This window comes from Leptodactylus fuscus, chromosome 5 (genome assembly GCF_031893055.1).
Source record: "Leptodactylus fuscus isolate aLepFus1 chromosome 5, aLepFus1.hap2, whole genome shotgun sequence".
NCBI classification, from domain to species: domain Eukaryota; kingdom Metazoa; phylum Chordata; class Amphibia; order Anura; family Leptodactylidae; genus Leptodactylus; species Leptodactylus fuscus.
This window is the reverse complement of record NC_134269.1, coordinates 109,186,034-109,294,292: the sequence shown is the minus strand read 5'-3', so window position 1 is coordinate 109,294,292 and position 108,259 is coordinate 109,186,034. Positions and strand designations below refer to the sequence as shown.

At 41.6% G+C, this 108,259-nt stretch overlaps 3 protein-coding genes across 6 annotated transcripts; 1 reads left to right on the top strand and 2 right to left on the bottom strand.

Annotated features, from left to right (window-relative positions):
- Positions 1–18,314: 18,314 nt before the first annotated feature.
- Positions 18,315–48,389, bottom strand: CDC123 (cell division cycle 123). 2 transcript variants are annotated; one of them, XM_075274023.1, is made up of 13 exons: positions 48,127–48,389; positions 47,610–47,681; positions 46,343–46,397; positions 44,987–45,019; positions 44,781–44,876; positions 38,844–38,950; positions 36,573–36,621; positions 33,813–33,888; positions 31,719–31,841; positions 26,735–26,763; positions 21,156–21,269; positions 19,707–19,844; positions 18,315–18,752 (listed from the first exon to the last, which is right to left on the bottom strand). In XM_075274023.1, the coding sequence occupies exons 1-13, from the start codon at positions 48,198–48,200 to the stop codon at positions 18,717–18,719; spliced, it is 1,002 nt and encodes a 333-aa protein (XP_075130124.1). In that variant the 5' UTR covers positions 48,201–48,389; the 3' UTR covers positions 18,315–18,716. The 2 variants fall into 2 exon arrangements, with proteins under 2 accessions (XP_075130124.1, XP_075130123.1); XM_075274022.1 differs by having other exon boundaries at positions 46,337–46,397; positions 48,127–48,388.
- Positions 48,390–48,518: 129 nt separating this feature from the next.
- NUDT5 (nudix hydrolase 5) lies at positions 48,519–67,578 on the top strand. Its single transcript, XM_075274028.1, is given in 12 exon segments — positions 48,519–48,575; positions 48,578–48,607; positions 48,610–48,681; positions 52,912–52,977; positions 55,106–55,173; positions 55,832–55,884; positions 55,969–56,076; positions 59,528–59,623; positions 62,874–62,975; positions 64,420–64,428; positions 64,509–64,562; positions 66,536–67,578. Coding segments are annotated over 12 exon segments (825 nt in total). The 3' UTR covers positions 66,646–67,578.
- Positions 67,579–73,374: 5,796 nt separating this feature from the next.
- DHTKD1 (dehydrogenase E1 and transketolase domain containing 1) lies at positions 73,375–99,500 on the bottom strand. 3 transcript variants are annotated; one of them, XM_075273970.1, is made up of 17 exons: positions 99,269–99,500; positions 96,318–96,473; positions 94,983–95,194; positions 92,197–92,391; positions 90,744–91,013; positions 89,177–89,348; positions 88,540–88,738; positions 86,538–86,850; positions 86,331–86,415; positions 85,926–86,065; positions 84,156–84,306; positions 82,343–82,449; positions 82,082–82,246; positions 81,222–81,304; positions 78,975–79,144; positions 77,728–77,813; positions 73,375–75,007 (listed from the first exon to the last, which is right to left on the bottom strand). In XM_075273970.1, exons 1-17 carry the CDS (start codon positions 99,435–99,437, stop codon positions 74,897–74,899), a joined length of 2,784 nt encoding a protein of 927 aa, XP_075130071.1. In that variant the 5' UTR covers positions 99,438–99,500; the 3' UTR covers positions 73,375–74,896. The 3 variants fall into 3 exon arrangements, with proteins under 3 accessions (XP_075130071.1, XP_075130072.1, XP_075130073.1); XM_075273971.1 differs by having other exon boundaries at positions 99,281–99,500; XM_075273972.1 differs by lacking the exon at positions 92,197–92,391.
- Positions 99,501–108,259: the final 8,759 nt, after the last annotated feature.

Here is a 108,259-nt window from a genome sequence, read left to right as displayed (position 1 = left end):
CATTGGCCAATCAGCGCTGGCCAATGCATTCTATTAGCTTGATGAAGCAGAGTGTGCACAAGGGTTCAAGCGCACCCTCGGCTCTGATGTAGCAGAGCTGAGGGTGCACAAGGGTTCAAGTGCACCCTCGGCTCTCCTACATCAGAGCCGAGGGTGCGCTTGAACCCTTGTGCAGCCTCGGCTCTGCTACATCAGAGCCGAGGGTGCGCTTGAACCCTTGTGCACACTCTGCTTCATCAAGCTAATAGAATGCATTGGCCAGCACTGATTGGCCAGAGTACGGAATTCGGCCAATCAGCGCTGGCCAATGCATCCCTATGGGAAAAAGTTTATCTCACAAAAATCACAATTACACACCCGATAGAGCCCCAAAAAGTTATTTTTAATAACATTCCCCCCTAAATAAAGGTTATCCCTAGCTATCCCTGCCTGTACAGCTATCCCTGTCTCATAGTCACAAAGTTCACATTCTCATATGACCCGGATTTGAAATCCACTATTCGTCTAAAATGGAGGTCACCTGATTTCGGCAGCCAATGACTTTTTCCAATTTTTTTCAATGCCCCCAGTGTCGTAGTTCCTGTCCCACCTCCCCTGCGCTGTTATTGGTGCAAAAAAGGCGCCAGGGAAGGTGGGAGGGGAATCGAATTTTGGCGCACTTTACCACGTGGTGTTCGATTCGATTCGAACATGGCGAACACCCTGATATCCGATCGAACATGTGTTCGATAGAACACTGTTCGCTCATCTCTACTAGCTATTAGAAAAAAAGGGATATCACTTGTTAAAAAATACAGTCTGTAAATTGAGCTTCGTATGCAGCAGGAGAACAAGTAGAGCTGGCAAATGATAGACTACGCATGTTCCTTTACAGGTAGAAAGAAAAACATGAGAGCAGTATCCTGAGGCACATAGCATTTGGAATATATATAACTTAAATCCTAAGCAAATCCTGTGGTAAGTAAATTATTAATTGTAGATTATGTTCTGAGCTTCACTCGCTGCGCTCAAAGTAAAGGATACCTAAAGCATTTTTAAAGTTGAGCAGTTGTGCAGGATACTCTACTGTGTCATCCATTATGGAATAGGTGTAATTTAGTAATCTGTATGAGGCTGAGGCCACACATTGCAGAAAACCTGTGGGGGTTTCTTTCCAGATTTTGCTGCATATTTTTGAGTCAAAACCAGGAGTGGCTTCAAATGGAATGGGAAATATAAAGGCAACACTTATACTTCTCCCTGCTAAATCCACTTAAGGCTAAGGCCCCACGGGCCGCATCCTCAGCAGTAAAGCGCTGCGGAAAGAACCGCGACATGAACGCATTGCGGTTCTTTCCGCAGCGCTTCGAAGAGAAAGTTCACAGACTTTTCCTCTGCGGACTTTCTCTTAACATTATATCTACGGGAAAGCCGCCAGTGTTTCCGTAGATATAATTGACATGCTGCGATTTGCAAAGCCACAACGGCTTAGCATGAATCCCATACACTTTGCTTGCACTGTACAAAGCTGCAATTTTTCCCGCAGCATCTCCGCTGTGGGCAAATCGCGGCCTTATGTCCCATAGTGCCCTTGCCTAAAGCTTTGACTAAAAATGCGCAAAAAAACACAGCTTTTCTGCAATGTGTGGCCTTAGTCTAAGAGAAGATTATGCATCAAAGTCAATGAAGAGAAATTTTCAGTGTAAGGGTGCATGCACACTACGTAACGCCGGGCGTGTATGAGAGCCGTACACGCCGGCGTTACAGCAGGGCTGCCGAACACTTCCCATTCACTTCAATGGGAGCGCTCGTAAACGCCGCTGTTACGAGCGCTCCCATTGAAGTGAATGGGAAGTGTTCGGCAGTCTGCCGTAATGCCGGCGTGTACGGCTCTCATACACGCCCGGCGTTACGTAGTGTGCATGCACCTTAAGGCTTGGTTCACACATTATTATGCCATCCGTCCGTTTGAATTCAGTTTGAGACTAAAAACGGATTGATGCACATACTGATTGTATACTGACACCTTTTTATGCTGATAGCAAACGCTGTGCATCCCCTAGAGGACAGATAAGGGATTAAAAGTAGAAAATTGTAAACAGAGTAGAGACAAGGACATTTATTATATGAGATAAGGACATTTATTATATGTCCTTATCTCTACTCTGTTTACAATTGCTACTTTTAATCCCCTTATCTGTCCTCTAGGGGACAGAGAACGTTTGCTATCAGCATAAAAAGTTGTCAGTATACAATCAGTATGTGTATCAGTCCATTTTTAGTCTCAAACTGAATTTAAACGGACGGATGGCATACTGATGTGATGCATATTTTTCTGCCTAGCACCTCAGGGCTCGTTCACATCTGTGTCTGGTCTCCGTTCATACAGGTTTCTGTTTCCTGCACAAAACTGAGCAGGAGACGGAAACCTGCAGGCATCTTTCAAACCTATTCATTTGAATGGGTTTGAAAAGTGTCCGGCTGTAAGCACCGGTGAGCGTTTTATGCTCTCCGCCACAAAACCGTTTTTTTTAAACCGGACACAGAGTCGGAAATGAAATACTTTGTGTCCCATTTAAAAAAAACGGTTTCGCAACAGAGAGCATAAAACGCTCACCGGCGCTCACAGCCGGACCTGGTCTGACAGCTTTCCGTCTTCTGCATGCAGAAGACGGAAACCACAGAACGGAGTCCGGGCGCTAGTGTAAACCTAGCGTCACCTGTATATCCACTCATAAAAATGTCACAACATTTGCATCATAAATTTAATTGCATTTGACATGTAACAATCACTCATTGACATCAAGGGTGCATCAAAGTCGCATTCAGAAGAAATTCTCACAATTATTTTTATTGCCATGCATTTGGAATGACGACATGAAAGAGCCATAGGCAGTAACAAATGAGTTAACGTGCACATATGTAGAATTGTTGAAGGTAAGTCAAAAAGCAAGTCTAAACAGCACTTTTAAAGCTCGCCTCCACCCATGAAAGCTTTTACACGCTCATTTTATGAGCTCAATTATAAAGTTAAAAACTTTACAATTTTTAGCGTTAATTCCTCACTATTTCATTGACAACAGCTCTGTATATCGTAGAGTTCATTACAGCATATTACATGGTGGGACACCATACTGGTGTCACCACAAAAGTGATTGGTTGATTAGATACAATGGGACACATTTATCAATACTATTCATCTGTGCATTGTCTTAAACTAAGAATCCCATTTGTAGTTTAAGACACATTTATGAATCTGTCGTATGGACCTTCATAAATATGGATGGTTCCTGAAAGCTCCAAAATTCTGGCTCGCCATGAAACAAATATTTGGCGCAAGATATAATGGAAAAACATTAGCAGACATAAATCATCTCTTACTTGAGACAAATATGTGGCCACAACAAAAATTATTGGCGCACAACGTAAATTGTCATAAATTCATTATACCATTTTTAACTTGGTGTACTTTCCACAGGAAATCTGCGCCATATTCGTTCTTTTCTGTTTCATAAATGTGTTGTAAATTTAGATACTTCTAATCCCTGCCTATTCTGATGCACATTTTTCGAAATCGTCTATCCTCTGGTATTTTTCTGTTCTTTCTGGTATATACTGGGGCACATTTATCAGTACTTTCTATCTTTGCACTATCTTAAACTACAAATCCCATCCTCATTTTTAGGGGGCGTTCACACTACCGTTGGTGTCCGTTATGAAGGTGTCCATTTAAAAGAAAAAAAAACGGACACCTATCATAACGGACATTAACTGACACTAACTGATGCTAACTGATGTTAATGCGTCCGTTTTTTTTAACTGATCCATTTAATGGATCAGTTAAAAAAACGGACACATTAGTATCAGTTACGCTAGGTTCACACCTGCGTTCTTCTTTCCGTTCTGTGCTTACTGGGTCCGGCCGTGAGCGGCAGTGAGCGTTTTATGCTCTCCGCCGCGAAACCGGATTTTTTTATCCGGACACAGAGTACTGCATGTCTGACTCTGTGTCCGGATTATAAAACCCGGTTTCGCAGCGGAGAGCGCAAAACGCTCACCGCCGCTCACGGCCGGACATCTCTCTCACCCATTCAAATGAACGGGTGAGAGAGACTCCTGCAGGTTTCCGTCTCCTGCCTCTGTTTTAGGCAGGAAACGGAAACCTGCAGTACGGAGAGGGCGACGCAGATGTGAACGAGCCCTTAGCATCAGTTAGTGTCCGTTTTTTATACTGTCCGTTTTTTCTTTTTTGCTGTTTATGCTTTCTGAGCATGTGCAGAAAATAAACGGACAGAAAATAACGGACTGCAACTGATGGCCATCAGTTACTGTCCGTTATATGTCCGTTGCCCATAGACTTCAATGTTAAAAAAAAACCGGACACTTTCTGTCCGTTTTTTTCAAACGGACAAAAAAATCCTGCATGTGTGATTTCTCTATCCGCTTGAAAAAACGGACATGGTTGTTAACGGACCCTTAAGGACACAAACTGACACAAACGGACAACAGATGAAATCCCATTGAAATGAATGGAAATTGTAACGGACACAGCTAGTGTCCGTTGCTAAAATCTTGAACGGACAGTAGCAACGGACACTGAAATCGGACACCAACGGTAGTGTGAACACCCCCTTAGACGTATTGTTGAATCTGTTGTATGTATGTATGTATGTATGTATAAATATGTAGTGTTTCCAAAAGCTTCAAAATTCTTACTCGCTGTGAGACAAATATTTTGTGCAAAAATAGAGAAATATTTGGCTCAAAACATGTAGACAAAAATCTTAACTTGCAGGCTATAAGGAACAAATATTTGGTGCACTCATCAAAAAAAAAAATACAATTCTTGGCATAACATCAGCAGACACAAGTTATCTCTCACTTAGTGAGGAGACAAATTTGTGGCGCAGGGCAAGAATTTTTGCGCACGAAGAAAATTGTCGTAAATTCTTTACACCATTTTAAACTTTCTAAACATGTCTAGAGATGAAAAAAGGTATGAGAATATTTGTGATTGTAATTTTATTAGTCTTTTACCTGGAATGATAAAGATGGTAGCGACAAACTGTGAATAAGTTGTGACTCATGTGGGTTACTCATGATAACTAAATAAAGCTCTCACTGTTATGTGCTAAGGCTGCAGCTATCCAGTTGGAGCAAAAATAACTGTAACTCTTCAATTTCTCCTGTGTATACTTAAACAGCAGTGGAAATTAATGTGATGTCAATAAGCATAACTACCATCGTAGCAGACACAGTGTAATGAAGAGCGGATCGTGGACCCTCTGTATTACCATTGTAACAGCCCTATGTACTACCATTGTAACAGCGATTTGGCATTGGACCACTCCATGGGTGTTATTTAAGTAGCCGCACCAGTTTCTACCCTTTATCTCCCGTACAAGAATATGGACTTCGTTGAAGGGAGACAACCAGGTCAATACCTCTCCAAGTGTTTCTGGCATAGGAGGCAACTGACAGACAATGGTGCGCAGCAGTGAAAGAACAGACATAAAGAAGTAAGGTACAAGCCAAGAAGTCAGTAACAGGTGACAGGTAGATCTGGGTGAACAGACTTGAATGGAGTCAGGACAATCCAAAGTTGGTCACAGGTATCACATAATCAGAATGAGCAAACAGATGTAGAGTCAGGAATGAAGCCAAAGGTCAATATACAGTAAAAACAGTAAAAATACAGTATAAGCCAAAATAGCCCTCATTGGCAATAGCAATGCTATGAATTTAGAATTGCTCAGGCATCCCTTCTGGCCCCAGAGTATAATGATCGGAGGCCCAGGGGAGATGAACAAACATAGAAAAACAGTGGTACTCTTCTTTCCTGGGCTCTGGTGCAGGTCTTCAGCCTCAACAAAGATGTCACAGACTGCTGAGACCTGTAATTGTAAAAAAAAAAAAAAAAAGCAGCAGGGACCCACCGTCCCTAAGATTATGGGCCCTGTAGTTACGTCACTCTATACTGTTTATATGATATGTATAAGAATATTTAGATGTAGCAGAGTTAACCCAAACTTGTGCAATATGTTAAAGAGGACCTTTCACCACTTTTGGGCACATGCAGTGTTATATACTGCTAGAAAGCCGACAGTGCGCTGAATTCAAAAAAGTTACGGCTGCCGGAATATGGCGACTTTTAGAAAAAAAATTTTTTAACACAGTTTTGGATTTTTTTAAGGGGTCAAAATGTAAATAAAACCATATAAATTTGGTATCCCTGGAACCGTACCGAAACACAGAATACAGGGGACATGTCATTTTGGCTGCACAGTGAACGCCGTAAAACCAAAGTCGCAGAAATGCATTTTTTCTTCAAATCCACCCCATTCTGAATTTTTTTCCTGCTTCCCAGTACATTATATAGAATAATTAATGGTGGCATCATGAAGAAAAATTTGTCCCGCAAAAATTAAGACCTCATATGGCTCTGGGAGCGGAGAAATAAAAAAGATAAGGGGTTTAGAAGGAGGGGAGTCAAAAACGAAAAACGAAAATCAAAAAATGCCATCGGCGGGAAAGGGTTAATCATCAAACAGCTTCCAACGTTCCTTATTTACCTTTCAACTGGAATTTTTGACCACTCTTCTTTTGCAAACTGCTCCTGGTCTCTTATATTTGAAGGGTGCCTTCTCTTACCAGCAATTTTAAGATCTCTCCATAGATATTCAATGGGATTTAGATCTGGACTCATTGTCGGCCACTTCAGAACTCTCCAGCACTTCCATCCATTTCTGGGTGGTTTTTGAAGTGTTTGGGGTCTTTGTTCTGCTGGAAGACCCATGACCTAGGATGTAAACCCAGATTTTTGACACTAGGCCCTACATTGAGACCCAAAATCCTTTGGTACTCTTGAGATTTCAGTATTATGCCCCATAGTGGCCCCTGCAGACACTATTATGCTCCATTGTGGACCACCCATGAACAATTATTATACTCTGGGTTCTTTTCATACTCCAGAGTATAATGATCGAAGACCCAGGGGAGTATACAAACATAAAAAAACAATGTTACTGACCTCTCCCTGGCTCCGGTGCACTCCCCGCTGATTTCAGCCATCTTCAATGTTGGTACAGACGTCACTTGAGCCAGGCCTGCGTTCCTACGCATGACGCAGGTCTGGCCCACATGGTGTCTGGGACATCACCAAACAGGCCCGAAGCCTGTCGGAGAGGTAAGAAAAAGGTTTTTGTTGTTCCTCACCTGCGCAATCTAGGGGAGGTGAGGAACAACAATTTCCCAGAGCCTCTGTCCCCACAGGGGCACTCGGGATCTGGGGTCTGATAATTCCAGGTCCCAGAGTCAGGCCTGGACATATCAATAACAGAAAGGGGCCCAGCATCATGTGATGCAGGGCCTCTTTCCAATAGAAGTTTGCCCAGGAAAGGTCAGTAAAAATAAACATTTTTACTCACCTCTCCTAGGCGTCTGGCATCATCTTCTGGCCTTTAGGTGACATCAAGCTACGTGGGGCTTGCTGGCAGCATGTCATACATGACTGCTGAGGCCCAATCACAAGCCTCAGCAGGGATGTCCAGAACGCGTGACATCAACCCCAGACCTGAAGAGGAAGCTGGCAGGACAGCGGATCCGGATCGGCTGATCCGAACAGTACTCGCTCATCTCTAAGAACCTTAGCTAAAAGGGGCACTGGTAACTGCTGATACATCAATGTGTGACTGCTGAAGCCAATGATTGGCCTTAGTGGTCAATTGACCCTCTGCACTTCTAAGCTCGGATTTATTTTATCATGTTTTCCTTTGTACCCAAACAGTAATGAAAAGAATTCTTAAATGCAAGCATAGTCAAAATGGCTGGTCACTACGGCATTCACAAATCTCTGGAACTAATCTCTGAGGTCTACTGGTGGCCTACCTTGTTTATACAACTCTACCACCACCAAAATTACATCTAAACTTCTTCTATGCGGTTGCAGAGCCTGTTAGTGGCTTAGTTTTTTTTGTGCGAAAGTGCAAGCTTATAAAATCAACCTGAACACTCTTTAGTCTTTATGAGCCGTTTGATGCACTCAGGGTGAGGTCACTTCTTTTGCAATCACTGCACTTTGCCATCTATGGAATATGTCAGTCTTTCTGTTTTGGGGGATGGCCCTAGGTGGCAACCACAAAAAAAAAAAATGGGTGCCCTAGAAAGTGCAGCTCCTCCCCTGAGAGGACCAAGATGCTCATTTGCATATTAAATAAACGCTGACTTTCTTAGCAGCAAATGTACTTTGAAATACACAAGAAATCGTATTCACTATGCTATTAACTGGCTCCACAACAGTATATAAGTAGATTAGAAGTAATTGTGCTTCCATAGCAACCTGTAAAACTCAAGAGATTTTACAGTATATTGCAAGTCATTAGTATTGCTGTATATATTGTATGGATGATCAGAGCTCATTATAATCTATGGGCAGGTGTAAATTGCTGAGAAGCTACAGATACAGTCACAGTTTCTCCACAATTGCAGATCAGTTGCTAAGCGACGCAGGGGAAACTTTCTGTCTGTCACACTGTCTGTAGGACACCACATTGTGCAGAGATGCTCTGTACTGACTTGTGCACTGCGACCCACTTCTGCAGAATGTTACAGGAACTAGTTGAGCACCTTATCACTCATTTTCAGATATGTGGTCCCTACAGTTTATGGCATCCATTATGTAATCCTCCAAATTAAGTGTTCCTGTGCACTGTTTTGGTTGTTCTTTTTCTTGTTTTTATAAAATTCAATAAGTGTTACAACTGAAAAATAACAACAAAACAATTTGTTATGTGCAGGGGGACTGCTGTACATTACAGGGCAAAAGGCCTGGGGTCAATAGGAATACCGTAAGTGTTGGAGATAAGTCCTCTCGTAGTGGATTCAGACTTACAGAGTTTTTCAAAAAGTGCGGGCATGTGGGCTTGAGGTCCCTTGAAAAGGTGATGAGCTAAGTGATTAATCTGTATATATGAAAATTCACTGGTGCCGATTAGATTGTATTTAGCCCTCAGGTCAGTGAAGGAGAAAAGGAAGCTTGTTTGATAATCGATCAGATACACAAATTGGAAAAGGCTCACATTAAACCATGGTTCCAAAACCGCCAAGGTCAGAACAGAGAAAAGGAAGGCTGTCATAGAGGAGTGCAGGGAAGAGAGATGAACTTGCAATACACAGGCTCACCTTGACATCACAGACATTGGACCTAGAAGAGTGGAGGAAAGGGGGACATATGGATTTGACCAGACTAGTGAAATAGGATGATGTGGGGCTGACGCTAGGTTCACACCTGCGTTCTGGTCTCCATTCTGTGCTTTCCGTCTTCTCCATGCAATTAGACGGAAAGCACAGACCGGGTCCAGCCGTGAGTGGCAGTGAGCGTTTTATGCTCTCCGCCGCAAAACCGTTTTTTAAAATCTGGACACAGAGTACTGCATGTCCGACTCTGTGTCTGGATTAAAAAACCCGGTTTCGCAGCGGAGAGCATAAAACGCTCACTGCCGGACAGCTTTCTCACCCATTCAAATGAATGGGTGAGAAAGACTCCTGCAGGTTTCCGTCTCCTGCTCTGTTTTATGCAGGAAACGGAAACCTGCATAACGGAGACCTGGGCGCAGATGTGAACGAGTCCTAACCATAGTTTTTCTATTTCCATCCACTTTGTGTACTGTATGCTAGAAGGGTAATAGAGCACCAAACTGGGGAGTGACAGATTTCCTCTGTGTTTTGGTGTCATCATGAGAGATCTAGAAATCCTATGTCTCCCTCTGGCCTAGACAAAAGGTAATATGGAGCCCTGAAAATACTGAAGGTCCTCAAGTGGAACTGGGATTGGCAGGGTCTCAAAGAAATACAGAAATTTGGGCAGGATGATAATTTTTACAGCATATCTCTGCCCGAAGACAGACAAAGGAAGAGCCTGCCATCTGGTGACGAGGGCACGGGTTTGTCGATACAGGGGGGGGGTTAGCAGAGCAAAGATGAGAGAAAGACTGCCTAATGTGAATGCCCAGGTGAATGTCTTGACATATGTAGGGGAAGATGACCTGTAAGCGGGATAGGTCTGTAGGAGAGATTCTAATGGGAAAGGCCTTGGATTTAAAGTAATACATTTTGTAACCATAATCAATGGACTCTAATATAGCATGCAGGTTAAGGAGGGTAATAATGGATTAGTGCGGGTGAGGAGAACATCATCCACTAAGAGGAAAATCTTGAACTCCTTGTCTCTGATCCTCACCTCACAAATATCAAGTTGCAGATAAATAGCTGCTACTAAGGGTTCTATACACATGACAAAGAATAGAGGGGATAGTGGACATCCTTGTCAGGTATCATTATTGAGACTGAACATCAGGGAAGAGGCATTGGGAGCTTGACTGCAGCGGTAGGTCTGTATGTGAAGCTGAAAGCTTGATGAACCATGTGAACGGCATTATAAGTGCTATGGGTCTGAAATTCTTGCAATCTAGGTGATCCCTCCAAGGTTTACGGATAAGGGTGAGGAAAGAGTGTAAGGGTTGGTTCACACTAGCGCTTGTATTCCGTCCGCAAGGAGTCCGCATGAAGACCACCTCGAACGGAATACCAACGCTAATGCAAGCGCTGCGCAGTTAAGCACACGGAGCCCATAGACTATATTGGGCTCCGTGTGCTTGCCGCGCACTGTCCACACAATTAATTAGTGCGGGCAGTACGCAGCAAGCACACGGAGCCCATCATAGTCTATGGGCTCCATGTGCTTTGCAAACACATCGCTTGCAATTGCGATTGCATTCCGTCCGGGGAGGGGGGGGGGGTCTCCATGCGTTCGGAATACAAGTGCTAGTGTGAACCAACCCTAAGAGGGAATTGGTGATGGGAGTACCATTAAATAGGGTGACCTAGTGGGTGAGAAGCTCAACACTACAGACTTGGCGTATGGCACAACTGATGGTGGGCCGGTGGAAATAGGAGTCCATAGATGGGGTCCTAGCTGGGGTCCCAAGCACTTAAGAGGCAACTTTTTCCCATCAGGTAGTATTTAGTGCTGATGACCTGGCCACTTCTTTCCATAATAAAATTGTTAAGATCTGTCAGGAAATAACTGCCCAATCCCCCAGTGGCATTGATTCCCACACCTACCATAGTACTGATCCCCTCACCAACCGCACTTTAGACTGTCCATTCTCATCTTTTGAACCTGTTACAGAAGAGGAAGTATCCCAGTTACTTTCTTCATCTCGCCCTACAACCTGCAGTAGTGACCCCTTCCTCTCACACCTTCTCCAATCTCTGTCGCCTGTTGTCATGACTTACCTAACTAAAATATTTAACCTCTCTCTTCTGAAATGTTCCCATCCTCTTTCAAGCATGCTGTCATAACCCAGCTATTGAAAAAACCTGCCCTGGACCTGTCCTGTGCTAACTAACCATCGACCCGTCTCTAACCTCCCCTTCGTCTCTAAAATGTTGGAACGTCTGGTCTATTCTCGTTTAATCCACTATCTCTCTGCTAACTCTCTGCTTGACCCCCTACAATCTGGTTTCCGAGCTCTGCACTCTACTGAAACAGCCCTCACAAAAGTCTTTAATGATCTCCTGACGGCTAAATCTAATGGTGACTTCTCTCTTCTTATTCTTCTGGACCTCTCTGCAGCATTTGATACTGTTGACCATCAACTCCTCCTCACTATGCTCTGCTCAGTCGGCATCAAGGACATTGCGCTCTCCTGGTTCTCCTCTTATCTCTCAGACCACACTTTTAGTGTATCATTTGCAGGCTCTGTTTCTTCCCCTCTTTCCCTTGCTGTTGGGGTTCCTCAGGGCTCGATCCTAGGCCCCCTGCTCTTCTCTCTCTACACAGCCCCCATTGGACAAATCATCACCAGATTTGGCTTCCGGTACCATCTTTATGCTGATGACACCCAATTATACACATCTTCCCGTGACATCACCCCTGCACTAATACAGAACACCAATGACTGCCTTTCTGCTGTCTCAAATATCATGTCTTCGCTCTACCTGAAACTAAAGCTCTATAAGACTGAACTACTACTGTTTCCACCATCTAATAGATCTGTCCCTGATATATCCATTGCAGTCTCAGGCCTTACTAGAATTCCTAGGCAGCATGCCCGCTGACTCAGGGTTATGTTTTACTCAGACCTTTCATTCACCCCCCCCATATTGAATCACTTGCACTCTCATGTCACCTCCACCTCAAAAACATCTCCAGAATACACCCTTTCCTTACCAGAGATACATTAAAGACACTTGCTGTCTCTCTGATTCATTCTCGCCTTGACTACTGTAACTCCTTACTAATCGGTCTTCCCCTTACTAAACTCTCCCCTCTACAATCTATTCTGAATGCAGCGGCCAGGCTCATCTAACAGTCTAGACGCTATAGCGATGCCTCCGGTCTGTGCCAGTCGCTACATTGGTTGCCTATTCATTATAGAATAAAATATAAATATCACCATCATCCACAAGGTTCTCCACAATGTTGCACCTCCCTACATTTCCTCTCTCATCTCTGTCTACCGCCCAACCCGTGCTCTCCGTTCACTGAATGACCTAACACTTACATCCTCTATTATCAGAACTTCCCACGCTGGTATACAAGAATTCTCCCGAGTTGCACCACTTCTCTGGAATGCTCTATCCCAGATAATCAGATTAACGCTGGGTTCACTGCTGTCAGAAGACGGAAACCTGGCAGACTGTGTCTAAGATTGGCTCACAGCAGTCTCCATTGTGGTCCAATCTTAGACTCCGCCTCCTCACAGACGAGCCTCCGGCAGAACAAGCGTTGATTGGCCGAATGCTGTATACTGGCCAATTCATTCCTATGAGAAAAAGTAAGCTCCCTCGTAACAGCAAGCTGCCAGCTCTCTTCCGACTAGCAAGGACGAGCCTGCTGCAGAACCAGCGTTGATTTGCCGCAGGCTCGTCTTTGCTAGTTGGGAGAGCTGGCAGCTTGCGGTTACGAGGGAGCTTACTTTTTATCAGCGCAACTGCAAGCGCTGTGCAGTTAAAGCGCACAGACCCCATAGACTATAATGGGGTTATAGCGCTCCTCCTAAACACTCTCCTGCTACTTGTGGACTTGGTGACTCTCTTTTAGTCGAATAGTGGTTTCCCCAGAAATGAGCATTTTTTCCCATAGACTATAATGGGATTCGATATTCGATCAAGTAGTCGAATATTGAGGCTCTACTCAAAACGAATCTCGAATATTCGAGATAATAATAATAATATAATGCCAGCCAAGGGTGTCACTTGAGGTATCAATCCCATGTTTATTATTTTGATTGCACCCCACCCCCCTTCCCACTCTACATTATAAATTTTTCTTCTAAAGCCATGTCCACAAGTCACCAAACCTGCATTCCGGTAATAAAGTAATTGATGTTACGGCAAAAAAACATAGTTTTGAGAACGCAAAAATGTAAGTTGCAATTAAACTTCTTGGCATCTTGCTACCATGTAGGGCTTATATTGACTTTTTCCACCTTATGAAAAATCTATGTCTCCTGATTTTGCTGAAGTAATTGAACATCAATCAAAGTGGTTGACATAAAACGCCAATGGACATAAAACAAATACCAGCAAATGTTCTCTAAGATTAGTCAGCCGAGATATTCTGTTCAGCAGTTCTATACATAAAGGTAAAATAAATTGCCAACTGAGAAAATCGTAATGAACATTGGCTATGAAACAGAAAAGAGGGCATTTATTACAGTCATTTCCTAAATTAGTCTTTTTTTATCAACTAAAAGTCCTTTTTACTTTCCTTGTTAAATCATTTTATTTTAAGGGAGGGCTCACACTACCGCTGGATTCTGTTATTAAGGTGTGCGTAAAAAAAACAAAGTACCTCACAAACTGGCCTCAATATAGGGGGCCACACGGTGGCTCAGTGGTTAGCACTGCAGCCCTGGGTTCAAATCCTGCCAAGGGCAAAACACCGTCTGCAAGGAGTTTGTATGTTCTCCCCGTGTTTGCGTGGATTTCCATCCCATATTCCAAAAACATACCGATAGGGGGAAAAAAAAAATGTGGGGCTCACAATCTACATTATAAAAAAAAAAAAACTGGCCTCAATATGTGAGAGACAGAGGCTGTATGTCTAACACTGATCTGTAGTGCACAGTATGCGACCACCCCAGGCACATTTTCTGATGATCTGGTGATGTTCCGTTTCCATAAACAAGGCATCACCAAAACTCCCCCAACCGTCCCTTATGTACTTACCCATCTTCATTCTTCTGGCACTTCCTTTGCTTCTGCCAGTGCCTGCACAATAAAGCTTTAGTGTATAGTCACCGGCAGAAGCGAAAAGCGCATATCACGCAAGCACAAGAAGTCCACAGAAAAAGATGCTGCTGGGACTGAAGATGCTGATCTCTAGGACACAGAAGTAAGGTAAGTATGATTGTGGGGGGATTGGGGCTGAGTGAGGAAGGTAGATAGGGCTATTACTCCACAGGCTAGCTAGGGAAACAGGGAGGGGTGTGAGAGAGGGGGATCATGGGAGTTGTAGGCTAGGACAGCAGCTAGCTAGGGGGAAACAAATGTAGAGAATGTCAGGAGGTCCCAGAGAAAGCCAGAAATCACTCAAATCACTGCTAAAGGTAGTTTGGTGCAATTAATAACCTATTAATAGCACTAAAATATCTTTTATAAAAAAAATGTTTTTGCCCGGAAAACCCCTTTAAACTGGGATTTTGTGGAATGGTGCCCGTGGAACTACCTCAAGATTAATGCTGGGAAGACCAAGGAGATGGTGTAAGTGGAGGAGTACCCCAAATCCAGTAGACATCCAAGCAACAGGCATTGAGATAGTCAAGACCTATAAGTACCTTGGTGCGCTCCTCAATAATAAACTGGACTGGTCTGATCACCTGGAGGTGCTGCACAGAAAGGGTCACAGCCGGCTCTACCTGCTCAGGAAGCTGAGGACCTTTGGAGTCCAGGGGGCACTTCCTTGGACCCTTTTCAACTCTGAAGAAGATGGCTGATGCTATCACAGAGTGGTCTACTGGGGGAGTAGCATACCAGCCAGGGACAGAAATAGATTTGACAGCCTGATTAGAAGGGTCAGCTCTGTCCTAGGGAGCCTCCTGGACTCAGTGCAAGTAGTGGATGACAGAAGGATACTGTCCATCGTGCGCTCCATGCTGGAGAGCAACTCCCATCCCATGCATGAGACTGTAACAGCGCTGGGCAGTACTGTCAGTGACCGACTGCTTCACTCCAAGTGTGAGAAGGAGCGTTATCAAAGATCCTTTCTCCCAACCACGGTCAGACTGTATAATCAACATCAGGTTAAGCGGAGATCACTCCGCACAGAGAACTAAATAATCCTGAGCGTTTCTTTTCTTCTTAGTTGCTATAACTCCTAGTATCTTTTCTATCTGCTATGAGCTTTTATGTGTTCTTTCTTGTAATATATTACTGTATTATCCATGCTGCTGTAACACACTGAATTTCCCCTATTAAAGAATTATTTTCTTATCTTTAAGGACAATAGAAATAAAGCCCCCAAAATGCCACTTTTGTATATAAAATTAATTATAGATAAAAAAAACCCCTAAAATTTAATAAAAACAATACATATTTGGCATCACCGCATCCATAACAACCCATACAATAAAACGTAGTAAAAAAAAATAAAAAAATGTTGGAAGTAATGATGTTTTGTCATTTTGCCTGACAAAATATGCTGTGAAAATTGATCAAAAAGTTATGTTCTGCAAAACAGTATGAATAAAAAGCACAGCTCTCCCCACAAAAAAAAAACGTCAATCAACTCTGACCACCAAAAAAATAAAAATGTTACACCTCTTAGAAGATGGTGAAACTATTGATTTATGTCCCCAAATGGGTTTTTGTTCTGCAAAATCAGCAACACATTAAAAAAACAACATAAATTAAGTATTACTTTAAAGGGGTTTTCCCATCTCAGTCTTTCACCAGTCTGGCTGTAGTGTATGCTCCTCCCACTTCCTGTATTTTTCCACCCTCCCTCCTGCTAAATGGCGGGAGAAGTCTCACAACACTTCTGCAGATCAGATAATATGCAGATGCCTGTACAGAATAGACTCCGTGTTATCTGTGTGTTTACATAGAGAGATAACAGAACAGGCTTTATCAGCAAACTGCAATTAGCTGAAGCCGGCAAGAGCAGTGAATAAGTGACGTCACTTGTCCTATAGGTCTGTGGTTATAGCAACGCTGTATAAACAGTGAGGAGAATAAATTCACATACCAGGCAAACAAAGCAGGATTTCTAAAGTAATATATTTAGGGAAAATCTTCAATTTACATATGCCACCAGTATAGATAGGATCCTTGAGATGGGACAACCCCTTTAATCATACCGACTCATAGAATAAAGGTAACGTGACTTTTGCTGTATGTTGCACAGAAAAAAAATGAAAAAGTAAAAAAGCAATGCCAGAATTGATCATTTGTTTTTTATCCAACAGGAAAGAGTTAATAAAATTTAGTCAATAAGTTATTGGTACCCATTACAAAATACACTCAAAATTTAGAGCTTACAAGGGAAAAGAAACCAGAAGAGACCCCCCTTTCTAATCATAGGGGCTACTGGGAAAATAGTAGGCATTTTAGTGTTCCCAGTGTACTAAGCACAGCTTACAAATTCACTCTTCACTGTGCATTCACATCTGGGAAACTAATGCTCACTATATCCCTTGATATATTATTTGAGGGGGCAGTTTTTTAAATGGGGTCACTATCTTGGGGATTCCACATTACTGGTACTTTAGGAGTTCTGCAAACATGCCATAGTGCCCAGATACCAAAAACATCTAAGTTTCCAAAAAGCCACAAAGTACTCCTACACATCTGTGTACCCAAACTGCAGTTTATGCCCACAAATATCACATTGGTGTACCTAGGAAAACATATTTAATATCATATGTGGGTATAAACTGCTATTTTGGCATGCCACTGGGCACAGAAGGGAAGGAGTGCCATTTGATTTTTGGAGCAACTTTTAGATGGTTTGATTTTCGGATGCCATGACACTTTTGCAGAGCTCCTGAAATGCGAGTAAAGTGGAATACCCCGCTCATGACAACTTTAGAAACTACAAAACTAAGGAACTTATGCAGGGGTACAGTGAGCATTTTAACCCCCAACTTATTTTCCAGAATGTGCAGTTGATGTTGAAAGGAAAAAAATGACAATTTTTCCAGTAATATGTAATTTCAGTTCGCAATATGTTGTGCCCAGCTTGTATCACAGACAAATGCTCCAAAAGCTATTGTACCCATGATACCTGCTTAACAGGTTTTGGAGTGTGTCTCTGCTGACACAAACTAGGGGCAACATATCAGCTGTGCATTAATTTCTTGAAAATACCTTAACAGGTGTAGTTTCCAAAATGTGGAGTTCAGTGGCTTTGTAAAAGTGGCATGATGTTCAAAAACTGTGTTCCAAAAAACAAAACAGCAATCATACCCTTCTGTGTACAATTATGTGACCAAACAGAATTTTATACCCACATATGGTAAGTATGTTATCCTGGGTACAATAGTGTCACACATATTGGCATAAACTGTTCTTTGGATACACAGAAGGGTGCATAAATTTCTTTAAAAAAAATTACATTTTCACTTCGTACATTAATTTTTGTGGAGAACGCTAGAGCTCAAAATGATAATACCCCTTATTGGGGCACTTTTGGGGGATTTCCACTGTACTGGTACTATGAGGTTTAAAACTATACCAGCAAAATCTGCCCTATAGCACTCTTTCCATTCCGAGCCCCATGTACACATACAATATTTTAGAACCAAATATGTGGTATTCCCTTATCCTATATGAAATTTTTAACTTTGTACCCTTAGGATTCTGTAGTCCTCATTTTAGAAAGCTTACTGTTAGGAATAATTGCATTCACCACTACAATATCTTACTCCACTTAATAGCTACCAAAAGACCATTTTCCTTTTTATTTATTTTTTTAAACTTTTCACCTGTATCCCACATATATTATCATTTTTCATCCTGTTTGAGATAGGCTAAATGAATGGGGGGAGGGGTCTGGAGCAAGGAGGTAATGTAGGAAGACCAATCTCAACTTTTTAAGACTTGGGACACCACTATAAAATAATACTGAAACCACAAATATTAGATGTATGAAGGTCCAACACCTGGTACCAAGGCAATGTGGCTCATGGTATTGATTATACAAAGGAATTTTTTCAAAATACACAACAACAAACAAACAAACAAAACACAAGTAGATTAAAACCTTTTATGTTTTCCAGATTTAACATCATGATGTATAAACAACTATATAATATATAGTTTGTTAGATGTATTAAGGATATGTGAGCTTATTACCCATGGCTAAGATAGGAAAATAAGGAAAGAAGTATACAGTAAAATTACAGACCAATGCTTACCAACAAATGATATGAACAAAATTCATCTGTCAAAGTGCAGAACCATAAGGAAAATGATTGGAAGTAAAAAGAATAGATTGAATTCTCACTCACATGTATCTGGTAAGAAAACAACCTAATTTTTCACATAAATAATGGTAGTAAAACAGCAGATTGGACTACAGACAAAGCACTTTTGATATAAAAATGTTTCCTCAGGAAGGGTTGCTACACAACCAAACGCTGTACAATTGTAGATCCTTAGTATCCCTGAAAAGCAATGTCACATTGCACACAGGACACCAGAACATGATGCGACTGCGGTTAAGAATGAATCTAATCATCCGAATCCTCTTCTTCGTGGTTTCGTTTCTGTTAGACGAAAAAAAAAAATATATTTGTCATTACAAGTCACCACTGACTTTCATTTGCCATAATTCTGGGCCTACACACAAGACACAATCATGTTTAATGCACTGTGTGGTAGGAAACGTTACAAGACACGCTGGTTAGACCTTACTGAAATAGTGTTCTATGTAAATAATACAGTTAGCCAGAAAAAGGAAGAACCATTCATAAGCTAAGAACACAAGCAAATAAACAGTTTCAGCCAAGGAGTACAGGTTGTAAATTAAAGTCCAGAAACCAGAATTAACAATGATTGATCTATAAAAGTAATCCCCAGCTTCGGTGCCCACAGCAATCCGGTGGGGAAATGGCTGCATGTCTCCTTCTAGCTACATCGGCATCCTTAAGATGTCAATGTAGTTAAATACAAGATGTAGTAGGAAGGCTTTAGCTTTCTGCTGTATTACTCAGGCCCAGAGTCTGAAAACATTGATCTATACCTTTTGGTAGCTCCATTTTTCAAGCAAATAATATGCATAAAATTTATAAAATAATATGCACTAAACTATTATTTGTTAGCAGGGCCAGGTGTACTTTAGTTATACTATTTTGAGGAATGCCTATTGGTCTGATCACTTTTCATTATTATTATAATTTTTTTTTAAATTTTCACCATATGGGAAAATATTTTTAGAAGTTTGTAGACCGGGTGTTTCACTGTGTTTCACAGTAATTTTCTACATGTAAAAAAACACAAAGAAAATCAAAATTAAAATGCTTAAATTTTAAATAATATGCAACTTGTAGTTTTTTTTTTTTTTTTTTTTATAAAAGGAAAGTTCATAATTGATTCAGCTCAGTGCTTAGCATATGCATTTGTAACTGACGGTAGATTTCCTTGCAGTTCTGTGCAAAAATACTTGATACTTAAGACAAAACAGATGTTACATGACAATGACAAATCACATGATTATGTACCAGTTTAAGAAAATCAATAAGCTTATGTGCATCTTCTCCTGTAGACAGATCAACAAAATCCTTTGGTAAACGATAACTCAAGTAAGGGCTAGGTTGGACTGTGACTTCACTAGTTGTATAGCGGAACGTAGGACAATCCTGGAAGAAAAGAAAAATGGTAATAAGCAAAGGCTATGCCAAGATTTAGACAGTGTAAACTTGGATCAGTGTCAAAGAGAGCTTGCCATCAGAATCCAGCCCCAAAGATCGATAGATTAGGGTCACATGAATCAAACAGTGTTTTGCACTTATCAATTGATGCCTTCTTTGTTGAGATCACCACTTTTTTGACAATATGCAGATGAGTTCTTTAGAGCTACAAGGAAGCTGTCAATGCTCCAAACAGAGACAATGCCTTCATTACTTGAAAGAGTTCAGAAGATTATTGACAAAAACAGTGAAATCTCAGCAATGGAGCGCCAATTCACACGTGGAAAACACTGTTTGAGTCAGATGACCCTAACTGATATATTTGTGGGCAGAGTTGATATGCTGGGTCCTTGCAACAGATTATCTTTAAAGTGTTTCAGGTTTATAACTAATTTTGAATGAAAATCTGATTTGATTTTATTTGACTTTGTAATTTAAAATTTATACCACCTATTAGTTGGATTATTTTCCGTCAGACTATTGTGGGGAGCAGCTTCAGCCTAGGAATGCTGGCCCCTTGCAAATCACACATCCTGGCCATGACAGACAGTCTCCTCACTCCCTGCCATCACAAGGGCGATGACAATAACAGCCAGGAAATGGGGTCTCTAAGAAACCTAACTGTATTGTTTTATAAGCAGAAGGTTCATGTGTGGGCCCTCTGAAGAGAGGTTTTTTTTTTTTTTTTACAGTTTACATATTTCTCTAAGGGAAACCATGGCTTCCAGTGGATAAGTGAGGGTACGGGAGAAGCTCCTGCAACAGTCAGCCAAAAAGTACACAGTGAGACAGTGAGAATAAAAGTCAGACATGGAAAGGTAACAAACAAAATCAATAAAACTATGTCAAATAATCTTACCTGCCCTTACGTAGATTTTAAGGAAAATAAGCTATGATGAGGCAATCCCTTTAAGTCCTGTCCCCTTTCCTTATTTGGAAAAATGACCTCAAAGTAGTTGCTTATGAACCATAATTGATGTAAAATACAACAGCACTAGATAACAGACAATGGGCCAAAGTGCTAGACACATAGTTGAACCTTGGATTTTTTACTTGTCGTCACTTTCTAATTGACAAATACTTTTTCTCAAGGAAGTTTCTGGTCACTTCAGAATACCTGTGCACATGGAGGTACTGCTAAAGGGATTGTCCCAAAAATACATTTTTATTTATTCTGCTATATATTTCAAAACACAACTTTCAATTGGAATCATTTACAAAAAAAATAAATAAAATCAATGCATTATTACAAGTTCCTACCTGGTCTATATCCTCGTCCCCAGGCACATGGCCATTCATCAGTTCTTCCCAAGTAAACAGCAAGGAGTCTGTTACTTCTCCAAATGGGTTGAAATCAATAAGCCAAATTTTTCCCTAAAAACAAGGACGTCGTTACTGTAGATCATTAATATTTTTCTAGACTGTTACATAAATGAACATTATATAAACTAATAGAAGAGATTCTATACAGGGTACACTAGTCTCCCACTGTATGCCACAGAGTTCAATCCATGTTTTTTTTCCTATCCGATTCTGTACAAATCCAACATAATAAATATTAGGACATTTTCCATAAAACACAAAATGTAGGGGGTATTCTTTCCTTTGTTGGGCCAAATCTTACTGAAAAATCTGCAGCCAATTCTCAACTTGCAAGAAGAGCTAGCCCATTGTACCTATGGGCCTGACATTACCCACGTCTCTCATGAGTCTTCATTGATGCCAGTCTCCCAAATGTATAGACTGACTAAAGAAAAGTAATGAAGCTTCCATGGGCAGAGGTCAGTCCTTTGCAGACATTAAATTGTTGGGATGCATAACACTTAACATTTAGGCTAGGGCTGCTCTGCGATTTTGTCCGCAACTTCTCATGTGTAACCAAAGATAAGCAAGTCGCTCTGGAATTCCTTCACTAAAATCGATGTGAAGTTTTAGCCTAAATGGTGTCTTAAAGACTGTATAGATGTGATTTAAACCCACAACCTATATAACTAGTCTTCAGTGACTCCTGAACAAGCGTCACGTGTGGTGTCAGACTAGAAGACATGGAGCAAATACATCAATACATTTATGGGTATGTGCAATTACGGTTTCACTTAGTGTCAATTACCTAGATAGACAAAAAAAATGGGCTGTCACAATTGATCCTAACGCCAATAAAGTAACAAAATAAATTGTAGGAAGATAAAATAAAATTTAACCTTTATAAATACAATTAAAATCTATAAATCAGAGCTAGAAGTAATGTCCTAACATGAGCTAATCATTCATTAGTCAATCCATAGATCTAAAAACTAATATAAAGAGATAAGGGATAGACAGCATAAGTAATAGGGAGTAAAACGGATAAGGCAGGAATGGACTAGACTGTGACTACACACAGGTGTGATGTTCCGATATATGCACCCTGTGTATATGTCACTAGTCCTCTCCACCATGACATTTAAACCAGGTACTGCTCTCAATGGGATATCATTAGGTCTAATAAAACTGAATAACTTGGCCTTTACGGCACAGGAACAATTATTATTCCCATATCACAGGATACCTATATCATTTAAACCTATGTCATTTCTACTGTCAGTGATATTACAAGCTGTCTTTGTGTTACATAAAGTGGTCTTCTATCAGACTCTGGGCTGCTACTTGGTTTGGGAGTTTAGCTATATGGAAGTCTCAAACAGGGTTGCAGCTATACTTTGTTCTGGATCCTGTGTGCAGTTTTAAAGGGGTATTCCCATCTACATAATTATTTTTAAATTTGTAGATAATTAAAAGTTAAACATTTTTGCAAATATAAGTAATTAAACATTATGCAGAGTTTTAAAGATTTTCTCTAACTTTCTTAGTGGTGACAGTCTGTTATCTTGATCAGTTGCCACGGATACGACCACCAATGCAGAAACTTTCTAAGGTCAGAAAATCAGCCATGATTTCCTTATTGTGGCCGGGATATCTTCTGATACATGTAGTGTCCCTGCCTGATAACACAGGTACAATAAGAAAATCATAGCTACATTCCTGACAAGTCCCAGACCATAGAAAGTGGATTAGTCTATGGATTGACTGATGAATGATTAGCCCATGTTAGGACATTACATGGTTCATAACAATCTATGAGTTGAAAGAGTATAGATTATAGGTATCAATTACCTAGTTAGGTTTTATATGGAGTTTACATTGTCACTCACCATAGAAGTATATGCTATATTTGGGCAGCTACCTTTTTAGAAATTTAGCTGATGGATACATATTTATTTATCATCAATACATTATTAACATGAATTTTGCTCAGCAATTTAGATTTTAGTATGAAGTATATTTATTTCTCTGCATATATATGAATTTATAACACTAGTTTGTTTGTTTTTTTTGTTAGTCCCAATTACCGGTACTTTCCCTTTCATTTTGGGTTCCCCGAACAGTGTCATTGTGTGTTTGTGGTCTGGCACTCTTGATTTTTTGTACTATTTGAATCATTCATTTACTTGTTATCTGTTATATTGTTCAATAAACATACAGATATCATTTTTGTGCAATGCCCTGGATATCTAGGAACAATGTTCTTGAATAAAAATTTAATCAACGTATATACTAGAGTATAAGTAGGGTTTTTCAGCGCAGTTTTTGTGCTGAAAAAGTCCCCCTTGGCTTATACTCGAGTCAAGTCTATGACCAGTTGCAATAGCAATGTATAGAATCTCCCATAAAATAGTGAAAAAAAAACAAAACAAGCTTTAAAAAAATATAATAAAAAAAGAAAATAAATAAAAGTTCTAAATCCCTCCTTTCCCTAGAATACATATAAAATTAGAAAATTACTGTGAAACACATACACAATAGGTATCCCTCTGTCTGAAAGTGTCCGGTCTACTGAATAGATATATTCCTTCGGGAAGGGGCTAATAGGAGCACTGCAGATACCCTATACCCGGGTCGGCTTATACTCAAGTATATACGGTATTAAACAAAAAAATGTCATTTGTGATGCCAGCCATGTTTAAACAAGACTTTCATTTATCTCAGCTGGATCAGCACTTCATAGCTTAAAGGGGTTGTCCCATCACAAGGATCCTATCTATACTGCTTGTTAATGTGGATGTAAGACTTTTCCTAAATACATTGCTTCAGCAAAACTGCTTTGTTTGGCCACTATCTTACTTTATTCAATTTTTTGTGGCCACAGCCCTGACTTAGCTGCTCCTGAGTCAAATGATGTATCTGCTGCTCTCAGGGGGGAGGGGCTAAGTGCAGGGAGGAGCCTGTGTATCTAGCTAATCCTGTGTCTACACCATGTGACCTAGGTCCTGCACTCAGATAGAGGAGCTGCTTTCATTTCTTCTGTTCTCCCAGTTATCAGGCTAGCTAATACAATTGTGTTCATTATGGCAGAGACAGGCAGTCCCTGTATGTAACACAGAATGGAGTTGCTGCTGCCTGTACTTCATAGTCCAATGTGGGTGGGCGGAGCTACACGCTAATTTGGGGGTGGAGCTAAACGGCAGGTTGCCCGTGAAACCCCGCCCACCAAATGATGCAAGAAACCAGGAAGAAAGAAGATTTTACAAGAGTGAAGACTGCCGAGTATGTGAGGTGGGAATACCCCTTTAATGTTAGGAACCTGCCACGTAAGGTGAAAGCTAAAACCAAATTATCACCTATGTGAAACATTTACATGATGGTGCATTATAGCACATGGCAGTCATACAGGGCATGCCCTGCTGCTTCATCCAAACAAATAACAGGAACAACATTCCTTCTGGCCATTCAAGGAAAGTAAATGACACTGCGCTGTAGACTTGAAAACATACAAATAGAGCTGTACACTGCATGGCAGGCAAAAGCAGAAGACACAGCAAGATATCAAATCAAATCTTTGGCAAGATATGTATATGTCTCCTTTTTCTATTTTAGGTATATATACAGAACAGCAGGTACTCATACACTTTTCCCAACTCAAATGACATAAAATTTAATGAGGGTATTCAGCCTTTTAAAATTGCAGCCATCACTTTTAGACGGGCAGGAAGCCGATCCCCTGGTGACCAGCTATTTAAAGGGGCTCTATCATTGGTGATACATGATTTGAGCTAGTGATATTCCTGAATAGCCTTTAAAAAGGCTATTTAGGTGCTTCTCGTTTTTGAAAACACCCCCCATTTTTATTACATATTGGTAAAACCGATATCTAAATGAGCCTCTCCATGCACCCTGTGCGTTCCCCCAAGCCACCGTGCACCCCCCCACGTCATACCTTGATAACGCCCCTACTTTGCTTGCACTCCATGATTGCCATCCTCCTCCGTTGTTGTAACCGCCTCTATTCTTGTAGCCTTGAATGCCTGTGCACTGAAATCTCAGGCATGTGCAGTAACGCTCCGTTTTGAGCACTACTGGGCATGCCCGAGCATCATTTTCTTGTGTACTTTATTCCACTGTCCACAAGAAAATGGCGCTCGGGCATGTGCAGTAGCGCTCAGAAGTGAGCGTTACTGCGCATGCCCGAGATTTCAATGCGCAGGCATCAAGGCTACAAGAATGTAGGAGGTTACAGCAACGGAGGAGGGCAATCATGGAGCGCAAGGAAAGGAGGGAGCATTATCAAGTTATGATGCAGGGGGGTGCACGGTGGCTTGGGGGAACACCCAGGGTGCACGGAGAGGCTCATTTACATAATAAAAATGGGGGTGGTGCCTGTTCAAAAACGAGTAGAAGCACCTGAATAACCTTTTTTAAAGACTATTCAGGCATATCACTAGCTCAAATCATGTTTCACCCACGATACAGGCCGTTTATAAGAGTTTCACCAACAAGCGTTTTTTTTTTTTTTAAAACCTGAATAACCATTTGAACTGTATCTGTGAATTTACCCAACACCTATGTGCTCTCTATTTTAATATCTGAATTGAAGACCACCATTACATTTTCACCTTCATTGTGTAAGGTCCTTACTGTATGACATGTGACTAGTGAAAACTACATTTCCCAGGTGCCCTTGCTCTGTGTCCTTCAAAACTGTCCATTCTTTATAACAGAAATCATTCATGCACTGCACACGCTCCATCTGTTATGATGGCGGATACCTGTTTATGTAGCCCTGATCTAATACACAGCCATAGGGAAGTCATACACAAACTAAGCACACTCTTCCTGAATGAAGATGGACTATAGTTAGATACTATAACAGAAAATATGAAAATATGTAGTTACATATACTTACATACATATAGGTTGTATCTATTAGCAACAGGGTTTAAATCGTGGTAGGGCAAGGGGGCTTTCATTGGGCTCTTTCTAGTGGCATATACACTTTTGCTAATTACTTTCATTGGATGACAAAGATATTTTGTAAAGAATATTTAGATTAAATATGATTGTCATTGAGGGAATACCCCTTTAAATGGTTCAAGGTGCTCATACAAGAGATACAGCTTCTTCCAGGTTTACATCAGATTGCAGGCTTATTCACACTTGGAAACATCATAGTTTTTGCAAAACCGATGCGGTTCCATTTTCTGTCATGAGACAATCCTCCAATGCTTTGCACCACTGCTATAAAAAGTGCAGTGTTTGCAAATAAGAACCAGCCCGCTAGACGATGCAATACTTAAGAGGCTGGGGCCTTTACACGGGAGCCAGGGTATGTCCATATAGGTATATATATCTATACACACACTCACATATATACGTGTGACTGTGCAGGTGACATGGGAATAACAAACAATAACAATAAAATTGCTATTTATTTTCCCCATAAGTAAAAGCACATGGCAGAATCGTATGTAGAAGTGTTCAGTCTTTTTATTCACATTTTAAAATAAGACAGTTATTTGGCTTACCTGACTGTCTTTGTATATGTCAAATACAACTAGAAGACAAAAAAAAGGTAGCTATTACAGTACCAGTGGTAAACATACAACCAAAATTAGATTCTGTTCTGTGTGAAAGTTAAATGTGTATGCTAATTTTACAGAAGATAATATCAAGATACAAATTCAATAAAAAAAGGGAAAAAAAACAACCCCCACAGCAGAGAAAGAAATATATCTGTTACTGCAGTCAAAGGTAGGCCAAACCATCAACTCAAACTGTTTGTTTTTCTCCACAGCTCAACTTCAACTACAACTCCTTTCTGTTCTCCTTTAGTTCCTCTAAATTATCACAGAGTTAGTGAATGAATTCCTAGCAAAGTAAATATGCAACAAACTATGCATCTAATTATACAGTGCATATAACTGTATGATATTATAGATATTGGAGAAAATAACTTAGATCAAATGAATCATTTAATTTTGAAATTTGAGTTAACTTTTTTGACTCCATCCATAGCTCAGGCTCTATAGCTCTGACTGCAGTGTGGACCTGATTTATATATGGTATTTATGTGGAATCAACTTCTGATACATTTTTTCAAATTAACAGAAAAGAATGAAAAAGAAAGCAACACAACAGTTAGGCCACAACAGTTAGTCCCCAAGCGGACTCCCCGACCAGAATACCAAAAGCAGATGTGAACAGGGCCTCAGAAGTTCATGGTCTCAAAATACATGGTAATGCCTGGGGCCAACCATATCTATGCGAATAGTCTGCCAAAAAACCCAGGCAGTCATCAAAGTGGGATAAGAGAAGACAGCCGGGCGCATGTGGGCTGTAAGAGCCAAGGTTCGTATCTGCAATAAAGGGCCCACAGCTGAATAGATAAATACAACGCATATAACGGCAACGTGACGGGGAAACAGAAAACAAATAGCTGAGACAGGATTATCACAACCACAAGAGACACATGGAAGGGGAGGGCACAGGAGTGGGGAAAGGAGGAGGGTATGGCAGTATCAGAGGGTGGAATCTCAAGAGGATCCTAACAGCATCGTTGGCAGGGGCGGATCCAGGGCCGGGCGAGCCGGGCAACCGCCCGGGGCCCCGCGGCCCGGCCCTAACAAAATGGTCCCGGTCAGCTCGGCATAGTCGGGCAAGTGCCTGGGCCCACAGAGCCTCTGGGGGCCCCCCGGCACTTGCCTGTCACGATTTCAGCTCATCGGCGTCCGTCTGCCGATGAGCTGAATCGCGATTAAAGCAGGAACTGTGAGCTCAGCTCCTGCTTTAAAGCTCCGGCCGGGCTTGCGTGTGTAGGCGCGATGACGTCATCACATCACGCTTACACACGCAAGCCGGGCCGCAGCTAAGCAGGAGCTGAGGTCACAGCTCCTGCTTTAATCGCGTATGTGACTGGAGTGAGAGAGAGGAGCGTCGGGGGAACGATGGAAGGTGAGTGATGGAAGGTGAGTGTAAGTGTTTGTTTTGTATTAAATATTAAGGTGGAACATAATGAAGGGGGCCCATGAAACTGGGGGGCAAATGAAGGGGAGGGGGGGGGAACGGCATGACACTGGGGAAGATGAAAGGGGTGGGGAGAGAACGGCATGAAACTGGGGACAGAGATGGAGGGGGCCCAAAGAAACTGGGGGGCAAATGAAGGGGAGGGGGGAACAGCATGACACTGGGGCAGATGGAGGGGGGGGGAGAACAGCATGACACTGGGGCAGATGGAGGGGGGGAGAACAGCATGACACTGGGGCAGATGAAGGGGGGGGAGAACGGCATGACACTGGGGCAGATGGAGGGGGGGAGAACAGCGTGACACTGAGGCAAATGAAGGGGGGGGAGAACGGCATGACACTGAGGCAGATGAAGGGGGGAGAATAGCATGACACTGGGGTGGATGGAGGGGGGAGAACAGCATGACACTGGGGCAGATGAAGGAGCGAGAACGGCATGACACTGATGCAAATGAAGGGGGAGAGAACGGCATGACACCGGGGCAAATGAAGGGGGGGGAGAACGGCATGACACCGGGGCAGATGAAGGGGGGGATGGCATGACACTGGGGCAGATGAAGGGGGGGAGAATGGCATGACACTGGGGCAGATGAAGGTTGGGAGAATGGCATGACATTGGGGCAGATGAAGGGGGAGAGAACGGCATGACACTGGGGCAGATGAAGGGGGGGAGAATGGCATGACACTGAGGCAGAGACGGGGGGGGACATGAAACTGTGGGCAGATAAAGGGGGAGAATGGCATGAAACTGGGGATAGAGATAGAGGGGGGGGACATGAAACTAGGGGTAGATGAAGGGTGTATAAGAAAATGGGGAGAGATGGAGGGGGGACATATAATTTACGGGTGACTGTAGGAGGATTATACTGTGTGGAATCACATGAAAAATGAATGAGAATGGGCGGAGTCAACATAAAAGTGAGCGGGGCCTAATTTGCTGCGCTGCGCGTAGGGCCCCGCCAAAGTCAATTGCCCAGGGCCCCGCAAACCCTGGATCCGCCACTGATCGTCAGGTAAAAAGGTTGGGAACTCCTGGACTAGTACCCACAGCTGCAAGAGGGCACTAAATTTGGATGGATTAGGTAAATCCTCTGCCACCAGTGCCTGTATTCTCTGAAAAAGGAGAAGCTCCTGTAGGAATTTGACAAGAGTAGGCACAACAGTGCTGCGCCAGTGCCTGAGGATTACCGTTGTGGCAGCAGTGAGGAAATGCCGCAGGAGATCCTTCCTTACTGCAGAGATCTTACAAAGGATGACTGAAATAAGAGCCAACTGAGGGGAGGGTGAGAGGGAGCAACCATTAACTTCTATGTAAACATCAAATATTGAGAACCATAAAGGTAAAATTACCCTGCATTCCCACCAAATGTGAAGAAGCATACCTTTCCCAGAACCACAGTGCCAACACCAGGAAACACCAGGACAAAATTTATGGAGGAGATCAGGAGAGTGATACAATCGGGTCAGAATCTTTAAGTTTCCTCTTGTGCACTGCATAGCATCGGCAAAATATGTGCAAATAAGAATGACCTAGCCCAATCAGCAGGAGAAAGGCCTAGGCAAAGGTCACTCTCCCAGGATCCCGTGTAGGAGGAGCTGTCAGTTATCGCCGCTTGGACAAAGATATTACAGAGTACAGAGAGTGTGAGCTTCATGGCGTCACAACATGAGAGGACAGTTTCCAAGTCAGTCATGCTAGAGAAGAGCAACGGAGGTAAGGAGAATTTGAGAAAGAATGCCAGGAGCTGGCCATATTCCAATGAGGACATAGAAATATCTGGTTGGGATGTGCGTAGCTGTTCAAGCAAGGGAAGGGGCGGACCACTGGCAACCTGGTCTAATCTCAAGTCGTCACTGTGGCGCCAGCATAGGAATCTAACAACCAAGTATCCCAAAGGGAACATGGGGTTACAGAAGAGGAGACTCATGGGGCCTAGGACCCTCTGAACAAGGCCTCCAGTGCATGTTGCCTCCCAAACCCTAAGAAAGTGCGCTGACAGGAATGTGTGTGATAATATGCTTTGGGCAGTAGTGGGTCGGAACCCAAGGCAAAGAAGGGAGGTGGACAGAGATCAGCTCAGCTTCTATGGAGACCCACTGCTTATTAGTGGACTGAATAACCGCCAATAACTCCTCCTCAGTTAAAAGTTTGTTTAATAGGGCGTTATCTGAGTCATCTATGTTGGGAAGGGTGTATCAATTTTGAATTCCAGAATCTTATGCTCAAGTACAGCATATTGTCCCCGAAGGTTATAAAGGTCTTGGTAATAGTTGAAAAGGTTTGCAGCGATATCTTCCTGCAGGCAAGGAATATAAGTTAAGCTGTTGCGAGGGTGAAGGTTACGAGCAAACGATTGCCCAAACTTATCTGCAAATAAATAGTAATGCTTTCGAGTGCGATTACAGACATGCAAATACAGCTCATCTAGGAAAGATTAAAGTTCCTCTCTAGCATGAGGGAGCTAATTTAAAACGGATTGGAGGGCGTTTGCTTATGCTTCACCTCAAGGGAATAAATCGCTGCCAACCATGTAGCTACTCACGCAGCCCTCTCTTTCTTGAGACGTGTACAATGTTTAATCATGATGCCCCGAATCACACACTAGAGTGTTTGAGGGGGGATAGGTTCTGAGCTTGGTTCAGGCCAAAGAAGCAAAAAGTGGAGCATATGTCAGCCTTGAAAGTGGGATCCTTGAGTAGGCTGTCATTTAGACACAAGGAGAAAGGTTGGGGAGAGAGGCCTAACACCTCAAGGGACAAGAACATGGACACATGATCGGACAAGAGGGCCGAACAATCTGAGCCAATCAATGCGCCCATATGAGTTATGAGCAGGGGAAGGATACTTTCACTAAACAGTTATTATGGAGCGCGTTCTTGAGTCATTGTAGTTGCAACTGTGAGGGGAATTGGGCAGAGTGGAGTCAATCCAATGAGCTGAATTGCTATTCAAGGTGTGAAAACACCTTACACAGTTCTGTAGATGGAAACATAAAAAGTTTCAGGTGTCAGGATATGGTGAGTAAAATATTTTTTTTGCAATTTTAAAAGTTTTGGATTTTTGTAAAGGAATTAAGACATAATAAAAAAAACTATACAAATGTGGTATCACTGTCATCATCCCACCTTGAAGAATATAAGGAATATATAAATTCAACACCGGAAAATCGAAACCTATAAGAAAACAAGTATTCTCTATTTTTTTTTTTCCAGTTTCCAAGCACACTATATGGGAAATTAAAATGGTATCATTTCGAAGTATAATTTATCCTGCAAAAACTAACTCCTCCTACATTTCTGTGAACAAAAAATAAAGTTATATGTGTTGGAAGGCAGAGTGTAACTAATACAAAAAAAAGAAGAAAATTGGCTGTGCAGCAAAGGGGTCAAACATTTGCGTACCGCGTATTTAAAAAAAATAAATAAAATAAAATATTATATAATATATATATAATATATGTGTTAGGCAATAAAGTCATCTACTTACAGTCCTCATCAAGGAACTTGTATTGGATGTTTTCTTTGAAAAAATCCTGTATTGTTCTGCGGATGTCCACTTTTTGCTTACAGATGTGGTCATAATACTGCGTGTAATCTCTCTGAGATATACCTACAAAAAGTATACCCAAATGAATACTTTCAGAAGAAAACAAAATATGTAATTCAAGCATAGTGAATCGTAAATCAACATTCACAAAAGTAATTAACCAGTGACCACAGCGTTCCCCCTTGTCACAGACAGACACAAGGTCCCCAACATACAATCACCAATAATTTTCCTTCCTGGATCTCAATGACAGTGATATGAGCAGCAGAATATGTATATAAGATAGGTGAAGTTAGGCTTCAGAATGGCGGTATGTTAATGATGTAATCACAGGATTCAGTCATATTACTGTTTTGCCATGATTGTAAAAAAAAAAATATGGAAAAAAAGTGATATTCCCATAGTGTGAACATATGCTAAAAGAAGCAGAATCCTAATCTAACGAAAAGAAGAAATAAAGAGTGTGCATGTTCTTCAATATAGCACCACGATTAGAGTCTTTATTTAACATCATACATTTTGGGTAATGAAAATGTAATTATGGAAATGAATGATGCACTCAGTGAGTCATCATATAGCGAGATTCTGAGCATACAGTGGAAGATTAATATAAAACGTTGAGCCTGGCTATGGGTATTTCTTGTCAGCTGTCTGCAGTATGACTAAAAAATGACTAAAACATTATTCATAGAACAGAGTCATCATTTTTTTGCATCTAAGTCAGGGGATTTTTATAGATGCATGTCAAATGTGCCACTGGAAAAATATTTCACACTGGTATGCATAATAGTGTTATGTGAATACAATCTTTTCTATCTGATCCATGTATGACCAGATGGTTAACTATTCCCTCTATAGATAACTTATGTAATTTTGGGTATAATTCTGTAACTGAAAACTAAAATAAATGGTTATGAAAGCTTAAAAAAAAATAAAAAATCACGAGTATGTATTTTCCTGTCATGCTTTTGTGATCTATAAACTTGAGTGCAAAACCTATTTTAACCTTTTTAAATGAAATATTTTTTTTTTACTTTTATAGGGTTAACTTCTATTAACTATTAAAATTTTTGACATGAAGATTTGCCTCTCAGAAGCAATTCTCTGTATATTAAATAACTGCATTTTAGAGATTATAATTATTCCCTTGTATCTATTAGAAGTGCATTAATAATACTCTTTCAGGACAGTTAGCAGGATACAACGTCTGTTTCTGCTTAGACATGCAAAGAAATCAACAGTCTAAAAAAAGTATGTTGTTAATGAAATTATGAAAAGGGAACTATATTCTGCTGAGGGTACGGAGACAGCAGGTTTGGGCAAATGTGATTTCCCAATAGTGTTCACCCATATTAAGTGCAATGTAAACTTAGCGACTCAGGGTATATTAGGAAAAAATATATCTTTGTACAGTATTAGCCACTATATAGAGAAGATTAAAAAACTGAGAGTCTTCACAAGTTATTACCCTTTTATTGGATAACTGAAAAGATAACGACAAATAGCAAACTGTCAAGACTACTTAGGTCTCATCGGGTATGGTGAAACACAATATCTGAGGAGTCCCATGGTTATACACAACAGTACATAGTAATACTGTGATAAATGAGACAAGTAAGAATGAGCTATCATTATAAGGAGTAAACAACTGCAGACAATATTGGACCAGTTTCTAGATAAGGATTGTGAATGTTTTATTGTCGTCCGGTTGAGATCAGGTCCATGGTTGTGATGCCTTCATCAGGTTTATAAGGGAATTATTTATCATGCAATGCCCTACTACCATAGCTGGGGCTCATTAGCATTTGACCATTTGTCCTTCGGACTCATATTGGTGTTCTGGTTAATCCAAAGAACCTCTGATTGTACAGTGTTTACCATGTGTCATAATAGGTCATATAAAGATGGGTTGTACATAGATGATATCCTTTTCATTAACAACAATGTTCACATTTTGTTTGTACTATTCAAAATTTGGCTTTTTGCTTGCAACATCACTTATCTTAAAAGACTCTCACCAAAGGGTGAACTTACCTATCAGCTTGTTTTCCTTAACAAAACATCTGAACTCTGCACCTGGAATGAGTTCACACCACTTTCTGAGAACAAGCTAAAAGAGAAACATAAAATGACAAATGGAATATTCCTTTCATCAAAGAAATACATACCCAAACGGACTGAAAAGGTGGCTAACCAAGGGCTAGTTCACACATGAATAGAGGGAGCGGAATTTAGTCCTGAAAAAAAAAAAAAAAAACGCTTCAGGAATTAGGAAGCGGTTTCTGGACATGAGGCAGTTTTTGTCGTCGCTTTTTGGTAAAAAACCGCCTCAAAAAACCGCCAGGCGTTTTTTCCCTCCAGCACATTTAATGGACCTTGATAAAACGCCTGGCGGTTTTTTGAGGCGGTTTTCTGCCTCCTATTCACTTGCATTGATTTCCTGAGGCGGGATCCACCTCCAGAAAGGTCATGTTGCTTCTTTTTTTCGCTAGCGGCAAAAAAATGCTAGCGGAAAAACGACCGCTAGCGGTCTACATAGACCACTATTGTATGGAGGCGGATTCAGCGGCCAAATTCCGCCCCACTGGCCCCGTGTGAACGAGCCCTAACAGATGCTAAGAACTGGCTTTATTGGAGGTGGTGAAAGGTCCTCTTTAAATATGGTCATTGAAATTGGGTTAACAAAAGCTACAAATATTTAGAGATTTTACTGTACAGTAATTCTGTATTTTATATAAAAAAAAATATAAAATAGAGTTATTTCTGATATTTATAAATCTGTACCAAAACACTTAAAGGGGTTTTCCCAACATACAATGTTTTTTAAAATCTTGAACCACCATACAGATAAACCATCTGCACTGTACCTGTGACTTCACCCACCCCCCATGTGCCCTCTCTATCTGCACCCAATAGCACCATTGCATTTTCAGCTGACAGCGTTGGCATTCCTTTCTATGGAGCATGTGACTGCCTGCTCATTAGTAAAAACTACCTTTCCCGGGTATACCCGGTTCTGTGGACTTTCTAAGTGCCATTATTCCTAACAGAAATTCATGCACTGCCTGTTATGATCGCACATACATGATTATGTATTCCTGATCTAATAATAGCGATAGGGAAGTGAAAAAAACCCAACCTGGCATGCTCATCCTGAATGAAGATTAACTACAAGTTGTATCTATTGACAACTTAGGCTCAAACAATGGTAAAGATAGGCGAATTTCATTGGGCATGTACAATTTTGCTAAATGTTTTCAATAGGTCATAGTGGTATTTCTTAACTTACTTTCATATGAAATATTATTGTTATTGTGGAAATACCCCTTTAAATCTACTTCATTTCATCATGATTGTCAAATAGTTGCATTCTGCAATTAGACTAGAAATAGAAGTGGCCTTTTAGTACTTATTGCATGTCTGTGGGAAGTAAACGCTGTATATATATATATCATTCTTAATGTAAACGCTTAATCAGATTACTGCGATTTCCAAGAAAGCAATAATATTACTGAAACAATTACCAAAATTGCCTAGTTTATCCTTTAACTACTGACCATGTCAACAAGAACAAAATACATTTGAATAAAACTGAATTAAAATATGTCTTAGGATCAGGAAAAAAAAAGTACAATGAAAAGAATGAAACAAGTTCATAGACTCTCAATGGGTTTCATAATATATTGCTTTCCAACCAACATTAGCGATCATACAATCGGATCATCCTTAACACAATGCATCTGTACAATCATAACCCTGGAGGTCAGACTGCTCGCCAGAATTACAACCTAATTTCCTATTAATCTTACATGTGGCGAAAATGCTCATAAGAAGGAATTACTGTAAAAAAAGAAAATCAATTTTGATTCATAAGTCTATGTGGCCTGAGGAAATCTTATTCCCAGTTTGTCAGCTAAAATTGATGACACTTAAAAATAAGGACAATTTCATTTTCCCACACTGTTGCTATAGGACAAAGAGACTGATATATTCAACATGCTAAGGCTGTGTCAAATATAGTGACATTTTGCCAAACAAATTAAATTTTTCTTCTGGAGTATGTATTTTTAATTCAACACCTATGCCTATCTTACGCCAAGTTCACATTAACGTTGGTTGTCAGTTGTGTTCCATTGGAGGACCAGAACAATGAACTGGCAGACTACTAAAATAATGGTGACATCCAGAGGCCAATGGACCCCACTGATCATAATGGGCTCAGTCGGTTGTCTGGCTGTTTTAAAACTGAAAGTGGCAGACAAAAAAGCCATGTGTGTGGGACTATTTCATCCAAGTTCAGGCGGACATCGTGACAGAGTCTAGCCAAAGAAAGACTTAGGCCTCGTTCACATCTGCACTTGGGTATTCCATCCGGGGGAGTCCCCATGACGACCCCTCTGAACAGAATATTGAACGCAACTGCAAGCGGTGTGCCAGAGAAAGCACACGGACCCCATAGACTATAATGGGGTCTGTGTGCTTGCCACCAGATCTCCGCAGAGATCATGCAGGCAGGAAAGTAGTTCACAATCTACTTTCCTGTCCACATGATTGGTGTGCACAGCATGAGGCAAGCACACAGGCCCCATTATAGTCTATGGGGTCCGTATGCCTTCACTGGCTCACCACTTGCAGTTGTATTCGGTATTCTGTTCGGGGGATCCCCATGCGGACTCCCCTAACAGAATACCAAACGCAGATGTGAACAAAAGGTAAGACTTCTACTGATAAATGGGAAACTGGTCAGAGTCTTGTATCATAAGAATAAAACATACATTGTAAGATGTTGTTTACCTCATACTTCACACTGGGATCAGGAGAATCATCTGTACAGTGTACAAACCTGTAAAAGAAATCTAAATGAACAGTACACAATGGTAACTTTATCACGTTTCATCGTTGGATGCTTTTTTAAAAAAAAAAAAAAAATTCCTGCAGTGAATAAGCTTACTTACTAATATACATGCAGGTACCCCTTCTTCCCATTCCTAGACTGCAGAGTACAATTGGGTGCTAAATGTCTTTGTGTTCAGCCCTACTGCCAGCGCTCTGGCTCTCTCTTACATCAGCAGAGGAACAAAACTTCTGGCCCACCTCTAAGCTCTGCAAAACTGAGAAAAGAGGCGACAAGGGACCAGCATATAATAGTACGTAAGCTTATTCAGTGCAGGGAAACTTTTCTTTCTCCATAAATCTTTTAAACCCTTCACGTCACAGCCATTTTTTGTTTTTTTACTCCCCACTTTCCAAAAGATATTACGTTTTTTTAGTTTACTGGACTATTATGGCAGATGGTTGGAAGGAGTTCATGATATATAATAACAGTAGGGAGTGTAGCGGCAAAATTCATGCAAATGCCTAAGCAAATGAACAGTTCATAGTCTAATTATACCGATGTACAATATCATATCTTAAGCAGTCACTCATTATACAAGACTAAATCCCTATGCACTGCTGGTCCTGTGCTGATAAGAATGGACAGTGGGAATATACAGGTCTTTTCTATAATGGAAGCTGGAAAAAAATTCAGAATAGGGAGGAATTGGAGAAAAACTCATATGTGTGACTTTCTTATGGGCTTCTTTTTAACAATGTTCACTGCGCAGCCAAAATGACATGTCGCCATATTCTGCTAGGAGTCCCTCTTCCGATACACTGTTCAGACCGGTATATCTGACCAACAAAGACCGAATTTCACAGTTGAAACTTGGACATGTGAATGTGGCCATAGATTCCCTAACTGGACTAAAAGTTATAAAAATGTTCAAAAAATAAATAGGTTTTAAAATAACAACATACACTTAAAATATGTTCAATACAAGTTCAGTATTGCCTTATCTATAATGAGCTGGTCTTGATGACTAGAAAACACTACTAGAAAACTGTAGAACTACATTGTATTCTTTTTTTTTTTTGGTGACACAAAACTTTTTAAAATAAAGTATTCATATTGTGAACAAAACAGCAACAAATAATATGAGTTTGTACTGACCCACAGAATAGGAATAATATGTTATTGATGCTGTACTGTGAACAGTACAAAATGAATAAGGTAAAAAAAAAAAAAAAAAAAGTCAAGATTTGTATGGATTTCAATGGCTTTCATCTTCTGTGACAAGATATCACAACATAGCAATGCTACATATGTATACACTGTCAGGCTACGGTGGTATAGTGGCAGCCAAAAAAAAAAAAAAATGCACCACCAGTGGATTTTGTCATATGTATATGATGCGTATAAATTGAGTCCCTGCAGATGATATGTATACCTCCTACTACGAAATCGAATGAAAAATGTACAAAATGTATACGTACAAAATTGCCAAAATTGTCATCCAGGAAACAAGAGGATACAAATGGAAAAAGACAAGAAATCATTTTTGCTACAATCATTACATTTTGTGAAATGGTCCGTTTTTTTTGGCCGCCACTGGATATTATAAGCCATCAGCTTCTGATTAGCAATATATGGATGTAGCAGAATGAACCTGAACTCCTGCAGCATATCTTACCACAAAAGACAACAAAAATCAATGAAAAGGCATTGATAATAAATTTCAATAGATGTTCATTGTTTTTTTGTTGTCTACTATGATAAGATAATACACTGCAGCAGTTACATGTGTGTGTCAATTTTTCAATGGGAACATAACCGGAATTTCAGGTGGCAATTGTTATTTAGTCCACTGAAAAACAGTAGATAATGGTCCCGATATGTAATGGCGACAAACTGTGGAAGATAAATATACTGTGATGCAGCAAGAATCCATCTGCTGGAGAAGGCAGGGAGCTGCTGGCTTGGTTTATTTTTACAGCAGTGGTGGCACTCCCACTTAGCACATCTATTAAAAGACTGCAGCAGATACATGTTACAGAAAGCCTCAAATCTAGTTTTCCCATTTCACATTAACAGATCTGATAATGCACATTTAGGCTACATAAAGAGAAACCACTTGTGACTATTAAGTGCAAGCTCACCAACAGTTGTTGAGCACTCAAGTTATTAGCAAGCGGCCGTTCACTCCACCGAGCAGAAAATGTTCAATTAAAATCCAAGTTACTCACGGTTGTGTGAAGTCATGTGTCACAAAATCAGAGCTCTTGAAGAGTAAAAAGATGTCACTCAGGCTTTTACATTTCAATGAGCTATTCAATGCAATCCAATAGGCATCCTAGTCAGAGCATAAAAATAACCACAATAAGATCACTTTCATACTAAAGGTGTTTCCTTAACAGCTTGGAAAAAAAAGAAAAAAAAATCTCTAAAGTTGAGACTAGACAAGTGCTGAAAATACATCCTGCCATGTGAGCAAGTAGAATTTAGTAACTACTGTGTGCAGTTTACTCCATAGTATTAGTCTTATTTCTCTGTTAATTCATTTCACAATATGCTACAATATCTCGTGCGATTTATCACAGTCATATCTGTGTTTAATATTTCGCTGCCTCATGTCTAAGTTTCACAATACGCTTGATTGTTTCGTGATTGATATGTTATTTAATACATTTCAGAAATTCACTGATTCAGAAACTTTGCTTTGTGTCAAAAAACAGACTGTCTTTATGATGAACTTGTCAAACACTGTGTGACCAATGAACTGCATATCGTGAAGAGAATCTCTGGCCCTAATTTGTATTGCTAATGGGGAAAGACGGAAGAAATAAAAATACACAGCACAATTGCTGGTGACATTATCAGTGCTCTCAGTGACATGTTCTTGCCTACATTAAACAGGCAGTATGCTTGAAGTGCCACGGATTACAAAGACATTTTGAAACTCAGCTGAAAATTTTCACAGCATGTGCAGAGATAAAAAAAAAAAAAGCTTTAATCCCTTGGGGATCCATTGAATATTTGTTATGGCGCTTTACATTCAGACAATCGTAACTTTCTTATTTTAAGGTCAGCACAGATGCGTGAAATCTACTCTACAAGATGAGTTTCCACAGGTTCCATTATGTGGCACAAAGAAAAATTCCTACACATTTTTATATTCTCCATTGGACATCATAAACATTGTTAAAGAGGACCTTTAATGTCCTCAGGCACATACGGTTTTATACACCGCTAGAAAGCAGACAGTGCAGCTTTCCTGTTATGTGCCCTGGGACTGGAGATAACAGTGCAGTTACCGATCTCTGTCCACTGTCAGAAAGGCGCTCCTGACAATAGCTGGACTGTGATGAACGGCACCCCCCCCCCCCCTCCTGGCAATACTTGTCCATAGCCCTGTATTGTTCCATACCGCTAAGCTGTGAAGAACAACCCCAGTAATTGTCTATGGACAAGTACAGTCAGGTGGGCATTCCTCACAACTTAGCGTCATCACTGACCGGTAAGGAATGCCCCCTCTGACAGTACAAGGCTATGGACAAGTACTGTCAGGGAGGTTATTCCTCATAGCCCAGCTAGACTGTCAGGAACACCCTTCTGATAGTGGGCAGAGATCAGGGATCAGTAATGGCACTGCTATCTCCACAGGGGCACATAACAGAAAAGCCGACAGCACGCTGAATTCAGCACACTGTTGGCTTTCTAGCGGTATATAAAACCGCATGTGTCCGAGGACATAAAAGGTCCTCTTTAAGAAATGTACATATTACAACAATTTGTATACTGGTTTATTAGATAAAACAGAACAAAAATTTTACACAACAAAAATATTAGAGCAATCAGTTACTAAATCATTGTTACCAGGAGGGACCCAAAGATGATAACTAGAATAATAGGGCTGTCCAAAAATCTTGGCAATTGCAGACAATGGAAGAAAATAAAGAAATGACCTATATTTATCTGCTCAATCCCCTGCCGCTTGAATACCACCATTTTTGGGAGATATTTTTGACATATTGCAAGCTTTCGGGAACTACTAGAATGGTCCCTTCATCAGGCCAGTATAACACAATGTCGGAAGGCAAGCATATTTATACAGGAATAGAGTGTTAGATGCAAAATAGATGGAAAGCAGAACATGCAAATGGCTAACACGGTAGAAAGATATTTTTCCTTATTCTAGTTATTGAAGCAGTGTTGTTACATACATCAGATACCAGGTAATGTAAGTGATGTACATTAAGGGCTAGTTCACACAGGCAAAGAAGGGCGGATTATGGCGCTGAATCCACGTCATAACCCGCCCCCTCACAATGGAGGTCTATGTAGACTTCCAGGCTACTGCTTTCCGTGAGCGGTACGTTGCCGCTCATGGAAAAAAGAATCGGCATGCCCTTTCTTCAGACGGACTCCGCGGCTGATTCAGCTGCGGTGTCCGCCTCGCAACACCTCCTGTTATTTGAGCCTACCCCGGAGCGGAGAGCTGCGACAGGATGCCGTGCACTGCACTGGCATCCCATCGTGGCAGCCGCCCCGGAATATGCACATGCGTAATTGCTTGTGAACTTAGCCTAAGTCATCTGTTCCGGAACAGAGTAACAGGAAACTGAACAAGTGAGCAAAGGATATTTCTTTTATTTTATGAAGTTGCCTACTTTTTCCCAGATTTTCACAGATCCCAGACAAAACCTTTAAAGGGATTCTACAACTAAATCGGTATTTTTTTCTGCTTTAGATGTCGGAATAGCATTTAGAAAGGCTATTCGTCTCTTACCTTTAGAAGTGGTCTCCGCTGCGCCGTTCCTTAGAAATGCCGTTTTTTTCAGTATGCTAATGAGTTCTCTCACAGCAATGGGGGCGGGCCCCAGCGCTCAAACGGCGATGGGGGCATCCCCACTGCTGCCAGAGAACTCTCTCCAGCGACGCCTCCATCTTCAGCTGCATCCTCCCCTTCTCTCGTCGTCTTCCTTCAGCGTCAGCCCCGACCGACGCCTGCGCAGTCGGCTCTGCCAGAGAGACACTGGTAGAGGATGCAGGCCGGCGGCCATATTTTCGAGGCCGTAAATGCGCACACGCGCAGTACACTCCTCTAAGTCTACGCCTAACAAAAAATGGCTGCCGGCACGAGCAGTCGGCTCTATTAGTGTCTCACTGGCAGAGCTGACGGCGCAGGCGTCGAAGCTGACGCAGACAGAAGACGACGAGAAAAGGGGAGGATGTAGCTGAAGATGGAGGCGTCGCTGGAGAGAGTTCTGGCAACAGTGGGGACGCTCCCATCGACATTTGAGCACTGGGGCCCGCCGCCATTGCTGCGAGAGAACTCATTAGCATACAGGTAAAAACTAGTATTTCTAAGGAACGGCGCATTGGAGACCACGTCTAAAGGTAAGAGACGAATAACCTTTCTAAAGGCTATTCCGACGTCTAAAGCAGAAAAAAATACATATTTAGTGGTAGAATCCCTTTAAAAGGCTTTTTCGACAAACATTAACTTTTAACTGTCTGGCAATTTAAATTTAGCTAACATTTTTGTAAATATAAATAATTAACAATTTTGCACAGTTTTAAAGATTTTCTCCAATAATGTAAGAGGTGACAGTCTTTTGTCTTGATCAATTCCTAATGGATTCAACCATGAATGCAAGAACTTTCAATGGTGCGGAACATGTCAGAAACCCTGCTGTGCACCCTTATTGCTTAGAAGCATACAGGGAAACTACATACACAAGAATAAAACACGACCACAATAATGAAATCATGGCTTGGTTTATGACAAGTTTCAGATCGTAGAAAGTTTCTGCATTCATGGTCCTATCCATTGGAAACCTATCACCTATGCTGGTGGGAAAACCCCTTTAGGCTAAGGCTCTATATAGTGGGCCGCAGCCAAAAAGCACTGCACTTTTCAAAGAAAGTTTGCATACTTTTCCTCTGCGGACTTTCTGCTTCCATTTTACCTACAGAAACTCTGGCAAATTCAAAATAACTAACATGCTGCAATTTGCAAAATGTGAACGTTTTTCAAATTGCAGCACTTGCACTGCAGATTATTTGCTGGAATGGGTGCATGGGTTTAGCCATAATCCCATCTACTTTGCAGGAACTGTAAAACGCAGTGCTTTTTGCCGCAGTGTTTTACAGATGGAGCTTTATGATTAAGAGGTGGTCACTCAGAATTGATCCTGTCTGTATGAATATCAAACTGCTCATGGTTTTCCTCTGAGTATTATCACGTATGACATGCCCTACCACTTACTTCAACAGGTGCCATGGATTACTAGATTTATCCTGCTTAAGAATACAAGGCCATGCTGGCAACATTTCCAGCACATAACACATTATTGCTGGGGCTTCTAGCTAGCTGAACACCAGTGATCAGTTTACCATTGGATAAGGTACCTCCAGAACATGGGTTTTCCTAGGCATAATACCCTGCACCACTCAAAATCTGCAGGACCTTCCATCCCAAAAACATCTGAGAGGGAGTGACTTCAGATTACTTAGAATAATTTTCCTATATGAATTAATGCTTAGCAATGAATATCTATCTATCTATCTATCTATCTATCATATGTCTCAGTAGACGCTGCAGTGTTAACTTATCCCAATGAAAAAAAAAGATCCATTTTAGAAGGAATAGTACTGCTTGAGTAGAGCCTTAGAAGAGTAATAAATGTTTTGTTTGCTTTAATTACAATTGCTTTACTTTAATTATTTTTCAGATTTTTATTCTGGCAGACATTTGTGAAAATGCAACAACACAATGGTTAAATATATTATTGGATGCTTTTAAATTAGCGTTTCACAAACTAACCAAAGATTGTTACTATATTTTGTCAGAATCCTCTACCAATAGCAAATTGACAAATATTATCACTTGCTGAAAATCTGATTGAAAGCAATTGTCCAGTATACATAACACTGGTGGTGGCAATGCTCCTGGCAAGATGTCCACATTTTTCATAGACAACATATGTCCACATTTGTTTCAATGTGTTTATTCACATTTAAATGTTTTTATCAAGATTTTCCTATGTGATAACAGAAACAACAGCAAAAGCCACCACAATGAACAAGGTGGCGCAGCAACCCATATAAGACAGAAAATGCATAAAGCAATGCAATGAATAGCTGAGATATTTAGGCTACACAATAGTATCCTGTCAAGTAAAAAATCAGGGATAGAATAATAACATGGAGGCCGTGTGTCACTGGGATAGGGCAGGACATGGCCAGAGCAGCACCTGCCTCAATATGTTTATTTAGACATCCATGATTTTTTTTTTTTTTTTTTTTTACAGATAGTAGGTCTGCAAAAAAAAAAAAAAAAACGCACTGGAGACACATTTTAATGGATGCTGATGCATCATGCCAATGAACGTCTATGAAAAAAAAAAAAAATGAAAAAAAAAAAAAAAAAAAAGGTGACATCCGGATGTCATCTGTTTTCATGGTCCCAGAAACATACAAACCATAGTAAATGAAACAAAATAAATAAGTAAATAAATATTTCACCTGCTTTTTACAGACCTGAAAAGCAGATTAACCAGGGGCAGAACAACACCAGCAAATGAACAGGGCGGGGTGCTGCCTGTGAATAGCACAGAAGTGTGAATGAGACTTTACACTGTGCTGACTTCTAATTACAGGCATTAGCATAGTGTAGGGGGTGTCTCCCACCATTAGTTCCTCAGATTGTCACTGTGGAGAAGCAGTAATCTAAAGTCACAGCTATAATCTATCTGGCTGCACTTGTCACTTTTGCAGAAATGGCCATACAAATAAATAAACAAAAATGTCAACATCTCCCTAAGGCTGGGTTTGTGATTTCCATCACCTAACCAGATTAAAAAAATGAGGAGTGAAAAGCGCTGCAAGCAGCACTTTTCTTTCCGCATTTTTCGCCCTATTCGGGTGGAATCCAAGCGGACTCCATTATAGTCTATGGGGTTCATAGGTAACCGCTTTTTCAAGTGGATTAGGTTTCCGTTCATGGGGGTGCCCAAGCAGAACCACCCAAACAGAGACCCGAACGCAGGTGTAAACGTACCATAACTATAACAAACATAAGTACCAAATTGTTAGTGCTTTTTTTTCATTTGTATGGTGGCAAGAAACTGATTTATAAGTAAGTACACAAAATAGGTAATATGCTGAAAAACCATTACCCTGGGAGAACTCCAGTTCAGCTTAGGAAAAACACTGCCTCCAAGAGAATTAATTGCTTCTTGTACTTTTGTTGAAAATTCTGGAAACTCTGGTGCCTTTAAGAAAAAAACAGATAGATTTGGACCATATAGTAATACCAGAGCACTGTATATCTGCAAACATAAAAGAAACTGAAAGTCAATATTTGTGCAAAAAAATTACCTACCGTAAGTGTTGCTGTGTTCTCATCATCTGACCACTGAGGGCAAAAAAAGGAGATTTTATTATGCATGTCGGCAGCAAACAAAACTCAATATGGAGAAAACGGAGTTCTTCATCTTCGCCCCACCCCATATGGCCCCTCCACCTGACCCACCTATCAAAGTTAATGGAACCACAATTACCTCTGTCCTACGGGCCCGACCTATCCTTCAAGTCACACATTCAAACCCTCAACACTTCCTGCCGCCTCCAACTCAAGAACATCCACTGAATCTGCTCCTTCCTCACCCCTGAAACTACTAAGATGCTCATCCAGGCCCTCACAATCTTCTGCTTAGACTACTGCAACACCCTTCTCCATGGACTCCCAGCAAACACCCTCGCCCCCCTCCAGTCCACCTTAAACTGTGCTGCTCGCTTAATCCATCTCACCCCCCGATCTTCATCGGCTGCTCCCCTCTGCCAGTCCCTCCATTGGCTACCCATAGCCCAGCGAATTGAATTCAAGATACTAACGCTAACATACAAAGCCATCCACAACCTGGCCCCTCCATATATCTCCGAATTAATACCTGCCTACACGTAACCTCAGATCCTCCAACGACCTCCTACTCCGCTCTGCTTTCATCCGTTCCTCACACAACCATCTCCAAGATTTCTCCTGTGCATCCCCCATACTCTGGAACTCCTTACCAGACACAAAAGACTGATCCCCACAATCACAGGATTCAAGAAGGCCCTGAAGACTCACCTATTCAGGAAGGCCTACAACCTCCAATAACATTATCACCACACCACCATCTGAACTGTCTCCCCCTCTCCTTCTGTCTCTACCCCCCTTCCCTCATAGATTGTAAGCCCTCGCGGGCAGGGCCCTCTACCCCACTGTGCCAGCCGATCACTGTTAGTATTATATCTACCTGTATACTCTGTGTACTGTATGTAACCCCCAAATGTAAAGCACCATGGAATTAATGGTGCTCTATAAATAAACAATAATAAACAATAGTAAATACTGGGAAACCTCCCCCTTCACCCAGACCACATTTTGAATGAAACATTGTCTATTTTCCATAGTAGTCATAATGTTTGAGAAGACCACTATCGTAGAGACTACTCTAATGCAATTTTAAGTGGCTTCACTGTACTTAAAAAAAAAACTACAATCAATAGGAAAAGATCTTCAGTAAATAACACAGAATGGAAAATATGTTATCAACAAGAGGCAACTTTTTAATACACTGTACACCTTATAGTAATTCTAGTAATTCTGTTTGTACTGCCCGACGGGCTTGCAGGAAAAGACGTTACAATATAACAGCCCAAGCTATTGAACAATGTATAAACATCTTACTTGTACCTCTTCTTCGATGTCACTGTTGATGTCTGGCTGTGAGCATCCTACAGAATCTTCTCTGGAAAAGGAAAGAAATATACCGTATAGACTTTTTAAATAATTCATGGAAAAGAATAAATCTACAAAATAATATAATTGTCCCAGCCACAACAGAAATAAGCTTAACGCAATCTGCTTTATTGAGACTGTACATCTATAAACAGATTTTATAAAAATCTGGCTATTTATGCCTTACAGCAGTATTCCCCAGGCACTAGCTTGCATATCACATGTAATGCATTAGATTTTGGAACTTACCTATATATAAACTATCGTGCATGAATGACAACAGGAATGTGACAAGGCCCATATATGCAGCAGTTTTAAGACCAAGAAACACAGTTCAAATGACAGCCACATTTCCCAGACTGACAACGACTTGCCTAAACTGAACTCCCAGCATCTACTGTAGGTCATTTTTTTTTCAAACTCAAAGTATCGTTTGCTTATGGGACAGTAGAACTGTGGAAGTTTGGGAACTTACAGCATTAATAAATCACCATAATGCTTGAAGTTCAATTCAGACAAACTGCAGTCATTCTAGGACATACTTAAAAGGAGTCTATCATTGGTTTCAGTGGTTTTGAGATAAAGACATGCCTGAATAGCCTTTAAAAAGGCTATTCTACTACTATCTTCTCTCTTTAGATTCTCCATGCCATTCCGTTGTAATCCTGGTTAATAACTTTAAGCAAATGAGCCCACAGAGCAACCTCCGAGCACCCTCCGTTCCCCTCCGAGCACCCCCTGCATCATTCATTCCACCCCCTCCAGTGCTTGTGCTCTGTCTGCCTTCCAGCGGTGTACCTATACAGATTGCAGTCAAGCTGCGGTATCCAAGTATGGATTATCAGTAATTGCTGTGCTTCTCCTATACTTGCTTGCGACTTGTCAAATACAGATAAAGCAAAGCAAATAGCATAAACTATGTGTGTTACAGAGTCTTGCCCATAATATGTATAGGTACCTTAAGGTTCATCTGGTTAATAACTGGGATTATTAATTTAGTAGTTACTTGTGCCCCACATTTGTAACCATGTTGAGCCTCACTTATGTGTTTCACTTAATCCCACAGACCCCAATTTACCAGTATATAACATTGTTTTAACCTTTGTTACAATAGTGTTGCCGGACTTTCACTTGACATCAGACTTAGGTAAGTGCAGGGATGTAGTTGAGTATCCCTGCAATATACACTGGTAGACGTTAACATGTTAAAATTAAAATTTACCTTCCAGAGACCACCAAGGTGCCATCATCAAGCAAATAATCCTTCACATTTTCTGGGAGAGGGATAATAACACTAAAAATAGAAATATTGTATTAGTCCCTATGGCTACATCAAGATAACACAGTAATAGCAACACAGTGGATGGATACATTAAGCTGGGGGCAATTGGAAAGGGACATTAAACCGTGGACAACATGTCTGCCTCTAGTTGCCCCCAGTTTAATGTCCCCCCTCCCCCTTCCTATTTTCCCCCAGTTTAAACTGGGGCACGAGGAGAGGAACTTCTTACTGTGGGGAAATTGGAGGGGAACATTATAACAAGGGGGCATATAATGTTATGGTGACTATAGGAGCATTATATTGTGTGCACGTGGGAAAATGGATGAGAATGGGCGGGGTCAACACAGAAGTGGGTGGAGCTAAATTTGCCGGCACATTCTGTCCCTCTTTCTGTTCCTTGAAAGTTGGGAGGTATGAGTACATAGAGTGGAAATACTAGATGGTAGAATAGTCTTACCTCCTGATGCTGAGTCTCTTGAATCTAGGGTACCACACTGAGAACTGACAGTTCACTACTTGCTCCTTCTTCATGCTGATATCAGCAGGACAGGAAGTGTCCTACCTCAATTACCTTCCGGGGCAATCTATACTAGACAAAACTTATCCGCTCATTACTGACGCGCACTAAAACACACATGACTTTTAGCTACCATTGCATTGTCGAGCCGCTAGCAAATAAAAGTGGTGCGCCCCATGTAAGAATTCATTGATTACAATTCCTGACTGCACAAGTATCCCATAGGGAGGTAACCTAATTTCATGCACAGGCAGCTGAATAGGTGACTGGAGCGTTTCACGCCTCGTTCTGATTGCATTTTTTTTTTTTCCTGCTAGTGAAAGACTGATATAATGGGTGTGTCTTTAGCTGGTTAGAGGCGTGGGACGCAGTGTGAAATCATTTGTGTGAGTTCCGGGTGGAGGAGGTGTGGCTTGTGCTTGTGTGTCACTATCTTGGCTGCTGCATGCTGCTTCTTCCCAGGTTATCGCACGTCTGTGTTTGCTTGTTATACAGGTAGGCTAAGATGGCATGTTATGGCAGACGGCGCTGTGCCAGCTCTCCGTGTGACTTTACTGGCCCAGTCTATGCATGTTTAGTGTTGTGCGCTCCCGTCTCCTCTTGTGTACGTGACTATGTAGTACATGATACTGAAGCTACATAATAAAGGTTTCTTACTAGTGTCGCAGCGTTTGTGGATGGAAGGAGTTGTAGAACCTGTAGTTCCCGCGTGCTGTCCCCGCAGTCAGAGCTGCTCTACCATGTAACGGCATCTGTGTGGGAGCAGAACTGCAGGTATTCTGTCACTGCAATCCTAGGATGTGTTTCCTCAGGAGATACTTCTTGTATTTTCCACTCCATTCACACGGAGTAACGCCAGGCGTTTTTTGTGTGTATTTTTACCGCCGTAAAAAGCAGTCTCCATTGAGTTCTATAGTAAAATGCTGGCGTTTTTTTACGCCTGTATTTTTACTTCCGTTATTTTATGTCTGCAAAATAACGGACGTAAAAATCGCCAGCATTTTACTATAGAACTCAATGGAGACTGCTTTTTACGTCCGTAAAAATACACACAAAAAACGCCTGGCGTTACTCCGTGTGTTGTTTCAATGGTAAGATTAGAAATGCTATTGATCCTTGCAGAGGTTTCTTACACATGTGACCAGGGGTGTGGAAAGTTAATTCTCATTCATGCCTTTGTATGAATTAACACATCAGAACCCTTGTTTAGCCACAATGTGAAATCTTTAAAGAGGACCTTTCACCATATCTGGGCACATGCAGTGTTATATACTGCCGAAAAGCTGACAGTGCGCTGAATTCAGCGCACTGTCGGCTTTCCCGATCTGTGCCCGGTGTGAAGAGCTTACGGTCCGGTACCGTAGCTCTTCTATGGTCAGAAGGGCGTTTCTGACCATTAGCCAGAGACGTCCTTCTGCCTCGCGGCGCCTATCGCTCTGTGCTGTGCAGCCGGGAGGAACGCCCCCTCCCTCTGCTCACAGCGCTCGTCCATAGACGAGTATTATCAGCAGAGGGAGGGGGCGTTCCTCCCCGCTCCACAGCACAGCGCGATTGGCGCCGCGAGGCAGAAGGACGTCTCTGGCTAATGGTCAGAAACGCCCTTCTGACCATAGAAGAGCTACGGTACCGGACCGTAAGCTCTTCACACCGGGCACAGATCGGGAAAGCCGACAGTGCGCTGAATTCAGCGCACTGTCAACTTTTCGGCAGTATATAACACTGCATGTGCCCAGATATGGTGAAAGGTCCTCTTTAAGGATATGTTCACATTTTTTTTTAAGCGGATTTTGATGCAGAATCCACCTCCAAAAACAGCTCCCATTAAAGTCAATTGACTTGCTGCTTTTTTCCGCCAGCTAGTAGTGGAAAAAAAGCGAACTGCCCTATCTTGCCACAGATTCCCCAGCTGACTCAGCCACGGTGTCCGCAGCGCAAGCCTCCCTCCCTATTAGGCCCATTCGTCAGCTAGCCGCATGGAAGTGTTCACGTGCGGAATGCAACATGTGTGAATATACCCTAATGGGGCCTTCACCTACTATGTCCCATTTAGAATGGAAATACATTTTATGCAGCAGCAGAACCTTTGGGACTACCTGACTGTCCGTGGCCTGGTAGCATCCGATACCATTGCAACCCATTTCCTCTGCCCCTGCTCAGCCCTCAATACTAGAAGGTCTCCATGATGCAATAAATCAGTATCCTTGAAGGAGCTGCTCTGCAATTGTCCATTTCAGATGATTAATATAATACAGCACTTATTAAAATTATAGGATGTTTTTCTTTATACTTATTGTGCTCTAGATCTTGGCACAGCATACCACTCTGTAAGGTACACAACATAAACATATGTGTTAAACACTGCACCTGTAAACATATTGGAAGTCTTATAGCTACTTAAAGAGAGCCTGGTAGGTCGATTTGGGACACTAAACCACCTACAGATCCTTAAAGACCTGGGATTAGTGTCCCAAATTGCCCTGTTTTACATCCATCTGTGGCCACAATATAAAAAAAAAAATCTTACATAGGGAGCCTGCACACGGAGTTACGCTCCACCCATTCTGAACGTAAAACTTGTTGAGAATGAGCGTGTAAAAACCAGATCCCATTGATTTCTATGGGTGCCGGCATATGTGTGCTACCCATTGAAATCAATGGGAGGCTTTTTTTTTAAAAAAAAAAATAAAATATATAAATAAATAAAAACCTCTATTGCTTTCAATGTGATACGCACGTATGCCGGCACCCATAGAAATCATTGGGATCTGTTTTTTACGCGCTCATTCTGAACAAGTTTTACGTTCAGAATGAGCGGAGCGTAACTCCGTGTGCAGGCTCCCTTAGAAATGTGTCCAATGACTCATCAGACTCTTCTCTGGTGCTCCTGGCATCTATGCAGTTCTTCAATGAAGCTGAGGACATGCACTCTGGTTTCACTGCGCAAGTGTCTGAAGTATGAGGCATGCGCACTATAGCCAAGATGTTCTCCTGCAGGTGTACTGCAACGGCACGGGGAGTACAACAGCAGGGTACTGGCATGATTCACTTTATTAAAGGGTGGTTTGGTCCATATGGGCCTGTTGGTGATTTAGTGTCCTAAATGGAACTGACAGATTCCTTTAAAGAGGACCTTTAACCACCATTTCCACCTCCATTTTTTTTTTTTTTTTGCATTCTTCAATAGGTGCTGCATCACTGATTTTTGATGCCGTTGGAACTTCTAGCATCTCCCATTCCCTAGCAATCTTTTGTTAGTCTCAGCACAATTATGCTCTGTCAGCTAGGTGGTCCCTGTATGTTTGCTGCCAACTTGACTATAGAATTCCAAATTAGCATATTGGGTGCTGAAACTAACAGCACTGATTGCTTTTTCTCTAGTCCCCTTCTATTTCCAAACAATAAGTTGTAATTTTTGGAAAAATCTACCATCACCACTAGGTGGCTGATGTATTACATGGTGCCTGTTGAAATCTGGTAACCATCTATATAATACTTAGACATGCTGCATATCCTCCTTCAGGTAACTATTCTCTGCTGTAGCCAGCTGGACATCCTAAATGAGCAGTACCTTTTTATTAAAGAGGACCTTTCATCAGATCGGGCACATGCAGTTTTATATACTGCTGTAAAGCTGACAGTGCGCTGAATTCAACGCACTATCGGCTTTCCCGATCTGTGCCCGGTGTAAATCGCTATCGGTCCCGGTAAAGTAGTGCTTTACAGTCAAAAGGGCGTTTCTGACACTTAGCCAGGGACGCCCTTCTGCCCAGCAGTGCCTATCGCGCTGTACTCGTCTATGGATGAGCTGTGTGAGCAGAGGGAGGGGGCGTTGCTCCCCGCTCACACAGTACAGCGCGATAGGCGCTGCTGGGCAGAAGGGCGTCCCTGGCTAACTGTCAGAAACGCCCTTCTGACACTAAAGCGCTACGGTAATGGGACCGATAGCGCTTTACACCGGGCACAGATCGGGAAAGCCAACAGTGCGCTGAATTCAGCGCACTGTCAGCTATCCAGCAGTATATAAAACTGCCTGTGCCCGATCTGATGAAAGGTCCTCTTTAAATAAGGATCCTTAAACAATCTTATAATTGTCGAATGAGGGATATTTCTCTCCTAAGATTACAAAGTTTCTTAGGGCTAGTTCACACGTGAGTATAAGGGGATGTTTTTGACAGCGGATTTCGCGTCCAAAACCTCCCCTTATAATGGTGGTCTATGGAGACCGCCGGGCTTCTGTTCTCCGATAGCGGCGAGCTGCTGCTAGCGGCGAAAAGAAAGGACATGTCCTTTCTTCAGGCGGAAGCCGCGCAGGCTCAGCCGCGCGGCTTCCGCCCCCGGCAGCTCCCTCCTATGTCGGCTCATTCATTTGAGCCGACAGCAGAGGGTTAAGCCGCAACAGCGATGGTCGCGGCGGGCGGGTTTTGACAAGAGAGAGACGTGGCTCGCCGCGTCTCTCTCTCTGTCAAAACCCGCGCGGGCAGTTCACGTGTGAATTAGCCCTTATAGTTGCTTCTACTGTGTACAAAGTTTGTTTAAATATTAGTAATAATTTGAGATAAGAGATGTTTGGATGACTGTTTATTGACTGCAGCTCTGGCTGTATGAACATTTGGAATAGATTACTTTAGTAGATAATGGGGTGGAGGATCTTCATTTGGGCACAAAATTTTAATTTTATTTGCACAGATGTAAAATTGCATGTTAACATCTTCTTTTAATTCTTAGAAAATGGATAATCAAAATTCTGAAGGTTCTCTCAACGTAAATAAAGACACCATAATAAAGGAAGAGGTATATTTCCTGTTGTAATTTTTCATTATATAAACACTTGAACAGTTCATTTTCTTTTCTCAGCATTATATGGAATAGGACTGGACAATTAATCGCAGAATAACAAAAAACAAAAGTTAGCTCCTTTAATCGTTGTAAACTTGCTCACATTCAATAATTTTGTGCCCATGTCATTCTGTCACACTGACATTAGCTAGAAGATATGTCACTAAGTGTACGGAAACCTGCCGGCATGTTTCAAGCCCATTCATTTGGATGTCGGACATGCAGTACTCTGTGTCCGGTTTAAAAAAAAAACAAAAAAAAAAACTGTTTCGCCGCGGAGCATATAAAACGCTCGCTGAACTCGGCATGACGGAGTTCAGGCGCTGGTGTGAACCCAGCGTGAGTCTCACACTGTAACACCTGATCCTCTTTAGTAGAATTTTACGGTAAGTTTAGTTAATGAAGAATAATGGGGAGGCCAGACAGAAAGTGGTCCTGGAAGAAGAGGGGGGGGGGGAGTCCCCGTTTTATAGGCAGAGTCAGCACATGTAAGCCCCTATCTACAAAGATATAGCTATTACAATAATAACTAACGATACTGCCCATATATCATTCAGTATGGACAAAAAGAATTTCTGTAGTTGTCCATTGTACAGTATGCAGCAGTTCTAATGCATGTTACATAGAACTGCTGCACCCCTAGACCCATGTTTTACACAGGACTGCTGCAGTATGCCACATGTTTTCATACATAGGACTGCTGACTATCTCTTCATCTAAAGCACATAGTACAGTGTTAAAGTATACCTCTTCCCTCTGCATGAAGCTGTCCTGTGTAGAATAATTTTACACAGAACTGCTTTACATGGGGAGAAGCAGCAGTCCTATGTTACCCTGTACCTTAGACAGGACTGCTGCCTCTTACTCCATGTGAAGAAGACATTCCTATATAAAGTATACACAACATACTTTACACTTAACTGTTTTACAAAGCAGCAGTTTTAAGCAACTCTAGGTGCACACTTGTGCTCAGGTTTCCAAGTGGACCTGAAGTACGCAAACCCAATCTGCTTACAAGGGGATAACCTGCGGACCCCATAGGCAATAATGGGGTCCACCTGAAAAATACAGAGAGATAAGTCCTGCTTGCTTCCCGACATCAAAGTTCTGGTGTGAACTCTGCTATAGAGCTAAACCAAAGAAAGAAGAAAAAAAAAAAAAAAGTGGTGGCACTCATCATTATCAAATACAACCAACCATTACGTCCATATCAATAATAGCAGTAAAGTGCATAAAGTGAAACATACAGTATTATATATAATCCTATATTAATTAAAGTACAAACAGAAGGTGCTGTTACAGCTTAAAGCATGGAAAAACATAACCTGCTGCTATTTAAATACATAGTAGTTGCGCAGTTGTGCACCTTCTAAATTACAACTTGTTGCACTCGGCTGTTAAGAAATAAGTAAGCTCCTTTTTCAGGTTTAAAAGATGGCTGCTTTCCAACTCCAAAATATGTTGTGTATTTTGGCATGATCTACTATTAAAGGATCCTTTTATGGACTACTGATGTGTTGAGTGCTGAACCGTTCTTATATCCATTGTTGCCTCTGGTAACTTTGGTTTTTGGTCCTATACACTTCCACTAAGCTTCTGATATCTGCCATGATTTACAAGTTTAAACTGCGCATAGGTATAGCCCCGTTAAATGGGACTAAACTGTGTCTATTGTATAGAAACTTTGGCAAGAATTGACATGCATTTTAATTTTATATTGTTAAGCAGAATTCCGTAACGCACTTCAGGTTTGTGCCGCACAGCCAAATGCCCGATTTCCCCTTTTAAGCAGATTTCAAGCATTTTTATACAGATTTCTATGCAGAAACATGCCATATTCTATATTAAAAATATATAAAAGCAACATAAATATACCATGATGTTGGTTACTTTACAGCTGTAATACTGCAGCAATACCTGGATCATTCACTGTTCTGCTGTATTTCTCTGTGGTAATCTTAGTGTGCCAAGGACAAACATATGAAGAGGGTTTCAATAAAATTTGTCCATAAAAACACAGAGTTAGAATACAGAATCTGTTTGGTCTTTAGGAACTTAATGTTGCTTTTGTTTTTTGTGTTAGACACTGGTTAAAGGTAAATGGGTACAACTTGAGGAAACAACGTACGTTGACCATGATGGAAAAACCAGGTTAGTGGCATCATGTGTTTGTTAGTGCTTGTCTTTTCAAAGAGCTTCCTTGTATGGGGTACTTCATAGTAAATGAAAAACATCTGAGCCCCTGAATGAGGTCCATACATTAAATTCATGTGCCTGCTATCATTCTGGTATAGTAATTGGGTGTCCTAATTCTGTGTAATTCATTATATATAGTTAAACACATGTAAGTTCACCTCTAGTTCATTTTGTGGCTGTTAATTCAGCTGTAAAGATGATCTGTGACTATGTAATTGAGCTCTGTGCTCAGTATGTATACTGCAGCTACTGAAAGCTGAAATACATCCATTAATTATATTATATAGATATAATTGCATATAAAATTTTTCCATATCTATAAAAACTTCTGCCTGGCCATTTCAAGTAATAAGGAAAAGTGGATTGAAACCACACAGTGAATATAGTTTGCCAGTATGACCTGCAGAATATAGGCAATGTCATTTCGGCTGAACATTGAACACCATGAAAACAAAACTCCTAAGATTTCACAAATACATTTTTTTTTCTCATTCCACCCTATTTTTCAATGTTACAGATTGTACAGGCAGCACTGACACAAAAAGATAAGTGTTGTTTCTCTGTAGAGCCAAATATTTTCTTAATAAACTTTTCAAACATTGTCATCCACCAGAACATGGGAAACTGTAAAACGTACTACAAGAAGAGAAGGCAATACAGTGGATGGTAAGTAGTCGCCATTATAAAGGGTCCGCAATCCTTTATGGGATGTAAAATCATTTAAACACTGTTTCTTTTTACACTGAATAGGTGTTGCAGTAATACCGGTGCTGCAAAGAACACTCCATTATGAATGTATAGTCCTCATCAAACAGTTTAGACCCCCTTTGGGTTGCTTCTGTCTGGAATTCCCTGCAGGTATTTGTTCTTTCTTAAATTTTTTTTATGTTTTACAAAGCTTTAACCCCTTCCCGCCGATGGCATTTTTTGATTTTCGTTTTTGACTCCCCTCCTTCTAAACCCCATAACTTTTTTATTTCTCCGCTCCCAGAGCCATATGAGGTCTTAATTTTTGCAGGACAAATTTTTCTTCATGATGCCACCATTAATTATTCTATATAATGTACTGGGTAGCAGGAAAAAAATTCAGAATGGGGTGGATTTGAAGAAAAAATGCATTTCTGCGACTTTCTTACGGGCTTTGGTTTTACGGCGTTCACTGTGCAGCCAAAATGACATGTCCCCTATATTCTGTGTTTCGGTACGGTTCCAGGGATACCAAATTTATATGGTTTTATTTACATTTTGACCCCTAAAAAAAATTCCAAAACTGTGTTAAAAATTTTTTTTTCTAAAAGTCGCCATATTCCGACGGCCGTAACTTTTTTATACGTAAGTGTACGGGGATGCATAGGGCGTCTTTTTTTGTGGGGCCGGGTGTACTTTTTAGTTCTACCATTTTCGGGAAATGTTATTGCTTTGATCACTTTTTATTCAAATTTTTATCAGAATCAAAACAGTGAAAAAACGGCGGTTTGGCACTTTCAACTATTTTTCCCGCTACGGCATTTACCAAACAGGAAAAATAATTTTATAGATTTGTAGAGCGGGCGATTTCAGACGCGGGGATACCTAACATGTATGTGTTTCACAGTTTTTAACTACTTTTATATGTGTTCTAGGGAAAGGGGGGTGATTTGAACTTTTAATTCTTTTTATATTTTTTTTAACTTTTTTTTTTTATTTTTTTTTTTGCATTTATTAGACCCCCTAGGGGTGTTGAACCCCAGGTGGTCTGATCACTAATGCAATGCATTACAATGCTAATGCATTGCAATGCATTGCAAAAAAGCATCCTTTCTTTTGCAGGCTGCATAGACCAGCCTGCAAAAGAAAGGATTTGCAGACAAGCCTGGGAGGCTGTACAAGGCTCCCAGCTGTCATGGCAACGGGACGTCAGCCCTGGAGCATGCTCCAGGAGCCGGCGATCCCGGCCAAAATGGCGGCGCCCATGCGCCACCGGGAAAATGGCGCCTCCGGCGCCTTTGACCGCGGCGCCGGAGGGGTTAATGTCTGCGATCGGTCCGGGGACCGATCGGAGGCATTGGAGCCGGTTGTCTACTGCTTAAAGCAGTAGACACCCAGCGGCTATGGCGGCCGCCCGGCTCCCAGGCGGTTGCCATAGTTACAGACCCGACATGCGCCGTACTATTACAGCGCATGTCGGGAAGGGGTTAACAGCAAACTATCAACAGATCCTCTCAACATATGATGTATGGGGGAAGGGGGATTATGAGATGGGACAGACCACAGGCTAAGAGAAACTTGATTTGACCTCTTAGGCTGAAGCCTCACATGTGGAAACAGCTTTTTTTTTTTTTTTTTTTTTTTTTTTTTTTGCAGATTTTGCTGTGGTTTTTTTGAGCCAAAGTCAGGAGTGGATTGAGCAGAAGGGAGAAGTAGAAGAAATTATTAGATATTTCCCGTTCCTTTTGTAGCCATTTTTGGCTTTGGTTTAAAAAACTGCAGCAAAATCTGCTACAAAATAAGCTGTGTTTCCACAACGTGGGGCCTTAGCTTTAAATGGTTTAATATGTCAAATTGTTTATTATCATGACTCTCTGTGTTAGTTCCATTGTATGATCAGGACTTTGAAACTATCTTCATTATTGGATACTATTGGTAAAATGAAAATAAAAGTGGCCTGTTCAATCTTAATGCAGTCTCTGTGGCTGAATGATCACAGGGCCCATTTATGAAGATTGTTTTGAGGTGTAAAATTGCCTCAAAGTAAAGGGGTTTTCCAGGCAGAATTTTTTTTTCTCTCTCCAGAAAGGTATGTGAGTGCTAGTAACAGGTTAATAAGTACACCCATATACCTTTAGCAGTGCTTTGAGTAATTTCTGGTGTCTCTGGTTGTTGCTGCATCCTCTGCCTTTGTTTATATGGTGTTATCTTTTTACTTTGCAGCTTCCTTTTGTAGCTGCTGCACTACCGTGTTTCCCCGATAGTAAGACACCCCCGATAATAAGACGTAGTGGGACTTTTGGGGGGTGGGCTAATGGTAAGACGTACCCCGAAAGTAAGACATAGTAAATGTCTAAAAGTAAGACATAGTAAATGATATGCCTCGCGTGCTGCTCTTGGCACGCGAGGCATATCTGGCTGGCACGGCAGCAGCTGCAGCAGAGGAGCGTCCCTTCAGTGCTTTCAGGACGCTCCTCTTTCTCTGGCTGATCTCTGCCCACCAATGAGAGGAGAGAAGTGAGCTCAGGGGGCGGAGCTTATCCCTATAGAGAGCCAGGTCCCGCCTGCAGTGAGGGCTCCTGCCGTTTCCATACTGCACACAAGAGACTGAGAGAAAAGAAGAAGAAAGAAAGAAAGTTACCAGCAAAGTGAAAAAAGAAAACACCAGGTACATGCTGTACTCTGCCTATTAATGTCAGGCATTTAGAGTTATTAATTTAGTTTCAGTAACTCCATGTGCCTGACATTAATAGCAGTTAACCCCATCATGTCCTCCCTCACATTAACCCCTGTTGACATTTTTTTTTCCAATATAAGACATACCCTGAAAGTAAGACATAGTGGGACTTTTGGGGGTAAAAAGAATGTAGGACACTGTCTTACTTTCGGGGAAACACGCTAGTGCGTCTCACTCAGCCCCCCTCCTCTCTCACTCTGTTACAAGACCCTCCCCATCTCACTAAGCCTAGTCCCTCCCACCCTCCTTTACTTACTGAGCCTAGCCCCTCTTACCCTCAGTGTCTCACTGAGCCTAACAATCCCGCCCAATTAAAGCTATATGAAGTAGTCATCAAAACAGTCAAAATCTGCTAATGTTGTAGTCATGTTTGTTTCTTGATTCTGCAAAACACTGCAGAGCTCATAATGCTATGTACCTTATAGCAGCTTATACTGTGAGGATGACTTTACCAAATATCCGGAAAGCTGCAAAAACTACTGATAATGTGGGGAAAGGTAATTGGGAGCATGGTGACATTAAGGGTGAAACTATGGGCAGTACAATGGGAGCAGAGAGAAGATTGTGAGGATTAGAGAGAGCATTTTCACAGAAGAGAGAGGGTAAAAGAACAAAGGGGTGGGACTTTGATTCTGAGGTCACTTGGTAGTTCTCAATAGTATCTGCAGGCAGCAAAGCAATACCTTCCTGTTTGCACAGCAATGCATGCTAGAAAAAGGTCAGGCTATGGCCATGTGACATATTAAAGAAGGCCAAAGCAGGCGAAGGAAAGACGCTGCACGAAGACAACTATAGCTTTTGAAGGGTGGTCCTTTAAGGCAATATAATGATTCAAAAAATTTATTGCCTGAGTGTAACTTTTTAATCTTTCCAATCTTCTGATAGGTCTCATCGATGAAAACGAAACTGCAGAGCAAGCAGGACTTCGAGAACTGGAAGAGGAAACTGGGTATACAGGAGAAGTCATGGAGTGTTCCCCAGGTTTGTTAGCACATCACCAGCATTATAGATGGAAATTCTTTTCTGTAGCAGTGAGGCTATGTGACTTGCTGCCACATAATGTTGGTGGTGGATTCATTGCTGAAGAGGCCTGGATCCCTTATATGACAGGATATGAGTATTAGTTGTATGGAGACAAGTTTATCTAGGGTTTTAAACCGATTGCCAGACTTACGAGTTGGGAAGCTCCCCCCACCCCCACCCCCCCCACCCCCACCCCCGACATGGGGCAATTGGCATCTTTCTCATGGGGTTTTTTGCCGTTGTATCAACACTGTAGTTGATGTACCCGTGTTTCATTCAAATCTCCTCTATGATTTCAATACATTTCTATAATTATATCTTAAAGAGGAACTTTCATGTCCTCTGACATTAGTAGTGTTATATACTGCTGGCAAGCTGACAGAACACTGTCAGCTTTGCCAGCATCGTACTCAGTTGCAGAAATATCAGTGCCGTTAGTTTCTGTCCTGATATCCATGCAATGTATGAGGGCTGGCCTCAAAGCTCAGCATCATTGCCTGATAGTGAGTAACACCCCCTCCCCCCTATCTAACAATACAGTGATATCTGTACTGAAATGTAATATCAACAATATCTCTGCAACTGGGGCAGATAACTGCTGAATTTAGTGCACTGTGAGCTTTTCAGCAGCATGTAACATGGCCAATGTTGGAGGAAATGAAAGCGCCAATTCTGCTTCTAATTCTAAAGGGTCCATGCGTTTACCATTTGCCAAGACCCAATTGTTCATATAATTTGTTGGTGTCCTTGCCCCCAAACCACTACTATAACATGTAAATCTGAGAAAGAAAAGTAAAAGCTAAATCAACTGACTAAATAAAACCAGCTTTAAAGGGACTTTAGCAGCACAGCACTCTTGACCATTCAAAATGGCTAGCTGCTTCATTCAGACTTTTAGTAGCGGTGTGAAAAGCCAATGAACCAGCGTCTACAAACCAGTGCTGCCTGGACAATTCCAAATATTGAAGTGCTTTAGGATCTCTGCATTGGCAGCTGTAGTGAACAGGGTTGTGGAATTTTTGGAGTTCAGTGCAAAGAGGTGAGGGGAAATTAGTAGAGACCACCTCGGTAGCACTTTTAGTATGGATATGTGCTGGTTTGAAAGTTCTCCCTGGTCATGCTGCTACTAAAATCCTCACCCCAGATCTCCTATCTGGAGCCATCGACACATTTGCAAGTCAAAACTGCTCACAGGCATTCCCTTTTAAGACTTTAATATGTTTTATAATTTCTACATGACAATACCTTCTCTGTGCTGTGACCAGGGCCGCCATCAGGAATTTTGGGGCCCCATACAGCCTAAGTGTCTGCCCCCCCTTCCGCCATTTTAAAACTACCTTATTTTGCGTCATACCAATTATGTATTACATTTCCCTTTATTTAGCAGCATTACAAGGCTTAATCGGATTCTATTTGCAGGTAAAATCTGCTACGTGTGACAGCCCCTATAGAGAGCCAACACCATTTATAAGAGCCCTCTTAATAAATCCTCAGGGCTTTTTCACGTTGCGTTTTTGGCCTCCCTTGCCGGGATACGTTGGTAACCAGTCAGAATCAGCTGTCAACTTATCCCTGCACAAAGAACTGGCCATTAAAAAAAGGGGGGCCTGCAATTCTCCGTGCAGGGATAAGTGGGGAGCTGATTGTGACTGGTTACCAACGTATCCCGCAAGGGAGGCCAAAAATGCAATGTGAACACTCCTTTAAAGTGAAAGTCCCACCCCCAAACAGGCTGCTATGCTAGTAGCATAGCAGGCTACATCATTATTATTCTCCAGCTAAAAGCTTATATATTATATATTATTGCCCCAGTTCCCTCTCCGCAGTGCCGCACACCCGATGTCCCAACAATCCCCCCTGTCCACCCTCTTACATCTTTCCATTGCCCTCTGTACCCGTACCTCCCAACTTTTGAAGAACCAAAAGAGGGACAAAATGTGCGGCGCTTTAGCCCCACCCACTGTTATGTTGACTCCGTCCACTCATTAATTTTTCATGTGCCCGCACACTGTATAATCCTCCTACAGTCACCCGTAAATTATATGTCCCCCCTCCGTCTCTCCCCCAGCTTCATATACACCCTTCATCTTCCCCCAGATTCATGTCCCCTCCATCTCTGCCCCCAGATTCATGTTCCTCCATCTCTGCCCCCAGATTCATGTCCCCTCCATCTCTGCCCCTAGATTCATGTCCCCTCCATCTCTGCCCCCAGATTCATGTCCCCTCCATCTCTGCCCCCAGATTCATGTCCCCTCCATCTCTGCCCCCAGATTCATGTCCCCTCCATCTCTGCCCCCAGATTCATGTCCCCTCCATCTCTGCCCCAACTGTCATGCCGTCCTCTCCATCTCTGCCCCCAGATTCATGTCCCTCCATCTCTGCCCCCAGTGTCATGCCGTCCTCTCCTTCATCTGCCCCCAGTTTCACGTTCCACATTACACTTACCTTCTCCGTCGTTCCCCCGCTGCTCTCTGCGTGCCTCTCTCTCTTACTGGCGCACAGTTGTAGACGCGATGTGACGTCATCACATCGCGTCTACACTGCCGGGTAGCCGGCGGCAGTGGCGAAGCAAGGAGTTGACACATATGCGGCTGAAGCGAGGAGCTGACCTGTGTCAGCTCCTCGCTTCGCCGCTGCCGCCGGCAGTGTAGACGCGATGTCAGAGAGAGAGGTGGCAGCGGCGAAGCGAGGAGCTGGCCTGTGTCAGCTCCTTGCTTCAGCCGCGTAAGTGTTTAACTCAGATCTGTGTCCTCTAGATGCAGATCTGAGTTGAAATAAACAGGACATACAATGACTGCTGCCGGCGTCAGGGGGCCCGGGCCCCCCCCATTTTTAAATTTGGCCGGGCCCCTGACGGCAGTAGCAGTAGTACTGGCCTATCGGCGGCCCTGGCTGTGACCATACACATGGAAGAATTTTTGTCTAATTTTTGAGGTGGATTATGCATCAAATTCTGCCCCAAATCAGTCATTTAATTGGTAGGAAGACGCTGAGTTCTGTATTAGAATATTGCAATGTACTAAGGTTTTCAACATCTTTATTGCGGCATGTTTGGTGTGAGCAGATTGCATCATATTTTCACATAGTAAACAATTAAAAGGTGTTGTGTATAGGGAAAAAAACAGAACTGAATGAGGTCTATGTTTGTTTTAGCTTTATTAAAAACATTTCTGAACTTTTTTTTTTTTTTTTAATTCTTCTTCTTCAGTGGCTTGTTTAGATCCAGGGTTGTCCAACTGTACAACATATGTTCTAACTGTCCACATTAATGGGGATCAATCTAGAAACGTCAGACCTGACCCCAAGTTCGGTAAGTAAATATTTAAAACTATATTGTAGTCATAGAGATTGACCACTGTCACACCAATACTGAGAGATCATTGTTATTGTTTGTATAATCCAAAGTTGTTCAATTTTCCAATATACTTTCTGTATCAATTCCTCACTGTCTTCTAGATTTTTTGCTTGCTTTCATTCATTGTTTACTTTTTGTGGATAAAAATTAGTCCATGATCATGTGATATACAGTCCATGGTCATATGATGGACACACAGGGTCACAGCATAGTAATCAAATGTCCGCCTGGATACAGGATATATATTGGAAAATTGTATAATGTTTTAATTATACAAACCATAACATTAGTCTCTCAATATGGGTCTGAAAGTGGACAACCCCTTTAACACAGGTGGTCAACAACTAGATAAGATATTACATTGTTTCTCATTTTTAAGAGCGAAAACCCCAACGTTTGTGTTTATTTAATAAACCAAGAGTTATTTCTTAAAGAGGACCTTTTACCACCTGAGGCACATGCGGTGTAATACACCGCTAGAAAGCCGACAGTGCGCTGAATTCAGTGCACTGTTGGTTTTCCTGTTATGTGTCCCTGGTGAAGAGCTATCGGTGTCTGTAATGTAGCTCTTCACTGTCAGAAGGACGTTTTTGACAGTCAGTCAGGAATGGCCTTCCTCACAGCAGCATCTATAGCGCTGTATTGTGAGCGGTGAGGAACGCCTCCCTCCCCTCCTGATAGTACCCGTCCATAGATGAGTACTGGGGGGGGGGGCGTTCCTCACTTCTCAGCGTCATGGCTGGGCGGTAAGCGACGCCACTCTCACAGTACGGCGCTATAGACACACTAATAGCTCTTCGCTGGGGGCACAGAACGGGAAAGCCGTTCACAATAGTTCACAATAGTTTCACTGAATTCAGTGCACTATTACACCGCATGTGCCCCAGGTGGTGAAAGGTCCTTTTTAAAGGGATTGTTTTTATTTATGGTCTATTCCTTATATAGGTCATAAATATGTAATTGGTAAGGGGCTGACAGGTGGGCCCCAACATGGATCAGCTGTATGTGGCCACTTTCATGCACCCGTACTATTATACTGCACAGAGCTCGAAGCAGTTGGCTCTGGTCTCTGTATAGTACTGCAGCTTAGCTCGCATTGACTTCCCAATAGGCTAAACCGGAAACTGAGTCATCTACTTTTGCAGTATAAAAGTAGTGACTCCATGCAAAGGCCACAAGATGGCCCTCACCAATAGGATATGCCATAAATATCCTAAGGAAAGGCCATAGATAAAAATTACTAGTTATCTATCCTTAAGACTCTTTAATCTGTCTAAAGTTACATTTTGTTAGAATTGTTCAACTTGTAAAATGCTGTTTTTTTAAAAAAAAATGTGAATCCTACTTTTACATTGTCAAATGTTTTGTCTTTTCATGCTCTCCATCCTCACTATATTAGCGGAAGGAGGTAAGTCACTCTTCAAATAGCCATATACTGTAATTGTTTGTCCTAGTCAAAATAACATTCTTGATGATTTTTATTTGTAGAATTTACAGAGGTTCTAGTGATCCCTAAAAAAGACTTGAGAACACGTATTGATGGTATGTATATATATTTGAGTATATTTCTTGCATGGTAACATTACACTTTTTGTATTGCCCCCCATATGCTAAATAAAGACTTGTCTACTTCTTGACTATGTAGTATATAAAGTAAAGCACATTGTTTCATTTATATTGTACTTCTTCCCAAGTTACAGCCTGTATACAGAACTGTATTCCTTATTCTGATAAATTCTAGAGGCACTTCTTTTGCCTGTGTTAGTATAGAGGTTGCTATAGGTAGTTGCTTTCTGAGGCATAACTTGATCCTCCTAGGTCCCAATGCAAAATTTGTAATGGGACCCTACCTACCTTGTTCTATTTAGAACAATGGTATCAACTCAAAAGAATAGGGTATATCAAATGCTCATAAGTACAAACTGGAAAATCATAGCACTGATCAGAATGTCTCTATATTAGGATATCTGCTCATTTAAACTTATGACCATCTTTGGGTCTTTTTTCACATGAGAGCCGATTAGTAGAATTTGATCTGCCTTTTCTCCGGCTCTATCTATCTATCTATCTATCTATCTATCTATCTATCTATCTATCTATCTATCTATCTATCATCTATCTATCTATCTGGGTTGATTAGGGGCTCTGGAGTATATTATAGTGACCATTCTTTGGTTGAGGGATAGGACTTGATCCTGGCCTAAATTCCCCTCACACATATATACCACTTTTTAATAGTGTAGGTATTGTTGGTTTGACCTGAATTTATTTTTATCTTAATTTAATGAAAATGATATTTCATTCTGATCAGTGCTATGATTTTTCCAGTTAGAACAATAGTATGTTTTATATGGCAGAGGGACTGTTGGGGGAAGAGGGGTTCTAGTAACAACTGCTATGACTGTACCCCTACTATAGAGGGAAATCCCCCCTGTATCCCCTATGTATGGGAAAAAAAGACTCCTAGTACATTATGTAACTCCAGAATGTTAGCCCTCTATCACATAGGTTGTCATGCATCTACATTATGCCTGCAAGACCCTAATTCTCAATGTAAATATGGTGTTCTATAGTGATGTAAGTGGTTTATTTGGTGGTAGGTTTTTCAGCTGTAAAATCTAAAAATGCTACAGCAGCACAGCTGATGAAATTTACACCTTAAGGGGGCCTTCATACGGAGTTACGCTGCGCACATTCTGAACGTAAAAACACGTTCAGAATGAGCGCGTAAAAATGGGAGCCAGTATACGTGCGCTACCCATTGAAATCAATGGGAAGCCTTTTTGGTACTTTTCCCTTATCAGGCCAGCATCAGCATTGGGACATGCTGAACTGCTGACTGCTGGCCCATTGCTGGCTGGCACTGGAGCTGTGTATAAAGGAGCAGCGGATCACAGGATGCCAGAGAGGGGCGCCCTGACCCTGCCCTCACTCGCGGTGCGGTGAGGATGGTGGAGCCCCCCACTCACACTGTACAGTGCAATAGGCGCTGCTGTGAAGGACGTTCCTGACAGACTGTCAGGAATGCCCTTTCCTACTGTAAAGAGCTACAGTACCAGGACCGCTAGCTCTTTACCCAGGGCACAGATCGGGAAAGCCGATAGTGCGCTTAATTCAGCTCACTGTCGGCTTTCCAGCACTATATAAAACTGCCTGTGCCCAAATCAATGAAAGGTCCTCTTTAATGACACAAATGCTGCCAGAAAATCAAGTTATCCGAAAGTTTAGTTACTTTAATTCTGATGGTTGTTCCAATTCTGTATATTGACAAAGTACACGTAATAGGAACCTAATTATATTTAAATGCTATATCTTTTCTATTATCCCCTTTATAAACTTTAGGGTAATTGTTCTGTTTGGGTAGCCCGATCTATGCCAAGAACATTTATTATATTAAAGGGGTTGTCCCTTCAAGTCTTGTACAACCAGCAAAAGAACAAAAAAAAAACAAAAAAAAAACAATAAATGTTGTTATGCTTAAGTGTGTAAAATATTACTTTTTTCTTTATTTTCAGAGATGGCCGCAAAAGAAAAACTAGTGGTGGATGCCAGAGTCTACACCTATGCCTTGGCCCTGGAGCATGCTGTCGCTAAACCTTATGAAATCCCGTTTCTGAAGGGATAAAAATATCTCTCTCTGAATGTGAAACTGGTGCAGGCATTTAAGTCATTCTTTTTAAAACAGTAGCAGCCCATTTGATGTGTATCTCAATTACCTGTGTAAAGCCCTCCTAGATCCTGTGATACATAGGATATGTCAGAATCTATGGGACTCGCACCTATCTGTAAAATGAGCCATCCAGCCTCCATTCTTTGCTACTTACCTGACTACAACTTCGCTGTAAAGACTGTCAGCTGTGGTCAGGCTTTGCTGAAACACCGTGGCTCTGAGCTACAATGTTTCTATAACTGTAATAAAAGTAAATGCAAGTTAGGGGGTGTTCACACTACCGTCAGTGTTCGCTGCTAATGTCCGTTCAAAATCTTGTGCGGACACTAGCTGTGTCCGTGACATTTTTCTGTAAAGACCAAACATGGCTCACAGACTTCACAGCAAGGATGCAGTCAAGTAACAATTCAAGGGGGCTCTAGGAGAGCGAAAAATCCCGCTTGCAAGACATCTTTCTCTACATATTTTAAGCGGAATGAAGGATGGAGTCCCCAAACGCTAGTGTGACCATAGCCTGCCTTATGTAATGAAACTCATTATTGTGCAAAGTTGAATATGACACTGGATGTCAGTGTTGGCTTCCATACCATAGGAGGTCAGTAATACTCATACAAGCTTATGATAGAGAGTAATACTAATAAACACCTTGTTATTTAGATGATCCTCGGAGATTCTGGCATCTATATTTTACCTAAATCAATCTCTGTTTTCCATATAGATTGTTTAGTGTTCCTGGTACAAAGAGTGAACCTTCTTCTGAACACTATAATGTTTAAAGCCAAAAAAATAGGCTGTAGACTGCAGGGGAATGCTTGTCAGATTTATGAATGTAAAGCCTAATGCTAAAGCATTTGCATCAGTATAAAATGCATTCAGATTTTTTTTTTTTTTTTTCTAAATCCACATTAAAGAATTTTTGCAAAAATCTTTTTTCCTTTTTATCAGAAGTGAAAATCTGCTCAGTTGACCATCTGGATTGTATAGAAGTATAAGGTAGAACCATATATCACATTTCTTTTGTAGCCATTCTTGACTTTGACTCAAAAAAAACACACAACAAAATAAGCTGTGTTTCCGCAATGTGGTCCCAAAGCCTTAATGTTTATGAAGTAATTTGGGTGTTTGAAATTATTTGCTTTTCAAATAGTTGTAAAACATTGAAAATTACATATTATTCCAAGTTTTCTCAATTATACTCAAAACATATGGATCATAATTTACCACTAGCAGAATCTATAATGTGCCATTAAAAAAAGTCTCAATCACCTGGTGAGTTAGGCTGTATTCACACAGAGTAACGCCAGGCGTTTTTTGTGTGTTTTTTGTACATAGTGCCACGTTTACGCCGCGTTAACGCCGGGCAACGCCACCGCTAAATAGCGCGGCGTTAACGTGGCGCTACGCGGCGCTATGTGCAAAAAACACACAAAAAACGCCTGGCGTTACTCTGTGTGAATACAGCCTTAAAGTATTCCAAATAAAGTGAAATGTCATTTTAAAAATGGGGCTGGTCTTCAAGGGGTTAATGGTCGTTGTGGTCCTCCAACATAGTGTGAGAGCAACAGACATTAACTGCAGTAGTGTGACTGATGTAGATCGGGCGCTATCAGCCATTGTTACCCTTCCTTCACATCTGTGTTCGGCATTCTGTTTGGGGAGTCCACATTTTTATCACACTGAATGCTGTAAAAAAAAATTAAATGTGTGTTTTTGTTTTAATTCCACTTCTTCCCAGTAAATTATACAGGCAATTGAATGGTGCCATTACAAAGCACAATTTGTCCCACAAACAATAAGCCATCATGTGACACTGTGACACTGGACTGGGGGGGGGGGGGACAACAAAAAACATATGGCGTTTGGTGGGTGCGGTGTTAAAAACAAATACGCAAAATTGAAAAGTGGACTATTCTTTTAAGGGGTTAATGACTTTTCTGCATAAATATAAAAGCACTGGAACTACTACACATTCAATTCCAAGACTAAACTGTGTCACTAAAACCAATTGTATCCAGTTTGTGTTATGTAAAAAGGTTTCAATATCTCACTTATTTGAATTACTTACCTGATATATAGTGGCATAACTATTGTTTGTGAGAACTGCATGATATCTGTGTTGCACGGAGTGGGCCAGTTTCTGGCATTTCTTAACAGGTATTCCAGCCCAGGATTGGGCTAAATTCCAGACTTCTACATTTTTGGGTCAAGTTTTGCCTTATGACTGTATTATTTTTTCTTTTTTTTTTGGTCACAAGTTCTCTGTGGGACTGAGGTCAGGTGATTGGGCTGGTCTACATCAATTCTGATTGTCCTGGCTAGCAAGCCAGGAACACAGATACACGCCACGTCACCCAGCATGTGATGGAGTGGTGGGGGCTGGAGAGCAAGGGAGTGGAGGCCGCGTTCCTGGCCTGCTAGTAGAAGTACCGTAAGTACTTCTGCAGTTTGAAATTCTAGCGGCCGCTCACCTTGACTTGAGTATAGCTGATGCTGACTTTTTCAGCACAAAAACTGTGCTGAAAAACTCTGCTCATACTCGAGTATATACGGTATGTTGAGCTGGTATCTCCACAAGGTGTCTGATTTCCACTATGGATCATATTCTCTCCTCCCCAGACGGTTCCCTGCGCATAGATATAAGACCAGGTGGCAGGAGGTCATAAGGAGAGTTATTTTTACCTTGTCAATGGCAGATGATATGGGGGATGTGCTTCTAAGTCTTATTTGCGCGTGTGAGACCTTCAAGGAAAAACAATACAAACCTTTGATACATTGGTACCATAATCAAGCCCTCCTACCCTCTTTAAATCCAGTAGGGGGGGGGGGGGCGCCTCTGTAGACTTTGTTTCCATTATCCCTATAGGGAAATCACCAGCATTTCTCTAGAAATAATTGACAAGCCATGATTTCCGAAACTGCAACAGTTTTGACCAACAAAACAACCAGCTAAGGTAATAAAACCATAATTTTATTAATGTCATTAAAAATAAGAAAGAATGAAGACATGTGAAATCTCATCAGCATATCAAACTAAGAATACAAAGCTGAAGCCATGATGAAAAGCACAAACAATTACCTATATTACCAGAGACATGGGGACCTGCGACCGCCTGACATACGTTTTGCCCACAAATGGGCTTGTCAAAGCCCATCATGGTATAATATGTAATTTTTAGCAGCCTGTATTTCCAATGCATAGGGTTTGGGTATTAGTTGTTCCTCCCCCTTATCTATTGTGAATGTCTTCATGTGTTTATTCTTCGTCTTATTTTTAATGACATTAATAAAATGATGGTTTTATTACCTTAGCTGGTTGTTTCTTTGGTTGGTATACTTAGTGTAAATGCACACCAGCACATAACTATCTTGTTTTGTGTTGCAACAGTTTTGGAAACCGTAGTGATTATGCTGCACGTATTTTTCTGCAACGTGTGGATGGAATTTGCAGTGACTATAAAATGCTGTTTTTGTTACGGTGTTTATACCAGGTAGGGCCCCCTGCCCTAATGGAGACTTGTACACTGTAAGCCCCTGCAGAGCTCTCCCATCGTGCCAGCTGGTCACCAAGTTAGTTTATATTATACTCCCTTTTGTATTATCCATTTAAATACGTTTCATTTTATAGCACCATAATGGTGCTCTAAAGATCTATCTATGTAAGTATCTATGGAGCTCAAATGGGCGATCCTAAAAGCTCCTGTAATGCTCATATAGTATATGTTTTGGCTTGGAGATATTCATGTTAACCTCTCATGATACAGCTAAGGAATAGAGTGCATATTGAAAATGTAAAAAAAATTTTTTTTTTTTTTTTTTTTTTTAGAAAACCAGTAAACCGTTATGAATTTCAGAATCAACACACTGTACATATCGAAGTTTAATAAAATTTTAACTTACTGTATATGACATCACGTTGAAAAAAAACAAAACTTTACTACAAGTAACAATTTTTCATGTTTTAATGTTGAACAACATTTTACCCAAATATGTTTTAGCTCTATCTTCAGAGGCTTGCTGATGGGGTCCAATGCTGTTTTCCTAAAATAAGGGAACATAGAGCTAAAAGTTTTAAAATTTCCCTTTCATAGGATCCGATTCTGCTCTCTGAGTGGCCAAAAAAAAAAAAATTAAACCTTAAAATTTATATATAAACAAGCTCTTAAGGTAACATTCATTTTACAATAGCAACGCGAAGGACATCTCGGTTGGTACCAGGTTCTATGTATCAGACAAGAACAGGACACTAGTGTATGGGATATATACTATAAACAAGCACAGCAAATAGACAACTTTCAAATTGTCAAGTGAAGAAGGAATGGTATTTATCACCATCACAATAATGAGACCTTTATTTTACCATCCACTTAAAACAACATGGAGGAGAACATAGCAGCATGAAACCATAAAAAGGCTCCTCTGTAACATCAATTTTGATCTGTGGGGGTTTCAGATGCCAAAACTCCCACAAACCAGTAAAAGAAAAATGGCAAGTGTTGAGCTGCAGGCTGTACTTTGGCTTTATTCAACTTCCCTTGGAAAACACAGCATCTGTAGTACAGACTCAATTTTTATGGATCTGCTTTCCAAGTGTGCAGCTCCCCACAGCCCTTATGCAAGTCCTACTGCTCCTTTGTTTTAGCTATTGGTATGGAGTTTCGGCACATTGATCAAAACTTGTAAAACATCACTAAGGTATGTGAAAAGTTTTATAAAACCAGTTTCATTTAAGTTCCAGTCATTAATATAAAATTTGCTTCCAGTGGTGAACTTTCATGAGATAAGATGGCAGCAGCAACAGCAGCATAGTGCACCACTTAAAACTGTGCTAGTCATTTATGTTTTACTACGGTCACTATTTGATGTAAAGGTCTGCTGTAATATTCTGCATACATCTTCACTGTCTTTGAAAGAAAATCGGAACTGCTAGTTGTAGAGCAGAAAACATAGAAACAATGGATTTTTTATTTTATTTTTTCCCCAGCCATAATATTTAAAGGGATTCTAACATTAAATTTTTTTTTTCTGTGGCTAACACGTCGGAATAGCCTTTAGAAAGGCTATTCGTCTCCTACCTTTAGATGGGATCTCCGCCGCGCCGTTCCTTAGTAATACCGGGTTTTACCGGTATGTAAATTAGTTCTCTGGCAGCGATGGGGGCATCCCCACCGCTGCCCGAGAACAGGATCCTGCGCCGCCTCTGTCTTCTGCTGGATCCTCCCATTCTTTCTTCAGCAGCGTCCCTCTGTCGGCTCTTACACTAGTAGAGCGGTCTGCGCATGCACAGCCTAGTTCCGAGGCCGCAATTGCAAGCATGCCCTCATCGCATTTTCAGTGCTGGGGCCCGCCCCCATCGCTGCCAGAGAACTAATTTACATACCAGTAAAAACCGGTATTACTAAGGAACGGCGCGGCGGACATCCCATCTAAAGGTAGGAGACAAATAGCCTTTCTAAAGGCTATTCCGACGTGTTAGCCACAGAAAAAAGTTTTTTAATGGTAGACTCCCTTTAAGGTGTTTTGGCAGCAGACTACGCTGTCCTATGTAAAGGCATAATAGTTTTGGGAAATCGGACCACAATATTTGTTCCATTTTGCCCAGCAGGAACAATACACCAGACAAAGGCTTAAAGGGGTTGTCCAGAATAACCCGATTTTGGCAAAAAAAAAAAATCCCCAGGGCTCAGTGTCTTCCACGATGGTCTGGCCCTGCTGCTCTGGGGTTTTGTTTTGGCTGAAGTCCCCACCACACGTGACTGCTAAGACCAATCAGGCCATGGTCGTCCAGGTTCCTTTACTTAGGATGCTGATTGGTCTTAGTAGTCACAGTAAGTGGAGACTTCTGCCAAAACAAGACCCCAGAGCAGTAGGACCAGACTGTGCTGAGAGACACCAGGGAACAGGAGAGTAGGGGTTTGTTTGTTTCACCTTCCGTGGCCTCTTTGCCAAAAACAGGTTATTTGGGAAGAAAAACTCTTTCAGGGTAAGTTCAGACGGTTTTTTTTGGACAAGAACCTGAGGTGGAGGCCACCTCAGGTTCTGGTCCAAAAGTCAGGTAACCGCGACTGAAAGCCGGTGCACTGCACACTCCGCATCGGAGTAGGCCCAATGTTGCACTATTCAATGTGGGGCTTATCTATGTAACCTCTATTCTATGGGTTCGTATGATTACAATCCTAAATATGTAAAGTTTACTTATGCATGCATGCAAATAAACAAACAAACCAAAAAACACAATGCAGCTTTAAGGGTATGTTCACATGGAGTTTATTGCAGGAGAATTTTGACGCGGAATCCACCTAAAAAAAAAAGGCTCCAAATTACTTCAATGGGAGCCGCTTGTTTTTTTTGTTTTTTTCCCGCTACCTAGTAGTGGAAAAAAAGCGACATGACCTATCTTGCTGCCCATTCCACGGCTGAGTCCGTCACGGCGCCCGCGGCTCGAGACAAGCTCCCGTTTAGGCCCAATCAGGAGTGGGATGCTGCGACAGAATGCCAATGCACTACCTCAGCATCTTGTCGCGGCTAGCTGTGCCAAAAAAAAAAAACACACACATTGGAAAAAATTTTCTGCTGTGTAAACGAGCCGTAAGTGTTTTTTTTTTTTTTTTTTTTTACAAAACGAGTCTTACTATAGAACCATTATGAGTACATATAAACTTAGTAGTTAACTCATTTTGGGGAGAAAGGGAAAGAATAGCTATTCTATGTATACAAATCAAAAAAATTTTTTTGCTTTTCTATGGTATAATATGTGAGGGAGATTATATGTATTTTTTATTTTATGCGTCTTGTGGTATACACTAACACTATAACAGCTGTACTCTATGTATATTCTCGATCAGATCTGACAGAACAATGAAGGTAGAGTGTATAATATATACAATGCAGCTGTATCTGCAGAAAACTTTCCCTGTGATTACTATGACTGGTACTTTCCTGCCAATCAGACACATCGATTCAGAAAGCCATCCAATAGACTTACAAGAGGAGGAAAACAGATCAGTGTTGGTTTGGGTGTCATAATTCTTTCTCCAAGGCAGTGATTGGGTCCACAGGCCATAAAAGCCTCCGCTGGGGAACCCAATTACTTCAGGTCCCCATGTAGATTACTTCAATGTCTTAACACTCCTATGCTGTGGGGACCTGACAATCCAATGATCCTGTAGCACAGGAGGTATAGGACAGGATTACAATCCACAGCTTCTCGTGCCAGTATCAAGTCTTGAGCCAATTAGGTCCTGATAATGACAGCCAGACTAGAGTTTGTTATAGTTACAGCCAAACCTGCACCACCACTAAAGCAGGAATGCCAAGGAAAAACAAGGTCCATAAACATATTGCAGCTTTGCAAACTGTCCCATTGCAAATAGCTTGATCTTTAAGTTATGCGGTCAGGAAGCACTAACCAAGTGGCACAATACTTTTGTGACATTTTGGCTAACAGACAGTGGCACCCAGACCACTTTTCCTATTAGCCAAAATGGTATAAAGAAATATTGTGTAATTTGGTTAAGGTTATCATAGGCTGATGACAGGGCTACTTTAAATATGGTACAGCTATTCCAAATGTCTACATGGAAGCCACAACTAAAACAAAGACTTTATTACTAAATGCCAATAACAAGTATTGCTTAACCTATTCAAGACCTCCCAAAAATGACATGATGGCAGGAAAGGAGTTTTTTTGAGTAATCGGTATTCCCGTTTCATCTGCAGAATTCCAGTTCATTGCGCTGGATTCCATTGCTTCAACAATGATGTCAATGACCTCCCCATACGGCGTCAATCGCTAGCCTCTGCAGTTACTGGTGCTTAACTCTGCTATGTCAATGATGCAGCGCTACAACACTAGATGTATCCGAATATCACATGTGAATACTTAGCCACTGACATCATCACTGGAGCATCAGAAGAGGACATGGATAGAGAGAATAGGGACCCAGAAAACCCCTGTAATGGAGATCCCACCACCCCTTTAACATATCACAGTCTATCCAATTTAGGTGGTTGTCTTCATACAATTTAGAGTTCTATTAAAGTCCAGCAGCTTGATATTAATAATTGTAGAAAATTAAAAACTACATTAGTGTTTGATCCCTGTCCTGAGAGGAATGAGTTATCTTGTTTCATCCAATTGCTAAAATAGTTCTTGATAAAAGGAGGAGCATGTCTGGATACAATTCAAAAATGTCTGCAAAAAAGTAGTTTATCCTAGCTGTGCAAATGTTTTTCTAATGATCTCTTCTTGTTGCTGATTGTGTAGAGTCCCAATTCCCACTGCTGGTGCAGGAAGAGCAGGTCTGCTTACAAGGTGTAACTGGAAAAAAAAATAAAAATTAATTTCTAGAGGATGTACAACTGAGGGTGTGACAACTCATACACTTAGGCTGCTTAGCTAGTGCTTTGTAGTATCTAGGTTTTCCATATGCATATTGAAAATAGTCAAGGGCCCCTATTCACTTCGTGATGTCAAAAGGGTGTTTTTGTCTTAATTTGCAGGAATACATTGGTATACCTTTTTTCTTCTATGACCAAATGCAACTGCAGGGTTACACTGAGCGATCAGTCGATCATATAAGTCACGAAGTAGTCCTGAGTTATACCTCTGACAAACACTGCACAATGTAATGTGAAACAGTCTTCGGCCCGGTTCACATCTGCATTCGGGTTTCTGTTCTGGGAGTCTGCTTGGGGACTCCCCCAAATGGAAACATATATGAATCAAAAAGCAGTTACCTAAAAGAAACCCGCAGACTCCAGACTATAATGGGGTCCGTGTGGTTTCTGCACGAAACATGCGGAGAGAGAAAAGTTTTGCTTGCACTATGGGGTCCGTGGGTTTCCCAGGTTAACCGCATTTTAACCCCTTCCCGCCGATGGCATTTTTTGATTTTCGTTTTTGACTCCCCTCCTTCTAAACCCCATAACTTTTTTATTTCCCCGTTCCCAGAGCCATATGAGGTCTTAATTTTTGCGGGACAAATTTTTCTTCATGATGCCACCATTAATTATTCTGTATAATGTACTGGGAAGCAGGAAAAAAAATTCAGAATGGGGTGGATTTGAAAAAAAATGCATTTCTGCGACTTTCTTACGGGCTTTGGTTTTACGGCGTTCACTGTGCAGCCAAAATGACATGTCCCCTATATTCTGTGTTTCGGTACGGTTCCAGGGATAACAAATTTATATGGTTTTATTTACATTTTGACCCCTTAAAAAAAAATCCATAACTGTGTTAAAAAAATTTTTTTTACCTAAAAGTCGCCATATTCCGACGGCCGGATGCATAGGGCGTCATTTTTTGCGGGGCCGGGTGTACTTTTTAGTTCTACCATTTTCGGGAAATGTTATTGCTTTGATCACTTTTTATTCAAATTTTTATCAGAATCAAAACAGTGAAAAAACAGCGGTTTGGCACTTTTGACTATATTTCCCGCTACGGCGTTTACCGAACAGGAAAAATATTTTTATAGATTTGTAGAGCGGGCGATTTCGGGCGCGGGGATACTTAACATGTATATGTTTCACAGTTTTTAACTACTTTTATATGTGTTCTAGGGAAAGGGGGGGTGATTTGAACTTTTAATACTTTTTACATTTTTTTTTTTTTTTTTTTTTTTTTTTTTTTGCATTTATTAGACCCCCTAGGGGTGTTGAACCCCAGGGGGTCTGATCACTAATGCAATGCATTACAATGCTAATGCATTGCAATGCTTTGCAAAAAATCATCCTTTCTTTTGCAGGCTGCATAGACCAGCCTGCAAAAGAGAAAATTTGCAGACAAGCCTGTAAAGGCTCCCGGCTGTCATGGCAACATGACGTCGGCCCTGGAGCATGCTCCAGGAGGCAGTGATCCCGGGCAAAATGGTGGCGCCCATGCACCGCCGGGAAAATTGCGCCTCCGGCGCCTTTGACCGTGGCGCCAGAGGGGTTAAGGCCTCCGATCGGTCCGGGGACCGATCGGAGGCATTAGAGCCGGTTGTCTACTGCTTAAAGCAGTAGACACCCGGCGGCTATGGCGGCCGCCCGGCTCCCGGGCAGTCGCCATAGTTACAGACCCGACATGCGCCGTACTATTACTGCGCATGTCGGGAAGGGGTTAATGCTTATAGGTTTCTATTCGGGGGGTTCCCAAGTAGACTTCCCAAACGCAGATGTAAACTGGGCCTTACACCAAGTTCTGCACCAAAGAATGTCATTTTATGATATGAATGTGTTGTATATATGAACAAAATAAAAATGCCTGTATTCAATATAGAAAATTACCAATCATAGAAACATGGGAAGAATATGCAAATCTGTCTTCCATGATGTAATTAGGAAGCCAGTGCCTCAGGCATGCACAGCAACAGAGGGCGCTCCCTGAGAATGTGCAAGTCTATTTTCCAGGATGTAATTACGAAGACAGAGCCTCAGTTAAGCAAACCAATAGAGGGCGCTCTCTTTAACATCATGCCGACCTTCTCAGAGGCCTCTGTTTGCAATGATGTTGGGATTATACCAGGTAGTCCCTTAGCCAAAGACAGACGTTTTGATGTTCTCGCATCTCGACAGCTTGGCGCAGAGAGGACTGACCTGGCAGAGGTGAGGGGCTTAGACAGGATTGAGGGGATATCGTCACTCCATAGGAAGAGGCCACCAATTAGGTGTGGAGTCTTATTAAGCCACGAGTGCTCCACTGTGCAAAGGAACATGGGAAGAATATGCAAATCTGACTTCCATGATGTAATTAGGAAACCAGTGCCTCAGGCATGCACACTAATAGAGAGCGCTCAATGAGAATGTGTAACACAGAAGGGGCCACATGGTGGCTCAGTGGTTAGCACTGCTGCCTTGCAGCGCTGGAGTCCTGGTGTTCAAATCCCACCAAGGGCAAAAAATCATCTGCAAGGAGCTTGTATGTTCTCCCCGTGTTTGCATGAATTTCCATCCCATATTCCAAAGACATACTGATAGGGAAAAATGTACATTGTGAGCTCTATGTGGGGCTCACAAGCTACATACAAAAAAAAAAAAAGTGTTACACAGAAATCTTACCTTCCGTCCCAATTGTTTCTCAAATCTTGGTGCAACAAAAGTCCAAGCACCCATATTTTGAGGTTCCTCTTGACTCCAAATGAAATCTTTAGAGAAAGTTAGAGAACAATTACTGTAAATTGATCTTTATGTAATTTTTTTTAATTTGAAAAAAAAATTTAAATAAAATTAAAAAAGCTAAATTTGTTAAAACTGTAAACAGTCTTGAGGGGAATTAATAAGATCAAATGAACACTATGGCTGATGTATGGCGCTGTATTTGGAGGTATATCCTCACAACTTCGACTTTCTGGACAGTGTCTGCCTTCTCACTCTCCTCCCATATCTCTCCCACCTCCTTCACTACTGCCCATACACTTTCTTAAAAATAAAATATCGGTGGGCGATTTATCCCTGTACGGTGATGGCTCCTGATTTCTTTGCAGGAAAGCAATAGAAAGCCAATGGCCATTATTTGGTCCATTTGATTCTAGAGCCAAAAGCAGGAGATTTGGTATTACATTTAATTGACTGAATTATAGAAGGCCTGCGTCTGCCATTAGTGACACATTAGGATTTATCTCTGTACTGTGAAGGAGAGGGCGGATGCTGCCTGGCAATTCAATTCAACTACCCGTAGGTGGATTGTGCTAACACAACCTGCCCGTCATATTAACAACTGCTACATCTGTACAATGAATGAAAAAATAAATAAAGAGTAAAAAAGTGTGAACTATATAAGTCCAGTTGTTATTGTTACATCTTTTTCCTGACATCTGCTGTACTATTATGGAGGATGTTGGGTCTTCAAACATGGCCGAGGCCCATTGGCCATGGTCGGTACAATTCCGGGGATACCACATTTATATAGAAATTATGTTTAAGAAAGAAAATCCAAAACTTTTATTTCTTTTTTTTCCCCCACTGTTATGGCATACACCAAATGGGAAAAATATCTTTAAAAGTTAGTATATCAGGCATTAGGGATATCTAATGTGTATGTGTTTCACTTTATTTAAGTACTTTTATATCTGTGTTCTAGGGAAAGAACAGCGATTTGAATTTTTAATACTAGGGGTCTTGAAACCTAGGGGGTCTGATCACGAATACACTGCAAAATACCAGCACTTTTATAATAGACTGCAGAGCAGCCTGTAATAGAAGTTAATCAGAGACTGTAGATTGCAAAACTACTGACAGACTTTAATTTTGTTAGTTGCACTTACCAGTGTTGCTAAATTGAAGAGACACATGTCAAATGAACTCACCTTTGGCCTTCGGATATTTGTCCATTTCATGCTGGAGTGATTCTAGTGGAAATGGACATAGTTCTTCTATCCTAATGATAGCAAATCTGTGTCCTTGTTCTGCCAAGGTTTCCTTCTGTTTAGCCAAAGCATAGTAATGTTTCCCAGAACAGAGAATAACTGTGCTAACACTATTAAGAGGGAAACACAAATAAGTACTACTGATCAATCCATAAAAAAAGTTTATAAATATTCCTCTTAACAGTGTCAAACAAATTCTTATCTTTATAAGGTTTAACATATAGTTACTGATTGCAGGGAGTTAGAAAGAAATGTAAACAACAAGTTTCATAGAGTAACTAAGCTATTAGTCAGCAACCTTATAATTTACCCATTAAAAGCTTGAAGACTTTAAAAGGATCCTATCACTTAGACACAATTTTTTCTAGGTACCACGTTGGAATAGCCTTAAGAAAGGATATTCTTCTCCTACTTTTCGTCGTCTTCTCTGCGCCACCGTTCGCCTACAATCCCAGTTCTTGTCAGTATGCAAATGAGCTCTCTTGCAGCTCAGACAGCACTTGGGGTGTCCCCAATGCTGCGAGAGAACTCTCTTCAGCTCCACCTCCACCTTCTTCAGCAGCGTCATATTCAGCCTCTTTTTCTGGTGACTTGTAACTTCTAGGCCTCGGGCAGAGCAGACTGCGCATGCCCACAGGCCACAAGAAAATGGCCGCTTACAATACTATGCAAGTGGCCATTTTCTCATGGCGCTGTTGTGGTCTGTGTCTTTTTTTTTTTTTTTTTTTTAATGACATCCACACACTGCTAGGTGTGTCCCCTCATGCGTTTCCTCTTTTCTCATCAATGCACTATATATAATCTCTGCTAAGTGAACCATACTTTGTCCCCTGATGAAGCCTTTACGGCGAAATGCGCGTCGGGGCGCGTTCAATCGTGGTATGTACTATCCTTCATGATTTGACTTCATTTACTTTACCTCACTTCATTCCAGCATCCACAGTATTTTCTACACTTGTCCTTGTGCAGAGCTAGCTATATTAACCCCTGTATGAAAGCTGTCACTATGACTTCACTACATATAAACACTCACTGATGCTGATCTCTCTGCCAAAGGCTATTTTTTCATCACCATACTCCACTGCTGGATTGGTTCATTGTTACATGCTTACATATTCTCAACTACCACGTATGTTCTTTGACAGGTAGCATTGGTCCCATTATATGTATAAGTTTATGTCTCTGTACTTTGTTATAAATAATGTTTTTTAATATTTTCAAATAAATCATTGTTTTTTTCTTATGATGATTCCATTGTCCATGTTCTATATTGTTGATTTTTTTGGGTTATCATCTAAAACTTTTTTGCCTTTAGTTGTATGTTTTCATATTTTTCCTGAAGATGATGGAGGCGGCGCTGGAGATAGTTCTCTCGCAGCATTGGGGACGCCCCCAGTGCTATTTGAGCGCTGGCGCCCGCCCCCAGTGCTGCGAGAGAGCTCATTTGCATACCGACAGGAATCGGGATTGTAGGCGAACGGCTGCGTGGAGAAGACGACGAAAGATAGGAGAAGAATAGCCTTTCTTAAGGCTATTCCGACGTGGTACCTAGGAAAAATTGTGTCTGAGTGATAGGATCCTTTTAAAGAGGACCTTTCATGTCCTCGGGGCACATGTGGTGAATGAATTAATCAATGCTGAATTCCTGTTCTGTAACCCCGCTGAAGAGCTATTGGTGCCGCTACGAACAGGCAAGCAGTCGGCTTTCTAGTGGTGTATTACACTGCATGTGCCCCGAGGACGTGAAAGGTCCAAAATAAAATATATCAATGGCCTATCCTTAAGATTAGGGACACCTGAAGATCAGCTGCTTCCTATCACACAAAGCTCCCAGAATTTTTCACATGCCAGGTGCTGCATTGCTCATTCACTGTAGTTTTGCTGCCGTACTTCAGCAATGCATGTGCCTTAAGGACAAGCTCGAATGTACCATGAGAAAGTACAGTCCCCTAAAACCATGGTTTTACAAGAAAGTAACACAATTGGCCACAATTTTTATGACAGCTTTCCAAATATTAATATATGTGTAGGAGTTGAAGAATAGCCTCATATCTCTGACAAAGAAGCGACAAAATGCAAAACTGATGCCATAATAAGAACCCATAACAGAGAAACAGAATATGGTCAGGTGAACAAGTCCCTTTTATAAAACTTTTGAGGATTTGGATAATGGAGGAGGAAATGTACCTTTTGGGGTCTACAGAAAGGTCTCCTATAATAGGCTTAAATGTAGTTCCAGGTGCCATATCTTCAAAACTTGAAACAGCAGCCTGCAAAAAACAAATAAATAAAATACCAAATGAGTGTCAAGATCTTTTCAAGGGAAAGGGCAGTTGCTTTAAACAACTTAAAGGGGTTTTCTGTGCAGAATTTTTTTTTTTTTTTTTTTTTTTATTAATATAAAGATCTGTTAGTACTAGTGATGAGTTAATAAGTGAACCAATATACCTTTAGCAGTGTTTGGAGTGATTTCTGGGTATCACTGGTTGCTGCTGCATCCTCTGTATTTGTTTTACAAGGTGTTACCTTTATACTCTGCAGCTTCCTGTGTAGCAGCTGCTCTAACTCCCTCTCACTCAGGCCCCCTCCTCCTCTTCTCTCACTCAGTTACAAAATCCTGCATCTCACTAAGCCTAGCCACTCCCACCCTGCCTGTCTCACTAAGCCTAGCCCCTCCCACTGACTAGCAATCCCGCCCATTACATTTTTTACGAAACCTTGCCAAGTCTAAAGATATATTCACACGCCAGTGCATAACAACTATGTGAAGTCAGTTTTTTAATGGACATTACACAGCAGCATCAGTGTCAAGTTAATAGACTGTCAAAGTACAACTCATGTTATGCACCTTTGTTATGTGAATGCAGCAGAACAACAACCTGACAATCGTTGAAAAAAATCTATTGTCCATAAAAATCTCTGTGCATTATGGTGCCATTATGTTTGGTCGAAGATACCTTTATTCCTCTGTTCCCACATTTTATATGGCCAACAGTAATGTTTATAAACTTAATACATAATTCAAAATGAAGGAGAACTCTGATTACCGGGTATCGGAGCAACATTTTTGGAGAGGCCACAATTAGAGGTTTTCTGAAATTTCTTATCATTTGCCGGCGTAATAAATGAAAATACTGTGCTGGTGTTGTGGGGTGAACAATGCACATATTTACATTGTCACCATCTACTCCTTCTTCTGTACTGTCACACATCTACACAGAAAAGAAACATTATATTAATATTCTAACTATGTGTTTAATTTACAAATTACATGGCACGTTATAGAAGCTGGTGATATCTGAGAATACCTGTAAAAAGCGTTCAATACGGCAGGAAGAGTGTTCTGGACCAGCACCATCGTAACCGTGTGGAAGTAAAATAACAATTCCGCTCTGTAAAAGCCACTTCGCTTCACCTATGCGAGTAAAAAAATAAATCTTGATGCAATGTAGTAAGACAGTATGATGTACTTTGTGTTTGGCCAGTGCCATATACAATATGTACTCATACAATTTTGAAATAGTGAAAAATTAAAGAGGGACCCTATTATTACATCTGCAAACCATTGGATACTTCAGTAGCTACTGATCTTCTGATTACTGCTACTGATTCTCACACAGTCAGGTTTTTTTCGCAAGTTTCCACCATTCATGTACTGTACGTTTAGTATCCAATATACCAATTAGCCCCTCTAACCAGTAAGGTGGTCCTAGGCCAGATCAGACAGCCCAGCAAAGACAATCAGTTTTCACACTATAAACTGGCCCAGTCATGTGCAGGTTGAAGTAATTCCCTTCCTATTGCTGCCCCTCTGTAATCTTGCTGTTGCAGCAGCACTTTAATGAACATGTTTAAAAGGGAGGCTATCTACACTATACCTTAGTTATAGCAACACACGGAGAGTCTAGCACACTTTTGAGCCAATAAAATTGGTGCATTTATTTGGGGCAATTAAAACCATGTAGCTGTAGAAATACGGACTTGTTTTATGCATAAGTCGAAGCATAAATAACAAATATGCAGAACAGTTTAAAAGGTATCAACCAAAACAGGAACAAGTCTATAGCTATCCACAGAATAGGATAAAAAACAAAAAGGGTACACTGGACTATAACTTTTTATATATAAAAACCTTGAGAGTCTTCAGTAGGTGATACCTTTTTTTAATGGCTAATAATGATGACAGATTACAAGCTTTCGAGGCTCTCAGCCTCTTCCTCAGGTATAGTATATTACCAAAGCTGGCAACATGAAAGTAAACTATACTATACCTGAGGAAGAGGCCGAGAGCCTCGAAAGCTTGTAATCTGTCATCATTATTAGTTAGCCATTAAAAAAGGTATCAACTACTCAAGACTAAAGTATTTTGTTTTTTATATTTCATACCCACTGGCTAACACGGTACAAAAACATACTTTTTCCTTATATAACTTTTTAGACAACTTAGTCTCATTTAATAGAGCATTTGATTCTAAACAAAATGTTAAATGTTGCCGGTTTCTGTCTGACAAAACACCCTAAAGTTCCTGTCACTTGGTGTCACTCTTCTAGACAATTTACTGTTACTAGGGAAGGTCCATTCTTATATATGCAATATGATGTATATACTTCTATATAAACCTGAAGGGCCTGAATGTCACTAACAGTGACATCACGAGACCTCTTCCTGAGGCCTGCTGAGGAAACAGATGGGACAGGTGACAGTGTGTGTGTATATATATATATATATATATATATATATATATATATATATATATATATATATATATATATTTATTTTTTTTCCCACTGCCCCAGCAGAGTTTAACTTTAAAAGTATAGCCTGGACAACCTCTTTAACATGACAGCTGTTTCCTTATATCATATTCAAACTACAATATTACTGAAGGTCGAATCAATGGTATGTACAAACATTATGGCAATATGATTTCTGCTGTTAACAGAGAATTAAGAAAACCTATTACATTCAGTTCCAGGCTTACTCTGCACCTAATAATAAACATTACAAAACTTACCTTCTTAGCAGCAGAACAACTGTGAACTTTCATATTACCAGCTTTGATAAATGTTGTCTCAAATATAGTCTCTTTTTAAAATTATAGACTTTTAATGCCATCATACCTCCAGAAATAAAGGTGTCAAATATGATCTGTGCTCCGTTAAAGAAATCTCCAAACTGTGCCTCCCAAATTGGCAGCAACTTAGGACTTTCTATACTCATGCCGTATTCGAATCCAAGGACAGCTTCTTCCGATAAAGCACTATTGCTTACCTGTAGCGGAAGGGAAAAAAATAATTAAAAGTACTGCAGGCTTTTGTTTAGATTTTTAAACAAAATTAAATTTCATAGCAAGCAACAATGTACTAAACTAATATTACACATTATATAATCATAGGTAGAAATTCATCAACCAGCCTTACAAAAGAGTCTGTATAAATATGGATTAAAATGGAGCCCATATCATCTCCTCATACTGCAGGATCATTGAATATCATCCAATGCATGAGCAATCACACATGTAGCCTATTAACTAGGTGGCACTGCAGATTTATAGCATCTTAATCTTTTAGGGACACAACATGTGTCAATTTATATGACAATAACTGAGATGCTTTGACTTACCAAAGTGATTTTGAAATTTATTTTTCAGGACACAGTGTACTTCTTATGTTAGTAGTAAACTTTAAAAGTGAAATGCTCTGCTTTTCAGACAGACAGTCATATCACCCAAATATGTTATTATCTACCATCTCTCTGCTTTATTTTGGTATTCTCTTTTAAAGGGGTATTCCTATAACTCTTGTTCTGCAGCCTCCAGGTTCTGTGCTCTCTTCACTTCCTGGATTTCTTTGCACATTGGTGGGCGGGGTTTCACTTTCTCTGCTATGTTTGCAGTCAGTAATGAGGGATTGGTTGTAAATGCATTTAAAGCTGATGTGGAAACTGATGTAGCAGAGCTGGATTTGAGTCAGCTTGCATTACATACAGAGGTAACGGACTCCTTATCTCAGCCCTTATCAGCCAAATTCAATTAAACCGGCTGATAAATGGAAAAGCTGAAGATAGACAGCACAGTAATCCCAGAGCTCTCACCTCCCCCCTCCCCTATCTGAGGAGCTCATTGCTTGTCAGCCCCTCCCTCCCCCCTGAGAGCAGGTGCTAGTCACTTGGGAAATGAGCAGGTAAGCCCAGTGGACTTTGGTCCCTTGACAAAGTCCAGCTTCTTGGACGAAACGCGCGTCGGGAGTTCTCCTCAGACGGTATGATACATCACTGGAGGGAGTATTCACTGTGGCTATTAGTGCTTCACTGGGGTCTGTTTATGTAATCATTCATCAAGGTCTGTGTATTTAACCATTATAGGGTATATATTGGTCTGCCTTTTAGCAGCATTATAGACATATCTCTTCATATGTATTTACACGCGCATCACATTGAAAGCAATAGGTAAAAAAGCCTTCCATTGATTTCAGTGGGGAGCACGCGTATGCCGGCACCCATTGAAGTCAATGGGATCTCTTTTTTACGCCGCTCACTCTGAACGAGTTTACGTTCAGAATGAGCGGAGCGTAAACTCTGTGTGAAGGCTCCCTAAGTTTGTTTTTCTTCTATTTTCATCTATATTTTCTGATCACTCCTCCCTCTGCCCTCTCTACAGATGTCTATAGACATAAGTCATCCAAATTATGTGATCCATAGTCGGTCTCAAAACAGATAGAGGAGAAGCAGGGATACAACCAGATAAGAACAGAATGAGACTCTGATAACCTATATTATAAAGTTTCTTAAAATTACCTATACTATACATTTATGTAAAGTTTACTGAAACCACATGAAATCACAAACAAAACAGTTCATTAGGTGGTGTTAACGGTCTCAGGTAAACATACCTCCAAAAAGCCTTTCTGGTCAGATGCTATGTGGTTCAGGGGAATAAAAGTGTCATAAGTCTCCTGACAAACCACCATGGCATGTCTTTGACTGAATGTTCCACGTCCTACATCTTGTCCACTTAATCGAACATTAAAGCCTTGAAGAGGAAATAAATTGTTAAAAGTAAGCAAGATACAAATTCACATGAAACCACAAGAAAAAAAAAAAAAAAGGAGGCAAAAAAGGCAGATTTATGACTGTAGATACCCCGCCCCCCCCTTCAAAATAAAACAAACAAGAAACCCTGATATATACATCATGGCATAAATGAAGCAAATAAGTCAGACAATTTAACAATATGCCAGCCACAGTTAAAAATCAGCTCTAGTGAGTATTCAAATCAGGAGAGAAAATGTATTCACCTTGACAGAGCAAAGAACCAAAAGCCAATGCTTCAGCTGTAGCCCAGTCCAACTTTATTCCTTCCTGTAGCTTCTGTATTCTAGACTAAACACAATCATACTTCCCGTAAACTGTTAGAATTTTAAATAAATTGAGATCACATACACTCCCAATTACTAAAAGTAGGCTCAATCCCAAGTATACAGATTTTAAGAATAAGACCCAACCTGTGCATGCATCTTTAAAAGATGACTGTGCATTTGAATTTCATCAGGAACTTCTACCGACTTGGCACCAATAAACTTGAGCAAATCAGCTGGGACCCCAGTGTTCCATGTTGTTATCCGAGCACCTGGTTCAGCCATCTCACTCCAATTAGCCTGAAGGTTAGTAGGTGGCGGTGTGTATAAAGTCATATTTGTGAGATGGTCATTTAATCCTGTGTAATAAGTAGATTTTATATTTTCAACTTCTTCTGCAGTCAGTAGTTCATCAGATATTAAATTCTCAGCATATATGTCTGGGATACTTTTTCGGGACCTGTATGGAAAAAAAAACAACAAAACAAATTCATGTCTGTAATATAAATTCTAAATCTATCTACCGTATTTTTATATAAGACGCACCTAGGTTTTAGAGGAGGAAAATAGGGAAAAAAAATTTTGAAGCAAAAAATGGTAAAATATTTAATATATGGGAGTTGTAGTTTTGCAACAGCTGCAAGGCCACATTGACAGGTGACCCTGCAGCTGTACAGGGATGCATAGAGTGTTTTTTTTTGCGGGGCCAGAAGTACTTTTTAGTTATACCATTTTGGGGAATATCTATTGCTTAGATCACCTTGTATTGAAAAAAAAAACCTGGTGGTTTATGATATATGATTTTCTACTTTTATATATATATTCTAGGGACAGGAGGTGATTTAGAACTTTTATTTATTTCATATTTTTAAAGCTTTTTTTTTTTTTTTTTTCTTTTTTACTATTTTCTTCCCCCCCGGGGGCTTGAACCTGCGGTCACTTGATTGCAAGTCCCATAGACGGCAATACAACTGTATTGCTGTCTATGGGACATTCTGTATATTAGTATTACGGCTGGTCATAGACCCAGCCGCAATACTAATAAAGCCGTGACAGGCCTGGGAGCCTCATTAGGCTCCCGGCTCTCACCCGAACAGGTCGGCTCCTGCGATATCGCCGCGCAGGAGCCGGCCTGCAACTTCACAGGTACGGGTCCGGTGGGGACCGGCCCCGGGGGAGAAGGGGCCACCGATACTGACCCGGCATCCGCTGTACTAGAGAGGCGGATGCCGGCGAGGGACAGACGCTGGCACAGGTGCCGGGGCCTGAGACATCGCTACGCTCCTCTGCCCTGCATGAAGCTAGCGGCAGGGGGACGGAGGAGTGGAATAGCATCGCCCCTGCCGCTGCTGGCTTCATGCAGGGCAGAGGAGCGCAGCGATGTCTCAGGCCCCGGCACCTGCATCTATCCCTTGCCGGCATCCGTCTCTCTAGTACAGCGGGTGCCAGGCGCCACATTCGGACTATAAGACGCACCCTTCTTTTCCCCCCAAATCTGGGGGAAAAAAGTGCGTCTTATAGTCCAAAAAATACGGTATCTATCTATCTTTATTTTTTGAAGGTTTACAAGGTTCTCTAAAATATAGCATAGGCTCTACTCAAACATCTTCTGTATAAAATGTAACATATCCTTACACTTCTATGGGTGCAATGTATGCCACCGGTGTGACTATGACAATGACAGGTTTGCTGGGTTACATATAGAAACAGTTGCAGAATATGCATGGTATACACAGAATGTATTCAGCAAATGTGGTATGAATAAAGCCTTGCTTACATATCTGCGTTGCCCTCTACGTTGTGCAGGTTTCCATTTCCTGCATAAAACAGAGCAGGATACGGAAACCTGCAGGAGTCTCTCTCACCCATTCATTTGAATGGGTGAGAAAGCTGTCCGGCCGTGAGCGGCAGTGAGCGTTTTGCGCTCTCCGCCGCGAAACCGGGTTTTATAATCCGGACACAGAGTCGGACATGCAAATCCGGTTTCGCGGCGGAGAGCGCAAAACGCTCACCGCCGCTCACAGCCGGACCCAGTCTGTGCTTTGCGTCTTCTGGCATGCAGAAGACGGAAAGCACAGAACGGAAGGCTGAACGCAGGTGTGAACCTAGCGTCATTCAATTTGATAAATATAATAAAATGTGAACTCACCGGATAATTTTGTACATTCCAGGGTTAGTATAGAAGGGCTCATCCATCTCATTATGGCCCCACTTCCGATAGCACAATAAGTCTACAATCACGTCTTTTCTAAAAAGCCTTTGATATTCAACTGCTAATCGCGTTGCTCGCAATACTTCTTCCGGATAGTCTCCATTGACATGAATTACTGCACAACCAACAATTTTACCTACAGATCATAAAATCAGAAGATAATTACTAACACATGCTAATTCTGAGATGGTTTATCACAGATGCCAGTCCTAGTATAGGTAGTTCACTGTAACTCTATGCCTGCTTACTTAGACCCTGTGCACACTACATTGTGTGTAGATTGGGAAATGGGCACTCACTAAGCACATTTGTATGGTTGTATTCACTCAATAGAGGACACAAGAATGTCCTTTTGGTGTCTGTGAGGTGGAGAGAGATATAAAATAAAATGTCATGTTATATTCAATCAGCTTAGAAGGATGATAATGAGGAAGACGCATGTGGTAAGGAATTGGTTTTAAAACAGCCAAACAACATCGGGCGGCAAAACTGAAAGCGCATACAACATCTTCATTTAGAAGGAATTGCATTAATATCATATAGAACCACAGAGTCTAACACAAAGGACACTTACCAATATCACTGCTATACAATGATGATCTACCACGATCTGAGGGAGTAGTATATCCTAACTGATTGTTTACTATTAAATGAATGCTTCCTCCAACTCGGTAATGGGGTAGATTTGAAAGCGTAAATGTTTCAGCAACGATGCCTTGACCCGAAAAGGAAGCATCACCGTGAACCTTGAAAAAGACAAAAATTAATTAACGATACAGTATCAATAATATGTCTGACACCAGTCTTGACCACCTCTATTTTTCTCTTCAAGGAAGAGGTGATGGATTGTATGGCTTTCAATAGTTGATATGTGACCTGGCACAGAATTGGCTCTGAGTCCTCAAATGGGGGCGGGGGGGGTCAGTTGGTATGGAATCAGTGGCTGGCCAGCTTGGGTGAGATTAATCTGTGGCAAATTCTCTGAAGCAGTCAGATACTGATGAGTCTGTGGGGGATTCTTTTTAGAGAGCCAGCAGCCACTCCTCCTCTGTACATCAAACGTAGGCATGGTAAATAGAGATAAGGCAGCAGTGGCCACAGGTTATTAACAGAGAACCAGCAAGCCATAGGTCCTGTAAACCAATTATACCAATAGGTCTGAGAGAGGTGGGAATGAAAGAAAATCCAGAAAGCCTTTTCCTAGACTGAGTTCACCCAGCCATTGTGCCTTCCATTTAAAACGGAAGTCACAACACTCTACCAAATGTTACCACCAGTGTTGATAGACCTCGCTGACAAGCTTAAAAGGGGTTGTCCAGGATAAACTGTTAATTAACCCCTAAACTAAACTCTCTCCCCCTACCTAACTTCTAATTTACTTCACAAAAAAAAAAAAAAAAAAAAAGTATAAATTACCCACATTCCCTATAACACTATCTGGTAATCCAGTGATGTTCCGTTTCACCGCTTCCAAAATGGAACTTCAACATCACTCTTCCCCCTTCCCTATCCCCAGCAATACTTACCAAGCCTTCCTCTTCCAGCAAACGGCTCCTCCCTGTGGGCGGAATAGGTTAGCCAGGGAGACGGGGAGAGTTGGAGGGGCTAGTAATGGGCAGGATTGACAGAATTAGTGAGATACTGAGGGTGGGAGGGACTAGTCTTAGCAAGACAGTGAGGGTGGGAGGGGCTAGGTTTTGTGAGACGGAGTGTTTTGTAATGGAGTGAGAGAGGAGGGGGGACTGAGTGAGAGGGAGTTAGTGCAGCAGCTACACAAGAAGTCTGCACAGCAGGAAGCTACGGTATGTAAAACACAGAGGATGCAGCATCAACCAGAGACACCCAGAAATCAATCCAAAAACTGCTAAAGGTACGGTATATGGATGTACTTATTAACCCATCACTAGCACTAAAAGATTTTTTTTTTTTTTTTTTAAATAAAAAGGATTTTCTGCTGGGAAAACCCCTTTAAATACACCAGTTACTATCCTTGTTGGTCATTAACAATCTAGTATTAAAAAGTCAAAAGGGATTCAACATCATTCTATAAACTTAGTGGTGTAAGCTTTGCATTTAATTTAAAGCCATTATTTTGCATATTTATAAAGTCAGACATACAATTTGTACATGCAACTGCTTACCTGAAGACAGACAACTTTATCACCAGGTTGTGCGGAGCTATCTTGAGAGTAGTCTCCTTCTGACAAAGACTGTTGCCTTCCACGAGTTTTGCCAACAGCGACGGGGTTAATCGCTTCCAAGTGTGAAGGATTTGGTAACATTGTGACATGAAGACTCTTATCTGATCCAAAATCCAAATCGACTGAAGAAGTCAAGTGTGAGAGAACATCACCTATTGCTGCGGAGTTTTCTGGAAACTCACTTAAGCCTCGCATTTTACGAAACATTAGCTACAAATAAAAGGTTACAAAATACTTAGTAAGTCATAATTGTGGGGAAAAAAAGAACATAAAATCAATGAACAAAAAAAAAAAAAAAAAAAGAAAACGGGACTTTGATCCACTGGTATACTTTGGCCTTGCAAGTTCTCAGATTTCCTAATATACTTTATATGTAAAAACTAGCTTTCAGAAGACCTGCAGACTCTCAAAAACCCCCAAACAGGAATGGGTTAAATAAAATTAAAACAGACAATCCTCTTTGAAATAGTTGTCTGTACAATGCCAGTTTTCACCAACATCACTGCACAAATGTTTACATTTTATCATTTGGCTATTTCCAAAAAGTTACATTGTGATCACATGCTACACATCCTTCCCTTATTGTATATAGTATATACAGAGTGTACACACGCCTGCCATTATAGTACAAAGATGGCACTACATACACTATATACTGTCCTCTCAGTATATACTGTATACAGAACTGTGCAATTGGCTGCCCATGCCCTCCTAGTTTATACAGGGTTCTTAAAGTTTAATTAATTGTGATTTTTAATTTAGATCTTAATTGCCCAACCATTTGCCTTTAAAGCAACATCAATTCCTCTAGGTAAACTTTCACACAGTTTTTGAAGGGACTCAGCAGGGAGGTGGTTACAGACATCTTGGGCTTAATGAAATCCATCTGTCTCTTCATCTAGTCCCAGAAAGACTCAATGATGTTGACATCACGGCACTGTCAGGACCATATCAGCACTTCCTTATCACCGTACTCCTTACTCTTTTTTTTTTTTTTTTTTTTTTATGCTTTCTTAATGACTCAGGTTACAAGCTGCCTTTTGTTACAACAACATAAACCCAATTGTTGGCCAAGGAAACTTTGTGCAGCAGATGAAAGACTCATGACCAACAGGGCCACCAGCTTAGAGCTGGTAAAAACCAGTGGGACTTCGGTACACCCATCTATAGTTTGAATTATCAGATTGTTGACCCTGATTGTTAATAGCGTCATCTAGATTCATGTAGCTTTTGCATACCCTAAAGGAATTATGGCTTTCAGTTATGAGAAGACACTAAATTTGCACCACAGACATTTGTTTTCTTGTGAGTAATATAGCCCAGAAATATGGAGAGATGTTCATATTAAACTAAAAATTTTAAACACACAAACTAATTATATTTTAACTATTACCTCTGGTGGAAATTGGAGAAGTCCAGTCAAAAGGTTCAGACGCCCTCTATGTGGCATTCCTATAACCACATCTGTGACACCACTGAAAGAACACATTTTAAACATCTCATGGAAGAAACCCATCATGCTTTCTGCTCCCTCTCCTCCATATCGTTTTACAGTTGAAAATTTTGCACCCAGAAAATGGTCAAATTCCTGTGGGAAAGAAGGCAGACTTAAATAAACAGCCTAGTAACAAACAATGGGGCAGGTTTACTATTGTGGTTGCAATTCCACCTTGGTGTAACATCAGTGGCGTAACTAGGAATGGCGGGGCCCCGTGGCGAACTTTTGACATGGGGCCCCCCCGACACCGAAGATCTCGACCGAGTCCCTCCTACGCATTCCTGCGCGCTCTATTATGTTCCATAGTGGCCCCTGCACACAGTATTATACCCAATAGTGGCCCCTACAGGACTAAATACTGTCACGTCACCCGCTGACCGCTATACCAGGACAAATTGTGGATAAAAAATCTGGCCCTGTGCATTACAATTTAGTAACTCCATGTGCCTCATATTAATAGCAGTTAACCCCATCATCTCCCTCACATTAACCCCTGTAAGCCTCACCATAAGAGTTACTGATATGTGAGAGACATGGAGGTAATAATAAAGTATCTTCATTATTATTACCCCCATATGTCTCACATATCAGTAACTCTTATGGTGAGGCAAACAGGGGTTAATGTGAGGGAGATGATGGGGTTAACTGCTATTAATATGAGGCACATGGAGTTACTAAAACACAAGTAATCACCCCATATGCCTGATATTAATAAGTAACCCCAGTACGTACCTGTGTAGCTTTAGTTTCATTTTCCTTCTTCCTTTCTTCCTCCAGTGCAGACGGCAGGAACTCTGCAGGGATAAGCCCCGCCTCCTCCTCTCATTGGTGGGCAGAGGACAGCAGAGAAAGGGAGGGGGGAGAGAGGGGGAGCATCCTGAAGCGCTGACAGGAGCCAGACCTGCAGCTCCTGTGTCTCAGCCGTTGCTGCAGCTTCGGGGCCCCCTGTTGGTGGAAAGTATTCCACCAACAGGGGGCCCCGATCATTATACTCGGGGGTCCGAAAAGACCTCCGAGAATAATGATAGCAGCGGTAGCAGCTGTCACCGGGCCCCTAATGTCCCGGGCCCTGTGGCAGCTGCTACCGCTGCTATGGTGGTAGTTACGCCACTGTGTAACATGTACCAAAATCTGGAGCAAGGTGGCACATGTAGTTTTAGCAGGAATCTTGCAGAAAATAGAAAATAAAAAATAAATAAATAAAAAAGTATGACTTCAAAGAAAACAAACTAACAGGTGGTATAAACAGTAAATAGATGCACCAGATTTATCATCCTGAAACAGCCACTGTGATAAACCTGGCACATTTTGAGTCCATCTGTGTATGTTTACATTGTCTACCAATAAGTAAATGTGGCCCTATTTAACTCTTAATGGTCTCGATCTCAAAAAAAAAAAAAAAAATTAATAAAGCTACATGAAGAATAAACACGTACCAGCATACATACATGTTAGGGTGCATTCAGACTACGTAACGCCGGGCGTGTATGAGAGCCGTACACGCCGGCATTACGGCAGACTGCCGAACACTTCCCATTCACTTCAATGGGAGCGCTCGTAACAGCGGCATTTACGAGCGCTCCCATTGAAGTGAATGGGAAGTGTTCGGCAGTCTGCCGTAATGCCGGCGTGTACGGCTCTCATACACGCCCGGCGTTACGTAGTCTGAATGCACCCTTAGGGTGCATTCACACTGAGTAAACGCTAGCTTATTCTGAACGTAAAACACGTTCAGAATAAGCGGTGTCTAAAGCAGCTCCATTCATTTCTATGGGAGCGGGGATACGAGCGCTCCCCATAGAAATGAATGGGCTGCTTCTTTCACTCCGTGCAGTCCCATTGAAGTGAATGGGGAGTGCCGGCGTATACGGTAAGCTCTGCTCATGCCGGAGCGTACACGCCGGCACTCCCCATTCACTTCAATGGGACTGCACGGAGTGAAAGAAGCAGCCCATTCATTTCTATGGGGAGCGCTCGTATGCCGGCTCCCATAGAAATGAATGGAGCTGCTTTAGACGCCGCTTATTCTGAACGTGTTTTACGTTCAGAATAAGCTAGCGTTTACTCAGTGTGAATTCACCCTTACTGCGCAATTATGGTGGAACCAGATTTTCCAGACTGCAGTGAGCGACGCTGTCAGATCTGCACAGGCCACATTAAAAGGCTTGTTCCATCTCAATAAGGTATTTAGCCATACAGAGATCATACATGGGCCACCCTTTATGTGCCAGAGCCAAGGCTATTACATCATTTAACCACTTCCGGACCGCCCATAGACTATATACGTCCGGATAGTGGTTGTCTAGTTCTGCCCGGACGTACCTGTACGTCCAAGCCAGAACACAGCAGCTGCACAAGCTCGTTCAGCTGCTTTCACTAGGAGCTTCAGCCGGAGCTCCCAGAGAGATAGCAGGGCAGATTTATTACCTCAATGAGCGCTGTATACACAGCTATGGACGCAGCCATAAATCAGCTGCCCCCTGACCCGGCAGACATGTGATCTGCCAGGAGCAGTGTCCTGCCAGAGCTTCTGGGTCCTACAGGACTCAGATCAGCTCTGTATACCATGTAGCAGTGTGCAAGAGGTTGTATTCCTCCTGTAACTGAGATTAAATGTAGCAGCCTCAGCCTCAAAACAAAAACTGTGCGATAGTGTCCCCTTGAAATGTGCACAGATTTACCTGGCATTCCAGCATCAGCCTCGCTAAATGTTTCTTCTCTTCTGTAGAAAAGGATTCCCGTTTCAGTTCTTCAAATCTTCTGGAAAACCATTCCTGTTCTTCTAAACTTTGTAACTGGCTTGTCTCAATAGAAACCTGTCCACAGTATGTGTGATCAAGGTACGCTAGAACTTCCTCAAGAGTCGCTTCTTCTTTTTCTATATGTAACAAGCCTGTTTACAGGAAGAGATTAGGAAACTGTATAAAGGCACTGCTTTTTTTTTTTTAAACTTTTTTGTGCACCTGTGTGTCCATCACATGACCATGGACGGTATATCACATGATCATGGACTGTATATCACATCATAACCATGGTCAGAATTTCATCAACTAGAGGTAAGCATAATCGATGACAGCAAGCAGAAATCTAGAAAACTGGGGAATTGGTGCAAAAAGTATATTGCAAAACTGTACTTTTTATTATGCAAATAATAACATTTGGTTCTGGGAGTGGCCAATATTAGTCTGGGAGTGGCCAACCCCTTTAAGTGATCAGAGCTGGAGGCATATTGCAGTGAGATAACTCAAACTATTTATTGCCCTTAACAACTTCTTCATGAAATTGACCCTAAAAATGGGGTAAATATGATTTATTGGCATCTATTAATTAATAATCATAACCTAAAATACCTTTCTAGACATTTGTAAAGACTTCTCCAAAAATATTCTACTGTTACCACTACCTTACAGAGCACATTATTGTTATAATATATGTCAGATCTATAGATGTATGTCAGATCTATAGATAAAAAAAAAAAAAGAATAACTTTAAAGTCTTATGTAAATGAAGCAGTGAGCACTGTTTTTGTTGCTCATGTAGGATGGGCAATGCCATAGCAGTGAAAGGATCAACTCTCCGCATGTGGTGGTGAAAAGAGAAGATGATGGGGTTCTGAGCCCACAAATCGCCTCATTTGCATAAAAAGTATTTTTTCTCCAAATCTAAAAAAGTAACATAATACAAATTGTAGCATTTTATTAATACAAGCTACTGTACCTATCAGGAATAATCAAACTATAAAAAAAACAATACATAACAACCAAAATAATATCCAAACAAATCTCAAAGTGTCTTATCCAACAAAGGAAAAAGTTAAAATTCTAAAAAAAACCAAAAACCTTACATCTGTATATTTGAGATATCTGATCTTTGCACTTTTTTTCTGTTAACAAAATACAGTTGCACAATAAAATATGCAATAACAGAAAAATTGGGATGGCAAGATACCCTATAGCAATCTATACACTTGCAATACAAGGTCACAAATGAGATCATCAAGCATAGATTCTCTTTACCTGATGTACGAAAAGGTCCATGGAGAGTTTCAGTGAGTATCTGTATCTCTGGCACCATATCCATCACTGCTTGTCCAGTAAACAATGGATTAATTTTTGCAGCTTTGTGGCCATGCTCACGGTAAGCTGTAAGGAGTCTTGCAAGGCCATGATCCACTGCAAAAAGTATGTAAGAAACAAAAGAATTATCAGTAATTGTCCACAAGCTTAAATATTTATCATTAAAAGGAATCCTCCAACACATTTCTTAATATTGCTGCTAGTGGGTCTATAAACCTATCAAACAAATACTCACCTAAGCCTCCATCTCCAACAGCAGCAGGTCCGTTCGTTGTGCTGCAAGTTGACATGTAAACATCACAAATCAATACTCATCGATCCCTTGGCTTCTGTTTCCAGCGACAGGAGTTCCATTACTTTTGTATACAGGTCCCCTGGTTGGAGTTTTCAGTAACATCCTAGCTTGAACGTGTGAAAAGCTATAGCCACCCCGTTCCCATAGTTTGTGCATGGGGGCAGGGTTTTTTTTTTTAATAGAACAAATATTTCTAACATTTCATTATTTTCAGACATGGGGGATGCCTAATGGGTTTAGGTTTATTTTTTTGTGGTCTAGGGAAATTAATTTTCTATATTATTTTAATAATTTGTTAAAACCTTATAATTTAGTTACATAGGGTTTTTTTATTTTATTTTATAATGATGCTGTAAACTTGAACCCAAGATCATTAAATCACTTCTGCCATACAATAGTATGGCAGTGTATGTCAAAATGATTCTATACCTGCCTACAACTTTTTACAGTACTGTATACAGTGAAGTACAATATATAAACTATGTACATTATTGTACGACTATATACAATAAATATTTTTACTGGAAAAGTACAAATCACAGAAAAACATTAGTTATACTTTTTTAATAAAAAAAATATGCCCTTAACAGACTATACATACAGAAACCACTGTTTAACTTAGTAAAGTCCAAATTCCAGTAAGTACCACTGATCAAATATCATGAAAGCATGAAGACTACAACCCGAAGGTTAAAAGAGAACTTGAACTCTGGATGTAACATGAAGCAAAATATGCTGAATGGCAAGAACGCAGGTCACAGCTGTCACAAGGTTTATGCACAACTGTCATAGATTCAATACTCCTATTTGTTACCTTGACTCAAAGGGGTTGTATCACAAAAGACATTTATGGCATACCCACTATCTCTAAGGCCTCGCTCACATCATCATTTGCATTCCGCCCGGGGGAGTCCCGAACTGCAAGCGGCGTGCCAGTGAAAGCACACAGACCATATAGACTATAATGGGGTCCGCGTGCTTGCCGCCAGATCTCCGCAGGGATCATGCAGGCAGGAAATTAGTTCGCAATCTACTTTCCTGTCTGCATGATTCGTGCAGGCAGCGTGCCGCAAGCACACGGACCCCATTATCATCTATGGGGTCCGTGTGTTTTCACTGCACAACGCTTGCAGTTGTGTTCGGTATTCCGTTCGAGAGGTCCAATGCGGACTCCCACGGACAGAATACCAACGCAGATGTGAACCAAGCATAAAACTAGATTTGGCTGTCACAGAGACTAGAGTGAGCCAAGACAACATTTGGGAGGTGTGGGGGAGTTTTACGGTATGTTCACACATGGGTATTTGCCGTGGAATACGCCACAAATTCCACCTCCCATTCAATTCAATGGATGTCAGTAGCTAATTATTTCTGCTAGCAGAAAAAAAATAAGCATTCTGTCCCTACGTCAGCCAGGGCATTTATTAAAACTGACTTATGACATAGTCTGTGACAGGCTCAAAGGACTCTGAGTGCCATCCACCACTGGCTCTGTTCTGGGCTCAAGGTTCTGAAATCTAATTCTGGCATCATGCTGTGGCAAGGCAAGGTGTCCCTCAACTGTCAATATTTTATTTGGTGCCTTTGTTAGAGGTAATCCTCAATTTTGTATCTGCCATCCATTTTGTATTCTAAAATATATTTACAATTATTGTATGCTAGGAATTCAGCGCACTATCAGCTTTCCTGTTCTGTGCCCCCGGTGAAGAGCTATTGGTGCCGATACTGTAGCTCTTCACTGTCAGAGGGCATTTCTGACAGTCAGTCAGGAACGCCCTGCCTCACAGCAGCATCTATTGCAATGTACTGTGAGAGGGGGCGTTCCTTACCGCCCAGCCATGACGCTGGCTGGTGAGGAACACCCACGCAGTACTCTTCTTTGGAAGAGTAGTATCAGGAGGGGAGGGAGGTGTTCCACCCTGCTCTCGCAGTACAGCACAATACACACTACTGTGAGGAAGGGCGTTCCTGACTGACTGTGAGAAACGCCCTTCTGACAGTGAAGAGCTACAGTACCGGCACTGATAGCTCGTCACTGGGGGCACAGAACGGGAAAGTCGGCTTTCTAGCTGTATATAATACCGTATGAAAGGTCCTACAACATACTTGGAGAGATCCCTTTGATATCAGGCCAAGTGACTGTCCACCTAAAATCACTAGATGAAAAAGTCCTGCCAGAATGGACAGAGGGAACAAGGGAGTCAGTTGTGTTCTGTTGGTGTCCACTATTTTAGCAGTCAGGTTGCCCAGTATTCTGGTCCTGTGACAGACCACAGCGGTGGACACACCGACACTAGTGTGAATCTAATGTAACCCAGTGCATATGTGAATGTAGTGCAACAGGCACATTCTGCAAAAATACAAGTCAAGGTAAAAGGAGGTCACTGCCAACTTGAATTCCCTAACCATACAGGCTGGGTAAGGGGAAGCTTTTGACTTATGGATCCCCTCCCCCATAAGCCCCTATTTGTACTAGTGACATAAGTCACAGCCTCGTGTTGTCTTGTCACATTGGACAGCTCTAGGCAGCACCGCCAGCCACACACGAATAAACATGCAGCACGAGGTGTCAGCTATAGTGACAGGCCCCACACACCTGCACTGCTACCTGCTGCCTCGTAGACACGTCCTTTCACACGGCTGCCTGTAGCCTCGCTCTTCTTCGGTCTGTATCCATATACCCCTCGCTCTGTACGGTAGAACCTATGCAGAACGGGCCTCCACAGTCCAGCACCTCGAGCAGAGAGACTAAACCAGGCCGACATAGTGTAGTAGTGAGTGACTATGCCTCCTATAGCCGGCACTGCAGCGATTAAACAGTTAATAGAACTAATTACAGGCTTGTGCGCAAACTCAATACAAAAAAACGTGGTAAGCGCTAACAGGCGACTCCCCCTACAGATGATTGGTTGGCTCCGGGGGCGCGATACTAAGCATTATGGGTTCATCCACTTGATCCGTGTTAGGGGAGGAGTTATGTTGTATTTTTGTTGTTACTCAGTCATTCTAGTGTCAAATTGTAGAATGACAGTTCTGTGCCCGAGGCTACTGAAGAAGTAGTAAATCTAGTGTGCTCTGTACAAGCCTCTAAACCTGTAATGACCTATGGAGGGACATATTTGTTTTAATAACTGCTAGAGAAGGAACTTTTTCCACATTTTAACAGCCCTTCCCCCCCCCAAAAAAAAAAAAATATATATATATATACGAAAGTGATTTAGAGAGAAATCAGCCTCTAAGGCCGGGACCCCACGGGATGGAAACGCTGCCTGCGGCATTTTACAGTAAGGGCACAGTGTATGGGATTCTAGAGAATCCCTTGCCCAATTTGCAGTAAAAACCGCAGTGCGGACACCATGTCAATTATACCTACGGAAACAGTAGCAGTTCCCCCATAGGTATAATTGTAACAGAAAGTTCGCGGAGGAAAACCGCAAACTTTCTGTCTAAAGAACTGCAGGAAGAACTGCGATGTATTGCCACCACGGTTTTTTTGCTGCGAGAAGTGCTGTGGGGCCTTAGCCTAAAACCCAAGATTTTCTTTATAGTCCTAGCTTTTTTTTTTTTTTTAAAGGGGCTCTATCAGCAAAATCATGCTGATAGAGCCCCACATATGCGTGAATAGCCTTTAACCACTTCAGTACCGGGCCAATTTGTGGTTCAAGACCAGACACATTTTAGGTTTATTTTGTATGTGCGGTTTTGAGGGCTGTAACATTTTTCCCGTATGTGTCAGTCAACTAATTTTTGCGTCTTTTTTCGGGGACATATAGGGCTTTATTTTTATGTTATCTTTATTTTCGAATGTGTTTTACATTTTTTTATATCTGGGAAAATATAAACAAAATAGGAGGGAAATTGTGTCTGGTTTTCAATTTAAAAAAAATAATAATTAATAACACAAAGTGTCACTGAAAAACTTTATAATATAGTTCTTCCTCTCCGTTACGGTAATTTTTATTTTGTATGGTGTCGTCGGGGGTGGGGCTATAACCTTTAATAACGGCGTTTTATTAGCGTATTATTTATTTATTTTTTATTATTTTATTTACATTTTTTAAAAACTTTTTTATTTTATTTTTATTTTATTTTGTTTTCAGATTGTGTCCCCATAAGGTGATAAGAGACCTTTGGGGACATTTGACCACTTATTTTTTTGCACTGGAGGCTGATTTCTCCTATAACTGGGGCTGCTACATTTAACCTCAGATACAGGAGGAATCCAGCCTCCTGCACGCTGTATATACAGCTTACTGAGCTGATCTGAGTCCTGTAGGACCCAGCAGCTCTCCAGCAGCTCTGGTAAGACTCTGCTCCCGGTGGATCACGTGTCCGCCGGGTCAGAGGGCAGCTGAATTATGGCTGCGTCCATAGCTGTGTATACAGCGCTCATTGAGCGCTGTATACACAGCGATTGAGATGGCAGGGGAGGTAATAAATCTGCCCTGTCTTCTCTCTGGGAGCTCCGGCTGAAGTTACAGTCGGCTCCTAGTGAAAGCAGCTACACGATCTCCGTGCAGCTGCTGTGTTCTGATGGACGTACAGGTACGTCCTGGCAGAACTAGGCAACCATTTCCCGAACGTATATAGTCTATGGGCGGTCCGGAAGTGGTTAAAAAGGCTATTCAGGCACCGTAAATGTTATATTAAACTACCCCCCCCCCCCCCCCGTTTTAAAATAAAACCCTAAAAAAGAATGTTATCTACTTACGGATCGTGCACGATGGGCGGGCATTCAGGGTGTATCTTCATCCCCGCCTCTTCTTCCTCCGATGTCCTCCGGTCCCGTCCTCCTCCGGCGCTCGCGAGCGGACACTGATATAAAAAAAAAATGGCCTGGGCGCCTGCGCAGTAGCCGTAGTAGCAGCCGCATGCTACTGCGCATGCGCCCAGGCCATTTTTTTTTATATCAGTGTCCGCTCGCGAGCGCCAGAGGAGGACGGACCGGAGGACATCGGAGGAAGAAGAGGCGGGGATGAAGATGAAGACACACCCTGAATGCCCGCCCAGCGTGCACGATCCGTAAGTAGATAACATTCTTTTTTAGGGTTTTATTTTAAAATGGGGGGGGGGGGTGTAGTTTAATATAACATTTACGGTGCCTGAATAGCCTATGTGGCTATGCCTATATTCACGCATATGTGGGGCTCTATCAGCATGATTTTGCTGATAGAGCCCCTATTAACAACATTTTTAGCTGAAAAAGAATAAACAAAGGCAGGACACTTCTGTATTCAGGCTTTATTGACTCAAGGCATCACCAATAGAAAATGGCAACAGGCTGTTTCACATACACTGTACTTCTCAGTAGCCAATGCTCCAAGTCACAGCAGACAAGATTTGGGGCTTATTCACACATCTGCATTTTGCAGATGTGATATCTAATGTCAAGCAGGAACAGGACCTATTGACCTGAATGGTCAAAATCCGCCTGCAAAAAACTCTGTGTGAACTGACCCAGACCAATGGAGATGTGCTCTATTTTGGTCCATTTTGTGGACCATGAATGCCCATTAATGTTTAAAGGGATCCTATCATTCACACGCTATTTTTTCTCTCTAACACGTCGGAATAGCCTTAAGAAAGGCTATTCGTCTCCTACCTTTCCTTTTCTTCTCCGTGCCGCCATTCTCCTGCAATCCCGTTTTTTCTCGGTATGTAAATGAGCTCTCTCATAGCACTGGGGGTGGGCCCCAGTGCTCAAACAGTACTGGGGGCATCTCCAATGCTGCCAGAGAGCTCTCCAGTGCCGCTTACATCTTCATCTGCAACAAGGTCTTCACCACGTCTTCTTCCGGCGGCGTCTTCTTACTTCTAGGCCTAGGGCAAGCCGGCTGTGCATGCCCACAACCACAATAAAAATGGCCGCTTCCACAGTATTGTAAGCTGCCATTTTCTCGTGGCTGGCGGACATGCGCAGTTGGCTTGCCCGAGGCCTTGAGGTAAGAAAATGCGGTGAAGACCTCGTTGCAGGTGAAGATGGAGGCAGCACTGGAGAGCTCTCTGGCAGCATTGGAGAAGCCCCCAGTGCTGTTTGAACGCTGGAGCCCACCCCCAGTGCTGCGAGAGAGCTCATTTACATACCGAGAAAAAACAGGATTGTAGGCGAACGGCGGCACAGAGAAGAAAAGGAAAGGTAGGAGACAAATAGCCTTTCTTAAGGCTATTCCGACATGTTAGGGAGAAAAAAATAGTGTGTGAATGATAGGATCCCTTTAAGAGTCCATGAAAATATGTGTGCTATTTTTTATCTATTTCTATTTTGCTGATCAACCATGGTCAGCACACGACCCAAAAATTTACAAGACTATGCTATCTGTCATTAAAGAGAACCTTTCAGGTCCTCATAGATGTGCGGTAATACATACTGCTAAAAAGCCAATATTGCGCTGAATTCAACAAACTGTCAGCTTTCCCAGAATATGGCCCGATGCTGGAGATATTGGTGCCGTTAGTTTCAACAGTAACATCTCTGCATTGTCAGAAGGGTTGACCTTTAACATCATCATTGGGCTGTAAGGAACATTCCCCCTGACAGTACAAGGCTGAATTCAATTCCAATTCCAATCAGCTACTCCTCTCAGAGCCATAGAAGAAGCAATGGAGTGATAGTGGGCAAAGCCATAACAGCATGGTAACCTTGCAAGTTGTTTTGGAAAGTGAGAGATCCAGACTGCTGCTTAGTACTAAAAGTAAGTGAAGGAGAGGGAGAAATAAAGCAGAAAATATATGCTTATGAGGTTATGTGGGGAAGTATAAAGTTTGTCCATGCATTTTCTGCACTGGATAAGCCTTAATACTACCAGTAATATACTGTATATGCTTGTCCCCTATTAACCCCATTTTTAGGTCTGCAGAGCACAGTCGGTTGACAGAAGTCCCTGTGCTCAGGTTGTTCTGTCAGTGCTTTCTGTCACATCACTGAAACTGGTCTATCCTTGCTGCTTGTACATGCAGTAGAGTGGGTATGATTACATGCGCTAGAGTCAAAATGTCAGCAGAGGAGGAACAGGAATAAGACCTCCAAGCCAGTGGCGTAACTAGGAATGGCAGGGCCCCAGCTCCCTGACCCACACCCCTCTCCCTGCACAAATTGCATTCCTCCATGCCCCATAGTGCCCCTAAACAAACAGTATTATGCCCCATAGTGGCCCCTGCACACACTATTATGCCCCATAGTGGCCCCTGCACACACTATTATGCCCCATTGTCTACCACCCATGAACAATTATTATACTCTGGGGTCTTTTCAGACCCCAGAGTATAATGATCGGAGACCCAGGGAAGGATACAAACATAAAAAAAAAAAACACTGTTACTTACCTCTCCCGGGCTTACCCTTACTCCCCACAGATCTCTTCAATGTTGAACCAAACATCACCTGACCCAGGCCAGCGTTGCGACGCATAATGGTGCTGGCCTGGGTCACATGACGTCTGCGACGTCACCAGACAAGCCCACAGACTGCTGGAGCCAGGAGAGGTAAGTAACAGTAATTTTAATGTTCCCTCACCTCCCCTGGCCCAATGATCATTATACTCTGGGGTCTGAAAATGTCCCAGGTCCTGTGTCACTGGCTACTGCTGCTACCCCTTTTAACAGGCTATTGCAGATCAGAAGAGAAGTTAAAAAGACTTTGCCACTCAACACTTCCTCTTAAACCATGCACTATGTTGTAAACATGCACCTTAATTCCACCTATTCCATGAAGAAAAAATAGAAGCCCCTTCCCCTTAGAATTTATGACTGTATGGGCAGTTGCCTGCTATAAATTTTCTGTCACAGTCACCTGAAGGAACAAAATGCAGCACCAACGGCTTACCGGTCCATGTTAACAATGTAAAACAGGGCCGTGACTTTCACAAATTGATGCAGTAAAAATATGTTTCTAACATTACACAAATTAGGCTGAACTGCAGAGGGGAAGATGGAGTCATCTTGGATCACTGCCTCTCAATGGTAGTGTGATAGAAGAGGCGGAGAAGACGACATAGGCGTCGTGGAGAGTTTTCAAGCAGCACTGGGGAACGCCCCCAGTGCTGCCAGAAAACTCATTTACATAAGGAAGAAAGAAGATACATCTCAGAAAAGGTGGTGTGGTTCAGAATAATAAAGGTAAGCGAAAAATAGCCTCTTAAGGCTATTCCTATGTGTATTTAGTTTAAAAAGGGATACTTATGATAGAATCCCTTTAGGCTTTCTGTTGCTGAAGCGTCAAGTTTTAAAACACTAACCCACACCCTGTGAAAACGTCAGTTAGGAAATCAGGCTAATGTCTCACAGTGAGAGACGTGCCAGTCATGCCGTACAGGCTGCCTGTTAGCGCAATGACTAGAATAGATTAAGGCTGAGACCCTTGTTGCGAAAATGCAGCGTTTTTGTTTTAGATTTTTTTGAGCCAAAGTCAGTAATAGCTATAAAAGGAATGGGAAACCGATAGGAAATTCTTATAGTTCTCCCTTCTGTTTAATCCCCACCTGGCTTTGGCTCAAAAAAAAAAAAAAAAATCTGCAAAATCTGCAACAAAAAAAGTTTCTCTGCAATATGGGGCCTCAACCTAAAGCTTTTTCCACCCCCATAACTGGTTAAGGTAAATGACAGGTTTCCTTTAAAATCTCATCTACATGTTGCAACTAAAACCCCCAGCACAAAGTGACTTGTGCTGAGGGTTTTAAACCTAGAATGTGTCAAATATTGCTGTACTTTTCACCCACAGCTTTCAACCTTTGCAGTGAAACCTGAAGGTGAGTCACAAGAAAACTACCCAACTTCCCTGCAGGAAATTCTGTATCGTGTCAGTTCTATGTGATCCAGACCTTAGGTGTGTCCACAGGTATTAGTTGTGTCTGGAGTCCATAGCTTGACTGTAAAAATGTGAACAGATTAGACAATCCCATAGAAAATAATAAGTTCAGTTCTGAAGTTACTTTCCTTACTGCAGTTATGCACCATTGTGCCTCTTTTAGAAGGACAGTCCCCTCTTTTGACTCTTTGCTCTTTAGAGTGGGCCTTTCATGTCCTCTGACATGGGTTGTAATATATAACGCTAGAAAGCTCACATCATGCTGAATTCAGCGCACTGTCAAGTTTGGCAGTATGCCCCCCACCCCTTCCCCCACCAATGCCAGCGATATCAATGCCTCTTAAATCAGCAAAACTTTATTAAAGGATCAAGAAAAGGGCATAAGATATCAAAAAATAGGTGGCCTCACAGTGCCCCAAATAGACAAGGTCTGACCAATACAGTACAATACAGATTAGAAACTGATACAAAAGCCAGACCCCTTGAGAGACTGATGTCAAATGTCTGTAAAGAATAGATTTGAGCTAAAGTCCAACTGGCTACACGGAGTGAAAAAGAAACAAGAGAAAGTAACAAGTAATAAACAAAACCATCCCAGGCAATAGCTAAATTCTAAATTTCATCTGTGAAGAGCACAGGGCGCCAGTGGCGAAGTTGCCAATCCTGGTGTTCTGTGGCAAATACCAAGTGTCCAGCACGGTGTTGGGCTGTGAGCACAACCCCCACCTGTGGACGTCGGGCCCTCATACCATCCTCATGGAGTTTGTTTCTGATAGTTGAGCAGACATATGGATGTTGGTGGCCTGCTGGAGGTGAATATGCAGGGCTCTGGCAGTGCTCCTCCTGTTCCTCCTTAAATAAAGGTGGAGGTATCAGTCCTGCTACTGGGTTGTTGCCCTCCTACGGCCCCCCTCCACATCTCCTTCTGTACTGGCCTGTCTCCTGGTAGCGCCTCCAGCCTCTGGATACCAAGCTGACAGACACAGCAAACCTTCTTGTCACAGCTCACATTCATGTGCCATCCTGTATGAGCTGCACTACCTGAGCCACTCGGGTAGGTTGTAGAGACCGTCTCATGCTACCACGAGTGTGAAACCACAACCAACAGTCAAAAGTGACCAAAACATCAGCCAGAAAGCATTGGTACTGAGATGTGGTCTGTGGTCTCCACTCCTTTATTGAGTGTTTCTCGATAATTGCCAATAATTTCCATCTGTTGTCTATTCCATTTGCACAACAGCATGTGAAATTGATTGTCAATCAGTGTTGCTTGGAGTTACATTGTGTTGCTTAAGTGTTCCCTTTATTTTTTTTGAGCAGTGTATTTAGTCATAGCCGAGCTAGGCTGAGACGGGGTATGGGGGGAAGCTATCTATTTGTCCCAGGCACCGTGGAATTTAGACTTCTTATCCCTATGCTTAAATATCCATTTTTTAAGAGGCAACGAGACATTCACAGATCTGATTCCAATCACGTAACACTGGCGGGCGGGAGGACATCCAACGTCGGGCCATAGTGTTACAAGCACAATACAGGGATTCATTAAGAAACATTCTATCTGTAGTAGAACAGAAACACTCTGCATCCACATAGAGGAGGCATAGTTTGGGGTCATCTGGGACAGTTACCCCCATCTGGTCAAGCAAGAACTTTCTGACTTGCTCCCAGAAACCTCGTACCACAGGGCAGGACCCAAGAAGATGATAGAATGTACCAGGGGACTCCTCACTTTGGGGCAAAGGTCCCATAAACCAGGCCGGAACCTGCAATATCGATACCTTTAGTTTCAGCATCGATATCCCTCCACTGCCAGAAGGGCATCATCGCTGGGCTGTGAAGAACGCCCTCTTCCCCCACCCTCCTGACAGTACAAAGTTATGGCTAAGCTGTAAGGCCCACCCTTCTCACGGTGGAGGGAATATTGATGCTGAAACTAACGGCACTGAGATCTCTGCCTCCAGGGTGCATACCAGCAAACTGACATTGAAATGAACTGCACTGTCAGTTCAGTGCACTGTCATCTGTTTTGCGGTATGTAATACTGCCCATGTCAGATTAAACATCCATGTATATAATGTAATCATTTAGTGCATTTTAGGCCTAAGGCTTGGTTCATATTTACGTTCGGGCCATTCCATTCCCCTATCCGCATGAAACATATGGAGAGAAAAGTCCTGCAAGCAGCACTTTTTTCTATGCATTCTTTGAGTGTAACCCACACAGACCCCATTTTAGTGTATGGGGTCCGTCGGTTTCCTATGGTAACTGCTTTTTTATGCGGATAGATTTCCGTTTGATGGATCGCCAAGAGGACTCCCCAAACGGAAACTCGAATGCAGATGTGAACCAGGTCTTAATGGAATTGTTCGGGATATATATTTTTAAAAATTAGGATGGGAAGGTGAAAAACAAAAAACCTGCTCCCCTGTCTCCCTTCAGTGGGGTCCAGTCCGGCTGCTAATCAGCGACCTAAGGAAACAGAACATTGCAGCCGACTTCCGTTGCAAGAAAACATTGGACTAGCAGGACCAGCCCACGCTGAGGTGGAGAGGTGAGTATGCTTGTTTTTATTTTTTCACCTCCCCCAGGCCTAATTAAAAAAAAGTTTTATACTGTACAGCCTCTTTAGAATGTCTTTATTCAGATAGTGTTTCTTGTTCTGTGCAGGTAGATGTATATATGTTAAACCTTCACACAGTGAGATGTAAGTGTCCCTCTATGACGATCCAAAAAATTGGGGGATTCCAAGAAATTGCTGAAAATAGAACTTCAATTTTGCTTGTA

What these genes read in the sequence shown, in the direction of transcription:
- CDC123 (XM_075274022.1), bottom strand. Translation starts at nt 48,200, where the DNA reads ATGAAGAAGGAGCAAGTAGTGAACTGTCAGTTCTCAGTGTGGTACCCT. An exon ending in AAGAGACTCAGCATCAGGAG is followed by an intron (nt 47,682 to 48,126) that starts GTAAGACTATTC and finishes TTCTATTTTTAG; the next exon opens with TGTTATTATCCCTCTCCCAG. An exon ending in CAAGTTCCTTGATGAGGACT is followed by an intron (nt 26,764 to 31,718) that starts GTAAGTAGATGA and finishes TTTGTCTTCTAG; the next exon opens with TTGTATTTGACATATACAAA.
- DHTKD1 (XM_075273970.1), bottom strand. Translation starts at nt 99,437, where the DNA reads ATGTCGGCCTGGTTTAGTCTCTCTGCTCGAGGTGCTGGACTGTGGAGG. An exon ending in TGGACCTTTTCGTACATCAG is followed by an intron (nt 95,195 to 96,317) that starts GTAAAGAGAATC and finishes TCCTGTAAACAG; the next exon opens with GCTTGTTACATATAGAAAAA. An exon ending in GTATTGAACGCTTTTTACAG is followed by an intron (nt 82,247 to 82,342) that starts GTATTCTCAGAT and finishes TTTTCTGTGTAG; the next exon opens with ATGTGTGACAGTACAGAAGA.